The sequence below is a fragment of the Staurois parvus genome, unplaced genomic scaffold (genome assembly GCF_062004578.1).
Source record: "Staurois parvus isolate SC_StPar_1 unplaced genomic scaffold, SC_StPar_1.0 ptg000639l, whole genome shotgun sequence".
Classification (NCBI taxonomy): Eukaryota; Metazoa; Chordata; class Amphibia; order Anura; family Ranidae; genus Staurois; species Staurois parvus.
The window spans coordinates 2,088,457-2,219,267 of record NW_028318435.1 but is presented as its reverse complement, the minus strand read 5'-3'; the positions used below and the strand labels follow the sequence as shown (position 1 = coordinate 2,219,267).

Sequence of the window (130,811 nt, the reverse complement as noted above, 5' to 3'; positions counted from 1 at the left end):
TCACTGACATATACACCCCTCACTGACATGTACACCCCCCACTGGGAGTACACTGACATATACACCCCACACTGACATGTACACCCCTCACTGGGGGCACACTGATACAGTATATACACCCCTCACTGGGGGCACATAGATATATACACCCCTCGCTGGGAGCACACTGATATATACACCCCTCACTGGGGGACACGCTGATATATACACCCCTCACTGGGGGACACGCTGATATATACACCCCTCACTGATATATACACCCCTCACTGGGGGACACGCTGATATATACACCCCTCACTGGGGGACACGCTGATATATACACCCCTCACTGATATATACACCCCTCACTGGGGGACACGCTGATATATACACCCCTCACTGGGGGACACGCTGATATATACACCCCTCACTGATATATACACCCCTCACTGGGGGACACGCTGATATATACACCCCTCACTGGGGGACACGCTGATATATACACCCCTCACTGATATATACACCCCTCACTGGGGGACACGCTCATATATACACCCCTCACTGGGGGACACGCTGATATATACACCCCTCGCTGAGGGCACACTGATATATACACCCCTCACTGATATATATACCCCTCACTGGGGTACACTGATATATATACCCCTCGCTGGGGCACACTGATAAATATACCCCTCGCTGGGGCACACTGATATATACACCCCTCACTAGGGGAGCACGCTGATATATACACCCCTCACTGGGGGACACACTGATATATACACCCCTCACTGATATATACACCCCTCGCTGAGGGCACACTGATATATACATCCCTCACTGGGGGACACACTGATATATACACCCCTCGCTGAGGGCACACTGATATATACACCCCTCTCTGGGGGCACACTGATATATACACCCCTCGCTGGGGGACACACTGATATATACACCCCTCGCTGGGGGGCACAGTGATATATACACCCCTCCCTGGGGGCACACTGATATATACACCCCTCCCTGGGGGCACACTGATATATACACCCCTACCTGGGGGCACACTGATATATACACCCCTACCTGGGGGCACACTGATATATACACCCCTACCTGGGGGCCACACTGATATATATAGACCCCTACCTGGGGGCCACACTGATATATACACCCCTACCTGGGGGCCACACTGATATATACACCCCTCGCTGGGGGCACACTGATATATAGACCCCTCGCTGGGGGCCACACTGATATATACACCCCTCGCTGGGGGGCACACTGATATATACACCCCTCGCTGGGGGGCACACTGATATATACACCCCTCGCTGGGGGGCACACTGATATATACACCCCTCGCTGGGGGCCACACTGATATATACACCCCTCGCTGGGGGGCACACTGATATATACACCCCTCGCTGGGGGCACACTGATATATACACCCCTCCCTGGGGACACACTGATATATACACCCCTCGCTGGGGGCACACTGATATATACACCCCTCGCTGGGGGCACACTGATATATACACCCCTCCCTGGGGGCACACTGATTTCTACACCCCTCCCTGGGAGCACACTGATATATATACCCCTCCATGGGAGTACACTGATATACAGTGAAGGAAATAAGTATTTGATCCCCTGCTGATTATGAATGTTTGCCCACTCACAAAGAAATGATCAGTCTAAAAATTGAATGGTAGGTGTATTGTAACACTGAGAGACAGAATAGCAACAAAAAATTCTAAAGAAATGCATATCTAACAAATTATTTACTGATTTGCATGTTCATGAGGGAAATAAGAATTTCATCCCCTATCATTCAGGATTTCTGGCTACCAGGTGTCTTTCATACAGGTAACAAGCTGAGATTAGAAGCAGCCTCTTAAAGGGAGTGCTGCTAATCTCATTTTGTTACCTGTATAAAAGACACCTGTCCACAGGAGCAATCAAACAATCAGATTCCAAACCCTCCACCATGACAAATACCAAAGAGCTGTCCAAGGATGTTAGGGACAAGATTGTAGACCTACACAAGGCTGGACTGGGCTACCAAACTATTGCCAAGCAGCTTGGTGAGAAGGTGACAACAGTTGGTGCAATCATTTGCAAATGGAAGAAACACAAAACAACTGTCAGTATCCCTAGGTCTGGTGCACCATGCAAGATCTCACCTCGTGGAGTGTCAATGATCATGAGAACAGTGAGGAATCATCCCATAACTACACGTAAGGATCTTGTCAATGATCTCACAATTGGTAACACACTACGCCGACAAGGATTGAAATACTGCAGTGCCCGTGAGGTCCCTCTGCTCAAGAAAGCACATGTCCAGGCCCGTCTGAAGTATGCCACTGAACATCTGAATGATGCAGAGGAGGACTGGTTGAAAGTGTTGTGGTCAGATGAGACCAAAATCGAGCTCTTTGGCATCAACTCAACTTGCCGTGTTTGGAGGAGGAGGAATGCTGCCTATGACTCCAAGAACACCATCCCAGCTGTCAAACGTGGTGGAAACATTCTGCTTTGGGGGTGTTTTTCTGCTAAGGGGACAGGACAACTGCACTACATCAAAGGGACGATGGACGGGGCAATGTACCATCAAATCTTGGGTGAGAACCTTCTTCCCTCAGGGAATTGAAAATGGGTTGTGGATGGGTGTTCCAGCATGACAATGACCCAAAACACATGGCCAAGGCAACAAAGGCGTGGCTCAAGAAGAAACACATTAAGGTCCTGGAGTGGCCTAGCCAGTCTCCAGACCTTAATCCAATTGAGGATGCTGAAAGTTTGAGTTGCCAAACGTCAGCCACCAAACTTTAATGACTTAGAGAGGATCTGCCAAGAGGAGTGGGCCAAAATCCCTCCTGAGATGTGTGCAAACTTGGTGGCCAACTACAGGAAATGTCTGACCTCTGTGATTGACAACAAGGGATTTGCCACCAAGTACTAAGTCATGTTTTGTGAAGGGGATCAAATACTTCCATTTGAGAATGATTGCACCAACTGTTGTCACCTTCTCACCAAGCTGCTTGGTGATAGTTTGGTAGCCCAGTCCAGCCTTGTGTAGGTCTACAATCTTACAATCTTGTCCCTGACATCCTTGGACAGCTCTTTGCTCTTTCCCATGGTGGAGAGTTTGGAATCTGGTGGTTTGATTGCTCCTGTGGACAGGTGTCTTTTATACAGGTAACAAAATGAGATTAGCAGCACTCCCTTTAAGAGACTTCTTCTAATCTCAGCTTGTTACCTGTATGAAAGACACCTGGTAACCAAAAATCCTGCTGAATAATAGGGGATCAAATACTTACAGTTGTGTTCAAAATAATAGCAGTGTGTTGAAAAAAGTGAATAAAGCTGAAAATCCTTCTAATAGCTTTTATTTCCATACACACAAATGCATTGGGAACACTACACATTCTATTCCAAATCAAAACATGAAGAAAAATAGATCAAATTTGTGTTGTTCCTCTAAAAAAATTGAAGAAAAGTGAATATTAGACTGTTCAAAAAAATAGCAGTGTTTGTATTCTTCTTTACAAACTCAAACATTCACTATATAAACTGAAAAATGTTTCAAGATTTTGCTTTCCTTTGAATCACTTAATTAATATTTAGTTGTATAAGCACTGTTTCTGAGAACTGCTGTACATCTGTGTTGCATGGAGTCAACCAACTTCTGGCACCTGTGAACAGGTATTCCAGCCCAGGATGATTGGACTACATTCCACAGTTCTTCTCTATTTCTTGGTTTTACCTCAGAAATTGCATTTTTTATGTCACCCCACAAGTTTTCTATTGGATTAAGATTCGGGGATTGGGCTGGCCACTCCATAACGTCAATCTTGTTGGTCTGGAACCAAGATGTTGCACATTTACTGGTGTGTTTGGGGTCGTTGTCTTGTTGGAACACCCATTTCAAGGGCATTTCCTCTTCAGCACAAGGCAGCATGACCTCTTCAAGTATTCTGATGTATTCAAACTGATCCATGATCCCTGGTATGCGATAAATAGGCCCAACACCGTAGTATGAGAAACATCCCCATATCATGATGCTTGCGCAACCATGCTTCACTGTCTTCACAGTGTACTGTGGCTTGAATTCAGTGTTTGGGGGTCGTCTGACAAACTGTCTCCGGCCACTAGACCCAAAAAGAACAATCTTACTTTCATACGTCCACAAAATGTTGCGCCATTTCTCTTTAGGCCAGTCAATGTGCTCTTTGACAAATTGTAACCTCTTCAGCACGTCTTTTTTTCAACAGTGGGACTTTGCGGGGGCTTCTTGCAGATAGCTTGGCTTCACATAGGCGTCTTCTAATTGTAACAGTACTCACAGGTAACTTTAGACCTTCTTTGATCTTCCTGGAGCTGATTGTTGGCTGAGTCCTTGCCATTTTGGCTATTCTTCTATCCATTTGAATGGTAGTTTTTCACTTTCTTCCACATCTTTCAGGTTTTGGTTGCCATTTTAAAGCATTTGCGATCATTTTAGCTGAGCAGCCAATCATTTTCTGCACTTCTATGTTTCCCCCCTCTCCAATCAACTTTTTAATCAAGTTATGCTGTTCTTCTGAACAATGTCTGGAACGACCCATTTTCCTCAGAATTTCAGAGAGAAATGCACTGTAACCAGCTTGTACAACATTTGCTGCCTTCCTTCCTTAAATAAGGGCAATATTTGCCACCTGTTTTTCAAAGAATGAATGACGTATTTAATAGAACTCCACCCTGCTATTATTTTGAACATGCCCCTTTCAATTAGTGATTCAATTACACAGAATCAGCAGCATGCATGTCATGACTGTTGGGTCTGTTGGATTTCTATTACTCTACTACACCTGCTAGTAAATTATTTGCCATGTAGAAATATCACTTCTACCAAAAACAGGGATTGATCAGGTTAGTGATGTCTGACTGCTATTATTTTGAACACAACTGTATTTCCCTCATGAACATGCAAATCGGTGCATAATTTGTTAGACATGCATTTCTTTACAATTTTTTGTTGCTATTCTGTCTCTCAGTGTTACAATACACCTACCATTCAATTTTTAGATTGATCATTTCTTTGTGAGTGGGAATTCAAAATCAGCAGGGGATCAAATACTTATTTCCTTCACTGTATATACACCCCTCTCTGGGGGCACACTGATATATACACCTCACACTGGGGGCACACTGATATATACACCCCTCAATGGGGGCACAGAGATATATACACCCCTCACTAGGGGCACACTGATATATATACCCCTCACTGGGGGCACAGAGATATATATATTCCTCACTGGGGGCACACAGGCATATACACTCCACACTGGGGGCATAGAGATATATACATGCCTCACTGGGTACACACACATATATACACTCCTCACTGGGGACACACTGATATTATACACCTCTCACTGGGGGCACACTGATATTACAGACCTTTCACTGGGGGCACACTGATATATACACCCTTCACTGGAGGCACACTAATATATACACCGCTCACTGGGGCACTCAGATATATACACCTTTCACTTGGGGCACTGAGATATATACCCCTCTCACTGGGGGCACACTGATATATGCACTCCTCACTGGGGCACTCAGATATATACACCTCTCACTGGGGGCACACTGATATATACACCCCTCACTGGAGGCACAGAGATATATATACTCCTCACTGGGGGCATACAGACATATACACCCCACACTGGGGGCATAGAGATATATACATCCCTCACTGGGTGCACACTGATATATACACTCCTCACTGGAGGCACAGATATATATGCACTCCTCACTGGGGCACACTGATATTATACACCTCTCACTGGGGGCACACTGATATTATACACCTCTCACTGGTAGCACACTGATATATACACCCTTCACTGGAGGCACACTAATATATACACCGCTCACTGGGGCACTCAGATATATACACCTTTCACTTGGGGCACTGAGATATATACCCCTCTCACTGGGGGCACACTGATATATGCACTCCTCACTGGGGCACTCAGATATATACACCTCTCACTGGGGGCACACTGATATATACACCCCTCACTGGAGGCACAGAGATATATATACTCCTCACTGGGGGCATACAGACATATACACCCCACACTGGGGGCATAGAGATATATACATCCCTCACTGGGTGCACACTGATATATACACTCCTCACTGGAGGCACAGATATATATGCACTCCTCACTGGGGCACACTGATATTATACACCTCTCACTGGGGGCACACTGATATTATACACCTCTCACTGGTAGCACACTGATATATACACCCTTCATTGGGGGCACACAGATATAGACACTCCTCACTGGGGGCATAGAGTGATATACACCCCTCACTGTGGGCACACTGACATATACACCCATCACTGGTGGGTACAGAGATATACAGTTGCAAGAAAAAGTATCTGAACCCCCTTGGATTACATGGAGTTTTGCATGAATTGGGAATAAAATGTGCTCTGAACGTCATCTAAGTCACGACAATAGAAGAACACAGTCTGCTGAACATAATACTACACAAACATTAGATGTTGCCATGGTTTAATTGCACATAACATGTAAACATTCACAGTGCAGGGAGGAAAAAGTATGTGAACCTTTGGACTTAGTAACTGGTTGACCCTCCTTTGGCAGCAATAACCTCAACCAAACGTTTCCTGTAGTTGCAGATCAGACCTGCACAACGATCTGGAGTAATTTTGGACCACTCCTCTTCACAAAACTATTTCAGTGTAGCAATATTCTTGGGATGTCTGGTGTGAATCGCTCTCTTAAGGTCATGCCACAGCATTTCAATGGGGTTGAGGTCAGGACTCTGACTGGGCCACTCCAGAAGGCGTATTCTGTGCTGTTGCAGCCATTGTTTTGTTGAATTACTTGTATGCTTTGGGTCATTGTCCTGTTGCATCACCCATCCTCTGCGGAGCTTCAGTTGGCGGACAGATGGTCGTACGTTTTCCTGCAAAATGCCTTGATAAACTCTGGAATTCATTTTCCCATCAATGACAACAATCCGTCCAGGCCCTGAGGCAGCAAAGCAGCCCCAAACCATGATGCTCCCTCCACCATGTTTTACAGTGGGGATGAGGTTTTGATGTTGGTGTGCTGGGCCTTTTTTTCTCCACAAATAGTGTTGTGTGTTCTTCCCAAACAACTCAATCTTGGTGTCATCTGTCCACAGTATATTCTGCCAGTAGTGCTGTGGAACATCCAGGTGCTCTTTTGCAAACTTCAAACGTGCTGCAATATTCTTTTTGGACATCAATGGCTTCCTCCGTGGTGTCCTCCCATGTACTCCATTCTTGTTTAATGTTTTCCTTATTGTAGATGTGTCAACAAAAATGTTAGCATGTGCCAGAGATTTCTGTAGGTCTTTAGCTGACATTCTGGGACTCTTCTTTACCTCATGCAGCATTCTGCGCTGTGCTCTTGCAGTCATTTTTACAGGACGACCACGCCTAGGGAGAGTAGCAACAGTGCTAAACTTTCTCCATTTGTAGACAGTCTGTCTTACCGTGGACTCATGAACATCAAGGCTTTTGGAGATACCTTTGTCACCCTTTCCAGCTTCATGCAAGTCAACAATTCTTGATCGTAGGTCTTCTGAGAGCTCTTTTCTGCGAGGCATGGTTCACATCAGACAGTGCTTCTTGAAACCAGTAAACCCAAAACAGGTGTGTGTTTTTTAAGGGCAGGACAGCTGTCAGCAACACATCCAATATCATCACACTGATTGGAGTCAAGGTTGGCTCACTCCTGGTTCCAATTAGCTCTGGGAGAAGTCATTAAGCTAGGGCCTCACATACTTTTTCCTCCCTGCACTGTGAATGTTTACATGTTATGTGCAATTAAACCATGGCAACATCTAATGTTTGTGTAGTATTATGTTCAGCAGACTGTGTTCTTCTATTGTTGTGACTTAGATGACGTTCAGAGCACATTTTATGCCCAATTCATGCAAAACTCCACGTAATCCCAAGGGGTTCACATACTTTTTCTTGCAACTGTATACACCCCTCACTGGGGGGGCACTGATATATACACCCCACACTGGGGGCATAAATATATATACACCCCTCACTGGGGGGGGGGCACTGATATATGCACCCCACACTGGGGGCATAGAGATATATATACACCCCTCACTGGAGGGGCACTGATATATGCACCCCACACTGGGGGCATAGAGATATATACACCCCTCACTGGGAGCACTCTGATATATACACCCCTCACTGGGGGGCACAGAGGTATACATAAACCTCAATGGGAGCACAGTGATATGTACACCCCTCACTGGGGGCACACAGATATATATACTCACTGGGAGCTCACTGATATATACACCTAACACTGGGGGGCACACAGATATATACACCTCACACTGGGGGACACACAGATAGGTACACCTCACACTGGGGGGGCACACAGATATATACACCTCACACTGTGGCAGGGGAAAACACAGATATATACACCTCACACTGGGGGGGGGCAAACAGATATATACACCTCACACTGGGGGGGGGGGGCAAACAGATATATACACCTCACACTGGGGGGCACACAGATATATACACCTCACACTGGGGGGGCACACAGATATATACACCCCTCACTGGGGGGCACACTGATATATACACCCCTCACTGGGGGCACACTGATATATACACCCCTCACTGGGGGCACAGAGGTATCCAATTTTGTGCAAAGCCTTAGGTGTGAAAAAGTGCTGTGAATAAGGAATGCTTTCAGAAATAGAAGTGTTAATAGTTTATTTTTATCAGTTAACCAGTTGCAGACTTTGGACATGTTAGACACCCCCCCAAAAAAACATCATTGTACACAGGGCATGTGTAACATCTCCAGTCCTTATATCCTGCTGCCAGGTCCTCCCCTGTCACAGTACTGGCAATTCAGTTCTGATTAATGAAAGCTGCTTTGCTGAGTTCATAGAAAGTTGTGATAGCTGGAGCTGTAAAACTAAAGCAGTCTGGCAATGTTTATCAACCACATTGCTCAAAAGAAACAATGTTTCATTTTGTATCTGTTCATTCATCTACAGATCAACGGGATGAACTTTGATCTCAGATGAAGTCTACTATAGCAACCTGACAAGTAAAAAAAAAAGTTTTTTTGTTTTGTTTTTTTATAATTAAATGTTCCTCTGCTTAACCCCTCATTAACCCTTAGTTTATGCTAATCAGTTCCAATTAACTTCTTATTCTTCTTCTCCACTCAATTAATATTTTCCTGCTGACTTATGTTAGTTTCTATTTTATTAACTAATAATATTTAAAACCTTTTTGTTTTTGTTTGTTTTGTTCATTAATATTTTTACCCTTTTGACATATATTTACAAATTTCACATTTAAAAAGGCGCAGCATTGAAAAAACCCACTTTATTTAATGTGTGAATAACTTTGCAATGCTTTGTACCAGAATCATAATTTTAGTGCCATTTCAAACAGAACACATTACAGAATAAAGTATGCACTCTTTATGTAAAGTAACACTATTTATTTTTAAACTAACACTTCTCAAAAAAAGAAAAAGCACATTTTGTTATGTTTAATTGTTTAAGGATTGCGCAAAAAAAAATCATTGTTGCAAAACAATATTCACGAAAGGAAAGCCTTGTTTGTCTTTAAAAAAACAATATATTTATTATATTTTCATCTTAAGTAATTAAAAAGTTATTTCTGAATAAACAGGGCCATAGCAGAAATGTAAAAATTGTTCTGGTCCATAGAGGGTGAACACGTGTGAAAGGCGCAGTGATTAAGAAAATGAACAGAAGAGAAATACACATTAAGTCAATATTTGGTGTGACCACCCTTTTCTTTCAACACAGCATACATTTTTCTAGGTACATTTGCATATAGTTTTTGAAGGAACTGCAGGTAGGTTGTTCAAAACATCTTGGAGAACTAACCACAGATCTTCTGTGGATGTAGGCTGCCTAAAACCCTTCTGTCTCTTCATGCAATCCCATAGAGACTGGATGTTGAGATCAGAGCTCTGTGGGGCCAAACCTTCACTTTTTTGTTCTTCACTACACTGATGGTAGTTCTTTAATTACATTGGCTGTATGTTTGGGGTTGTTGTCATTGTCCACCCATTACTCTCCTTAGCATTTTTGTTCCTATAAAAAAATAAAATTTAGTCATTGAAAGGGCTATGTTGCAGAAATTCCAATAGATTTGTACTCGCTGAGTAAATTATTATTATTTAAATTTTTTTGCAGCTTTGGGGCTGGTAACAGAATCACCAGCTTCAGTAGTCCCTCATTTGATCCAATGCAGATGCATAGAACCTTAGCCCACCAATGATTTTTAGCTGCTTAGAAAAGTATTGTCATCTATAGCAGCAACTCTGTAGCTAGTTACATTCACCAGAGAAATTAGACAGAGAGATTTGCAGCTGCTACACATCTCTGTTACAAAGTTGCTAGAGAGACTTTGTCCTCAGGGCTTATCACACGTGCGTCAATTTTCTGTGTTGAGTAAGCATTTAAACAGTGTTTTTAATGCCTCACAACTGCCCTTCAATGCCTGTCATGCATATTAGAGTGGACACCACACAGTGCAGTACACACAGATACAGAGGATTTACCCCCCTTCCTGACCAGGCCATTTTTTGTGATACGGCGCTGTGTTACTTTAACTGACAATTGCGTGGGCATGCAATGCTGCACCCGAATGAAATGTATGTCCTTTTTTTCCCCACAAATAGAGCTTTCTTTGGTGGTATTTGATCACTTCTGCGGTTTTTATATTTAAAAAAAAACCTAATATTTTTTACTTTTTGCTAGAAAACACACACACACACATATATTCTTCAGAAATTTAGGCCAAAATGTATTCTGCTGCATGTCTAAAAATGGCGGTATATATACTGGAATTTTTATTTTAATTTTTTTTTACTAGTAATGGCAGCGATCAGTGACTTATTGCGGGACTCCGGCAGGCATTCTGACACTGGGTGGGAACTGACTATTTGCCACTGACATCCCCAGTGACACTAATACAGTGGTCAGTGCTAATAAAAAGCACTGACACTGTACTAATAAAACTGGGCAGGAAAGGGTTAACATCTGAGGCAATCAAAGGGTTAACAGTGTGCTGTGTTGTGTTTTCCATGGTGTGCTGTGTGTGTTTTACTATGTAAACATGCTGCTTTGTATTGCTCTGCTGTGCAGAGCAATACAAAGCAGTATGTTCGTGCTGACAGGGGAGAAATCTGTGTTGTTTACAATGCCCAGGAGCCAATAGCGGCGAGGGTAGGGAGTGCGCATGCCCCCTACTCGGAAATGCAAATCACATATATATACACGTGATTTTGTACATCCCTGCCACCCTGTAGCAGTACTTCTGCTATAGGGTGGTTGGGAAACGGTTAAGCAGCTTTCAGGAGGCATCACCACTTATCAGCCGCTTCCATTCATTTCAATGGTAGTGCATTGTAACTGCACCTTAACTGTCTATAGCATTTAAGTGTTAATGAAGCATTTATAAAGTGCTAGCTGGGTGCAGGGGGGAGAGGCAGTATTCCAGAATGCATAGGAAAATAAAAGAGAACTTGGACAGAGTAGCTCCAGTCATTTCTTGGGTGTACACAGCAGACTTGTGGGAACACAATTTGCTTCTGTGTACAGCAGGGGTGTCCAAACTTTTTTCAAAGAGGGCCAGATTGGATGAAGTGAACATGGTGGAGGGCCGAACATTTTTCCGAACATTCTTTGAACCATTACAATTAAATGCAAATAAATTATTTTATGCCAAGTTAATTGCAAACGACATACTTTTCATTTCATAACATTAAGATCAACTGACAGCTGAGTTTTCACAATGTATTGAAAATAAATTTAAAAAAAACTTACCTGCACTAATGTGAAGGGTGAAACTGAGATCTGGACGGCAGCAAATCGGTTAGATCAGGTACAAAGGCAGTGGTTTTGATGTGCAAAATGTCACGCAGATGAGAGTCACTTAGTCTTGTCCTCACACGGTTCTTGTTAAAGTTCACAGCAGAGAATGTCTTCTCACACAAATATGTTGAGCCAAACAAGCTCAGCATTTTCTTAGCCAATGTCCGAATCTCTTGAAACCTGCCCTTATCCAGTTGGCGGTAAAAGTTCACAAGAGAGAGCTGTTGGTGATGACTGCGTAACTCGCTGTCACAATGCAGCTCAATGAGCTCAAGCTGCAGCTGATCTGGAGCATCATTGGGGTCAACAGAGAATGGAGAGGAGAAAAGGCTGATCTCATTTTCAATAGCTGCAAAATCTTGAAAGCGCTGTTTAAACTCTTCAGCCAGAGATGCGATGTCTGCTGCATACCTGCTCATTTGCGCACTGATATTGTCCTGTGAAAAACTGTTCATTACTTTCTGCAATGCTGAAAAATGTATGGTATTGGGCTGTGTTTGTGACAAATGCCTTTGGAAAAGTTGCAGCTTTGTTTCAAAGGCCTTGAGGTGTGAATAAAGCTGGTTTACCACTGCATCTTTTCCCTGAAGACTCGTGTTTAGTACATTCAGATGCTTTGTCATGTCCACTAAAAACCCCAAATCAGCCAGCCAAATAGGATCAGATAGTTCTCGCATCGGTTGCCCCTTTTTTTCCAGGAATTCTTTGATTTCCTTTCTGAGAGAGTAAAAACGCTGCAGCGCAGACCCTCGACTGAGCCATCTTACATCGTTGTGATATAAAACATCTTCATATTCAGCCTGGATGTCCAGTAGAAACTGTTTAAACTGGCGGTGGCACAGAGCTTTAGCGCGAATAAAATTAATAGTCTTTACAACCGGTTTCATAACATGATCATATTTGAGATATTTAGCACAGAGAACTTGCTGATGAATGATACAATGGAGTTTAATAGCTTCGCCTCCTTCTTCAATCACCTTGTTACAGATTAGGGTTGATAATCCACTTCGTTCACCAACCATAGCAGGTGCCCCATCAGTAATAACCCCAGTAACTTTGTTCCAGGGCAGTTTCATGTCATCTATTGCGGAACTAACAGCAACAAATAAATCTTTTCCTCTTGTTTGATCCGTAAGGCTTTGGAGGTCAAGTAGCTCTTCAGTCACATTTATTTCATCGTCCACCCCTCTCAAAAAAATCAGCAACTGAGCTGTGTCAGATAGGTCTGTGCTTTCATCACAGGCTATTGAAAAGAAGTCAAAAACCTGTCCTTTGGACATCAACTGTCTCTTAATATCTGATGAAATATCTTCAATTCTCCGTGCTACAGTGTTACGAGCCAGGCAAATGTTGGCAAACTCTTGCTTCTTCTCGGGACAGATATTCTCAACCATTTTCATAATGCACTCTTTAATAAATTCACCCTCAACAAAAGACTTGCAATTTTTAGCAATTAATGTTGCCACCTCATAGCTTGCCTTTGTGGCATTTTCATTTGACTCACGGGCTCTTGTGAAAAATCGCTGTTGTGACATTAAAACCTCTTCAAGTTGCTTCAACTTTTTACTGCGGTCTCGCCCTGTTAGTTTGTCGTATGTGCTATGTCTCGTCTGGTAGTGTCTCTTGACATTAAATTCTTTATAAACGGCCACAGTCTCTTGACATATCAGACAAACACAGTGATTCCGTATTCAGTGAAAAAAAAATGCACGATATGTTTTCCCCTGCTGCCCAGGCCCCCCTGTGTTCCCCCAACCCCACAGTACTGTCTTTTCTCCTCTCCTTCCTACCAGCATCTGCAGGCACACAATAGGATCCTTCAGGAAGGAGAGTGGGAAAGGGTTTGGTAAATAAGTCACATTTACCAGCCCCTTTCTCTCCTGAATGAACACAATGAGTGATCGGTACCGATCATTTACGGTGCTTATTCATAACTTAAGCATTGTAAATGTTTCTATTTTCGGAAGGTTAGGTTGGCTGTATGGGGAGCTATGGTTTCTAACAGCAGCCCTGGTAACAGTGGTAGTAGTAATTTCTTTAGATCCCCAAAGCATTGTCCCTTTAAGTAGGTCAGGTGGACAAAGCTCTTTGGAACACCAGCCAGTGTTCCCTTTGCTAGCCTTGCAGCTGACTTCCTAGCAACAGAGGGGGTTAAACAGCACAAAATCACTAAGATCCTTTAGGGGTGTCTGTACTCACAAGGCCCAAGAGCAGCTCATTGCCTCTCTCTATTATATCAGACAAGATCTTAAGTAGACAGCCCCTCAGCATAACACAATCTGGGTCTCAGCATTCAGGCCCTCACCTGCAGTAGATGCCTGGGAGGGTAACATGCCCTCTCCCAGGCTGGAAAAATCCTGGACAGGAAAAGACCCAGAGCCCAGTGTGCTCTCTGAATATATACAGTTACCCAGCATGCCATCAGAGCCAGTCTCTCTGGGATAGGCTGGGGATGCATCAATATTCATGCTACCATTTGCATAGCTCCACACCTATGATCTAGAAATTTCCCAAGTTTTCTAGATGCAGAGGGATCTATCAGCCTGGCAGCAGTAGATCACACTAAACAGACCTAACTAGCAGAACAAGGCATCACTGATGCAGTGTGCCATATATGCTTTTATTCAATAACAAATTACAATCACACTGACTACAGTGTGATAACTAAATTTACCTATCAAAATTATTATTTATTTATTTCAGGTACTTATATAGCGCTGTCAATTTACGCAGCGCTTTACATATATATATTGAACATTCACATCAGGCCCTAACCCTCATGGGGTGTACAATCTAAGGTCCCTAACTTACATACACATATTAGGGCCAATGTAGACAGGATCCAATTAACCTACCAGCATGTCTTTGGCGTGTGGAAGGAAACTGGAGTACCCGGAAGAAACCCACGCAGGCACAGGGAGAACATGCAAACTCCATGCAGGAGGCGCCATGGTTGGGAATCGAACCAACAACCCATTTACTGCAAGGCAGACGTGCTAACCACTAAGCCACTGTGCCGCCCAGAAAAAAAAATCCAAATTAAAGCTAACTATCTAACCCTAGCACCTACCTAGGACAGTGCTACACTTCAAAAAACACATCATAAATGCTATAGGTGCGTTAATGAGCATTGCTTCATTCTTCATATTCAACACACATGCTCCATTGATCTCCTACTCCTCTGTCTGCCTTAGCAGCCTTCAAGAAGTCCAGCTTTCCTATCACGTTAAAGGGTCCTAACGTCTAACCTATTTTTACCTTAATGCATTCTTTGCACTAGGTTAAAAAACTCTCCACTACCTGTCCTGCTCACATCTGTCAATAAACACCTACATGGCTCCATGTCACCACTCCAGCACTCTATCTGGCTCCAGCACCGCTCCTTTCACTTTCACAGTAGATACATGTGGGCAGCGGTGCCACAGGCTTCTGCTGCTATCAATCACACATCTGTGAGGAAGGAGCAGGGCTTTGGCTTACTGACACTATTAAATGAAAAATTTAAAGTATAGTCATCCAAACTTTATGTTTGTTTTCTCTTCATCATCATCATGCGAGACAACTAACCACAACGCAGTTACTGACACACCATATGTTGTATGTTTTAATACCAGTATGCCATGATTATCTCACAGTATTTTTATCCTTTTATTACCTTGCTTTTTTCAATAAAAAATATCTGAAATGCAATAGTTTAAAGCGTCACCAATTAAAATATATTAGGTACCATAGTCTGTTGCCATTTCACAGGCAATTTTGAGTCTTTACTTGTTTGATATCCATTCACTCAATGCAAAATCAACTTTTAGATTTTACAAAAAAATTGGATAATATGTTGTGTTTGTTTGCATTTTAGTGTATACTTTCCTGAAGATTTGCAGTTGATAAACAAATGTCACGACATATAAAAACATAGCCTATATTGTCTGCTGTCAGCTGATATCTGCCTTAAGGCCTTCTGGCATATGTTAATGTACGCCTGCTAGATGGCCCCGGTGTTGCCAAATCAAAATCTAATTGCTTAAAGCAACATTTTTTATTGCCATTTACTATTAGCTACGGGAGCCAGCACTGTTGATTCTGAAGGACTGAAGGCACATTTTTTTGACCCTGGCATTACATGATGGCTATCATGGCTGAAATATGATTGGATAAAATCTGTAACATAAAACATACACTACTGGAAGCAGTGCAACCAAGAGAAAAGCTATAAAATGGAGAATAGACTATTAGTAATAATTTAATACACATTCATGGGAAAAATATAGTCAATGATTCTGATAGTATATGGAGTGTTTGGGCCAGCAGAGAATCCTTGCCGGCCATGACAGCCCACAACTGCTGTAAATGATGAGGCCTAAAACTGCTGAAAGCTGCTATGCCAGTCAATGTTTTTATACGTCTGTGCATCCAGGCACTTCTAGCACACAGCACAGCCAAATCTCAAACCACCACTGCAGCAGCTTGGTCAAGAACATTGGATCAAATCAGAACATAGCTTGTTGATACCTTTTGGGATAATCAAGTGGCTGATCATCCCTTTCCCCTTTAGTCAGAATGTTCACTGTGTGCATGCAACAGAGTCTGATTAGCTCCTAAGTATGGCTCACTCTCAGTCTACTTCAGATCCTGACACTTCCTTTGTCTTATGCTTTATTATGCTCGTAAGACAGTTGTACTTAATTGGATCCATTCTGAGCCACTACATATTGGGTTATAAAAGAAGGTTATTAATCACACCTTATCTTTGTATAAATTAATGTATGAAGCTAGAGGATGTCCTAAAAAGTTTTATAAACTCTGGGGAACTTGGCTTGATACCCAGGACACCAGTGACTCTTTATTATCTCTGAAATTTTACCCCATATAAGGAATTGTTTTGTTATGTTATTGGCCTAATGTTTATCCATATTGCAGCACTGGGACATTTATATTTCTTTCTTGAATGTCACCTTGACCAATGACCTGCTTCTCTTCTCAAGTATAGGTGAATTAACCTTTTTCTGTTAGTTTACTATATTGGGGTAAATACCGAGTTTTTTCCATTTTTTTCCTGTATCTACCTTTTTTTCTTTATTGTGCAGGGTGTGTCTGCCAATTGGTTGGTTCTGAGTTGTATAAAACCATGAGTAAATGGCTCCTTATGTTTCTATTCTTGTACTTAGTGTGCATCAGATACTAATGTCATGATTGTAACACTTATAATGGTGTATGTGACTCTATATTGCATTTGTACTGTTGGAGATGTATTCATCTTATGATGGTATCCCTGCTATATATGTACACTGACTGCTTAATTATTGCCATGTATACCTGATGTGCCTTTTACCTCAAGATTACAAGATACACCAAGATTAAAAATAAAATGCATGTAGCATGAAACACATCAACAACACGAGATGTTGCACTACCCAAATTGCACTGAAAATCATATCATGCTGCAGCTGCACTAGTTTGAACCTAGCCTACAACTATATTTAAACTACATTTTTTAATACACAATTTTGTATTTGCTCTGGAGTTGAATTGTAATACATTTCATATCTAACAAGCAAAAACTACTTATATAACAAAAACAGATGTGCAAAATATTTAGGAATAATGAGAAATCTTCTGCACTGTTACTGCACTCAGCAGAGATCTTGCAAGGAGTTTGTCCTTCTGCTTCCCTTACTCTGCCCCAGTTTAAAGTCTGCTGAGAAGCCTCAAGACGCAATTTACTTGTGCACAGGAAGACCACTACATACTCTTTCCTGTGCTGCATGGGTGGTGGCTTTCCTTTTTATCTGGTTCATGACCTTGAATCAGTAATTCATTATTAGTGTCAGAGGTGCTGCTACAGCACACTATCACTCCAAACACCGACTTCAGTAAACTAGCTATAACAGAACATTCTGGGAGTTGCAGTGCCATGGAAGAAATGCAAACATTTTGGAACACTCATTCTGTATGATGGTATGAGAGTGCAATATAGGCAAAAACTATTGATCAAATTTAAGCTGAACTCCAGCTAAAAATGATTGTAGCGCCTTCCTAGTCAGGTAATAAGATAAGTAAATTTAGTTGGCCCATTGTAGTCAATGGGGTTAATCTATTCTGTCAGGCAAATTTAGTTTTGTTCACTGTACCCAGTGAGGCTGGAATTCTATTTGGGGTTACAGCTAATTGTTAGCATAGGTACATTTAGTTTTAGCCCACTGTAACCAGTGGAGCTGGGTTGGATTATTTTGGTCTGGTCTCTGTCCCAGAGATTATGTCCCCATGATTGTTTGCTTCTCCCTGTTCACCCGGGGGAGCTCTGGGTAATAGAGGCAGGAGCATATCAATCAGGTGCTTAATATTTATGTAGCCCCAGCCAGTTTCGGGGAGGTCTGATCCAGAGGATTTTAAGAGAATGCATAAATAACCTGGAGCTGAGAGCAGTCTTTTTTTTCATCCAGTAGGGGAAATCAATGCCTAAGGGGCTCCTTTGCTTCTCTTGGGCACCTTGCCATTTGCTTTTCGAGTGGAGGACCCAGCTGAGAGGCTGGAAGGCCTGAAGTCACTGTTTGCTGCTGACAGGTGACAGAGAGCTGTCATCTGAGAATCTTGTCTGGTACCAGTTGGAGAAGCTGCCTGCAGGATACTGGTAGGAGGCCACCATTTATCCAGAGGCACTCTGTGAGTACAGGCGAGGAGAGATTCTAGAGCAAGGGTGTCAAACTCAATTTCATCATGGTTGCCTTCAAATGGCTGGTTGTATCAGTAAGACTAAATGTCCAGAGCACCCAACCCCCCCCCCACATCAGATGTCAAAAGGCCACCCAACATCAGAAGTCAAGATTCCCCCAACTTGCCTTACATCACAGTGCACCCTCCTTACCTTGTACTGGTGCCGGGAAGAAGCTGGGTGCGGAACATGGAAGCAGAACATGCACGGTCTGGAGGAAGACCAGAGGAAGGATGAAGTCAGCTACCGGAGTCTGCTGAATGCTGAGACTAGGGGAGGCAGAGACGTTGTGGTGCTGTGGATGCACAGAGAGAGGCGGAGTTCTGTCCTCCTCTCTGCTGCCGACTGCTGAGATGGGAGGCAGAGACTTGGAGGGTGCTGCAGCTGAAGGAGAGGTGTGAGGGCCACGTGAAATGGACTGGTGGGCCAGATTCAGTCTGCGGGCCTTGTGTTTGACACGTTTCCTAAAGACCACCGCTACCACTGCGCTTATGTGCTAGGAAGTCAACCACGTTCTTTGATAAGAAGTTTTGTTCTGAAGAGCATAGCTTAGCATGGACTGTTCACTGAGGGGGGCTCAGCCTGCTCAATACTGTTTTGCAGAACTTGTCCTTTCTGTCCTACACAAGGACAGTGTTCAGAGTTACAAGAATTCCGAGTTTTAAGAGGCAAGTTTCAGTGATCTCAAAGTTTGTTATAGCAAGTAATTGGAGTATCCTATCTTAGATGCTGTGGGGTATCTACTGGGAAAAGGATTCTGGGCATATTATAAGTGGATCCTACGAGGGTAGTGCTACACTATTTTTTGACATCTGCACTCTAAAACTAAATCCACACTAATATAGTGTGTCCTGTGTGTCTAAGTTGCAGCATTATGTGCAACTCATACTTTTACTCACTCCAGTACAGTGCAGTCAGCACCAAACGTCTGGCAGTGAGAGTTAAAATTTCAGCTGGGGTATTCAGATTCTAGTGGGTCACTCACACTCCAGCATCTCCATTTAGTAAACATCTTACATTCTTTCCAGTGAATGCACCCCAATCTGTGATTGGAGGAGGGGAGACTGTGATGATCATCCACCCATCCTTCAATCCAGAGGGCTTTGCATTCATTGAAAAGAATGTTAGACATTTAATGAATAGAAGAGCTGGAGGGTGAGCAACTCACTCTGTTCTGGAACTTTTGGCACTTTTTTTCTCAGAGATTGCCCTACTTAACATGGAACATGATTTGGCATTGCTGGAAGATTAGTCAAAAAAGTGGAAATTGCAGTTCAATGTTTTTAAATGTAAAATAATACATCTAGGAAGAAGAATCCCTTGACAGAGTACAACATTGGGGGTACATTGTTGCCCAGCACTACATAGGAAAAGGATTTGGGGGTACTTATTGCAGATGATTGCAAAATGAGCAAACAGTGTGGCCGGGCAGTGAGGAAAGCAAATAGAATTATAGGATGTATCACTAGAGGTGTCACCAGCAGGAGGAAAGAGGTCCTGATTCCCCTATATCGATCTTTAGACCTCATTTAGAATACTGTGTCCAGTTCTGGAGACCTCACAAAAAATATTGATAAGATAGGACGAGTACAGAGACGGGTAACAAAAATGGCGAAAGGTCTGAGGGATAAAACATATCAAGAGTGACTTCAGGAACTTAACATGCACAGTGTGGAGGAAAGAAGGGAAAGAGGCATGATTGAAACCTTTAAATACATCATGGGGGTGAACAAGGTTCAAGAGGGCAGCATTTTCAACACAAAATCAAAATCAAGAACAAGGGGACAAGACCTTAAAGTAACTGAAAGAAAGTTCAAAACTACACCCTGTTCCAAATTATTATGCAAATTCTATTTAAGTGTCACAAAGATTAAATATTTTGTTTTTCAGTTTAACTCATGGATGGCATTGTGTGTCAGGGCTCTTTTGATCACTGAAAACAATCTCGGACACCTGCGATAATTAGATTGGCCGGTGAGCCCAATTTAAAGAAAAACTACTAGAGGGTGTTCCACATTATTAAGCAGAGCACCATTTTCAAGCAATATGGGGAAGAAAAAGGATCTCTCTGCTGCCGAAAAGAGTGAAATATTTCAGTGCCTTGGATGAGGTATGAAAACATTAGATATTTCACGAAAACGTAAGCATGATCATCGCACTATTAAGAGATTTGTGGCTGATTCAGAGCACAGACGGGTTTGTGCAGATAAAGGCACATTGAGGAAGATTTCTGCCAGATCCATGCATCGGATCAAGAGAGCAGCTGCAAAAATACCATTACATAGCAGCAAACAGATATTTGAAGCTGCTGGTTCCTCCGGAGTCCCACGGACATCAAGGTGTAGAGTCCCCCAGAGTCTTACAACTGTGCATAAACCTTCTATTCAACCACTACTAACCAATGCTCACAAGCAGGAACGTCTGCATTGGGCAGAAAAATACATGAAGACTAATTTTCAAACAGTCCTGTTCACTGATGAGTGCCGTGCAACCCTGGATGGTCCAGATGGATGGAGTAGTAGATGGTTGGTGGACGGCCATCCTGTTCCAACAAGGCTGCAACGTCAGCAAGGCAGTGGTGGAGTCATGTTTTGGGCCGGAATCAAGGGAACAGAGCTGGTCGGCCCCTTTAGGGTCCCCGAAGGTGTAAAGATGACCTCTGCAAAGTATGTGGAGTTTATGACTGACCACTTTCTTCCCTGGTACAGAAGGAAGAACTAAGCTTTCCGTAATAAAATCATCTTCATGCATGACAATGCACCATCTCATGCTGAAAGAATACCTCTACATCAATGGCTGCTATGGGGATAAAAGGAGAGAAAATCATGGTGTGGCCTCCATCCTCCCCTGACCTCAGTCCTATTGAGAACCTTTGGAGTATCCTCAAGCAAAAGATCTATGAGGGTGGGAGGCAGTTTACATCCAAACAGCAGCTCTGGGAGGCTATTCTGACATCTTGCAAACAAATTCAAGCAGAAACTGTCCAAAAACTCACAAGTTCAATGGATGCAAGTCTTGTGAAGCTGCTATCAAATAAGAGGTCCTATGTTAAAATGTAACGTGACCTGTTAAAATGTTTAAAAAATTAAAATGTTGTTAAAAGTTTGATTGAAATAGCTTTTGATTTCAGTAAATATGCTGCAAACACAACAAATGTCAATTTTCAGTTCTTTACAACCTATAAAGTGTTTTGAAACTTACTGTGCGTAATAATTTGGAACAGTGCATTGTAAGTGTTTTATGTTTAAAATAAATACAGTTATCATTAGGAGGCTTGTTCAATAAAATGTGAATTGTACTCTTAATAGTTGATAACATGAGAATTATGCTGACTGTTATTTACATCAATTATTTAGGTACATGAGAAAAATATCATTTGCATAATAATTTACAACAGGTGTAATCTCATAAAGTACTATTTTACTGAAAGAGTAGTTGATGCTTGAAATAAACTTCCAGCAGAGGTAGTGAGTCAGTCATAAATAAATAGCTTCAAACACTCTTGGGACAAGCATAGATCTATACTCAGACAAAAAAGTAAAAAAAAGTAGCAAAAACCCCCAAAAAAACCCAAACCACCCCCCCAAAAACAAATCAAAATACAAAAAAACAAGGCAGACACGATGGACCACTCGGCCTTTCTGCCATCACTTTTCACTTTCTCTATGTTTAACCACTTCCTGCCCAGCAAATAGGAAAATGACGTCCGGGCAGGACTCTCGTCAATCCGGGTGGTGCCTTGCGTGTGCCTGCAGGGCTGCGCTGTGGCGAGATCTGTTACCGGCTGTGTACCTCGGACACAAGATCTGTGTACCGTCCCGTTGCCGGTACCATGTGACCTGCTGTGACTAATCACAGCAGGTCACATGACAGTTGTAAACAATGGATGGCTTCCTTTCATGCCATCCATTATATATAATTTTTTCACTAGCAGTGATTGGTCACAGTGATCACATGCACAGACTGGGCCAATCACAGCCTATCTGTGTCATGTGATTAGCCGTGGCCAATCACAGCTAATCACAACAAAAAACCCTGAATTAATCGATTTTATTCAGGTAAATGCTTTGAAGAAATTCTTTGATGTATGCAATCATACTGTGTAAAAAAAAAACTGATCACTTCCTCAAAGTAGTACAATGTTACTATGGTACTTTGGTACTACTTTGGTCATAGTGTAATATGAAAAGAAAATTGTAAAAAAAGAGAAACAAATGCAATAAAAAAAATAATAATAATAAAATAAAAAGAAAAGTGAAAATAATTATACATTTTTTATTTGTTGTACTGTCACTAGTCAGTGTCCCTGATCACCACCACACCAGTTATATGATGATGCTGTACTGCACTGGTGACAGTATGTAAAAAAAAAAATTTGTGAAAATTACAACTTCAAAAAACTTGCGATGCCTCTAATGAAATATGTCGGACTGTCTACTTTGCAAAAAAGGGTCATTTGAGGGGTATCTGTACTGTACTGTTCTGACATTTCTGGGCCTCAACAGATTAGATTAGCTGTCAGTATTTCAGGATTGATCAACTTTAAGATATATCCCATGGTTTGTGAACTCTATAACTCTCCTACAGATGAAATAACAAACACTGATTTGGGTTATTTTCACCAAAGAAATGCAGCAGAATACATCTTGGCCTAAACTTATGAAGAACAATTATTTATTTGCAAATTTCTATAACAGAAACAAAAACACTTTTTTTCAAAATTGTTGGTCTTTTTTTGTTAATTTAGCAAAAAATAAAAATCCCAGTGGTGATTAAATACCACCAAAAGAAAGCTCTAGTTGTGTGAACAAAATGATAAAAATTTATTTTGGGTATAGTGTTGCATGACCGCACAATTGTCATTCAAAATGTGAAAGTGCTGAAACCTGAAAATTGGCCTGAGCAGGAAGGGGGTAAAAGTGCAAGGTATTGAAATGGTTAACATTCTCCTACATTTTGTGTATTAATACTGCTTGGGGGCACATCCTGAAAATTGGGATTTTGGTGCAAATAAAAATATATCATGGATAGTACTCAGGTGTTCTTGTTACAAGTGTACTAATATGGCTGCAATCACCTCCAGCTGGAACTAGAACCCTCAGCACTGGACGCTGAGTGCTGACTGCACTGTACAGGGGTGGGTAAAAGTAAGAGTTGTACTTAACACTGTAGCCTAAGCATGAGGCACACTTCAATGGTGTGGATCTATTTTTTCAATGCACATGTCAAAAATAGTTTCTGGTTGGAGTTTAGCTTTAAAGGGAAAAAGATCTATAGATATGGTTGCAGAAATCTTCCAGGTGACTGTAATGTTTCTTTTGTTCAAGTACACAAAAACTTGGATAATGTTTCTCTTCTAGGAAAAAATGTTCACGATGCTCTCATAATGATCTGAAAACCTGCGCCATCTACAACCACCTGGAGATAATTTAATGTACTACAGTTTCTGCTTTTTTTCCTGCTACCCACAATACCAGACTTAAAGTATATGTTACCCTAAACATTTTCCTGTTTATGTGTGTGTTCACATATGTGTATTTTATAAATCATAGTCTCTATCATTTTCATGTACTTATTTCATCTGAAGTACCTGGTTGATCCTGCCACTTCCTTTTTTCCATGCTCAAAGCTGACCACACAAAGCACAAGGAGCTGATCTGTGTTTGCATGGTCAGTTTGCATCCTATGTCTAACTATTCAGAGGCACAGGACACTGTGCAGACACACAGCATGCCATTATTGGATAGTTTGTTCAGCCCCCATGCCCCCCAACCAATCACAGACCCTCTCTCAGTCACAGTCTGCCTCCTGAACATGCCCCCCGCTCAAGCACAGCCTGCATCTTGCTTCAGGATTTGTTAACACCAGAACACGGTGCAGGAAATCAACATTCCCTGTTCAAAACACACTGGGTGTGTGATCTGATGCTGGTGCAGGGGCGGACTGACCATTTGAAAACTCGGGCACTGCCCGAGGGCCCGGGGTCAGTAGGGGGCCCCATGAGATGCTCCTGGTACCTTTTTCATAGACTTTTTTGAGTTTGGGCAAGGATACAGGGGCCCCATGATCCCCTATTGCCCGGGGGCCCCATGAGTTGTCAGTCCGCCCCTGTGGTGGTGTCAATGTATTTCTAACAACACCCCAAATGAAGATCACAAATGCAGTGGGGTTGATTTACTGAAACTGGAGAGTGCAGAATCAGATACGGTTCTGCATAGTAACCAATCAGCTTCCAGGTTTATCTTGTCAAAGCTTAATTGAACAACTTGAAGTTAGAAGTTGATTGGTTTCTATGCACAGCTGCACCAGATTTTGCACTCTTTAGTTTTAGTAAATCAACCCCAGTGTGTTTGCTTGCACTGGATTGCATGGTGCCACAGTACCATGTGACTTAATGCAGTGAGTTTTTGATATGTAGTGCAAGCACTACTTTTTTTGTGTGATCCAGTGCGATTTCAGCCTATTCATTTTGAATGGGCTGAAAATCACACTGCACTGAGCCCACAGGAATTGAACAGGAAATCGGACCATGTTCCTGTGCAATTCAGGTGTGAACTGGCCCAGAGGTGGAAGAGGCTATACAGACACACTGGGGTTTATTTAATACAGCTGGAGAGTGCACAACCCTGTCAGGATTTTTTGCCACCTGTGTTCCATTGGGGAGATTCCCATAGCCAAAACATAATGTGAGAGGATATCCCTGGTTGTCACCAGAACAAGTGTCTCTATTGGAAGATTCCTCTTTATTACAGTTCTGGGTACAAACCAAAATATAGGATTTTCTTTCATGGGGCACAGACCGCAATAAAACCTGACAGGTATTCAAATCTATCTCCACTCTGTCCAAAACAACAACAAAAAAAGTTTTTACTTTCGTAATACTTTAGAGTAAAAGTTTTCTTGCTTAAGAATGGCCATATCCACTGCTGGCCAGTTTTTTTTTCTTAAGAAACCAATCATAGAACAAATATTTTTTTCGACTTGCCTTTGATTTTGCTAGCTGCATGCTTGTATTGGTTCATACATTCAGTAAGCTTCGAAGCAAGAAGCAGCCAGGCAATTAAAATGGTCAGAAAAAAGTCAGCATGCTACAAGGGAAATCACATAAGAAGCTCAAGCAACACTTGAACCTGACTGTCCCATTTTCTATTTGCACAGTAATTGTTTCTATATCCAATAAACTCATAATTTCTGTAAACTACTGGAGTCATACATGTCTCACTCATGGCATATTTGCATCCCCCTCTCCCCCTCCCTGTTATTTTCTGCTGTTATTTTCAGCAATAATGGCTTATTAGAAGTGAAGACTAGCATTTACATGACTAATAATTAACTATCAACTATCACAGAGTTAAAATAACTCATATAAGCTAGTGATTTGACTGAAATATGTCACCGTCACTAGTCCACATTGCACTTCAATAGAATAATATACTGTATCATGTAAATCTCACTGTAAAAGAAAATTCCATCAGGCAGCAACTGCACATTATAGCACTAAGCAAGAATATGGACTACAATAGCACATATCACCCTGGAAAAGTATAGACTCCAATAGCACATCATATCACCATGGAAACGTATAGACTACAATAGCACATATCACCCTGGAAAAGTATAGACTCCAATAGCACATCATATCACCCTGGAAAAGTATAGACTCCAATAGCACATCATATCACCATGGAAAAGTATAGACTACAATAGCACATATCACCCTGGAAAAGTATAGACTCCAATAGCACATCATATCACCCTGGAAAAGTATAGACTCCAATAGCACATCATATCACCCTGGAAAAGTATAGACTACAATAGCACATCATATCACCCTGGAAAAGTATAGACTACAATAGCACGTATCACCCTGGAAAAGTATAGACTCCAATAGCACATCATATCACCCTGGAAAAGTATAGACTCCAATAGCACATCATATCACCCTGGAAAAGTATAGACTACAATAGCACATCATATCACCCTGGAAAAGTATAGACTACAATAGCACATCATATCACCCTGGAAAAGTATAGACTCCAATAGCACATCATATCACCCTGGAAAAGTATAGACTCCAATAGCACATCATATCACCCTGGAAAAGTATAGACTACAATAGCACATCATATCACCCTGGAAAAGTATAGACTACAATAGCACATCATATCACCCTGGAAAAGTATAGACTACAAAAGCACATCATATCACCCTGGAAAAGTATAGACTACAATAGCACATCATATCACCCTGGAAAAGTATAGACTACAATAGCACATACAATAGCACATCATATCACCCTGGAAAAGTATAGACTACAATAGCACATCATATCACCCTGGAAAAGTATAGACTACAAAAGCACATCATATCACCCTGGAAAAGTATAGACTACAATAGCACATCATATCACCCTGGAAAAGTATAGACTACAATAGCACATACAATAGCACATCATATCACCCTGGAAAAGTATAGACTACAATAGCACATCATATCACCCTGGAAAAGTATAGACTACAATAGCACATCATATCACCCTGGAAAAGTATAGATTACAATCAGGGGCGGACTGACAACTCATGGGGCCCCCGGGCAATAGGGGATCATGGGGCCCCTGTGTCCTTGCCCAAACTCAAAAAAACCTATGAAAAAGTATCGGGGGCATCTCATGGGGCCCCCTACTGACCCCGGCTCTCGGGCAGTGCCCGAGTTTCCAAATGGTCAGTCCGCCCCTGATTACAATAGTACATCATATCAGCCCAAAAAGTTTAGACTACAATAACACATCATATCAGCCCAAAAAGTATAGACTAAAATAGCACGTCATATCACTCAGAAAGAGTATAAACTACAAATTATTTCACCCTGAAAAAGTATAGACTACAATAGCACATCATATCACTCAGTAAGAACATAGATTACATTAGATTCATAATAGTTACATAGTCTGGTCTATAATTGATAGGTGCTACATGCCTACATGAATCAGTTGAAATTAAAAAAACAAATTAAATGAGGATTTATAACAATTTAATAAACAAACACTCATGAAAAAAGACAAAAAGTTGTTGAGAGATAAAAGAGCTGAAGGTAAAGCCTATGAATGGGATTCGGACTTGAAAAGGCATATATATACTGTATATGTATATCAGCCTCCTACACTTTCTTCCCAGGTCTCTAGAGGTGAGAATAGATGTGACAACAAACAATTTAGGAAACATCAACATAGAGCACGGGTGTCAAACTGGCGGTCCTCCAGCTGTTGCCAAACTACAAGTACCATGAGCAGGGGTGTATTTACCACAAGGCAAACAAGGCATTTGCCTAGGGCAGCATTTCTCAGGTGGGGCAGCACTGCCCCTCGGAAGAAGGGATGGAAGAAGGGACACACGCAGCATGGGGATCTGGTGGGTTCCAAGAGAGGCTGCGGGTTTCATGATGGTGTATGCACAGCCCAACTCTTGTTTCTGGGGATGTCCGGAGCTGTTAAGGTGAGTGTCTCTCTCTCGCCATGGGGGATGGTGGCTGGTGTATGGGGGGACAGTGGTAGTGAAAGACTCTCTCGGGTGGGAGGCAGGGGTATTTTTGGTCAATGTCAGGCTCTCTCTGCGGGGGTGCCAATTTTTTTGTTGCCTAGGGCAGCACAAAACCTAAATACACCACTGACCATGAGGCATTGCAAGATTGACAGTTACAAGCATGATGGGTAGTTTCGCAACAGCTGGAGGGCCACCAGTTTGACATCTCTGACATAGAGGTTCTGGGCAGTCTTCTGAGAATGAACACAAACGATGTTTATTCGAACCCACTATGTCAAAAACTGAGCAGGTGGTGTCAGGTAACTTTGGTGGTGGTTCTACTCTTTGCTCTGCACAGAATCCTACTGCCCCCCAATATTTAGGGAGGGGCAGCAGGCACATCAGCATTGGGAGCAATAAACATACTTACACAATACGTTTTTAATTGGCAACAATCTTCTTTTTTTTACCTGGGACACAAACAGGTCAGGTCTTTCCCATGAAAAACACCAATAGCATAGATTTCTACGTATATGGCTAAATCTCCACTATCTCCCAAAGTTGATATAAAATTGTAAATCTCTCCTCATACAATTTATCATCTGATGAGAGGGAGGTTTTATCTCTAGGATTGAGTTTTATCCATCAATTATCAATATATTTGAAATCTTAAAAGATCTCCAATTATTTGCTTCTAAGTGGATGTCTTTCAATAAGCCATCTAATGAACATTTAAAATAGAAGCTGTCTATGAGTAAATGTAAAGCGTTGTATGATCTCACTCTATGAGGAGAGCAACTCCTCTGACTTGATCGATGAGATTGACTTGGAGGAGTTGCACCAGGGTCAAACAGATTCTGAAATTCAGGCCCCATGTAAATTTAAGAAAACAATCTGATGACTTTCCATCTGTATAGTCAAACCCTAGTGTTGCAGCATTCCTCAAGTGTATCACAAAAGCCATTGCAGGTATTCTTTGTTGGACTGTCCTTTCAATCTAATCTCACTTCAGCACAGTTCATCCTACAGCATAATGTGTTTTCAGTTGATGGTTTCCACTTTCTCCAGGTACAGGGTGTAGCTATGTGCCTCATGCTATGTCAATTTGTACCTAAGGGAGTGGGAATGTCAAGGTCTTCTATCTCATGAGTCTTCTATGTATTCTGATCATATTCTCAACTGGTTAGGATACATAGATGACATCTTTATTTGGGACAACCTACCTAATTTATTACACGACTGTCTTAAAACTATGACCAGGAATACATACAATCTAGCCTTCATTATATTCCATGCAGGGGTGGACTGACAACTCATGGGAATCATGTGGCCCCTGTGTCCTTACCCAAACTCAAAAAAGCCTATGAAAAAGGTACCAGGGGCATCTCATGGGGCCCCCTGCTGACCCCGGGCCCTCGGGCAGTGCCCAAGTTTCCAAATGGTCAGTCCGCCCCTGATTCCATGATTCCCACAGAATAACTTTTTTAGAAGTCGAGGTGGAAATTCTACCAAACAGAACACTATCGAGTAATCTTTACAGAAATTCCACTTAGACATACTTATCATGGAGACAGCAGATTAACTGACATCTAGACAGCTGGAATGTGGTTACTCCAAATCATGCCTACGTAAAGCATATAACAGAGCCCTAGGTAAAGCACGAACTGAATTGTTATTTGATCATCAATTTAAGGAGAATGATAAAATCCATACATCAGAATAATTACTGTCAATTTATCTGTTTGGATAGATTGCTAACTACCCACTTGGTTGCTATTACAAGCAGCAGGAGGAAAATCCTCCCACTGCCTTCCATGGCTTTAACAGGATCTCCCATCCCATTGGGAGCCCCAATCGACCAGCCAGCTCTACCGCTACCGCTGGCTGGTCGCAGAGCTGAGTAACGACTGGATCGGCTTTTTTGTCTCTGTTAAATAGTAACCCAGAAACAATGGCCTGACATCACTACTAGTTTACTCAGAAACAAATGGCATAACTTTTAAAAAACAAAAGCATTTAATCACCTCAATCTTGGTGTTATTAAATTATTTTAAGGGCAGAATAGGGATTTGTTGTCTTACTGACCCCAGATCCCTCCATGAAGAGTACCTGTCACATGCCTATTGCTGTCGCAAGAGATGTTTACATTTCTTGTGACAGCAATAAAAGTGATTTAAAAAAAAAAAAAGGTAAATGGGTGCGTTGGTCCCGTATGCATGCAAACAGCAACTGTCATGTGAGGTATCGCTGTAAACATCAGATCATGGGTAGTAATTCTAGCACCAGACCTCCTCTGTAAATCTAAAGTGGTAACCTGTAAATACGTTGTTTGTCGTCATTGCATGGGCGGCACAATTTTAAAGTGCGACATATTTAGTGTCTATATGTTCTGCATAACATCATCTTTTTATTTTACCCCAAAATAGGGTTATGTATTATGTATTGGGTTTTTTTTGCATTAAGATTCAAAAAGTGTATTTTTGCCCAAAACATTTTTTTTGAAAAACCACTGTGCAAATACCTTGTGACATAAAAAATTGCAAAACCCACCAATTTATTCTCTAGGGCAGTCTTTCTCAACCAGGGTGCCCTGAGATTTCTTCAGGGGTGCTTTGGCAAAATGTCTAAAAAATTGCCCAAAACTTGTATACAAGCCAGCGGATGGAACAAGCCTGCTTTTTAGTTACACAAAGCCACAGGTTTTCATTGTGCACCGTTACAACTTTCTAGCCGCTGGCATCCTGACAACCAGTGACATCATCAGTTGATAGGATGTCAGCTGTCTGCACAGCATCCTAGTTTGACCCTCCCATGCTCCTCTCCATCAGTCCTGGGTTCACATTAGCTGATGGAGAAAAACTGAGGGAGAAAAGAAACAATGGAATACTAGTTAGTACCAGTGTGCAAAGGTGTATTTGCTTTGGAAAAATAAATCACCTCTAACGTTGGGTGTCCTACATGTGCTGATGTTGCTGCGTTATATAAAACTAGTAGAATAGCTTTTCACATTTTAGAAAGGGGTACCCTTTTAAAATTATAGACAGTCTAGACTAGAGGCACCCTATTTTAGAATGGGGTGACTCAAGACTGTCCATAATTTTAAAGGGTGCCTTGGGACTGTCCATAGGTTTAACGGGGGCTTTGACTGAAAAAAGGTTAAGAAACACTGCTCTTGGGCCTCTGCTTTAAATATATATATATAAATAATGTTTTGGGGTTCTAAGTAATTTTCTAGAAAAAAATACTTGTAAACAAAAAAGTGCCAGTAAAGGCCTGGTCCTAAAGTGGACACCCAAGTGTAAGAGGAGGCGATTGGAATTAAATTCTGCTCCAAAAAGAAATTAGATTCATGTTTTAAGCTAATTAGTTTCACACCGTTCTTGGAGGGCTTTACATCTTGTAAACCTAAACATGATCTATAAGTAAAAGCTTTCCCCTACACGCTGCATCATGCTTCAATTATTGTTTATCTTGATTTTCTTTTTTCTTTGTTTTTTCTTCTTTAGTATCTTAGTTTTTTTTTACCATAGGGGTTGTTTTGTAGTGTTTCCCCTATGAGCGGTAATATATTTAATGGAAAGGGGTCTTATTAAAAATGGTCGTGTATGAAAAAATATGTAGTGACTTTCCATTTATATGAAGTAAATTTGCACTACGCTTAATGAAATATGTTTGTTTTTGGATAGAGTGGGGTAGAGATAGAACCACTGTCATATGCTTGCAGCTGTTATCGCTGCAATATATCAACTTCTGGATGCCTGTTTTGACCCTTTAAAGCCTGTAGCACCCCAACTGCATGCATTGCACATAGCTGCATGACAGTTGCAGCATGACCCCATTCATTTGAATACCTTTGGTATAAATTTTGTTGTGCCTCACCACAACCACGGCAGTAAGTACTAATATGACTGGGGGGGGCATGTTAACTTGTGCTTGGGAGGTCAGAGGAAGGTAAAACCGTGGCTCAATCACCTTTTTTTACAGTTCTCAGGACACCACTGTGTAAATAAATCCTCTGTGCCTGAGTCTGTTGAGAGGATTACCACTGATTTTTTGTTTCCATGACACAGCATGAGGTGGGAGAGAATCTACATAAAGCGAGGAAGGCTTGAGTTTACCTGTCTGCTTGAAGAATCATAGTGTGTGCTGTATATGTTAGTACCTGAAATTCACCATTGATTGTAGATTGTTAAAGTGATTGTAATGGATTAAGTTTTATTATTTTAAAATGACAAACATTATACTTACAAGCTCTGTGCAATGGGTTTGCACACAGCAGCCCTGATCCTCCTCTTCTGAGTTCCCCTGCAAGTGCTCCTGGCTCCTCCCCCCTGCCAGGTGACCCCATAGCAAGCCTCTTGCTATGGATGCACGTGCACGGAATCACTCCTGAGCCCTGCTCTGTGTGTCTATTGGCACACAGCATGTGGCTCAGCTCAGCTCCCTCCCCATTGGCTGTGATTGACTCCTACTGCTGCCTCTAAGCCAAGAAAGAGAGAGCGAGCTGCTTGATCAAGGTCAGTCTCAGGTAAGCATGGGGGGGGGGGGGGGCTAGGAGGTTACGAAGATTTTTTACACTAATGCACAGAATGGATTAAAGTAAAAACAAAACAAACCACTTCCTGCCTTTAGAACCACTTTAACTACACAGAAACCTGAAATTGTTGCATAATGTGTTGGGCTGCATGTCCTCTGTGTGTGCAGCTATGTGGTGCGGGAGAAATCACTCTCTTTAACCACTTCCCACCCACTTTGGCCTATTGTAATTATATGACCTGGCATGTGCTCTGTTATTCTGGTTGGACATTATATGATGTCCTCCCACTTGCGCGCCATGTGACCTGCTGTGTCGTGGCCCTGGTACCATGTGATTGCTGTGACTAATCAAAGCAATCCCATGTCAGTTGTAAACAAACAATGGCTTGTCATTCATAGCCATTGTGTACTATTGTGATCACTGTGATTGGTCGCAGTAATCACATAGTACAGAGCCAACCACAGCAGACATGTACCAAGTGATAGCTGCGCCAGTCAGAGCTATCACAATAGTACACAATGGCACAGGAATGGATGCCATTCACAGTGTAAAATTATTTCTTAGACAGCGATCATCACTGTAATAAGCAATCATTATTGATCACCTCCCTAGAGCTGTATAGTGTCAGATGGCAATGGAGAAAAGTTGCTTCTTTAAAATCGTTTTCTGCCAATAGCTTAGGATAGTAGGTTGGGCCTTTATGGCAGGTGAGAGGTATGAGGACATCATGGTACAGATGTTAGCAGAATATCAGATGCTGCTTGCTCTATGGATAGCCATTGTCCACAGCTCCACCTTTAAAGTGGTAGTAAACTCCAGATTTTTATTTTTACCTACAGGTAAGCGTATAATAAAGCTTATCTGTAGGTAAAATGAATATCTCCTAAACGTGTACCATTTAGGAGATATTCACTCCTTTTGACAGCCAGTGCATGCGCTCTGAAGAAATGGCATGCACGGGAGTGACGTCAGCGCAGCTTTACCACTCAGATGGCCGGAACTCGCAAACCCAGAGGGAAGACTGGGTGAAGATGGAAGCCTCTGCAGCGGTGACATCATTTTAAGGTAAGTCCTTCATAATGTGCTAATATGTGATGCATACTAGCACATTATGACATGACCTTGACCTTCTTAGTGCGTTTTATTAACGCTTTAAGAGAGCAATACGCTGTCATTCAGGGCTAGAAAATCTATCACTGGCACCTGTAAGCAACACAAACATACAGTCAGGTCCATAAATATTGGGACATCGACACAATTCTAACATTTTTGGCTCTATACACCACCACAATGGATTTGAAATGAAACAAACAAGATCTGCTTTAACTGCAGACTGACAGCTTTAATTTGAGGGTATTTATATCCAAATCAGGTGAACGGTGTAGGAATTACAACAGTTTGCATATGCGCCTCCCACTTGTTAAGGGACCAAAAGTAATGGGACAGAATAATAATCATAAATCAAACTTTCACTTTTTAATACTTGGTTGCAAATCATTTGCAGTCAATTACAGCCTGAAGTCTGGAACGCATAGACATCACCAGACGCTGGGTTCATCCCTGGTGATGCTCTGCCAGGCCACTACTGCAACTGTCTTCAGTTCCTGCTTGTTCTTGGGGCATTTTCCCTTCAGTTTTGTCTTCAGCAAGTGAAATGCATGCTCAATCGGATTCAGGTCAGGTGATTGACTTGGCCATTGCATAACATTCCACTTCTTTCCCTTAAAAAACTCTTTGGTTGCTTTTGCAGTATGCTTTGGGTCATTGTCCATCTGCACTGTGAAGCGAAGTCCAATGTGTTCTGAAGCATTTGGCTGAATATGAGCAGATAATATTGCCCGAAACACTTCAGAATTCATCCTGCTGCTTTTGTCAGCAGTCACATCATCAATAAATACAAGAGAACCAGTTCCATTGGCAGCCATACATGCCCACGCCATGACACTACCACCACCATGCTTCACTGATGAGGTGGTATGCTTAGGATCATGAGCAGTTCCTTTCCTTCTCCATACTCTTCTCTTCCCTTCCCTCTGGTACAAGTTGATCTTGTTCTCATCTGTCCATAGGATGTTGTTCCAGAACTGTGAAGGCTTTTTTAGATGTCGTTTGGCAAACTCTAATCTGGCCTTCCTGTTTTTGAGGCTCACCAATGGTTTACATCTTGTGGTGAACCCTCTGTATTCACTCTGGTGAAGTCTTCTCTTGATTGTTGACTTTGACACACATACACCTACCTCCTGGAGAGTGTTCTTGATCTGGCCAACTGTTGTGAAGGGTGTTTTCTTCACCAGGGAAAGAATTCTTCGGTCATCCACCGCAGTTGTTTTCCGTGGTCTTCCGGGTCTTTTGGTGTTGCTGAGCTCACCGGTGCGTTCCTTCTTTTTAAGAATGTTCTAAACAGTTGTTTTGGCCACGCCTAATGTTTTTGCTATCTCTCTGATGGGTTTGTTTTATTTTTTCAGCCGAATGATGGCTTGCTTCACTCATAGTGACAGCTCTTTGGATCTCATCTTGAGAGTTGACAGCAACAGATTCCAAATGCAAATAGCATACCCGAAATGAACTCTGGACCTTTTATCTGCTCATTGTAATTGGGATAATGAGGGAATAACACACACCTGGCCATGGAACAGCTGAGAAGCCAATTGTCCCATTACTTTTGGCCCCTTAACAAGTGGAAGGCACATATGCAAACTGTTGTAATTCCTACACCGTTCATCTGATTTGGATGTATATACCCTCAAATTAAAGCTGACAGTTTGCGGTTAAAGCACATCTTGTTCGTTTAATTTCAAATCCATTGTGGTGGTGTATAGAGCCAAAAATGTTAGAATTGTGTCGATGTCCCAATATTTATGGACCTGACTGTAGATGCATAGATAGGAATCCTGCTTCACTTCCCTTAACCTCCCTGGCGGTATTCCCGAGTGTAGCTCGGGGTAAAGTTTCAGCACCACAAGTGGTAACCCCGAGCTACACTCGGGAATACCCTGCAGCGCTGCTCCAGGATCTCTTCTTCACTTACCTTGTCCTTCGCTCCCACGATGTCCCTCCTGCAGTGTCCCAGGCAATGTCCTCCAGCCGATGCCGGCATCCGTCTTCTGGGTTCCGTTCCCTGCAACGTCAGGACGTACAGGGACAACAGTAATTTGTCCCCGTAAATTTAAAAATGTGAAAAAGTGACATTCACTAAATACACTAAAATCACATAGTAAAACATTACTGTTTCAAAGCATTCCACATACATTTTGTCCCGAGTGCTTTATCCTGTGCCCTGCCTGCATTTATACTGTTCTTTCTGCCTGGAAACTGAGAAACGTCCATGGCGTCCAAAAAGCGTCCCTTTAGGTCAAAAGTGGTTTAGACCAGCTAGAGAACAGTGATAGTAAATCAGAACCACTTGCAGCATTGAGTGATAATGATTCGCGGGGAAATTCGTCATCAGACACTGAAAATGATTTTGCAACTTTGCTCAGTGATGTGTGAACTTGGCGCTATATTTCAAATTTCAGTGTTTTTGGTTTGATTACATTATTGAATTAAATTTATTATTATATTATTATTTTTTATGATTATTTATTAAATTATAATTTATGATTTCGTGTTTCAAATTTTATCATACCCGGGATGTTTACTAGACTCTTGTTCGGACAGATTTCAGTGAGTTATTCCTAAAAATTACAGGCCTACAATAAAAAAAATACATATTTCCATGCAATAAAATGTACCGCTTTGAGCACAGAAATACTGTCATAATCATACCGCTAGGGAGGCTACATAGAAATTGTGCTGGTTTACTTGAATTACCATGGTCCTGGGCGGACCTGCACACAAAAATCATGGGATTCACCTTGAACTTACGATAGCAGAAAACCTGACCCACATTCCTACTAAGGACTAAAGTAAAACGTTCTGTGTATTATGAAAAGAAATGTGATTTTTTTTTTCTACACTATAAATTAATAGCAAAAATAATAATAGAACCTCGCATATTCAGATATTTGAGCATTTAATCAAGTTTATAAAATTACTACACCCTGGTGGAAATAAGAAAAGGCGTTTTCTTGGTAATAAAGCAGGCTATGATAGAGAAGGATGATGTTTCTGCAATGACAGTACCTTCACGGTTTCATTGTGACAGTTTAGCGCCATCTCCTGGCTTTTTTTTAATTTGCAAGTAAGGTAAAAGTAAATTGCAAATTTAAAAAATGCTGTAGGAGAAAAATTGTAACTACCATTGTTAGCCTCCTGAAAATGCTAATAACCATGCTGTTATGCTAACCCACTAGTTTTAAACTGAACCTGTACCTTTCTGCTAGTGGTCAAAGTATCAGGTGCCCTTTACTGTAGGGACATAAACTTTAAGTATAGCTCCTTGTCCACCGTGACTTTAAGCTGATCTAAATAAACTATTCCCCTTACTAACAGGTGTGCTTGCTGTCAGTGCTGTATAAACTGTATGTAGCAGCTTATTCTTGTGCAAAGCCAAGCAAGGGTATTCCTTGGCTACTATCACATCCATGGCTGAGGGGAAGCCTTCCTTTGAAATTGCATGTCAGGTTTCTAGCATCTGGTGAGTGACTTTGAGTGGAGAAGGCATCTGTACTGGAGGAGGGGGTCTTTACTGTGGGGTAGGCTGGGGGTCTGTAATGAGGGGATGGTCTGTATTAAGAAGGGACAGGGATGTTGGTCTGTACTGGAGGGGTTTGTACTGAAAAAGGGGCTGGGAGGGAGGTACTGTACTGGATCAGTATGTAATGAGTGGATGGGCAAAATTGGGGGTCTGTACTAAGAAGGTGTTGGGAAGGGGGTCTGTACTGAGGGGGTGGGCTAAAAGGAAGGTCTATACTTGGGGGTTTTAGGGATGTGGGGGGAAATCTGTACAAGGTTGGGAATCGGGGCTGTTGTGGAACACAGTATCTGTAATGTGGGGAATATAGGCAATTTTACTTTATCTATTTTATTTTGAATAGGAGGGTCATTTTTAGTTCTACACTGTACACTTACCTGTGTGTTATGGATTCTTGGACCCTTCACTCTCTTCTGCATATTTGAGGGGCCCTGGCCAGTCCCCTAGCATGAGACTGTGCATGGTGACCAGTGTAACCCTCAAATATGACAGAGCCTGGGGAGCAAGAGGAGTCGGGTGGAATATGGATTGAGAGAAAGCTGGAGTGTAGAGTCTGGGGAAGGGCCCCAGGGAGGGGAGCCTACCTAAAAGAATGTATACAGCTTGCGAGCTGCTCAGTGAAAAAACAAATTCAAATGTGACATGTACCTGTGGGCCACTGAAATACAATAGTGAAAAAACTTGAAATAAACTTGGCAAACTCCCCATGTCAGCAGCTATGGTAAAGCACATGTACACTGCAGCGCATCAGCATGAAAGCAGCCTTTTAGGGTGTTCAGGACTGTAAGGGTGTGTTTACATTTGCAGTTTGGGGGGTGGTAAAACCCCATAGTTGAAATGTGTTTTTACCACTACCCAGGGGCGGACTGACCATTTAGAAACTCGGGCACTGCCCGAGGGCCCGAGGTCTGTAGGGGGCCCCAAGAGATGCCCCTGGTACCTTTTTCATAGGCTTTTTTGAGTTTGGGCAAGGACACAGGGGCCCCATGATCCCCTATTGCCCGGGGGCCCCATGAGTTGTCAGTCCGCCCCTCCCACTACTCCAACCACTTGTGTAGAGTCAGAGTCAAAGGCAACTCAATCCCATGCTCCAGGGGGCCGGTGCCTTCCTGTCACATTCTGTTTTACACTTGGACAGGAGTGGCAGTATATACAGGAACCAATCCTCTCCATTTTCCCCTTGCAACCACTATAGGCTGGCTTCTCTTCCTCCCACAGGCATTAAGCAGCTGCAGGAGGAAAATGTTAAATGTTAAAGATATATCCCCTAGCATAGCTTCAAACACTTGAAAATAATTAAGAATGACACCTCAAAGGGCTTGACAAAAAAAATTAGGAGTGCAAAGCATGCTGTCAAGAGGGCCTGTAGGTACACTGAAGAGAAATAGAGAAGGAATAAAAAAAATCCCATCAATGGTGTCAGTGAAAATAAAATAAATTCCATCACTGTGTTAGTGGGATAAATAAGTCCCATCATTGGTGTCAATGAGATTAAAATAAGTCCCATTATTGGTGTCAGTGGTATTAAAATAAATGTGATCATTGTCAGTGGGATAAAGTACACTTCATGATTGATGTCAGTGGCAAAATATAAAAAAAAAACTTTACTAGTGTCAGTTGAAACAAAATGAATCCCGTCATTGGTGTCAGTGGGATAAGTCCCATTGTTGTGTCAATGGGAATAAAATAAGTCAAATCATTGATACATTGAACACTGGTGTCAATTAGAACAAAATAAGTCCCATCACTGGTGTCAGTGAGAATAAAATAAGTCCCATCATTGGTGTGAATGAGAATAAAATAATTTCCATCATTGGTGTCAGTGGTATTAAAATAAATTCAATCATTTATGTCAGTGGGATAAAGTACCCCTCACTAGAATCAGCTGAAATAAAATGAATCCCATCATTGGTGTCAGTGGGATAAGTCCCATTGTTGTATTAGTGGGAATAAAAGAAGTCCCATCGTTGGCAAGAGAGCGGAGGGGGGAACAAGAGTGGAAAGGGATAAACAAAGGTGGGAGAGAACTGAGAGATGGGGGGTCACCCACAAGAAGACAAGCTATGACTGGGAGCAGGAATGTAAAGATGAGCACACATGACCACACATAACCTCTGATGCCATGACTTCTGGAGTGGGAACCGCTGATCCAACTGGCCAAAGTCAAAAACACAGTGCGCTAGACACAGATGCATTCTTTTGCTGGTGTCAGGCCCGCCTCCCACTGCATGATATACTGTAGGGGCAGTGGTGGGCAACGGGGGCCCCTGGCCCTTCTGCTGTGCTAGCTTTATAATCCAATGTTTTAAACATAAATCACCAGAGCCAAAATTCATACAAATTAATACTAAATATACAAATAAATGCTGCTGCTCATCATTGCAAACCCACACTAAAAAAATAAATAAAAAACATTAAAACAGCACATGTAGCCTATCAGATATAGAGGGGAGGATCCTGCATTCAGCATATATACGGCGCTTGACTGGAATGGTGTTGTCTGTGATAACGCTCTGGCGGAGGGGTGAAACGCGTTGACGCATTTCCGGCTCTGCTGCCATACGTAATATGTCAGTTCCGGTGAGTGGAACGTTCCCGGGGGCCATCTTGTGTATGGGAGATTCTCTGTGCTGTCATCTGTTGCTGACCGTGGGATCTCAGGAAATTTCCCTGGTGATGTGGCTTTTAGGATTCATTTAAATGCAATAAAATGCTAATTTTGATCATTAAGAATGTGAGTGGCTTGGTACTTGAAAATTGAATATAACCAAGTGATGCAGTTTTACGCTATATATATGTTTTTTTCCCTACATTATTCTGAGCTTTTTCTTGGAGAGTGGTGTCTGGTGATCCTGGAGGTTGGAGGCTAGCTATATTCTGGTTTGGAATATCTGGAGGCACACTGACTGGGTCTAGGATCCCCAAAAATCCCTAAAAGGCGTTTTTTCACCAATATTTGGTGAGTGCGGTATAATTTTCTGAGCACTATTTTTGGTGGAAGCACGATTTATTTCTTTGGGAAGAGGACTTTCAAGAATATTTATATTTTTTTTTATTTAGATTTTTTTTATATAATAATGTTTTCACCAATTTGGAGTGGGACTTATAATTTGATATATATATATATATATACTTTTTTTGCAGTGGTATTTATTTTAAATTCTTTTTGTGCTGTTTTAATGTTTTATAATTATAATCCAATGTGACAGTTAGGGAAGAGGGGTGTTTCCAGGGTGACTCACAGCACATTATTAGCTGTGGAAAGAAATGGAGCAGCTGCAGTAGCACACCTCTGTGCTTGAACACAGGTATAGGCTGCACTGCGATTGTGGTGTTTGAAAACCCAGGCAGATTTCCAATGGATGGGGTGCTTATCCAGTTCAGCTCTTTGAACATACTAAGTACATCCAAAGAGTGAACCGAGAATCACAAGTTGATGGCTGCAGTAGCTGACTCCTAGCTGGTTTTGCTGACTCCTAGCTTGAAAGTAAATGTGATCCAGTGGCTGTCACCATATCTGTAGCCCATTGCTCACCTTCTCCCCCATCCATGCCTTGATCTCCCCTGTAGTGAACTAAAACGGAAGCAACAATAATTTAGTCATTTCAGGTTTCAGATCCTCCATTTCTTGGCCGGTAAAGCCAGGCGAACATCTAGTCCAGCAGATCTCTGCTGGTCTATATGCTGTGAAAGGCAGGGATGACATTGGGTTTTATTAAACCCCTATTGTCTCCAAAAAGAGTACCTATAACCTGTCCAAAGCTATCACATGGGGGGGGGGGGGTAATCCCCTGTGATAGCAATAAAGTAACAATAAATACATGATAAAAGTTTAAAAAACAATAAACCTATAATAAATGTATTAAAAACAGTTTGCTGTAACCCCTGTTGCTACCCCACACACACACGCAAAAGCAGCGCAGGGTGAGCATGTGTTTGTAAAACTGCAATCACACCACACATGTGACATATCACCGTGAATATCAGTGTATGAGGAATAAATCTAGCATAAGAGCTCCTTGTGAACTCTAAACTGATGAGCTACAGTTGCAAGAAAAAGTATGTGAACCCCTTGGGATTACGTGGAGTTTTGCATGAATTGGGCATAAAATGTGCTCTGAACGTCATCTAAGTCACAACAATAGAAGAACACAGTCTGCTGAACATAATACTACACAAACATTAGATGTTGCCATGGTTTAATTGCACATAACATGTAAACATTCACAGTGCAGGGAGGAAAAAGTACGTGAGGCCCTAGCTTAATGACTTCTCCCAGAGCTAATTGGAGCCAGGAGTGAGCCAACCTTGACTCGAATCAGTGTGATGATATTGGATGTGTTGCTGACAGCTGTCCTGCCCTTAAAAAACACACACCTGTTTTGGGTTTACTGGTTTCAAGAAGCACTGTCTGATGTGAACCATGCCTCGCAGAATAGAGCTCTCAGAAGACCTACGATCAAGAATTGTTGACTTGCATGAAGCTGGAAAGGGTTACAAAAGTATCTCCAAAAGCCTTGATGTTCATGTGTCCATGGTAAGACAGACTGTCTACAAATGGAGAAAGTTTAGCACTGTTGCTACTCTCCCTAGGCGTGGTCGTCCTGTAAAAATGACTGCAAGAGCACAGTGCAGAATGCTGCATGAGGTAAAGAAGAATCCCAGAGTGTCAGCTAAAGACCTACAGAAATCTCTGGCACATGCTAACATTTTTGTTGACACATCTACAATAAGGAAAACATTAAACAAGAATGGAGTACATGGGAGGACACCACTGAGGAAGCCATTGCTGTCCAAAAAGAATATTGCAGCACGTTTGAAGTTTGCAAAAGAGCACCTGGATGTTCCACAGCACTACTGGCAAAATATACTGTGGACAGATGAAACCAAGATTGAGTTGTTTGGGAAAAACACACAACACTATGTGTGGAGAAAAAAAGGCACAGAACACCAACATCAAAACCTCATCCCCACTGTAAAACATGGCGGAGGGAGCATCATGGTTTGGGGCTGCTTTGCTGCCTCAGGGCCTGGACGGATTGTTGTCATTGATGGGAAAATGAATTCCAGAGTTTATCAAGACATTTTGCAGGAAAACGTACGACCATCTCTCCGCCAACTGAAGCTCCGCAGAGGATGGGTGATGCAACAGGACAATGACCCAAAGCATACAAGTAATTCAACAAAACAATGGCTGCAACAGCACAGAATACGCCTTCTGGAGTGGCCCAGTCAGAGTCCTGACCTCAACCCGATTGAAATGCTGTGGCATGACCTTAAGAGAGCGATTCACACCAGACATCCCAAGAATATTGCTACACTGAAACAGTTTTGTGAAGAGGAGTGGTCCAAAATTACTCCAGATCGTTGTGCAGGTCTGATCTGCAACTACAGGAAACGTTTGGTTGAGGTTATTGCTGCCAAAGGAGGGTCAACCAGTTATTAAGTCCAAAGGTTCACATACTTTTTCCTCCCTGCACTGTGAATGTTTACATGTTATGTGCAATTAAACCATGGCAACATCTAATGTTTGTGTAGTATTATGTTCAGCAGACTGTGTTCTTCTATTGTTGTGACTTAGATGATGTTCACAGCACATTTTATGCCCAATTCATGCAAAACTCCACGTAATCCCAAGGGGTTCACATACTTTTTCTTGCAACTGTATAAAGGCTTTTAAAGCATCACCTATGGAGATTTTGGGGTACGGAAGTTTTATGTGATATTAACAGGCGATATCAACTGTGCGATAACAGTTTTAAGACTTGACATGTTTGGTATCTAAATACTCAATGCAACTTCATCTTTTAAATTTTACCAAAAAATAGGTTTTACATTGTGTGTTTGCATTAAAATTAATTTTATTATATGTTTTCTTGAAAATTTGCAATTGATAAACAGTTACGCAAATATCAGGTGACATAAGAAATTGCAACTATCACTGTCATCTTATTATTCTACAGGGCCTCTAATTTCAGAGAATATATTGAGGGTTTAAAAAATTTGGTGGCCAAAAATTAAGATTTTTACATGTGTGCAAAAAAAAATGCTCTAATGGCGTACTAGTGAAAGGAATTTTGAAGGGGCATTAGCACACCCAAGCAGCTCCCCCCTGGTGCCACCACTGAATAGAATGAAAGTGTGGGACATCACCATACCCAGAGTTCATTGATCACTTCCCCCAGCCCTGAAAATGAAGGTCTACAACTCTGTATAGACCTGCAGCTGTAAGAATAGTCTGCAGGAGCCTTAACATTGCACCCACCATCCACTGATCGTGGTTGCAATGCTTTTCATGCTTACATGCAAAAATAAATAACGGCACTTTTTTGTTTTTAAATATGTGTAGGTGTGTTTGTTAATTGTTTGATAAAGGTAGAATTATCATTTAAACCGTTGGTGTAAGTAGGCTCATAAAGTTATGAACAAATAGTTTGTGTTGCAGGTAGAACAATATTCTCTTAAAGTTACCCTCCTAAAATGACTTAAATGCTCCCAGCACAGAGAGTGAGCTGTCAAAGACAGCTCTCAATCCCCACCTACGATCGGGACTGACCAGGGGCGGACTGACAACTCATGGGGCCCCCGGGCAATAGGGGATCATGGGGCCCCTGTGTCCTTGCCCAAACTCAAAAAAGCCTATGAAAAAGGTACCAGGGGCATCTCCTGGGGCCCCCTACTGACCCCGGGCCCTCGGGCAGTGCCCGAGTTTCCAAATGGTCAGTCCGCCCCTGGGACTGACTCATGATCATGAGACCACTGTGACAGCCAATAACTGTGGTCACATGATTGTCAATCCTCTCTACTCTCTGGGTGTTCAGAACCTTTTAAAGGAATGCTGGGACAGGCAGGAGAGGGTTAAGACGTCCCCTAGACCTAATTGAGCAATTAACCCTTGCAGTGTGCATCCAGTTCCACTACAAGTGATCATTTTCAAGTTTCCTGGAGATGGGCTTTAGACTGCACTGCAATATATGGCACATCTAAAAACCTGATACATATCTCCCAACTTTAGAACCTGATACCTATAAAATATGCTTTAACTGCTGTGCAAATGAGTCACATAGACATGTATAACCCTCAGCACAATCAGTGAAAAAGAACAAAACAAAACAAAAAAAGACACAGCTCAAAAAAGCTGGGACAGAGCAACAAAAAGCTGACAAAGTAAGTGGTACTACCAAGGATGAGCTGGAAGGACAGTTTGTCACTAATTAGATAAATTGCCATCAGTTCATTAATTGGGTATAAAAACAGCATCTTAGAGAGTCATAGTATTTCAGAAGTAAAGATAAACAGAGGTTCACCAATCTTTGAAAGCTGCATCTAAAGAGAATCTATGGTGCATTGCCAAGAGAAAGATGAGAGATATGAGACCGAACAATGCAGAAGAGCTGAAGGCCGCTATTGAAGCATCCTGGTTTTCCATAACACCTCAGCAGTGCCACAGGCTGATAGCTTCCATGCCATGCCGCATTGAGGCAGTAATTGCTGCAAAAGGGGCCCAAACCAAGTACTGAGTACATATGCATGCTTATACTTTTCAGAGGTCCGATATTATTCTGTGTACAATCCTTGTTTTATTGATTGCATGTAATATTCTAATTTTCTGAGATTGTGGATTTGGGGTTTTCATGAGCTGTAAGCCATAATCATCACAATTATGACAAATCACGGCTTGAACTATCTTGCTTTGCATGTAATGAGTCTATCTCATATATTAGTTTCACCTTTTAAGTTGCATTACTGAAATAAATGAACTTTTGCACGATATTCAAATTTTTTGAGTTTCACCTGTATATAAGAAAACAAAAAAATTTATATATATATATATATATATATATATATACTGTATATATATATATATATATATACTGAATGTTGAAATTCATTTTTTATATATTACAAAATATATGAAAAATATTTTTAAAAATATATTTTTTTAAATATATTCTTCAGATTTTTTTTAACTTATAAAAAAGTCATTTTAACATATATTTTTACATATATTTGTAAATGCATTACAAAAATGTAGATTACATGTATTTTTAAAGACATACAGTATATTTGAAAATTTATTTTTAAAAATATTTTTCATATATTTTGTAAGAAAAATGGATTTCAACATACAGTGTATATATAATTTATATATATTTTTTTTACTTGAAATATATTTTGAAATATATTGAATATGGCCAAAACTGTAGTACTTCAAATATATGTCAATATATTTGGGAAGAATATTTTTAAAATATATTTAAAATATATTTGTTCTCCATGTGGGCATGACCATGCATTAAAGTGCATTGGCGCCAGCCGGGCTATTTAAGCTGCACTAGTCCCTTATGTCAGTGTCGTTTGGCCTATTACATTTCTTGCAGGCCAGGTCGGAGAACAGGAGATAAGGGACCCCCTCTGTCCCCCTCTGCCCCCAGAGGACTGAACCAGGTCCCTGCCTCCCCACCTTGGAGGGGAAAAAACGCAGACCGCACCCGGTTTTCCCTCCCCCCCCATCTCCCAGATACAGCGTAGGCCCCCTGGCCGCCATGGAAGGGCTTCCAACTCGTGTCTCCCCATCAGAGGAAACACAATAACTGAGGTCCTAATAGAGAGGCCGCATGTTAAACTTGGTGGAGGTGTTGTTTCCTCAAGTGGGGAAGAGCCGAAGTCTCTCAGGGGTGCTTTCCTGAAAGATGGGGGGAAAAAAATAATAAATGCAGATTTTTTTTTACCTGCAAAAAAAATCTGCAATTATTATTATTTTTTTTTTTTAAAGGTGAACATAGCCTTTAAACCTCCTCTTATAACCTTGTGTGTGTGAGACTTACCCAAAGAATTTGGATGTCCGTCTTTGTGCATCTCACAATGAGAATATCTGATGTATGATTTTCTGTTTTTTTTTTTTTTTTTACATGCTAGTCGAAAATGAAGAGATTACAAAAGTTATGAAAATTTTCCTGACAGAATACAACTTCAGAAGTGATGTATTGTATTGTAATGTATTCTTTCGTTTCTGAACATGTGTCTTGGTCACCCAATTTTTTTATGGACAGATACTGTACTGATTAAATGAAAATCATTCATTCTCGCATTGTACGAGAAAAATTTTCATGTTTGTCCCTTCGCCTAATTTCGCATGAACTGTCGTAATAGCCTCTCAAAAAGCTGTGTACTAATGAATAGATTATCAGATGATCCGGAATTTTTTGGCCACTTTTTTGTACTAGGCATGTCTGCGTGTTCTTCATTGTAACTGTAGGTCAATAAACAGATGTCTGATAGTGTATGTTGAATAATGTATGTTTCTTAGTATGTTATGAATGTAGGACTTATGGGTTACAGTAGAATGGCTAAATTCAGGAGGTAAAAGTTGGGGAAATTAAGTTTAGCGGGTTTGAGGAAATTTAGTTTAGCATAAAGTTCAGGTAACTAAGGTTTGAAGCAGAACTCAACTCAAAAAATGGAGCTTGTTCCTTTCAAACCCTCTCTACATCTGCATTCATATATATGTAGCTCCACCCCTGAAGGAGTCGCTTGGTAATTTGGGTTTTCTGTTCTGTGCCTTGACTCCAAGAACAACCTTGGCCACTTGGACACACCTGGTTGACTAAAAATCACTACAAGTGGGGAAAATAATTATTTGATCCCCTGCAGATTTTGTACGTTTGCCCACTTACATAGAAATGAAGGGTCTATCATTTTTATCATAGGTGTATTTTAAATGATAGAGATAGAATATCAACCAAAAATTCAGAAAAAAACACAAGATACAAATGTTATAAATTGAGTTGAAGTTCAGTGAGTAAAATAAGTACTTGATCCCCTACCAACCAACAATAATTCTAGCTCCCACAGATTGGCTATGTGCTCATGTGGTACACAGATTAGTCCTTTTGTTTTAAGAAGGTGCTCCTAACGGCAACTCGTTATGTGTATAAAAGACACTTGGCTACAGAATATCTTTCATGGGCACCACCATGGGCAAGACCAAAGAGCTGTCAAAGAGCATCAGGGAGAAGACTGTAAACTTGCACAAGGCTGGTATGGGCTACAAGACCATCAGCAAGAAGCTTGGTGAGAAGTAGACAACTGTTGGAGTGATTATTCGCAAATGGAAGAAATACAAAATAACCATGAATTGCCTTCAGTCTGGAGCTTCATGCAAGATTTTGCCTCATGTGGTAAGGATGATAATGAGAAAAGTGAGGGATCAGCCCAGAAGTACATGGGAGGAGCTTGTGAATGATCTTAAGGCAGTTGGGACCACAGTCACCAAACAAACCATTGGTAACACAGAACACTACCATGTATTGAAATCCTGCAGCGCCCACAAGGTCCCCTTTCTCAAGAATGCACACCTGAAGTTTGCCAATGAACATCGAAATGATTCAGAGAAGGATTGTGAGGAAGAGCTGTGGTCAGATGAGACCAAAATTGAACTCTTTGTCATTAACTCGACTTGCCCTGTTTGGAGCAAGTAAAATGCCGACTATGACTCTAAGAACATCATCCCTACAGTCAAGCATGGAGATGGAAACATTATGCTTTGGGGCTGTTTCTTTGTTAAAGGTACAGGCTGACTTTGCCACATTGAGGGGCCAATGAACAGGGCCAAGTATTGTAAAATCTTGGATAAGAACCTTCTTCCCTCAGCCAGAACACTGAAGATGGGTCGTGGATGGATCTTCCAGCATGACAATGACCCCAAACATACCGCCAAGGCAACAAAAGAGTGACCGTCCTGACAGCCCTATACCAGAAATACTACTACTGGGTGGCAAGGGTGCACAAAATCATCTATATATACGTGATTCGCGCTCCCATGGTTTTCACACCCCTCCCAGATAGTGTCAGATTGCCCGTCAGTACACCAGTAATCACATTTAACCCCTTGATTGCCAGCTCCATTGCTAGTAGAGTGTCTGAACGGATCAATATCTTTGATCAGATCAGCACTATACAAGCGTTCACATTAGTATAGTGTCCCCAAAAATGCAGCGTTAGCGGGATCAGCCCGGCACCTGCCAGCACCTGCGTTTAGCCCCTACGCTTACCCCTTTTCCCCCAGCAAGTGCAGTGTCAGTAGGTCACTGTCACTTGATACATTGCACACAAAAGCGCAGTGTTGGCAGAATCGGGCCTGATCTCTCTTAGTACTTGCCGGTAAATTTTGATGACTCTCATATGCAGCAGAGTGCCAGTACTAGTGCCACGCTACCTTTTGGTGAACTGGTGAGCATCAGCGGCCTAGTACCTCTTGGTCTTTCACATACCAGCACTGCAGTATCACTTGGTGACGTTGTGAGTTCCGTAAGTGCAGTACAAGCTAGTGCAGTGGCGAGCACAAGTATTGTCCCGCAACCACCAAGAATTCGCACACAGGCCCGTAGAGCTCCTAGTATCCTTCCGGATGTGCTTGCAAATCCCGATTGGTAGCCCACAAATTTTGCAGCACCCGTACTTCCCCCATTCACTGCCCAACCTGGAATTCAGGCGGAAACAGCAAATTTGACTACTCCCCTTGATTTTTTTGGAGCTGTTTTTCACTGAAGATCTGTATGCATTGATTGTGGATCAAAGCAATTTATATGCACAACAATTTTTCGCCACCAACCCAAATTCAAACCTTGCCAGACCATTCACATGGAAACCCATTACGGTTTCTAAATTTTAAATTTTTTGGGGGGCCTAACCCTCAACATGGGCATTACTAAAAAAAATGAATTGCAGTTATGTTGGTCCACAGACCCGATTCATCATATGCCGTGTTCTCTGCTGCCACGGCCAGGCATAGATATGAGAGTATAATGTGTTTTATGCATTTCAACGACAATACACTCTGTCGTCCTCGAGGTGACCCTGAATTTGACCAGCTCCACAAAATTCAGTCCCTCGTAAATCACCTTAACCAAAAATTTGCAGATGTCTATACTCCTCAGCAAAACATCTGCATTGATGAGTCCCTCATTCATTTTTCTGGCCGCCTTGCATTCAAACAATTTCTCCCCTGCAAGCGTGCAAGATATGGGGTCAAGATGTATAAGACCTGTGAGAGGGAAACAGGCTATACTTAAAAGTTTCAGATTTACGAGGGAAAAGATAGTCACGTGGAGCCCTCTGGATGCCCCGACTACATGGGGAGCAATAGCAAGATAGTTTGGGACTTGGTGTCATCCCTTTTCCATATGGGGTACCACTTATACGTGGACAATTTTTATTCAAGTGTGTCACTATTTAGACATTTGTACAATCTTGGAACTGGCGTATGTGGCACCGTGCGACCTAATATGTGCCCACCATTAGAAGTGGGTGGATGCAGGGCGGTATATTCTAATGGTGGGCATACCACACACTTTTTCTGGCAGAGATTTCTTCTCTTTTTTTCATTCAGCCCACAGGCTGCATACGAAAAAAAAGAACATAGCATATATACCCAACAAGGATCAGCAATGTACTGGTACATCACTGGACTTTGAATGGTTACCTACAGCTGCAGGCATCATCCAGGTATCGTCTTTTTCAGCCGGCGATCGGCTTTCATGTAAAAGCAATCCTAGTGGCTAATTAGCTGCAGGATTGCTTTCACAAGCATCTGGAGACGATGACCCCTCCTCTGCTGCCTTCCACGGCCTTCTCGGGCAGTCCCGTGGCATCGGGGGAACCTGAAAATGCAGCCGGTGTTTCTGCCAGCTGACCATAGAGCTGATTGGAGACCGGAATGATGCCGGTATGTAAACGGCGGCTGCGCCATGCATGTGAGGTATTGCCGCGAATGTCAGATCAAGGGCAGTAATTCTAACACTAGAACTCCTCTGTAAATCTAAAATGGTAGTTTGTAAAGGCTTTTGTAAAGACCTATGGATATCAAAAACGTATGCAGTTTGTCGCCATTGCACGGGGCATGCGCAGTTTTAAAGCATGTCATGTATCTATTTACTCGGCATACCATCATCTTTTATATTTTACCAAATAATTGGCCAATATATTGTGTTTTTGTGCATTAAAAGTAAAAAAGTGTATTTTTTTAAAATTGCATTTGAAAAATCGCTGCGCAAGTAAAAAATTGCTGCACCCACCATTATATTCACTAGGTTGTTTGCTTTGAAAAAATATATAATGTTTGGGGGTTTCAATTAATTTCCTAGCAAAAAATAGATTTTTTTCATGTGAACAAAAAGTCCTCCCAATGACCCCTTTTTGTAAAGTAGACACCCCAAGGAATTTGATAAGAAGCATGGTGAGTATGTTGCAGATCTCGTTTGTTGCCACATGTTTTTGGAAATTGAAGAAAAAAAACAAAAACATATTTATTCTTTTCTTTTTTTTATATTTCAAAACCTTGTGAGAAAAAATGAGATCTGCAAAATACTCACCATGCCTCTTTTTAAATTCCTTGGGGTGTCTACTTTACAAAAAGGGGTCATTTGGGGGGGTGGGGGGTGGGTTGGTGTTATGCTGGCATTTCAGGGCCTCCGAAATTGTGATAGGTAGAGAGGAAGTGAAATCAGGAAGTTATGCACCTTCAAGCTTTCAAAGTGGTCATTAGATTTCAAGCTCCTGTATGTGGCTAGGCTCCCACAAAAGTAGAAGTAGCAGAATGTGTTTGGGGTGTAATTCCACATATACCCATGGCTTGTGTGAAAAATATATAATTTAAATGACAACTTTGTGTAAAAAAAAAAATGTTTTTGTCATTTTCCAAAAACTTGTGGAAAAAAAATAAATCTTCCATGGACTCAATATGCCTCTCAGCAGATAGCTTATGGTGTCTACTTTCTAAAAAGGGGTCATTTGGGGGTGTTTGTACTATCCTGGTATTTTAGCACCTCAAAAAATGTGATGGGCGGTCAGAAAGTAAAAGCTGTGTAAATTCCATTATCTATACCATAGTTTGTAGACGCTATAACTTTCATACAAAGCAATCAATGTACACTTATTGGGATTTTTTTTAAACATGTAGCAGAATACATTTCGGCCTAAATTTATGATGAAATTTTAGTTTTTTTGGATATTTTTTATGACAGAAAAAATTTTTCTTTGTTTATAGCACCAAAAATAAAAAGCGAACAGGTGATCAAATACCACCAAAAGAAAGCTCTATTTGTGTGAAAAAAAGAACATAAATTTCATTTATGTACTTTATTTCATGACCACGCAATTGTCAGTTAAACTAGTGCAGTGCTGTATAGCAAAATAGTTTGTAGACGCTATAATGTTCACACAAAGCAATCAATATACACTTATTGGGATTTTTTTTACCAAAAACATGTAGCAGAATACATTTTGGCCTAAATTTATAACTAACTTTGAGTTTACTATATATATTTTATAGCCGAAAGTAAAAAATATAATTTTTCTTCACAATTTCCAGTCTTTTTTTGTTTATAGCGTGAAATATATAAACCGCACAGGTGATCAAATACCACAGAAAGAAAGCTCTATTTGTGTGAAAAAAAAGGACATAAATTTTGTTTGGGTGCAGCATTGCATGACCGCGCAATAATCAGTCGAATTAGTGCAGCGCCGAGTAGCAAAAAGAGGAAAAAACTAGAAGCAGTATTATATGTGTCTAAAAATCCAACACTTGGTCATTAAGGGGGGTAAAGCCTCTGGAGAGCAAGTGGTTAATCCTCATTTTTTTTCCTTGGCGTTTGTAATTTTAATCATTTTTTTCCTTGGCATTTGTAATTTTTAATCATTTGTTTCCTTGGCGTTTGTAATTTTTAATCATTTTTTTCCTTGGCGTTTGTAATTTTTAATCGTCATTTTTTTCATCTTAATTTGTTAAACATAATTTTCCAGGTTCCTAATAAAACAGTTCAAAATGTAGTGCTTTACGCATATATGTAGTGTATGAAATCAGTAATGTTTCCATTATTTCTGTATAATTACTATGATGCCATTTTACAGCTGCACATACATCAGTAAATGAAGAGTTAAACATGAGCCACTACTTCTTGCAACATAGTATCGAGCACTGCAGGAAAGAAAAACATATTTTGTGTAACAACAACATCATGACCATGTACAGTATGTGTGTAAAAATATACTGACACCTAATGAGAGTGTTGAGCATTGCAGCCAATCATTCAATCATCCCAATATGCAGTGTGGTACGTCCCCGCAGAGTCACAGCTGGCACCCACAGTAAACATGGCGAGGCTGGGAACCCAAACCCTGGTGAATTGAGGACAGCACTGGATCATTAAACAGGTATCTGTCAATGCAAAGTCCGCAGCTACAGTATATGTAGCTGATGACTTTTATTTTTAACTGAAGTACCTCTTTAACAAACATCTCCGACAATTCAGCGTATTTCCAGGAGACATCTTTATGGCTACACCACTGGAGACACTAAATAAAGAGATTCCTTCCTCTAGCGCCTTCCCTTGTCCTATGACTCTCTGGGAAGAACTCGGTTTAGCCTATCAGAGTACTCTGTACATACTTAGTTGGGCGGAGCAAACTGAGAGCGGCTCAGCTATTGGCTTGCCTTACTGAAGTAACGTAGTGCGTGAGTATAGTGTGCTGCCGGGGTCTCTGCCAGCGGTGTGTCGTTTCCGGTGCACGCTAGATGTGACATTACTAGTACATAGGGCCCTCAGGTATGTCATGACTGTTTCTCGGGATCTGCCGTACGCGTCTGATTAGCTGCTACTAACGCCTAGTAGAGTATGTCATGTTACTGCCATGCTCCGTCATGGACCCCTTCCTCGTACTGACAGGCCTCCATTACCAGGGACACTCCCAGGCTTTGCACCTCTGTCCTTCTTCATTTCTATTCCTAATCTCCAGTATGCAAAATGCAGCTTGTTATCCCTTTATTTGTCTGTGATTTCAGCTCTGGGCAACAAATGCTCTGTGTGTATTTTATTCAGAGATTCATTCTTAGTTATTTTGTGTCTCCCTGGGTCATTTTAAGGCAGTATTGTGCACTCTGTGCTAAAGCTTGCTACCCCTGTTACAATTGCTTTTTGATTGACTAACAGCTATATATATGGCCAGGGCCCCATCTGACTGGCTGAAGATGGCCAGGGCCCCATCTGACTGGCTGAAGATGGCCAGGGCCCCATCTGACTGGCTGAAGATGGCCAGGGCCCCATCTGACTGGCTGAAGATGGCCAGGGCCCCATCTGACTGGCTGAAGTTGGCCAAGGCCCCATCTGACTGGCTGAAGATGGCCAGGGCCCCATCTGACTGGCTGAAGATGGCCAGGGCCCCATCTGACTGGCTGAAGATGGCCAGGGCCCCATCTGACTGGCTGAAGATGGCCAGGGCCCCATCTGACTGGCTGAAGATGGCCAGGGCCCCATCTGACTGGCTGACCTATGCTAGAGATGTGGAACCCACAGAGGCACGCTTCTACACATCTTCTGGGAATGCCCTATCATATCTTTTAGGCAGCAAATCTTCCACTTTAAAGCAATTTTTTATTAAATTAGGTTTACAAACATATCATACCTGCTCTGTGCTAGGGTTTTGCACATAGCAGCTTGATCCTCCTCTTTTAGGGTCCCCCACGGACACTCCTGGCTCTTTATCCCTTCTGATTGTCCCCTTAGCAAGCCACTTGCTATGGGGGCACTCATGCGGGCCTGGTGCTACCCCCCCTGCTCTCTGCTCATTGTAATTGGCAGCAGTGGCCAATGGCTCTCACTGCTCCCTCTCTTTCCAGTGAGGAGAGAGAGTTGCTTCTTTTATGCACATCGCTAGATCAAGATTGGGCTCAAGTAAGTTTAATAAGGGGGGGGGGTGCTGGGGATTATCTTAAATCAGAGAATGCATGAAGGTACAAGAACCGTCTGCCTTTACAATCACTTTAATCCAAAAATTCACAGTCTTCTCCCTTTTCTACAATCCACCTGCTGTTTTATTAAACCTGACACCTCTGTCCAGAAAATCACTATCATAAATCTCTCATAAACATTTACTAAATGTTGCTAGAGTTAGTGTCCCTAATGTGGAAACAGCAGTCCCCACCTCTTCTAGCACAGCAGTTTGTCAGGGGAATGATATACAAAGCATGGAGCAACTTACCTCTGCTTTACTGGATTAAACTGAGGTGGTTCTACTGGGACCTATTTTGATCCTTTGATCAGTACCTCCAGTACACATAAGTTCATATCCACATTTGTTCATTTTGCATAGCGAGTGTCCCAGCCTCCCCCTCTCTGGCCCTTTTCCACCCCTCTTGTGGGGGTTTATTCTCCTGGTGGGGGATTCTCCCCTCCCACTCCCCCCCCCCCCCCCTTCCAACCCCCTCTTCCAGCCCTCTCTTCTTTCCCTCCTAAGATGGCTCCTCATCCTCTCCTACTCTCCTAATTTATATATTGAAAAAATTGGTGTGCGCCGACATAGTATGTGTGACTGACGGAACATCCATTCCCAGTGATATTGACTTAACTTAGAGTGCAAGTTGAACTTTGAGTTTTTGCTAATGTGCAATGGTGTATATCACTGCTGATTCCTGAATACAAAATATAATTTTTGAGAGATGTTAAATTGATAACTTATAAATTTAGTTTTCTATGGTGATTATGCAGTATTACCTATGGTAACTTGTCGAACCATAATTGTGTATGTTACTACTAATCCTGCGAGGTGATGTATCTTGTCAAACTGTTTATTCAGGATGTAAACCATTTAATTAAAAAAAAAAAAATGTGAGCAGGCAGGCTCTTCATTGAGTAACATGACAAGCAATGTCTCTTTTGCAGCAAGATAAACGTACCTGCCTGCTCACAGGTTTCTGTAGTAGGTACATGGAGCTGTGCTTACGCAGCTCAGTTTACATACCAGCACAGTGTCTTTATGCCAGGATGACTACACTCAAGATGGCCACAGACTGTCGTTAGGAAAAAGCTGTGTAGAAGATGCTGGTGAGGGATTTCAGAGTTCAGCTTTAAAGTGGATCTAGAGGTAGAAGGTTTTATTGCATTTTATGCATTAGGGTAAAAAAAAATCCTTCTGTTTGCAACTGGTGGTGAACTGTGTTCTGATCTATTTTATCAAAATGTTTAATGCCTAAACAGGAAATTATACCTTTTTTTTTTTTTTAATAAACTTTTTTTGATAAGATGGTGGGTAATAAAATCAAAGCAGGCTATTTTCTTTTGACAGGTAGTGCTTTCAAAATGCCGAAAAAGAAGACAGGTGCCCGTAAGAAGGCAGAGAGTCGTAAAGAAAGGGAAAAACAGCTGAAAGCTGCTCGAGGCACTGTAGACCTTGCCAAGCACCCTAGTAATGCTTCTATGGTAAGTATATGTGTTTATATGATTTTATCATTAAAATAAAGAATGCATCAGTAACTTATACAATTATTTTGTATTCTGATCAGTCACGTAAAGTTATCTTGTCATGACGCATCACCAAAAATCCTAATCCACCACTGTCACTTCCAAGGCACCATCTGGTTCTTGTAATTTTACTGCCACTCCCCTACCCCTCAGCTCGTCATCGCTGTGTGAAAATCCCTGTAAGGGGGAAGCAAATGAAATGTCGCCTGCCTTTTCTTGATGCAGTGGTTGGGGCCTGTGTTACCATGTGACCAATCAACATGCCCCAGTAGTGTTGCATTGAAGAGTGCCATATTATTATTATTATTATACAGGACTTATATAGCACCGACAGTTTGCTCAGCGCATTACATTATGGAGGGAGACAGTACAGTAACAATACAGTTCAATGCAAGAGGGATTAGAGGGCCCTGCTCCTTGGAGCTTACAGTCTAGGAGGGAGGAGATAGTGGTACAAGAGGTAATTAGCTGTGGGGGATGGAGTGGTAGGAAGAGTATAGGATTCCAGTATTAGCGAGGGTCGGTGTAGACTTCCCTGAAGAGATGGGTTTTCAGAGTGCGCCTAAAAGTGAGCAGAGTAGGCAATAGCATGATAGATTTGGGGTAGGGAGTTCCAGAAGATGGGTGAAGCCCTTGAGAAATCCTGGAGATGGGCATGGGAGGAGGAGACAAGGGAGCTAGAGAGTAGGAGGTCTTGCGAGGAGTGGAGAGTACGGTTTGGGTGGTTTTTAGAGACAAGGTTGGTGATGTAATCAGGGGCAGTGTTATGAATGGCTTTGTATGTCAGTTTTTAGTGTTTTGAATTTTATCCGTTGGGCAATTGGGAGCCAGTGGAGGGATTGGCAGAGAGGGGTAGCAGATACAGAACAGTTAGTAAGATGAATGAGTCTGGCAGCAGCATTCATGATGGACTGAAGCCGGGATAGCCTGCGATGAGGTAGGCCAGTGAGGAGGGAGTTATAGTAGTCAAGGCGTGATATAATAAGGGAGTGAATGAGTTGCTTAGTGGTTTCCGAGGTTAGGAACGGTCGTATCTTGGAGCTGTTGCGGAGGTGACGTCTACATGAGTTTGTCAGTGATTGGACCTGGGGCTGAAAGGACAGATTGGAGTCTAGGATTACACCTAGTACCCTGGCATGAGGGGTGGGACTGATGATAGTGTTGTTGATCTTGATGGAGAAGTCGGGGGGGGGGGGAGCACGGGCTGGGGGGAATACTAGAAGCTCCGTTTTGGAAAGGTTGAGTTTGAGGAAGTGGAGTGACATCCAGTCTGATATGTCACTTATACTGTGCAATTCTTAACAATACTAGGTGTTGTTGACAATGTCCAGTGATTTTGAGGGAATGATATCAGAGATATGAGGAAAGGAAGTTAGGCTAGGCATTGTAGAGTGCCCAAAATGGGAGGAAGGGGGTGGGAGCGTTTAGTAGCTATGCTACAAACTATTTGTTATGCCAAGTAACGCTACTCAATGCAATTTCAGTTAAGACTGCAACAGTGTATGTAAAGAGAAGAGGGGTCCAATTGTAGCTCTATCAGTTACTCAAGTGAGAGAAGTTAAGAATTCAGGGCCTCTGCATGGATACTGCCCAGCATGTCATAACTGTTAGTGGTGGAACATGTAAAGATATACCATGGCTTCCACAGATTTCCAGTCATCCTAACCCCTTCCCACCTGAAATATGAGAAGCACAAAGTCCCTCAGCAAGGATAATAATAAATGTTCTTCCCTTTTGAGAACTGCTTTGTGCAGCTGCTTAAGCCAGCCATAGATGGATAGAAATTCAGCTGGTTCAGCAGGAAGAAGACCAATTTTCATTTACCTTTGGGCAGGCTGTCTGTGTTGAAGTCGATCTATTGATCAGTGTTGATGGGAAAATCAAATAATTTTTCTTTCCTTCAACCTGAAGTTGAAGGAGAGAAAATTATATAATGTATGGCTAGCCTTACTTTCAAAATCCTAGCTGTCACCAACAGCCAGGGTCCCTACTGACGTGTTGTTCCCAATCATGTGACCGCTATGTCAGCTATAGTTATCACATGCAGGCTAGAGGTTTTGTTAACAGAAATGTAAGCCTTCAGAATAATACTGACTATTGTATGGCAGCAGTAGTTTAACTGTCAGATGCAGGGGCACTATTTAAAAATAATAAAAACAAGTGTGGAGTTTTATTTTTATTTTTTATAATTAAAAAGTGTAGCAAATAAAAGCTTTCTTACATTTAGACATATAAACTAGACACAGAGTTACTGCTAAGTTAAGCGACACATGTTGATGCAGCTAAATTTAGGCTGGGCAGCTAGGCATCAAAGCCTTCTGGTAACAAAAAAGTTACAGTTTTCACCAAATAAATTAACTGGGTGGATTGTTATCTTTGCTTTGAGACACTTCTTCTTTAAAGGGTTACTGAACTGTAGGTGACGGGCCCCCAAAGAACTTCCTGGGCAAAACATTAAATAAATATTCATACATATCCTACACCAGCCTGAATTGGTTTTCCTTGTTGTGGTCTGCTTGCTTCTGGGCGGCAATTACAACCTTTGGAAGTGTGGTATCCTGCCTGCTACTGTGCATGCACAAGGACATTATTGTAGAAATGAAATGCTTGTCTGTTTGAAGAACTTTGCAGAATAAGAGTGTACTGTTTATTTTTATGACTACATTGGTGCATATGCTCACAGGGTTCCACTCCAGCAGAGGGTGTAAGAGATACAGAGGTGGGTAGACTGCAGAAGCTGGTGAAGTGTGTTTGATTTCTGCCAAAAAGTGCTTTATTTTATTACCTCCTCCATGGATACCCCATAGAATCGCAAACATAACCGCACCGGAATCCAGTGGTATTTAATAAAATAAAATAACCTTGACTACTGGAACTCCCTCCTCACTGGCCTACCCTTACCCAAGCTGTCCCCCTTTAGTCTATTATGAATGCTGAGCAGTCACCTTACTAACCCCTTCGTTACTGCCGCTTCCCCTACCCCATCTTATAAAATTCAAAATACTAACCACTACGTACAAGGCCATCCACAGCATCGCCCCCAAGCTACATCACCAACATCATCTGCGGTTATCACCGAAACTGTCCTCTCCACTCTTCACAAGACCTCCTACTCTCTAGCTTCCTTGTTACCTCCTCACATGCTCGCCTCCAGGACTTCTCCAGAGCCTTTCCCATCCCCTGGAACTCCCTGCCCCAATAGGTTCGGTCAGCTCCTATCCAGCCTACCCCACCTCCACCTCCACCTAAGAACTGTACTTGAGTCACCTCCATCAGATCATCCCCTGCAGCTTTTATCTTTTTATACCACTGCCTGCTCCCTTTTAAATTGTAAGTTCCATGAGCAGGGCCTGTATAATAATAATTTTTTATTGATTTTTTTTTTATGTACAAAATGCTACAAAAATTGGTACCATAAAGTGTATGCAAAAAACCATTAAAAGTGACTTCAGGACTTGTGCCTTTCAGCCCTGGGGTTTGGATCCTGGCAAGGATGCTATTTGGATGGAGTGGAGATTGTGTGGGTTTCCTCAGGATACTCTGGTTTTCACCCACACTCTAGACATGCTGGCAGATTTTGGCCCTAGTATGTGCATATATGTGCTGTATATCTGTGAGATGGGGGCCGTAGTTTGTAAGTACAAAAAATGGTCACTGTCCCAGTCTATAACTTGCCTTCACAGCAAGGAGCACATGGAGGGGTGACACATGTTAAACAACACAAAAGAAAAATTCCCAGCTCACCTTGCAAACAAACCAAATTAACCTAACAGTATGTGTTAAAAACAGGGGTCTAGTTAGCACACATTTGCAAATGCATGCGTACACTGCAGAGCCTTGTCACGACACCCCAATATTCTGTAGTTCCTAATTCTACAAATTTTATGACCCTCATAGTAAAGGCACATGTATTTAATGGATAGACCAATAGCAGACCTTAGTTTGTAATCTCCTTTAGGACAGGAACTGATATGTACAGCCCTGGCCAAAAGTTTTGTGAATGACATAGATATTAATTTACCTGCAAGGAGACACGTGCAGTCATCATTGCTTTGCAAGGGATTCGCATGCAAGGATATTGCTGTTACTAAAGCAAAACCATAAATTCGTCCTGCGCTGCCAATGCTTACAACAGAACCGGGTGGCTGATAACACCTGCCTATAATACCAATAGTGTGAGAAAAGTGGATGGGAAAAATTATACTGTGCTACCCAATCAAACAGACCACTAAGTAATGATGAATCAAAGTAAAATAGGTGCAAATGAAATATATAAAAGCACAAAAAAACTTGTGATAAAATGAGTGAGCAAGAAAATTAACGAATGAAGTGAACATAGGATGATAAATCACATGAAAAATGATTGTGATCCAAAATGTTTATCATATATATATATATATTTTTTTGGATGGATCACTAAAAACACCCAGTGTGAACAGAATGACAGTAATGATACGTGAACAATAATGAGTAAATGGGTGCCATAAAGATCATAAATACATGAAGAATATATGAGTAAATGTGAAAAATGCCATAATAAAGTGCACCATTCCAATGACTCTGTGTATCTTCAAAAGAAGCTGTGGAACATCCAGTGACCACAAAAAACACAGCAACACCTCCACCAGCTAGTGTGTGCTCTCGCCTCCAGGTTGCAACCCGCAAGGGGTCATAAGGCTAAAAATACATTCATCCGATGATACCCCTTCGGTAATGATCAGGGCAATCCTCTATAGTGGCGATGGTAGACACTCATCAACATACCAGCAGTAAAACTCAGAAGTCCCCACATGGATATGGACAAAACTCTCTCCTCTCCAACAGCCAAACACATGGAAATGAAATAAAAAAACTCTCCTAGTGTAGTAAGTAAACCGTTTATTGAATAAAAACATAGCAGAGTGACTACTCGCATAGGGAAACTGGTCCACAGACCCATATAGGCATGGAAAACTGCAATTGCAGCGAGGTGTACAGCACTAAGGTGTACAAAGATGGTGGCTGACATCCGTACCAGAAATAGCGTCACCACATCTGACAAAAAATATGTAAAAGCACTGAAGCAGCAGACTTTGCAAAAATTAATATTTTGTGTCATTCTCAACTTTTGGCAGGGTCTTTACAGTGTGTATAGCTCTGTAAATTTGGGGTGCCATATAAATGTCTGTAATACTTAAAGGTAAATGTCTGGAGAAAGCGATTTGAGTTCTGTTTTAGTCACCATAATTCAGTATCCCTTTGTCATAAATGAATCTTGCCAACTATAGGGGCCTTTTTTTATTCATGACTGTTTTTAGCTGAGGGTACTTCAGTGAGCATCTGTAGTGCTCTGGTTTTGTTCAGCCTGCTGTCTGAGCTCAAATATAATAACTGTTGCTTTAAGGGCTCGATCACACCGAGGTGCAGAGATGTCGTTTTTTTTTTTTGTACACTTTCTGAAAGGGCACAACAAAATCAGTTGTTTTCTATGAGCCCTGTTCTCACCACAACACTAGTATCACATGCAGATTTTTTTCTGTGCAGGAATCTGCAACGTGTATAAAACTCATTGAAGTGCGCGTGAAAACTGATGTCTCTGCAAGTGTAATCTGCGTGTCGGTTTTTCTGCATATATTGTGTGAATGAGGCCTAAAAAATTACTAATGTGTGAAAGAAAATTTGGAAGGCTTTAACCACTTCCTGTCCAGCCCATGTATATAAACGGCCGGACGGTGGCAGTGCAGGGGCGGATGGTCGTTTATAAACGGCCTCCCCGCCCCCTGCTTGTTCGCGCACCCTGGAAGCGTGCAGCGATGCAATCCGGTGCCCATTGTGTCCTCTGGACACAGTGAAACACCGATCGTCCTACGGGACCTCTGTGCGAGGTCCTGATCATGTGATCACTGATTGGCCAATCAATGATCACATGCAGAGTAGTAAGCAAGATGTCACTTCTGACATCATTGCTTACTACGTGTGAAATCTGTGAATGATCACAGAGGTCACATAGTACAAGGCTATTCACAACAGCCTTGTACCATGTGACAAGCTGTGACCAATCACAGCTCACACAGTAGTTCTCAATGGCTACAAGAATGCAGCCAGAGAGGAGAAATGATTGCTTTTAGGGCTCGTTCACACTTGGCTGTTTTACCAACGCATGTCAAATGCCCCTATAGCGTTGGTCCGGCGTTTGCGGAGCGTTTTTTAACGCTCGGTAAATGCTCTGCAAATGCCGCATGCGCGGTTTAGCGGCGGTTGCTAGGCATTTGCCGAGCGTTAATAACGCCCCACAAACGCCTATAATGCAGTTTGAGTGGTGTTACCGCTCCGCAACCGCACCGCAAACGCCGGACGGGTGTTTGCGGAGCGGCAGCATAGATGAGAATAGGAGGCTTCAACGCCTCCTGACTCGACCAGAGGCGTCCGTTTTGCCGCGACGCAAACGCTCCCATTAGAACAGCACCATGTGCTGTAATGTGCAGAATTGGCAGAGGCATTTGGGAAGTGGTAAAAACGCTTCCCAAACGCCTCTCTGCCGCCTGCACAAAACGCTAGTGTGAACGTAGCCTTACAGCCTGAGCCCATACAGGGATGTCCATCACAGAATCATGCTAATTTTTAATGCAGTTCTGTCTGAGGGCCAGAAGATTATGGTATCCAATATTGCATTTTAGCCTTGTCACTTGCGCACAGATGAAATATTTAAAATCTTTGCAATTTTTTTTTTTGAGGAATGTTATTCTGAAATTGTTGGACTATTTTGAGACATAGTAATTTTTTTTTTTTCCACATCTTGGTGAACTTTTACCTATATTCTGAAACACGCTGACTCTGTAGGATGCTCTTTTTATACCCAATCATGTTACTGACCTGTTGCTACTTAACCTAATTTAGTTGCAAATTGTTCCTCCAGCTCTTCCTTGTTAGTACCACTTAAGATAGCCATACATTATAACATTTTCTGATTCAATTTCCTTTAGATTTACCTTCAGTTTTGTAGTGCAAGGGCCTGCCTGATTGCTACAAATTAAGTGTTTGGGTTTGACCTCATATTATGTGGTAAATCTAAAGGAAAATTGTAAAAGAAAATTTTATAATCAGGGGTGTGGAAATTTTTGAAAAAACTACTTGTCCAGGGACTAAATCGGTGCCCCAATCTACTTGTCCCTCATGACAATCTACTTGTCCTGAGTTAAAAAAAATTTTTTTTAACCAAAACAGTATTTAAATCTGAGGTGCTGTTAGTAATGTCTGGGGCTTTTAATAACAAAAGGGGCTTTATGGCGACTTAAACGTTTAATATTTTTAACATTGTACTGTATATCTCCTCCTCCCCTCCCTGCTTGTCTCCAGCACCGCACCTGAGGACTAGCAGATAGGGGGGAGACCTTACAGTGTAATGAGCACCGATTGGCTGCTCGTCAGGGAAGGGGAGTGTCCGGCTTATCCTTTTATCCCTTTCGCTGCCAGAGCTGTTGTTGCGATTTTTGCACACGTTTAAAAAATAATTTAAGGCCTGAAGACTACACAAAACTCCAAAACATATATTTTCTGAAAGCAGACACCCTAGAGAATAAAATAGCAGTAGTTCCAATTTTTTATGTCACGTGATATCACAGAGATGTAAGAAACACAAAATTTCAGTAAACAATACACTTAAATTAATTTTACGGCACAAAAAGCAAGGAATTATCCATTTGTTTTTTTTTTGTAAAATATAAAAGATGAGGTTGCATCGAGTAAATATCCAACATGTCAAATCTTAAATTTGTGTTCACTTGTGAAATGGCAACAAACTTTAGTACCCTGTATTTTTTTTTTTTATAGTTTATGCTTTGAAAGCCCCTTAGAAGTCATCAGTTTAGCGTTATGGAGGAGATCTGGTGCTAGAATTATTGCTCTCATTCTGGCGTGCGTGGCGATATGTAACATGTACCACAATTGACGTTTTCATTTGTAGGCACCCCAGTGCGTTCTTTTACATTTGTACGTGTGTATATGTGGGGGGGGGGGGCCCTTGAACAATTTGGGTGGGTTATATGTTTGGGTGTAACTTTCATTTTTTTTTTTAAATTTAAAAACAAAAAATGTTTTTACTTTTTTTTTTTTTTTTTTTAAATCACACGGGACAAACCGTCCCCTATGTCAGGGGTGGGCAACTGTGGCCCTCCAGCTGTTGTAGAGCTACAAGTCTCATAAGGCATTCCAAAACTGACAGTTACAAGCATGACTCCCAAAGGCAGAGGCATGATGGGATTTGTAGTTCACCAACAGCTGGAGGGCCACAGTTGCCCACCCCTGCCCTATGTGATGATTTTTGGTGACAGGTTCTCTTTTTGGAGACATCCAGGGTCTAAAAGACCTGCCGCCCTATAGACAATATACTGCTACAGAGCAGCATGGATGCTCAAAATCACTTATGTATACGAGATTTTGCAGTTTTGGGTAGGGGGCGCACGTGAGCCCTACCCACGCTGCTATTCGCATCCTCGGCTGTCGATCACCGGGTCCCGGCCGGTGAGTACACGCTAGCACCGGTGATCACGGAGCATTACCGATGGAGGGAGAGAACTGTAAACAATACAGTTCTCTCCCCTGTCAGCTCCTGCACACTGCTTTGCATGGCTCTGCATAGTAGAGCCATGCAAAGCAGTGTGCTTACAGTTGAAAGCACTAACACTTTCACACTGTAAAACAGCACATCGTTATCCCTTCGATCTCCCCACATGTTAACCCCTTCCTGCCCAGTGCCATTATTTTTTATTAGCACTGATCACTGTATTGGTGTCACTGGGGATGTTAGTGACACCTAGTCAGTTCCCCACAGTGTCAGAATGCCTGCTGCAGTCCCGCTATAAGTCGCTGATCACCACCATTACTAATAAAAATTAAAAAAAAAAAAATAATCCCACCAAATATACACTGCCATTTGTAAACGCTATAACTTTCACGTAAACCTATTAATTTGCACGTATTGGGATTTTTTTTCAGCAAAGACATGTAGCAGAATACATTTTGGCCTAAATTTATGAGGAAATTTTAATTTTTTTTTTTACTGGACATGTTTAATAGCAAAAAGTAAAAAATATTGTTTTTTTTCTCAAACTTGTTGATCATTTTTTTGTTTTTTTTGTTATAGCACACAAAATAAAATAAAACATGCACAGGTGATCAAATACCACTAAAAGAAAAGCTCTATTCATGGGAAAATAAGGACGTAAATTTCATTTGGGTGCAGCGTTGCATGACTGCGCAATTGTCAGTTAAACTAACGCACTGCCGTAACGCACAAAATGGCCTGGTCAGGAAGGGGGTTAAATCCTCTGGAGGGAAAGTAGTTAAAAAAAATATATTGGTAAACATTTGATATGTTTTCTGTTTTTGTGTAGGTTTTAGCCAGCATCCCAACTTTTTTGGAATTGGTATGGTATATTTACAAATAATCCTCTATTAAATACCATGAGACAGGGATTGTTCCCTAATTTCCTACAATGTGGGACAATGCCCCTGTGACAGCGTGTATTGGTTCTTCTCCTGTGCAGTAACCGTCACTTTTAAATTTTGCTCAGCAACATCATTCACTCGCAGAGACCTGTGAATAAACAAACTACAAGTCCTGCCTGCCACAGAATGACTTGTAATTCTCAAATTAACACAAATGCTGTAATTGCCACACGCAGTCCATTGACACTTCTCCAGCTCTTCAACAGAAAGCCTGTACCTTTGGTCAGGTCAAAGTGAGAGTAATAATTCTAAGCCATTATTCAATGTTAACCTTTGGCCTACCTATAAACACTTTTAAAGTGTTGTCAATGGACAATTGAACAATGAACTACATTTCTGTTTTAACAAGTGGGGCAATGTTAAATAATGACATGTTTAGAAGTTGGATAATACATTGTGTTTGTGTGTTCTAAAATAACTTTAATCCGGTGGTGGTATTTTTTTTTTTTTTTTTTTCTTAACCACTTCAAGTCCAGACGCTTTTTCCCCCTTCCTGTCCAGGCCAATTTTCAGCTTTCACTGCTATCACACTTTGACAATTGCGCGGTCATGCGACACTGTACCCATATGAATTTTTTTAGCATTTTTTTGTGACAGATAAAACTTTATTTTGGTGGTGTTTATTCACCACTGGGGTTTTTATTTTTTTTTGCTATGTAAATGAAAAAGTCCAAAAATTTTGAACAGTGTTTTTCTTATAAACTTTTGCAAATAAATAATATTTCATCATAAATCGCGACCAAAATTTATTTTATCTTTTTAGTAAAAAAAATAAAATAACGCAAATTATATTTATTTATAACCAAAAATTATATTTATAATTCTTAAGCATTTTTTTTTTACATTTTTATTTTTTAATATTTTTTTTACATACTGTCACCCTAGCAGTACAGTGTCACCATGGTGACACTGTACTACTTGTGGGGGGTGATAAAGATTTTTTTTTTTACACTGATTGTATTTACATCCTTTATTGAGAACTACTGTGTGAGCTGTGATTGGTCACAGCTTGTCACATGGTACAAGGCTGTTGTGAATAGCCTTGTACTATGTGACCTCTGTGATCATTCACAGATTTCACATGTAGTAAGCAATGATGTCAGAAGTGACATCTTGCTTACTACTCTGCATGCGATCACTGATTGGCCAATCAGTGATCACAAGATCGGGACCCCGCAGAGAGGTCCCATACGACGATCGGTGTTCCACTGTGTCCCAGGGAGCGCGCACAAGCAAGGGGCGGGGAGGCTGTTTATAAACGGCCACCCTCCCCTGCACTGCCACCATCCGGCCGTTTATATACAATGGCCGGACGGGAGGTGGCTAAAGTAATGGTTTAATAAACATGGGTGCTCATATCATGTGATACAAAAAGATTGCAACTACCACCATTTTATTCTCCAGGGTCTCTGCTTTTCAAAAAATATATAATGTTTGAGTTTTTAACTAATCTTCAGGCCAATGTTGCATTTCTGAAGGACAGGGTGAAAGTGATTCCGTGTCCAAGTACAGTTGTGTTCAAAATAATAGCAGTGTGTTGAAAAAAGTGAGTAAAGCTCAAAATTCTTCTAATAGCTTTTATTTCCATACACACAAATGCATTGGGAACACTACACATTCTATTCCAAATCAAAACATGAAGAAAAATATATCAAATTTGTGTTGTTCCTCCAAAAAAATTGAAGAAAAGTGAATATTAGACTGTTCAAAAAAAATAGCAGTGTTTGTATTCTTCTTTACAAACTCAAACATTCACTATAGAAACTGAAAAATGTTTGAAGATTTTGCTTTCCTTTGAATCACTTAATGAATATTTAGTTGTATAAGCACTGTTTCTGAGAACTGCTGTACATCTGTGTTGCATGGAGTCAACCAACTTCTGACACCTGAGAACAGGTATTCCAGCCCAGGATGATTGGACTACATTCCACAGTTCTTCTCTATTTCTTGGTTTTGCCTCAGAAACTGCATTTTTGATGTCACCCCACAAGTTTTCTATTGGATTAAGATCCGGGGATTGGGCTGGCCACTCCATAACGTCAATCTTGTTGGTCTGGAACCAAGATGTTACAAGTTTACTGGTGTGTTTGGGGTCGTTGTCTTGTTGAAACACCCATTTCAAGGGCATTTCCTCTTCAGCATAAAGAAGAATACAAACACTGCTATTTTTTTTGAACAGTCTAATATTCACTTTTCTTTAGTTTTTTTGGAGGAACAACACAAATTTGATATATTTTTCTTCATGTTTTGATTTGGAATAGAATGTGTAGTGTTCCCAATGCATTTGTGTGTATGGAAATAAAAGCTATTAGAAGGATTTTGAGCTTTATTCACTTTTCTCAACACACTGCTATTATTTTGAACACAACTGTATGTCTCCTGATCTGAACCCAATCGAACACCTTTGAGGAGTTCTGAAGAGACCAGTTGAGCATCCCTCTCCATCCAGTATCCAGGCTCTAAAAGAGATCGTTCTTGAATAATAGAAAAAGATAAATTAGATATTGCAATATGTTGCCAACTTGTGCATTCCATGCCTAGAAGACTAGGGGCTGTCCTTACAAATTATGGAGGCATACAAAATACTAGATGTAGTAGGTTTTTTTTGTGGGGTGTATTCATTTTTGCATCAATTAATTTCAGTATAACTGAAGATTTTGTAATCTAAGTTATATTATTAACCTTACTTTCATGTAATGAGCTAAACAAATTTTCTATAAAACTCAGTTTTGTTAAAATTTTGGAAATAGTTCTCGTGTTAAATGAGATTGATTAAAATCTTATATGATGGGGGTGAGTGTGTCCCCCAGGGCTGTCTTGCTGAGCAGGCTTGAAACTCAGGGCTGGCTCCGTAACTCGCACTGGGAGCCGCCAGACTGCTCAATAGTTGAGTAAAGTGAAAGCAAAGCAGGAGGGAGTGCGTGCTGTGCTCTCTGCCTCCCCCTAGAGTGCAGTACCCGGCTCTGTGAGTAAAGGTAACGAAGTACTGCAACTTTGTGTGTGTGTGTGTGTGTGTGTGTGTGTAAACATACATGTATAGGTGGTTTGGTCAGGTTAAGGATGATGTTATTATGGGTGGTAGAGGATGGGGCATTTGAGGTACTGCTGGGTTGGATAGAAGGTAGGATATGCTTGGTAGATTTGTGGTTTGACGAGTGACAGATTATGGGGGGTTATGGACATTTTGACAACAGCAGCATTGTCCATTTTGGGGGGGGGGTGGAGTGTTAAATGTACTAGCAGGTTTGGATACACAAGTTGACGCTGAACTCCAGCTTGCACTTTATACGTGGTTACAGCAACAGTTGTCTTCCTTTTGGGATAAAGGTTTTGTATAAACAACTGATCATTGTAAGCACCCCTGCCATTGTTGAATGGCTTGTTTCATCCCTGTAACTGATACATCTGTAAAAGAGCTTGTTTTGAAAAACAAGAGACTTACTGGCCAAATCACCAGATGAAAATAGAAGAAAGAGCTTAAAAATAAAACTGATGCAGCCATCACATCTAAGAATTGGTAAGCTGCAATATAATCAGTTTGCTTTTTGGGTCACCCTGACTCTGTCAGTTTTAGAATACTGGTTGGTGGTTGTAAACCTCAGACATGAAATATGAACAAAGCATTTCCATCTATAGTGTGTACTTGTCTCAATCCAGAGCACTAAGTTTAATTTCTGTCTGCTGACCCATTCCTCTGCTATCTGCATGAGTCACTTCTGACAAGTTTTCTTGACACCAAGTGAAAAATGGTGACGGGAAGGACCTCCAGCTGATTGACATCCTCAGCTCTGTTCCTGTGAGCTGTGTGAAGGGGTTGTGTTCCTCCCTTCTGATTCGCTCTCAGGACTCTCTTCACTGAACTCTGCAGTGTGATTTCCACTCCCCACCCCCTGTTTTCTAACAGCTCAGAAAAGCTTTTTAAGTTCTGGAGTTTGAAAGGATATACGGCAGAGAAGACAAATAGGTACAACTTATGTAGGAGGATTTGTTTTAATCTCTCTGTATCCCTGAGGCCAGTCACTTCATTGGGTATATGTGAAGATTTACAGCAACTTAAAGGGCCTGTGTTTGACATGCTTTTGTTCACTTCCAGTGGGTCTTACTTTCCCATGCAGTCTGTAGGAATGCAAAACCTTCTTGAAAGGTCAGGAGATCAAATGCAGGTTAGGTCAAGTGCACCGGTCATTGAATACTAATTGAGCATCCTAAGCTGATGTAACATTGCCCAATTTTATTTAAAAGAAAATTTCCTTATAACTGGTTTCCCCCACAGAGGTATTCACCATCAATACAAACAAAAATATTCAGCCTCCTGGCTCTCTTTAGCAACACCGCTGCTTGGGCTTCATACCTCGGTCCTGTTGACCATCCATGTGCAACACATTTCACCTGGGTTAGCGCCCTCTCCCAGCATTCCTGCTTCTCCAGCCCACAAGCTTGGGCTCTGTTTGCTCTGACTATACTGTGCCACCATACACACTTGTGGCTGCTCCCTTGCACCCACATGGACTCCTCGGGAGGGTGGAGCCCAGAACCCTGGCCCTGACTCTAGAAGAGAGCCACGCACACCTGACCAATCAGTCTTCTGGCCATTCCCAAAACCTGGTCCCTGGATTGGAGATTTCATCTCTCCCAAATCACTTTGAAATCTCCAGGCTCCAGGTCCCAAAATGGACTTTACAAACAAATGAGAAAGTGAAAAGTCGCTTTCATCTGCATCAAACGAGTACCCTGGAGCCCCTCAACCTGCCTTGTGGAGAATCCCAGGTGAAATATCCTTTTTATATCGTGACAGATCGCCACACTGTCTAGAGATATATATATATATATATATCACAGTATATTATATTTATTGTTGATCATGGGCCTTTTTGTATTGTAAATTTCAGTTCCAGACATTCGCACAGTTAATGCTTAGACACTTGTAGAAATTGTAGGATCTTGCATGATTCTTCTCCCAACCCCCACCTTCTTATTGGCGTATCAGTTATGGGAAGCTTAACTGGAGATTCATAGTGTACGGAAAACAATGGGCAGTCTTCAACATTATGAATGGGGTGGGCAATCTTCATCATTATTAGAAAGTGTCAGGCCTTTGCCTATGGTAACGATTTGGCATTCGAGTGAAGCAAAAGAGGTAGCTTTTTGTTTTCTTAAAGCTGACTTCCAAGTAAAATGTATTTTTATCTCTACAATTGTATTGATTACCTGTAATCTGTAATGAAGTCCTACATCATGCAAACAGCTGGATCCTGTAGAAATCTTTATTGAAAAGATGCTCTGTCTTCTACCTGTGGGCATGCTCCTGGGCTGGGCTGTGTGCATCTGTAGACACACACAGCATGGCTCGGCCCTGCCCCCCACCCCTTCCTCACAGGATTTGATTGACAGAAGAGGGAGCCCATGGCTCCTGCTGCTGCCTCTGTGTCCTGGGAGGAGAGAACACAGAGCAGAGCTACTGCAGACAAGCACAGCACTGGATAGAGATAGGGCTCGGGTAAGTGTATAGAGAGGTGAGCGGACATTACAACTATTAAGACAAATTTTACCATAATGAAGAGAAGGCATGAAAGCAAAAAATGTCTTGTCTTTATAACCACTTTATGGACCTGTTTTTACACTGCACCTAAGGCACATCTTGCTATAGCCCATGCAAAAGAGCTTAAATATGCAGAGCTACACAGAGAAGTTCCCTGCCTTGGAAAACGCATACATAAAATGCATGAAAATAATTTGCTATTCACACGCTTGAAATGTGTAGTAAAACCGTGGCACTTTATAGAGTAGAATTACAAACATGCCTCAAAAATGTGGCTTGCCTTAAACTGAACTCAGGATGTCAGTGGTTTGCTATGGCTGACTCCTACATTGTGCTACCATTAGGCTCCCATAAAACAAAACAAAGCACTTGATAACAAAGAAAAAAATGCAGCGGTGGCATTTAGAAAAATAATAACAGTGGTCCATGGAGAAAGAACAAGTTATGTTTTCTAGACAGGGTGGATCGATCCAAGTTACAGACGCTTTTTTTTTTTTTTTTTTTTCTTTAAGAAGCATCCATAATATATAATTGATGCTTTGCAGTCGTCATACCTATTGCTCCCCTGACTGCTGTAATGTGTCATGGGTCCTTTGGGTACTTGTTATATGCAGGTGTAAAAAAAATATAACTCTGTGTGACTAGGAATAATTTACAAAGAGCTGCTCCACATTTACATTTCCTTCTACTGACAGGGGCATAGACTTGCCTGGTAAGCGTATATGTTAGAGTACGGTAATCGTCACCACGGGAGCCATTATTTTTCTGGAACATAAAGTGCAGCTTAAGTAAACACTGTTGGGAAATTGTCATGTAAATACTTGTTTGTGTTCTGATCTACTTCTCTCTTTATTTTTATAGGAATGTGACAAATGCCAAAGGTAGGTTGTGTGCTTTTATTATCCTTTTCTTTCCCGTTGCTGTTTTCCTAACAGCTTGTCGATGATATGTTAAAGCTGGGTTATGTTTGTTTTTTCTTTATGTGTCCAATGAAGACGGCAGAAGAACCGGGCTTTCTGCTATTTCTGCAGTTCTGTACAGAAACTGCCCATGTGTGCCCACTGTGGTAAGTGCTACATCAACATTCTACTGCTTGGTGCTAAGAAAATGACTATTAAAATAACTTGAAGAGTAATATTTGTCATTTATAAAAATATCTGCAGTCTGCTCATTCATTTCTTTTATAGCGTGAAAGGGTTGGAACCCCGTCTGTTTTTTCTTTGATTGTGGTCTGTGCAAGTCTGGGAGATTCATATTCTTTATCCTAGTGACCTCTTTCACTTGGACAGGCAGTGGTGGGAAAAACAAAATTGTGAGCTCTCACCACATCATAAAGTAATGGGAAATCTTCCAATAGACACACCTTTTTTTATGGTGATAACGGGAAAGATTTCCTAAATCTTCTGGTTGCGTCTCAAAAACAGGAAAGCTCCTCAATGGAGCACAGTAAAAATGAAATCTGAGGGATCTGCACCATTCCCTGCTTTGGTTAGAGATACAACCTAATGACTAACAGTGAATACAGCTAGGAGTAGGTACTGCCTTTACTGAAAGCTTATTAGAAGCTGCATGCACTGAAGAATGTGCCTTCAGTGAACCCAGTTCTTCCAATCTATGCAAAGGTTTGTATCACTGTTGTCTCACCATGCTTTGAAACTATATTGTACTTGAGGAAGTACCCCTCCTACACACTTATGATTTAAATGTGAACTATATTCATGCATTTGCATTTTAGTACAGTGCATCAAAAGAAATACTACTTTCTTCAGCTCATTCATGAAAACGTACAGTACCTTTATGGGATGGATTGGCAATGTGTAAAACGCACTGCTTAAAAATGCAGAGGTGTGAGTGTAGCCTTAAAGTACCACTTCACCTTTAGTGAAGTTTCCGTTTTAATAATAATAATAATAATAATAATAATAATAATAATAATTGTCTCCACTTCACTGAGTGCAGCCCATTTGGGATAATACATGCCTTTTGACCAAGCAATATTTTCACTGACAAGGTCCGGGCAGGCTCTTCTTTATACTGTGCATATGAACAGCCCCATTTACCTCTATAGGTAATGTGTTCTGTCTGCCTCCAGCAATCCCATGAAGTACAGCTTTCCCACAGGAATGAATGAGGCTGTGGTGTGCATGTGCAGTATAAAGAGAAGCCTGCCAGGACCTTGTAAGCAAAATCTTTGCTGGATCTAGGAATAAGGTAAGTATTATACCAGGTGGGCTGGGCTCAGGGAGTTGGGTGGGTTTATTAACAGACAACTGCACTGAAAGTAATGGGGCAAAGCTGTCTGTGTTCAATTGGAAGATATTTTCCTACACTATCTGTATTGGAGTTCAACAGGGAATTTCCGTAAAGAATTCCAGGAAATTAATTTTTTCCCCATGCAGTGGGGCTGTGCTCGCATTGCATAGGTTAACTGCTCATTTTTGTCTAGGGGTGAGTTGAGCGTAGATATATTTACCTATTCGTCGATCCTCCGAGCACAAGACTGGTCAATGCCATTCCTGCAACCAGCATTCCACCAACTCCCCCCCCCATATGGTCTCGTGCGGTGGCCTGTTCCTGGTGTCATGACAGCCAGCGACTGGCTCTGTCTGTAAGTGAGGTCGGCAGGAACAATCCTCCACTGGATGAGGGGGAGCGCTGTTTTTCAGAGGATTGAAGGATCGGGTGAGTATAGCCTTTCTGTGCGCCCCTGGACAAAATAAGCAGTTAACCCATGTAGTGTGGGCTCAGCCCCACTGCATGGGGGAAAAAAAAATCCTGGTTTTCTGCTTTAAAAAAAAAAAAAGAAAAAAGGAAAGCCTTTAACAGTTGTCAGCTGAACAAGTGTCTCCTTTAGAATATTTCCCCTCTTTTACCCAACATACCCAACATTTTGGGTATTCAGACGCACAGCCTGGCTCAGCCCCATCCCCTGCTCTCTGCTCACTGATTTTGACTGACACCAGCAGGAGCCAATGGCTTTCGCTGCTCTCAGCCAAGCCTTTGGGAGTCGGGAGAGATGCTGCTGCAGATGTTCACAGCGCTGGACTGAGATCAGGTTCAGGTGAGTATTTAGGAGGGCTGCGGGGGGATCTGCTCTTAAAAGGTGTTTTCCCTTAATGCAGACAACCACTTTTAGTACATTTAAGTGGGTGAATAAGGATCAAGGTGGTATTATCAATATAAACAAAAAACAAGAACACATGACCTGAAAACTAGCAGTGGAAATGCTCTAAAGTAAGCTTACAAAGTATTCTTTTACTGAAAGCATAGTTGATGCTTAGAAGACTTCCAGCTGAGGTAGTGAGCCTTTCAACAGTAAGTGAATCATGCGTGGGACAAACGTAGATCTGTATATTCCGACAAAAAGATTAACAAAATCAAGGGGAAGACTTCATGGACCACTTGCTCTTTTTCTGCCATCACTTTCTATGTTTCTATGTGAACAAATCCATTTTCAGTATATCGGTGTATCTGATGTTCTGCCTCAAATTTGATTATTTTGCATCCTTTAGAAAATCCAAAATTAATTTTGGGTTGGCAGCTTTGGTAACAAAAAGTTATTTTGTTCATCTCCTACAGGAAAGACCAAATGCATGATGAAATCCTCAGACTGTGTAATTAAACATCCTGGTGTTTATAGCACTGGTATGGCTATGGTGGTAAGTATCTGTACTCACAAAATAAAATGCCTGTTATTAATTATATACATTTATTACAATTACTGCATATGCCTCAGGTTCTGGTTGTGCAGGTTTTAAAGTGTATTTAGTGTATTTCCACTTTTGCAGCCAAATTGTGGTAACACCTCTTTTGTGTATCACATTTGTTACATGTTTTTATCTGCATAGTATATACGGAAAAAAATGGGGGGAGTTGACAACGTCAGAAAAAAAGGGGATCCCCCAAAAGTGTTTGGGCAGCTATAGAGATGCCAGGATCACTAAGCTGATTGCTGGCTGTAAAACTCATACTCAAGCTTATGGCTACAGCAGCTTGTTTTAACCCCTTAATACCTGGATACTTAACCCTTTCCTTATAAAAGGTATGCTTATAAGAGAAAGAGACATTAGAGGTCTGTTTTAGATACCTAATGTCTCTCCAAGCCCCCCCCCCCCCCCCACACGTCACGGCACCCCAATATTCTGTAACGCATACTGTTAGGTTAATTCGGTCTGTTTACAAGCGGGCTGGCAAGTTAAGCTGGAAACTTTTCTCTTTTGTATATAAAAATGTACCTGTGCAACTACAAGGCTCCATGTACATTGAAACATTTCTCTGCTAAACGTGGCAAAAACGTTTACTCACGTTTTAGTGTTTGTACGTTTATTCATTTCACTGGCCAGAGTACTTGCCATTGACATGAATAAATGCCCAAGCGCTAAACATGGTTTTTTAACTTTTTTGGCCACAACATTCCTTTCCTAAACGCGATTCTTCTGCGTTCAGGAGAGGGACGTTTAACTGGCCCTAAACGCTGCTGCTGTTAAACTCTGATATGTCTTTCTGCATGGACACATGGGCTTTTATTGAGCTGAGTTCAGGGGCGTTGGCAAAAAAACACCAAAAGCTTTTGAACTTGAGCAGCAGTGTGCATGAGGCCAAAAAATTAAGTTGTAAAAAAATTTAAAATAAAAAACCTAGTAAGAGTAGATTTAGATGTGTCTAAATCTTCCTTGCCTTTGAAGCCGATCCACATTCAGGTCGTGCTCCATTGGCTACTGACAGGTGGTGAGGAAGCTATGCGACGTCTCCTCCCAGCCTGCTGTAATTCCATTGCTTATTACAGCTTTAGGGGAGGGGCGTTTGGCAGGCAATAATAATGCAGCTCAACTGTGCATTTTTGCTGCCCCCCCCACTGCAAGTCTAAACAAGGCCTAAGGCCTTGTTCACACGGGGCATACTACAGTGAGGCCATGCTTATCTGCACAGGGATGCACAGGTATTCCGTGCATCCCCATACAGTCCCATTTATGTCATTTGTGACACAGCGGCTGCACAGGAATGCACAGGTGTTCGTGCATTCCTGTGCAGGCATTCCCATCCATATCAATTGGGATGCAGTGTCTGCATTGACACAGCCACTGCTCCCAACTTGACATCCATGTGGGTTTATGTCCCTAACTCAGTGTCCGCATTTGGGGCCATGCACCTACACCCGCATGGATGTCAGATCTGTCCTTGCAGCTGCTGTGTCCCAGTTGACATGAATTGAACTGCCTGCACAGGGATGCACAGAACACCTGTGCATCCCCATGCAGATAAACACAGCCCTTCATGGGCGCACGCTTTACCACACCCCATTGAACCGAGGACTTAGTAGGAGTTTAGCAGGAATTTTGTCAGTTATGTCTGTGGTTTTGTGTGCAAGTAAGGATTTTAGTGTGTTCTGTTTTTTTTTATTATTAAACATTTGCACAACTACTGTGGTACCTAAATAAATAAATTTTTTATTTTACTGGTCATGTGCATTCAGAAAATATATGGTTTAGGAAGTCTTCTATAAACTCTGAAAGCTGTGAGTGAAAAATGAAAACCTCCAGATTTTTAGAGAAATGTGCTTATTTTCAGTTTTGCATATGTTCCTTTTTTCACCATTTTGCAAAAAGGCGCAATTTAAAATTTACAAATATTTGGTATTAACTCAATACAGGTTAAGCTTTTATATTTAGTAGGAATTTTGTAAAATGTTTGTGTTTATATCTGCCAATAATGATTTTAGTGTATTTTAATGATTTAATAAATATTTGCACAAATATCATGTGGCCCTAGCAATTAGTAGCATCTTCTTTTTATTCTACTGGTCATGTGCATTCAGAAAATATTTAGTTTGGGGGTCTTTTACAAACTATGGAAGCTATAAGTGAAAAATGAAACCCTCCAGATTTCTAGAGAAATTTGGATAGTTACAGTTTTGCGTACATTTGATTTTCCCCATTTTACAAAAAGGCGCAATATAAATGTAAAAATATTTGGTGTGTATTAACTCAGTACAGGTTAAACTTTTATATTTAGTAGGCATTTAGCAGACATTTTGTAAAATTTGCTGTTTTTATCTGCTAATAATAATTTTATTTATTTTTTTTAGTGAAAATATTGTTTTGATAAACATTTGTGCAAATATCATGTGTCCATAAAAATCAGAAACACGTTTTTTTTTTTATTCTACTGGTCATGTGCTTTCAGAAAATATATGGTTTAGGAAGTCTTCTATAAACTCTGAAAGCTGTGAGTGAAAAATGAAAACCTCCAGATTGTTAGAGAAATGTGCTTATTTTCAGTTTTGCATATGTTCCTTTTTTCACCATTTTGCAAAAAGGCGCAATTTAAAATTTACAAATATTTGTTATTAACTCAATACAGGTTAAGCTTCTATATTTAGTAGGAATTTTGTAAAATGTTTGTTTTTGTATCTGCCAATAATGATTTTAGTGTATTTTAATGATTTGATAAACATTTGCAGAAATATCATGTGGCCCTAGCAATCAGTAGCATCTTCTTTTTATTCTGCTGGTCATGTGCTTTCAGAAAATATATGGTTTGGGGGGGTCTTTTACAAACTGTGAAAGCTGTAAGGGAAAAATAAAAAGGCAATGGAAAACTTGCAAAGATGGTCTGGCTACCTGGGTTTAAAAGTGGAAGGCAGGACCTGGCAGCGAAAGGGTTAAAGGCCAAGTTTACCTTTTCATGCAGAATTTATCTTTTCATAATAAATAGAATCTTTTTGTGATCATTTCTTGCCGTGCAATCCCAATGTTCTTATCTCTCCCTTACCTCGTCCACAAAGAATCTGAAATTTCATGTTTCTGTCTGTTTTAAACCATTCTTTCAGCTTGTTTCACTTCCTGTAGGTCAGCTCCAATTATCAGTTTTTGCTCCACAGAAAAGGGTATGATAGGGCGTGTATTACCATTCTAGACCGCACCTCCCTCATTACTATGCCACCACCTCTGGTGACCATACACATTACAATCTGATTATACAATCTCCTTTAGATCTCCCATCAGATATGTTGTGCAAAAGCCTACATGATTTGATACAAATTGAATGGATTGTTCAGGTGAGTCCTCCTTTTCCATAGTTCTGGTAAATCTAGAGGAAATTGTATAATCAGATTGCATAGTGTATGGCCATCATTATAGAAGGGAGTGGATGGAGACAGTCAGCTGTCAGGCACTGTTCACCTCTTCACTTAGCGCGCTTTTTTTTTTTCCCCCAAGGGGGATGTTTTGGAGCATTTCCGTTCATCATGCTTACGGCAGCCCATTCACTTGAATGTGCTGCCCTATGCGAAAGTCGCCCCAAAGAAGCTTCATGCCCATGCTGTTTGGTGCGTTTACAGCATGTTCCTGAAACACACAGCAAAGCATGTATTTTCTGTGCGGTTTGCCATGTGTTTGGAAATGCACAGATGGTGAATGGAGCCTTGTTGTTGTGTAAACATACCAATTGCACTTTCAGGCCCCATTTACACCTAGTGTAGTCTGAGCGCATGTTTTTTTGGATCATTTTCCTCATGACATGAATGGGCAGCCTGTTGATTTCATTGGGCTATGTGACATGTGGCAAAGTAGCTCATGGGACATTTTTGCATGGTGCGAGTTGCGCTTTTTTTTTTTATTTTTATTTATTATGCTTTTTGGTGCATTTGTTACCTGTTTTTTTCATGTGGCTAAATGTGTGTTTGCTTCTTTGTTTGGGGGGCTGTTAACAATGAACGGCACTGAGAGCACAATTAACCACTTTCCCTCTGGAAGAGTTACCCCCCTTCCTGCCCAGTCCATTTTTTGCGATACAGCGCTGCGTTACTTTAACTGCCAATTGTGCAGTCATGCAACACTGTATATATATTACATTTCTGTCCTTTTTTCCCACAAATAGTGCTTTCTTTCGGTGGTATTTGATCACCTGTTTTTTTGTTTATAGAAAAAAAGTGAAAATTATGAAAAAAAATTATTTTTGACTTTTTGCTATAAAACGTATCAAATAAAACATTTTTAAATCAAATTTCTTCATAAATTTAGGCCAAAATGTATTCTGCTACATGTCTTTGCTTAAAAAAATCCAAATATGTGTAAATTAATTGGTTTACGTGAACGTTATAGCATCTGCAATTCAATGTATTTGTTCTTCCACAGTACACAGAACATGGAAATGCAATTATTTTAGTAAATATAAACTGCTAAATACCTTTTCTCATCAGCAGTTAGAGCAATCTTATGACATCTATCAGTGTTCAGCAGAGCACTGGTTAAACCTTGTAGGAGGAGTTTTTTTTTTTTTTTTCTGATCTAGGAGGATGCAAAACCCCTGACCTCTGCCTGGACAGTGCTGATTGGCTCTGTGCTGATCACATGCACTCTCCAAGGAAAAAAACATACTCTCTAGCAATACACACCAAACTAAGCATGTGCAGAGTGTCTCCACACGATATATCTTATCAGGAGATAAGAGGGGGGCACTGGAAGAAGGGAAGGATTAGAGAAGTCAGGATCAAACAGCCTTTTTATACAGTGCAGAGGATTAACCCCTTAGGTTCCACAGTGAGTATAACAAGCATGCTTTACTGCATATACAGACTGATTTTACTGTTGTGGGTTTAGTAACACTTTAATGGTATATTGGTACATAGGGATGCAGCTGGAAATTGGAAAAAAACTTAGCTTTTAAACTTGGCCTTTTAAAATAATGCAGACCATTGCATTCCTAACAGTTACAAAATGATTATCCATTAGTGCATCGCTATTACATAATAAGAAATTAAAAATCTAGCGGGTCTGTTCGGTTCACTACCTTTTAAAAAAAACTACCAAATTTATTTAAGTATATTTTATATGGTAATAGAACATGCATGGTGCAAGTAGGGATGTGGTTGTAGCTCCCCACCCAGGGTTTTTTGGGTTTTTTTTAATATAAAAGGACCTAAGAGGAGTTAGAATAAAAAGAGACCAAAAAGGAAAAAAAAATTACTACCAGTGCATCCACGAGTTTGTAAAAAAAAGAAGTCTGATATCTTGCAGACAACATAAAGTGGGGTTAACTGGAGCCATGTTGTTTGCAAATGAGCTGTCTCTTTAGCGAGGCTGTAAGTTCCTCCATATGCTTTATATCATTTACTGTTCTGATCCAATGTCACACAGTGGGAGGGGAAAGGGGATTTGCAATGTGCTAGATGCATTTAAGAGATGTCTCACAAAAGAATAGTGATATTTACATTTGGAAAGAAAGCTAAGGTTTAGTAAACAGGCTGCTAGGTCATGAACAAAGGAAAGGTCTGTGAGATCCTTAATCCAAGCACATACATCCTGCCAGTAAGGTTGAATTTGAGGGCAAGGCCAAAAAATGTGATAAATCGTTCCCTTGTCGGACATTTTTATTTTAACAGGAAGGGAAACGTTTTTCAAAATTGTTGTCTTCCTTGCCTTACAATAAAGTTATACCTTGCCATACCGTAAAAACAAAACAAAAACACGGTGGTACAAAAAAACCACCAAAAGAAAACCTTATCTGTCTTAAAAACAAAAAAAAAAGAAATAAAAAGGAAATCTGCAGTGAACTGACCCGGAAGTGGGTACCTGTCAAAACTAGCTACCCGCTCCCCCCCAAATGTGGCAGTGGAGGGGGGGAGGCAGACAAGTGGAACATCCCCTTTTGGGTGGAGTTCTGCTTTAAAAATGCTACTACTACAGAAAAATTCATACTGATTTGTTAGATATCCAGAGTGTTCATAACTTTTCCTCAAGGAGCCTTTGTTTCTTGTCTTGGACTATATAATAATTAGCTTTTTATCTTGTGGAGATCTGAGAGTAGGAGTGGTTGATTGGCTTAATAAAAAACAGTGGGAGTGCTGACACCACTCAGTCCAAAAAAAAAAAAGCTGTGTGTTGTCAGACCACAATGGGGTTTAAGAGCCAAGTGTATTTCTGGCAGATCAAAAGGTATTTTTCTATGCCTAAAAGGACTTTAGAAGGATTACACACAGATGAAATGTACTGCATATGATTTTTTGGACTTGAAATGTTTTACTTTTGCCGAATGCTTTGTACACTTGGAAGTAGTCATTTTTGTGCTAACTCTAGGTGACCACAAGATGGTGCAATAAGTACAATTACTTTTATTTAGGTAATATATGTACACTGCTGAATGTGAACAGCTTTTATATGGAATACCTATCCTATGTCAACTTTTCACTCTTTACACGTTGAACCCAAAAGATATTTAAAATGCTGTGTTTTAGGCATACATCCTTGTCAATGCAAATCCATAAACATTCCCAAGTATTTTTTTTCTTTTTAAATGGTCACTGTGACCTCATGAAGCAGAGTATTTTCTAATGTACATTTTAGGATACTGAGGTTCAGTGACCAGAAATGTCTTGCTAATGCTTAAAGCTCCACCCAAAATGGGAAGTTCCGCTTTAAGGACTGCTCCCCCGCTCCCCATTAAGGATTGGCACCTTTGGGGGTGGGGGGGAGCGGGTACCCGAATTTGACAGGTAACCGCTCCCACTTCCGGTCCGATCGCCTAGTCGATTGGAAGCAGAAGATGTCCTTCCCTCCCTGTAGTCTTTTGGGACACGTGACAGGTGCCAGAAGACTACAGGACCATTCATGAAGCGCAGCTCTACTCGCACATGCGCAGTGGGTACCCAGCAGTGAAGCCGCAGGCTATCATAACCGGTTACCACACTGAAGATGCCAGCCTCCCGGAATACAGGACAGCCGGTGAAACGGGCTGCGGGGGACACACCACAGGACTGAGGGACAGGTAAGTGGCTGTTTTTTAAAAGTCAGCAGCTACACTTTTTGTAGCTGCTGACTTTTATTTTTTGACAGAGTGAGTAGAACTCCACTTTTAAAGAAATTATTTACAGGAAAAGATTTGTATTTTTTTAATACCCCACCCTGTACAGTGTCTGTGGTTTCTATATTGTCTTGGTGATAGAAAGCTTTGATCAGGAAGCCAGTATGATATTCGTGTATGCCAAGTGTCAAATGCATTATTCCGTTTTAGGTGAACTTGTGATATGAATGTTCATTACAAGGACATTTGTATGTTGACTTATTTGGGGGATACAACCTGTCTGCTGTGTGTCTGAGTTTCATGCTGCTACTTGTCATGTGAATGCCATTTCTTAATAAATTCTTTGGCTTTTTCATTTATTTCTTTAGTGGCTTGATTCCAGATCATTGTGTTCATTATTTCTCTGCCCTCAGCAGTACTCCTAGGCCTATTTCCAATGGGTACTGGCAGGTGACAATACCAGGTGATTGAGCTGTTTATAACTTGCCTCACCTGCCTGTCATCACCAGTCAGTGGTCCCTGCACAGCTCCACACACATTGCTTTGCAGGGCACCAGAAAAATAAGGCATGTAGTGTGACACTGCCTGTCACCACACCCCATGGAAGTTATTGGTGCTGCTTCACAACCACTCCTCATTCATTGTAAAATGCCTGTTTAAACAGGCATGTGGGGCAGCATATCCTCTCCCGATCACCTGCTAACTGTGGGCCAGTCGCTGTTGACAACATAAGTCAGCAGCTAGGGCCATGTGAAAAGCATCCTTAGAGGCATGTTGCACAGACATATGACAAGTGGGTGCAATTATGCCCTGTTGCATTGCGAAATGTTTTAGACCTATCTGCAGTGGCTTTTGGGAAACTGATCAAATGCAAATTTAAAGGAGTACCATGGCCTCTCATGTAAACAGAATATGTGCTACAATGCTACATACGAATCTGCATCAAATTTTCTTTTCCTCCCTCTGCAAAGTCCCACAAATAACCCATTGAACCTGCTAGGAGCAGTCCTCTTTTACACACACTGTAAAATCATCTTTTTTTTTTTTTTTTTCTTCAGGTGATGGCAGCCATGGCATAGCTTTTGAACATGCGTCCATAACCATCCCCACTCAATGGGACCTCAGTTTTTTCCAAGTGTCCTTAGGACACCTTGTATTCAAAACAATCATAGTAAATACTATGGGGTAAATTTACTAAAACTGGTGCACTCAGAATCTGCTGAAGCTGTGCATGGTATCCAAACAGCTTCTAACTCCAGCTTGTTCAATTAAGCTTTGACAATAAAACCTGGAAGTTGATTGGTTTCTATGCAGAGCTGCCCCAAATTTTGCACCATGCAGTTTAGTAAATTACCACTTATATATCAAAAGTGCTTCATGTGTTTCTCCAAAAGCCAAAAAGTAATGTAAGAATTGGAGTAACAAGATAGATATATAAAAAGCATTTATTTGGCTGATGACCCAAAGTAACTGCCTTCATGCACTTACCTGAGCCCCATCTTGATCCAGCGATGTGCACGAGAGCAGTGGCTCTCCAGGGACTCTTCCTCTTCATTGGCGTAGACAGCACCAGAAGCTCTTGATACTTTCAATCACAGCCAGTGAGCCAATTAGAGAGCGGGGGGGCAGCGCCAAGCCATACTAGTGTGTGAATGGACACACAGAGCAGTGGCTCCAGAGCCCCCATAGCAAGCTGCCTGCTCTGGGGGCACTTGGCAGGCTGGAGGGGCCAGGAGTGCCTGCGGGGGACCCAAGAAGAGGAGGATCGGGCTGATCTGTGCAAAACCAGAGCAGGTAAGTATAACCTGTATATTGTGTTTCTTTAAAAAAAAAAAAAAATCAGCCTTTAGTATTACTTTTAAATCCAGCAGCTTAATAAAACCAATTAAAACACAAAACAAAAAAGATTTCAGTAGGTCATGTAACCGAAAATCAACAAAATGCAAAAACCACCTACTAGGATGGTATGCTTGGATCCCAAGTAGGAAATGCATCCAGATAGAATTGTACTATTCAGGGGATCGCCACAGAAAAAACAACTCTACTCAAGATGGAATATATGATTCAAGCAAACTAATATTGGGCATGTAAATTCCAACTGCTAGGCTAGACAAAAGAAATGCCTCATTGGTAATAATGATGGTATCCATATTCACTTTATGAAAAAAACTATTTACTATTACAAAAAAACACCTAAGGTGCACACATAGCATATCAAAAAAGACAAATTAAATCCGAGTCATAAAGTAAGTATTTGGACACCTAAGATGCAGGATAAGGCAAAAACGTCCTTGAAGGTATATGCAGTAAAGTGTGAAGGCAGTACCTGAACAGTATAAGCAGAACGACACTATTCCATATATGTCTCAGATAATAGTTACAGGGTGAATGTCTTCCTGAGGCAGCAAAATCTCCCGAAATAAGGCCACATACATGAATAAATCCTAGAAGAGATGTAGTTAAGTTGAAGTTATTGAACAAGAAAAATACAAGCCAAATATCACTTGACTGAAATCCCCATATATGCAAAAAAGGGGTTATTGATGAAACCCATCGATATGCAATACAAGTGTAAATGAGCTGCCATATCTTTTTTTTTTCATGTCACAATGGACAGTAATTACTCTCCATTGTCTGGATGTGGTCAGAGCTAAGGGACACCTGCTTCTAAATCCGCTATTGCTGGATAGATAAGACCACTAATTGTAAGAGCTGACACTCTAAAGGATAAGGTACCTCCAGCACCTTTTTCGTGCATCCTCCACAAGATTGGCGGGGCTTTTTTGGACATTTTGACATCTAGTATCTGTTGCTCAGCATTTGTAAGGCTGCCACCTGGTCTTCCATTAATACCAGGCCTCTGTGGATGCAGCCTTCAATCGCAAGTTTTTTTTTTCCAGCTGCACTCTGAGTTTGGGTTCTTGACCCCCCTTTTTTTTTTTTTTTTTTTTTTTTTTTTTGAGCCAGTTGGTAGAATTCTGTTTGCCTTGTTGTTGCCCACCCCTCTGAATTTTATTGCTTGGGGACATCGGAGTCTGAGTATCTAGCCTGTGGCCTGTACTGTATGATTATGATAAAGGGAGTTTTGACTTACCTGTAAATATCTTATCTTGGAGTACAGTACAGGACACAGGCACTCCTGTCTGTTGCCGTGTTACTCTGCATTCCTTACTAAGAAAAAAAAACCAATGTAGCAGGAATCCTAATGCCCTAGAATCAAAGACAAAAAATAAGGAAAAGATGGCTTAGACTGTCAGCAGTAAAGACATCCGTTTTCCTAGACATTGGCCAAAAAAAAAATAGAGGCATGTCAGGATTAGGATAGTTTATCCTGTGTTGGCCTACAAGTTTTTTTATATTTGTTTCTTTTTTTTTTGCTTGCCAGTGTCCAGTCCTCCTGTAGAAATCAGTATAAGCTGACTTTCTGTGTCCCTCAATGGGTGTAACGAAAGGATGATTTTTTTGTTGGGGTTTTTTTGTTTTTCGTTATGAGGCTTATGTATCACACAGTAACTGGGTTTGGTACTTATTTAGACTGTCGTCATAAAGGAGTTGTTAGCTGTACTGTAAGGACTTGCTCACGTTAGCTAAATCAAAGTTTCAGGGATAATATTAGCAGTTCACTGATTAAATGTACTTGTTGCCTGTGGTTGCAATGTGCAAGGTATTCGCATACTTCCAATCTAGCCTTTCTCATGTTTCTCTCTCTCTTTTTTCCAGGGTGCAATCTGTGATTTTTGTGAGGCCTGGGTGTGTCACGGCAGGAAGTGTTTAAGTGTCCATGCATGCAGCTGTCCTCTCACCTCTGCTGAATGTATCGAATGTGAAAGATCAGTCTGGGACCATGGTGCGTTACTACATTAAGACAATCATTGAATTATAGGGAAATAAATGTTTACTGTCACTGTTTAGCATTTGAGAGTCAAATAGTATATCTGAATAGTTATGTGGTATTTGGACGCTAATGTACAACATGAATAATTTATAATATGCTTATAGACAGGAGAGTTGCTTGCCTTGCATCTCTAAGTGTAAGCCGAATACAGTACATGGTTGTGGAAGCCTCAATCCCTCTATCCTTTTTTTACTTGGCATCCACACTGGATGTTTATTAGTAATAATATATTTAGCAGGCTATATATGGGTTGAAGTATATGTAAAGCCAAAACAATGTTGGGGTTATTTATTTATTTTTTGGATAGAGTAGTTGATGGTTGGTTAAGACCCCTACCAGTTCTACTAGGGAAGTAAGTCTGCTTGATAATAGACACATTTCTATGTAGTTCAACCAATGGAAATAATAAATAAATAGAAAGTGTTTTATGTACAGAACCCGGTTACCACAATTGTTCCAGAGAGTGTTTATGTACAGAACCCTGTAACCACAATTGATCCAGAGGAAGGCAGAGAAAACCCCATAAAGCATGGTCCAATTTGCTGCAGTTGAGGAAAGTTTATTTTTACTGATCCCCCAAGGCAATCAGATATTGATTGGAGCAACAGTATCTGGTGTTATTACCTGTACATGTTCAAGAAGCTTCAGTTGTTTTTCTTACTGCTGATGCAGCCATATTTATATATGGGAGCCTTCTGTAGCTTCCTGAGGCACCATAGCCAACTCTGTGCATGCATGAGCGTGTGCGGTACTCTGTAAATTGTCTTGCAGCCTCCTGGGTCAAGTGATGTGTCAAAGGAGGGGAGAGAAAGCGGTGTCATCCTCGTTAAGGATTGTGGAAGTGGGAGCAAGTACCTATTAAAAAACAAAAAACAAATTATACTCTCTCCACCTCTCCCCCCTCTGGAAAAACCTGTAACTCAGTTACAGGCTGGGGTGATGGAGTGACCCAGTAGTAATTTACTTTTTGAATGAAGTTTTCTCTTTAATGTCCATTTATATTCTGTGCATTCAAGAATGCATTCAGCTTTTTTTAAAAGTATAAACTGAGCTGGACAGAACTAATTACTGCGGAAGTCTCTTCCACATTTTCACAGCTCTTAATGTGAAGAAGCCTTTCCATATGTTGAGGTTAAACTTCTTATTTTCATACGGTACAGGATACCGGCTGGATTTTCATAGACCCTTGGTTATAGGTTTGTACCTTCAGGTCATCGGACCCTGGCAAAGCTTTTGAGCACATTCCCCCTGGGTGTCCTGCTATCCCCCAACTTCTTTCCATGAGTCCTCAGTTTTTTCCTACTGTCCTAAGGTTTTGGACTGCTTTACCTTACTGAGAAACCACCTTTAACTTAACTAGTTTATTTTACTTCAGATTCTTTGATCAGGTCTTTACAACTGTCTTCTAATACAACAATAGAATCCGTGCATCCTGGACAGTGCAACTACAGTAATATCTTTGGCAGGACCTCGGCACTTTGTACAGCATCACAGGGTGCTATACAGGTCCCTGGCCATGGTGCATCTCTATGGAATCCAGACTCTGAATATCCCTTCTGGGGTATGCCTACCTTCACAGGAGAAGCCTGGATCCTATTTAGGGATCAATGACATGGACAGGTAAGAAAGGAACACCCTGCTTTTCTGACCAACAACACATATGGGACATAATCTCTACATTACTTTCTTCACACTATTCTGTGTATCCTGAATAGTTTGCATTTTATATTTTAAAACTATCAGGAATCCAGGAATGTGTTTTGAAACTTATTTAATGTCATATTTTTTAAAACTTAATGCTAAAATTCAACCGCTCATTGCCTAGTCTTGGTTGATGACCAAGTGTTGCATTACACCACAGGTTGCACACTTTAGCGCTGCTTTTGACTAGAGCCCTTTGTACGGTACTCAGACACTTCTTCCTGCCCTTTTGCAATGAGGACTTTGCTACAGGACAGTCACCACCTGGGCTATGTTCTCATTCTCAGACATGCGTGCCCAATTTCTGCACTTTACTTTGTGAGTACCCTACAGGGTAATATCCTGACCAATAGCAGTGGTGCAAGCAAACGGCTGCAAAACTCTGCCAAAAATTAGCTCTTCTGAAGGACTGGACCCTATTTTAACACTGGTCTCTTCACCCAATTCTAGCTCTGTCTCAGGCACACAACATGTGGCTTACATGATAAAGGCAGCTTTTTAAAAAAACAAAAAAACAAACAAACTTGGTTGATCCTTCCGTTCAGTGGTGATCCCTTTTTTGCCTGTGTCCCTGCTGCAGCCTGGGATCATATGGATTGCAAGTTGCCAAATCTTGCTCTGGTTTCAGTTCCCATTCAGGCCTTTCATTTCTTCATTTTTCCCATCTCGGCAGCCCACGTAACCATAGTGTCATAAATGTGGGCGTGAACAGTGTTTATCGACAAAGTCCCACCCTCCTTCTCTACGTTGAGATGTAGCTATTCAGTATTCGGCAGGATATAATATACACATGCTGTCAAATAAGGAGTACTATGATGCTTTAAAACCCTTCATATCTATTCGTTATTTAATTTGACTTTCTATTCCGAACAAAAACTTTTTTTTTTTTTTCACACAATGTGACCAGCGCAGCACCAATCAGGGCTGTGCAGTTTCTCTAATGGATCTTTCCCTGCGGATGGGAAAAAAATCAGGGAAAGACCACGTGACCATTGGACAGTGTGGCCGAAGGGTACTTGGAGATGGTGCCATGATGTATAAACATATTTGGAATGATTACTAGGAATTCACATTGGTCTGTTTAGTATCGCTTTAAAGTGAATAACTTTGATTTTGTATAAAATTTACTATATGTACCATTTACTGTATGTATTTATACATTTTTACATGGATATCCCCCTTATCCACCTTCTCAAGAGAGAATAAATTCAGTTCAGCCAATCTTTCCTCATAGCTGAGCTCTTTCAAGCCTGTTTTAAAATTAGTTCCCTTCTCTGCACTTTCTCAGTTCTCCAGTATCCTGTTTGTGAACCGGTGCCCAAAATGAAACTGCATATTCTGATGATATCCTGCCAATACTTTGTACAGAGGCAAAATGATGTTTCTTGTATTAGCAGGTATAGACTCCCATAGAAATAACTTATTGTTCTTGCTTTGGAAACACTAGCTTGGCATTGCATGCTATTAGATTTATTCCCTACCAGAACACCCAGAATGCATAACTATTTATTTGTGAATAGTTGTATGACATTTTTGCTTTATTTTGACCATATAGGCATTTAAAGCAGATGTTTAGTTATTTCCTTCCATTAGATTCACTCCACAGCTGTCTACACTTAAAACTCTAACAGCAACTTTGTGTTGTGTAAACAAGTCACTTAATGTTTTCCAGTTTCCATGTAAATGGATAAATACGGACAAGTAGAGCCAAGAGCATATTTTTGGTACCTTTTGTGAAAAAGAACCACCTACAATTTTCTCTGAAATAACTTAAAACCATGAAAATCTGTAGCTTCTATGAATGATGAATCTGGCAGGAAAGGGCAGATATTGTCAGGCACTCGCGATGAGAGCTCCTGACAGCCCTTATGCTGGCAAAGGTAGGGTAGGACGGTGGAAGATTTAAACTGAAACAAGATGAGTCGGTACTAGTGACAGATCACACTAGCTGTTATGTTCCTTATGCTACATAGTTAGTCTGGATGAAAAAAAAACACAATCCCATCTAGTTCGACCATTAAAAGGGGAAAAAAAAAGTATACATTCCTATACCTGCAGTTGTTCCAGAGGAAGGCAAAAAAAACAATAAAGCATGATCCACTTTGCTCCAGCAGGGAAAAAAATTCCTTCCTGATCCCCCAAGAGGCAATTGGATATTCCCTGGATCAAGTTTACCTGTGACTATTAGTATCCAGTTAGATTGTGTATATTTAGGAAATAATCCAGGCCTTTTTTAAAACAATCTGCTGAGCTTGCCAGAACCAGCTCTTGAGGGAGTCTATTCCCCATCTTCACAGCTCTTACTGTGAAGAAGCCTTTTATATTCCATATTTGCAGATTAAATCTCTTTTCCTCCAGCTGTAGAGAGTGCCCCCTTGTCCTCTGTGATGACCTTAAAGTGAATAAATCTTCCACACTATAAGGACTCTCTTGCCTCCCTCTCGTTCTTTTTCGGTGAAGGCACCGAAACACCTGGTCAGGTTCTCAGGATCCTTCAGTCCACGATCCACTACCACATCCATTGGTGCTCAACCTGTGGCCCTCCAGCTTTTGTGGAACTCCAAATCCCATGAGGCATTCCAAGGCTGACAGTTACAAACTTGATTCCCAAAGACTGAGGCATGATGGAACTTGTAGTTGCACAACAGCTGGAGGGCCATAGGTTGAGCACCCAGGCCAGACCCTATACTAGAGAGAGAGGAAATCTCTCTTCTGGTGCCCTGGATAACAATAGAAACTTAGTAAGGGTTCTAATAATTCCATACCTATACAAAATTAAGGCCCCTTTCACACAGGCAGAATGATCAGGTCCGCCTGTCAGTTTTTTTTTTAGGCAGATCTAATCAGACCCTCCATTCTCCTCTATGGAGCAGCGAGTGTAAATGAACATGTCAGTTTATACCTACCTGCATCCAATCCAATCTGATCCACTAACAGATGGAGGGAGATCCTTTTCTTTCTAGTGCAGTGGTCTCCAAGCTGTGGCCAGATGCGGCCCTTTTCTTGCCCTTATCTGGCCCTTGGGGCGCCATTTCATCCACTGGCTCCAACATCAAGGCATTATTCCTCCCACTGATACCAATAATGGGACACTATTCATCGTGCTGATACCAATGATGGGGCACTATTTCTCCTGCTGATTCCAATGATGGGGCACTATTTCTCCCTGCTGATTCCAATGATGGGGCACTATTTTTCCCGCTGATACTAATGATGGGCCACTATTTCTCCCGCTGATACCAATGATGGGGCACTATTTCTCCTGCTGATACCAATGATGGGGCACTATTTCTCCCGCTGATACTAATGATGGGGCACTATTTCTTCCACTGATACCAATGATGGGGCACTATTCCTCCCGCTGACACCACCGATGGGGAACTATTCCTTTCATAATACCAAAGATGAGGCATTTGCTTCTCCCACTAGCCACAGACCGGCCATTGTTATATTATTATTATACAGTATTTATATAGTGCCAAAAGTTTTTTTCAGCGCTGTACATTATAGTGGGGGGACAGTACATGAGACAATACAGTAACAGAACAATACACGAGGGGTTCGAGGGCCCTGCTCTTTCGAGCTTACAATCTAGGAGGGAGGGGATAGTGGTACAGGAGGAAGTGGCTGTGGGGGATGGAGTGGTAGGAGGAGTGGAGGAGATCAGCTGTTAGGTGAGGGTGGGGTAGGCTTCTCTGAAGAGATGGATTTTTAGGGTGCGCCTAAAGGTGAGAACGGTAGGTGACAGTCTGGATTGGGGAAGTGAGTTCCAGAGGATGGGGAAAGTCCTGGAGAAGTCCTGCAGTTGGGCGTAGGCATTATAATGTCAGAAGGACAGTAAACCAGCCCTTTGTTTAGTAAGTCTGGAGACTCCTGGTCTAGTGGATTGGATGGAAGTCGGATGTAAACGGACAGGCAGTTCGTTTACATCCAAACACGCATAGAGGAGAGTGACTGTGTCGACTCTGCCTACTCAGTGGGGATCAGCAGACCCCCCGCTGAGCAATCTGACGCCTTTCAGAGTCTTCCCTGTGTGGAAGGGGCCTAAAAAGCAAGTTTTGGCTGCACTTATGTTAAACCAGGCTAAGCTTGCTTCTCCCCTACATCTCATTATGACTGATGACAGAATCTAGGGATGGGCAGTTCATATGTGCAAGTCCTGGATCCAAAGATAGGAGTCAGCAATCCTTTCAGGGCCTTGTTCAAACCACACAGAATGGCATGCCATTTGTTAGGTTTTACCTGCATTTCAGAAGAAAATTACTCATGGTCCCTGCAGAAACTGCCACATGATGTGAATTGTGGGAACAGGAAAAGGTCTATGGATATTCTAAACCTTTTCATGGTCTGATTTTCCCTAAATGGAGAACAATATATTTGGGGAAAAAGGCTGATCAGAATCTACAGTACCAATAAACATAGCAGCTGACTTTCAGTGCAAGATTCAGCTAATACACACATGTACTAAGGGTAGTGCGCTCAGAATCTGGTGCAGTTGTGCTCAATAGCCAATCTGCTTTTAACTTCAGTTTGTTTAGTTAAGCTTTGGCAATAAAACCTGGAAGCTGATTGGTTTCTATGCAGTGCTGCACCAGATTTTGCACTCTTCAGATTTAGTAAATAACCCCAATGGTCTGTGTTTCCCAATGTTAGTTGAAAGGTGGTTTTATACAAGGCTGACTTTTATGACTAGTCTTTTTTTTCCCTCTGAATCCCTGGTGCTACCAGTTTTGCTACGATTTGTTAAAGGTTTTCAATTGTCCTTTGAGGAAGTGAAGGAGTTAAGAGCATGTAAAGAAGTGTAAGCAATCCAAACCTCCACTGATTCTTTTTGCTGGTTTTTAGCTTGAACCTGGTGAGGTAAAATGTTATAAATTGCTTGCTAATTATATAGTTCAGGTGGAAAAGAACAAACACTATAGATGTCTTCCAGTGCCGATGTTTTCTTTAACAGTGAATGATTGTTTTGTGAATTGTCTTGTTCTTCAGGTGCTAGTCAGCTTTTCTTTTTTTTTTTTTTTTAACCGTTCTGATCAAAATGTTCCAGCAGGACAGCAAAAAAGCAATTATACAGAGAAGAACTGAAGTATTTTACCGGCTCTCTATGAAGTTTCTAGAGAGAATTGGTTGTTTTCTTTATACAGTTTGCCGTTTTAGTTTTCACCTGTGGTTATAATTTTGAAGCAGAGTTACTATCAAACGATTAATGGCTGATAATATCGAAATTAAAAAGTCAGTCTTTTCTGCAATATGTGAAGATCAGCATTTTCTGTAGTTACCATGCCTTCAATCAGTGCTATAGGAAACATTACATGCTGGGCATCTATTCTGATTTTAGCCATAAAAGGAACATAGCACACGCAGCAATAAACAGCCTTTTTTTTTTTTTTTTTTTTTAAATGGTAAATTTTTTCATCCATGTTTGCATCTCAGTGCTGCTGACCTCCTCCGGCCCTTTTCAGCCACTTCCTGTCTACATGCACACCCTCAAGTGTCAGTTTTACATAATTTCTGTGGACCGACTTGTGATATTGACAACATTGGACCATGCCTGCACAAGGTATGTCAGTATGGCCTCTAGTAGTCTCCAGCAGGGGCGCATGTGACAGGGTGACAATGCAACTTCACAATTGAGAAGGAGTTGTCGCCCCACAGCAGAAGTGTCTCTGCGCAAGGACCATCATAACTGGATCACCAGGTTTTTGTTTAACTACTTCCCGTCCGGCCCACGTATATAAACGGCTGGACGGAAGCAGTTCAAGGGTGGGTGGCCGTTTATAAAAGGCCTCCCTGCTTGTGCACGCTCCCTGGCAGCACGCAGCACCGTGATCCGGTGCCCGCTGTGTCCTCCGGATACAGTGGAACACCGATCGTCATGCGGGACCTCTGTGTGAGGTCCCGATCATGTGATCACTGATTGGCCAATCAGTGATCACATGAAGAGTAGTAAGCAAGATGTCACTTCTGACATCATTGCTTACTGCGTGTTTAATTTGTGAATGATCACAGAGGTCACATGGTACAAGACTATTCACAACAGCCTTGTACCATGTGACAAGTTGTGACCAATCACAGCTCTCACAGTATTTCTCAATGGCTGCAGGAATGCAGCCAGAGAGAAATGATTGTTTTTACAGCCTTTATGGGTGTAAAAGCAATCAGTGTAAAAAAAAAAAAAAAAAATCTTCATCACCCCCCACAAGTAGTACAGTGTCACCATGGACAGTATGTATAAACATAAATAATATAAAAAAATAAAATAAAAATGTAAAAAAAAAGTTTAAAAAGTATAATTTTCGGTTATAAACTAATTTGGGTAATTAAATTTTTTTACTAAAAAGATAAAGGAATACATTTTGTCCAAGATTTATGATGAAATATTATTTATTTGCAAAATTTTATAAGAAAAACACTTTTTTTCAAAATTTTTGGACTTTTTCATTTACATAGCAAAAAAAATAAAAATCCCAGTGGTGAATAAATACCACCAAAATAAAGCTTTATCTGTCTAAAAAAAAAATGCTAAAAAATCCATATGGGTACAGTGTTGCATGACCGCGCAATTGTCATTCAAAGTGTGATAGCACTGAAAGCTGAAAATTGGGCTGGACAGGAAGGGGGTGAAAGTGTCCGCACTTGAAGTGGTTAAGGGCTGGTACTCACAGTGCTGTAAGTCATTCTAGTTGCACTCCAGGGAAAAACACAAATCCTCCCTTGCATTGGGGCTGCTCTCACACTGCAAGAGTTAGATGCTTATTTATGTCTAGGATGCTATCTCCATAATATTTAGCATCTCATCCTTGCTGACTGAAAGCTGGGGTAAGTCAAAATACGGCAGTATCAAAAACGCATTTAAAAAATCAGTCAAGTCAATGATAATCACACTGAATATCCAATCAAATTGCAGTTGCACTAGTGTGAAACTAGCCTTTAAAATTAAAAAATAATTTTATATGATTTCTGGTATAAACATCTATTTTTTTTTTTTTTCAACAGTGCTGGCCAGTTGCCAAGAAATCTAGACTGGCAGCAAAAGGAATGGTCACGTGCTGTGGTCTTACCTGTTTTCTTCCCTAAACCACCCTGCCCTTAAGTAATCGAATGGCTTTAAGAGTTCAGGCATAAACCTGCATTGATTGATTTCAAATATGCTTCAGCTTTGTAATGGTAAATGTTTGGCACGTTTGCTTTTTTTATAATAATCTTCTGCTTTACAGGTGGCAGGATATTCAGCTGCTCTTTCTGTTACAACTTCCTATGTGAAGATGACCAGTTTGAACACCAGGCAAGCTGCCAAGTCTTGGAGGCAGAAACTTTTAAATGTAAGTAATTATTGGGAAATAGGTTAAAACCCAATTGTAGTTTTATGAAAAAAATATGCAAATCAAATTAGAGTAAAAACTGATAATTCGTCAGTGTATTCACTTTGTAAAAGTGGAAAACCCAGTCACTCCTGTGTTTGGGGATGGACTCAATGTCATTAAGACCACATATGGAAATACTTGGGATATGCGCACATTGCTGCCCTTAAGAACCGGGGGAGTCCAAAGTACTGAACAGAGAAAAACAAACAGAGGGCGCATCGGCCTAGTGCATTACCTAACAGTGTTTAATAAATGCAAATAATAAGTATTATACTCATAAATGAAAGGCACATCATAAAGAAACAGCTCTGTCCAATTCACACTGCGTTTTTTATTTGTAGTGAGAACTCTGGACATCCAAAAGACTGACGCGTTTCGAGGACTAGCCTCTTCCTCAGAGCCAAAAAAAAATTTTTTTTGGCTATGAGGAAGAGGCTAGTCCTTGAAATGCGTCAGGTTTGGATGTCCAGAGTTCTCACTACAAATAAAAAACGCAGTGTGAATTGGACAGAGCTGTTTCTTTATGATGTGCCTTTCATTTATTGATCATTTGTCAGCATAATACCTATTATTTACATTCATTAAACATTTTCAAGGTAATGCACTAGGCCGGTGCGCCCTCTGTTTGTTTTTCTCTATTCACTTTGTAACCCTGCCCCATCTGAAACCTCCTCTGCTCTGCTGTGTGCGGCAGAGAGAGGCTGCTGTGCTTTGTGTAAATGCAGTAGTTGCACACCTCCTGCCCTGTCAACTACAACTATATAATCGGCAAAGCTCACAGTCAATTCTGTTTGCAGTGTTGTAGGTCTGAATTAGTAAGTCTCATTTACATTTGCTATTGGGGGGGGAAAAAAATTTAGCTTGGGCTGAGATTTTGCCAACCCCATAAATGCTTCCCCTTAAGTTTCAAAGACAGTGGACAGTTGATGCGTTGCACCGTGGCACAACAGAGATTATTCCCCCGTGGTGCTTGTCCCCCCATATCCCTATTCAATTCACCTGACTAAGTCTGCCCCACTCTCTCTGAAGAGAGATCCCCTGTAGAGTGCTCTTCAGAGGGCACCACAAATGTAGATGAGCCCTAAGGGGTGTGTCGAACCACTACTCTTACACAGAACTCTACAGTCTCTCTGGAGCATACTGCAGAGCAATTGTCATTTTCTGTTGGGGCTGGGATATATATACTTTTTGGAACCACCCTGAGTTGATTGGCATCATTTTTTCAATCTACAATTGGGTTTGATCAGTAGATTTTACTACGAAAACCTTTTCTGGAACTGTGATTCACTACTCCTTTTTATATTTACGTACATCACCTGTGAATGTATTTTGAAATAAGCGGTGGAGCGCCTGTGTTGTTTTAAGGCCTGGTTCACACCAATGCATTTTTTTTTTATTGCTTTTTGTAGAAACACACTACAGTCCATTTAACATGGTTTCCTATGGGACATGTTAACATCCATGTGTTTTTCAGCCACTGCATTTTTGGAAAGGATCAGGGACTTTTTCAAATGCAAAAAGCTGAAACGCATGTAGTATGTTTTTGCCACTTTTTGCAATTTTTTTGTGCTGGCTAGCAACAAAAACATTTCCCCTGTTAACACAAAAAAAAAAAGAACAAAACACGGCAAAGGCCCGCGTGTAGAAACGCAAAGCGAAATCCAAAAAGCATTGCAAAAATGGATCAAAAAGCAAACTGCATTGGTGTTAACCAGGCCTTAAAGTGGGAATACACGATTCGAAAATCGACTGATCGGTCATCCGACGACCGAGAGGCGTTCGTTCTTTGGTCGAAATCGTGGCCCACATTAACCAATCTGAAAAAATCGTTCTTTGTGCGATACGTAGTGTTGACGCTTACAAGTGGAAGTGATGCAGTGTGCGTGTGACCTTGTAGCCACACCCTTTCTGCCAGAACGAGCGATATACACAACAATTAACAGCAATGAGTATAATATAGTTTATTACATTACCTCTATACCTAAATAGTGATACATAAAATATAATATGCAGAATTCTGGTCTCATTATCTCATTAGGCCAATCTACTTTTAACATTTGGATTTTTCGTTCGTGTTTACGAAGATTCCTTGGACATAAACATCCGGGTCATCTTCTGTTTCCGCTCATACGTGTTAGCGCTTGATAGATTTTTTTTTTTCGTACGACCGTCATACCACCGCATAGAAATTTGGTCGTTCGTATGTGAAACGACAAACTTTTTCACTGTTGTTCAACCGGATTTTTTCGTTCACAATATCGTTATTGGTTAAAACATCCTGCTTATCAACGAAGAGAAAATCGTTCGATCAGTGGTTCTGCTAAATTTTTCAGACGATTTTCTTATTGTATGTACGGGGTATTAGTCTTCGATTCTGATATCGCCCTTCTTTTTTAATAGGTGCCTCCTGCAATCGCTTAGGTCAACATTCATGCCTGCGCTGCAAGGTAATTATGATTTAATATTGACCAAAATGATTATAGGCTGACAGTAGGTACATCTTCAGGTCCTTTCACTTTATTTTGACAGGCATGTTTCTGCGACGATCATGCTCGAAGTAAAGTTTTTAAGACTGAGAAAGGCAAGGAGCCCCCCTGCCCAAAGTGTGGCCATGAAACGCAGCAAACAAAGAATCTCAGCATGTCTAGTAAGTGCTTTTCTCTTTTTTTGCTTTGTACTCCACCTAGCTTGATCAGAAGAACATTTGTTTCGGTCTCTAAAATGCTTTAAAAGTACAGTGAATTGTCTTTGTGAGGAAAGAACATAACCATTTATTACATACTTCACTTAGTGGACTGTCTTTCAGTTTTGATAAGCCTTTTAAAAGTAGTATATTTTATGAAGCATGCAGTAAAAGCCATTATAATTCATGGAGTTTGAGCTTGAAATTAACAAATGTATAACTAGGTAGGGTGTAGGATGTACAGTAGTAATCCTGTTTATTTCATGGAGTTTTCATTGAAAGTAAGCAGATGTATAGTTATGCCAAGAGCAGCAGTCGCAGTACTAAGCCTGTATATTTTTATTGAGCTTGCTCTGGAAGTTAATGGATGTATAGTTCATAGAGTTTGCTTCAGATATATGCAGATGTGTAGGTGGTGGAGGGCCGGAAGTACAGTAGTAAGATTGTATAGTTCATAATGCTTGAAGTGAAAATTAGCAGATGTATAGATAGGTGGCAGTCAGGAAGCACAGTAGTAAGTCTGTATAATTCATTGAGAAGTTATCCATTTGTAGGTAGGCGAGGGCAGAAGGTACAATAGAAAGCCTCTATATTTAATGGAGTTTGCCCATGGAAAACAGTGGTGGTATAGTCAGACTGGGGGCACAGAGTGCACTTCTAAGCCATTCTCTTTTTTTTTCATTTGTAGCACGAACACTCAAGTTTGGCAGGCAGAGTGGAGCAGATGAGGATGAAGATGGAGCTTCTGGTTATGACAATTATTGGAAGAATCTGGCATCTGGTGCCACCAATACATACGATGATGATGATGATGAAGAGGAGGAGGAAGAGGAGGAGGAGGATGATGAAGATGTGGGTGATGAGGAAGGAGAAAAGGACTCTGATACAGAGGCCACGGATCCATTTAGCCACTTGCATTTAGGAAGGACATATGCCAGTGGCTATGCCCACTATGAAGAGTCTCAAGACTGAGTTATCTAAATATTGTGCACTATATTGATAATGTGGTAACTTTACTGCTTTTTAAGTTACCTTTGAATGAAGCAACAGTGCCTCGTGTATGAATAAAGTAGGTCCAAACCCTAATGGACATTTAATTTAGTCTTATAAAGCACTGTGTGCTATGGATTATTTTTAATACAATATTGCTTTCACCTTTTTTTTTCTGCACCTTGGTGCAATTGGTCACTTTCTGTCTATGAGCACTCGCTGCATCGTTGGCTGCATATCAATGCTCTGGACTGGCTTGGACCATGGGCCATGCCTGCATAGTGTGTTAACATTGTAATCTCCAGAGGCACATATAAGGGGGGGTCAGTCGTCACCCCATAACATTAGGAAGTTTATTTAATAAATCTGGAGTGTGCAAAATCTGGTGCAGCTCTGCATAGAAACCAATCATCCTTCAGGTTTTATTGTCAAAGCTTAACTGAACAAGCTAAAGTTAGAAGCGGATTGGTTTTATATGCACAGTTGCACCAGATTTGCACTCTCCTGTTTTTTAGTAAATCACCCCCTAAATGTCTGAACAAGGATGTTGGTGGCAGGATCACCAGTTGTTACATTTATGTAAAGCTTCAAATTAAGAAAAAAAAATGGAAAGAACTTTTGGAATTGTACTATCATATCAAAACGTATGAGATTTTAGCAATTGGTTTTGGATCTGCTTTATTATACATTAGCCAGAAATATAATTACTCTTTTTACTAGGATCATAGTGTAAAATTATTAAAGTGGGTTCAACGCTAGATTAAATGGTAAGATATTTCATATATAGCAATTCTTATCCCTTCATATGTGAAGTGGCGTACTAATTTGTTGTCATGTGTAAAAGAACAATTTTCCTTACACTACAACAGGGGAAATCGGTCCAAATCTGGACATATTAAAATCCAACTGGAATTAAAATGTGTGTTTTTTGTTTTAGGTACAGCATGGGTTTTTATTACCATTTGTGTCCCTGTTGGGAAGAGTTCCCCTAGTTTCCGATTAATGATGCAAGTGGGGTTACAGGCAGACAATTTAAGATTTCTCCTACTCTATTCAAACTTAAAAAAAATAAGGCTGGAGTTGGCAGATGTTTAAATAGTATCCCTTCAGGAAACATTCACAGTCTTAACCAAAGTCCTTGATTAACTGAATCCGAAAGGGTCGAAAATCAAACCGGGTGTTAGGTGTAGTTGTATAATGACTGTATTTGCTTTTGTAAGATGTAATTGTATGACTGCATCCTTTGTTCTCTAGGTACTCCAATTCAGCTTGCTGAACATTGCTCACATTTTAAGACTTCTTTTTCTTGGACTCCTGCTGAAGAGGAAGGTGTCCTCCTTGAGCAGTGTTGGGCCACCTATTACATTTTGATGACCAGCATCCTCTTAGATCAACAAATTATTTTATTTTTTTCATAGTTATTCTTATTATTTGTTATTATTATTTTTATTACTATTATAAAAGAAGGAACAAAGCTACAAGTGCAGTACTCAAGCAGATACAAAGTGTATTTCATTGTTCTAAACAAAGGGGTGTTTAACAATCCTTCAGCCTTTAGTGTTGCCAGACTGTGGCCAATTGAAGTAGAAAATGCCACAGTGGCAGTGGAACTAAACAATCCCTGTGGCTTGGTAATGAGTGGGAGTAAAAATGCCTCAGTGGGAGAACTGGTGCCCCATTGTTGTCAGTGGGGGGGAATACTGCTCTTTTGTTAGTTTTGGTAGGAAGAATAGTATCCCATTGTTGGAGTGCCTCCATAATTGGTGTCAGTGGGAGGAATATTGTATCATTGTTTTTCTGTCAGAGGGTAGAAATGTGGCCTATCGTTGGTGTTGGGGGAGGAATAGTGGCCTATTGGTGTCGGAGGAATAGCGCCCCAAGAGTCAGTTAAAGGCAAGCAAAAATCAGCTTTTGGGGATCACTGTTATGTACTGATGAAAGATAAGACAATATTTGGAAAGTATAACTCCTTATACTTCTTAAAAAGGCACCATGATTATTAGCTTCATTTGTGCCTGCAATTGTGACAAAAAAAAAAAGAGAGTTTAAAGTGGTTGTAAACCCTTACATATACCAGGTGAAGTGATTTTCCTCAGGTGATACACAGGGTTGAAACAAATCCTCCTACAAGTTGTGCCTGTTTATCTGAAGCCTTCTTTTCTCTACATTCGTTCAAAGTGCTGAATTTGTAAAGCTTTCTAAGAGTTCAGAAAAAAGGGCATAGAGCTGAAGTTACACTCTGCAGAGCTCACAGGAACAGAGCTGAAGCTAGCAATCTGCTGAATGTCCCTCCCCGTCTCCATTTTTCCTCTTGGTGTCAGGAAAACTTGTCAGAAGTGATTCGTGCTGATAGCAGAGGAACGCTGCAGTAGACAGAAATGACAGTGCACTTAGTTAAGACAGGTACACACTATAGAGGGATATGCTTTGTTCATATTTCATGTCTGAGGTTTACAACTACTTTTAGGCCCCTTTCACATAGGGGTTACATTTTTTTCATCCGTTCAGTAATGTTTTTTCCAAGAAAAAATGGATCGGTTCATCAGTTTACGTCCTTTTTTTCATCCGTTTTCTGTCTGTTTACATCTATTTTCATCTTTTTCGTCCGTTTACATTAGTTTTTGTCCATTTACATCTGTGTTTCATCTGTTTTTGTCCCTGTACTTCAGTTTTTCATTCGTTCCGTTTTTTTAATGACGGAAGACTGATTTCAGGGTGTTGTTAACTTAACATACACACCTGCAGTGGTTCGCATGAACAGGGTGCGATTCTGATGCGGTTCAGGATTCGCACAGAAAATACTGCGAATACCGCACAGCATCAGTGTGAACCCAGGCTAAGGCCCTGTTCACATTTGGGCAATTTCCAAATAGTGGCAAAACGTGCAATGCTTGTACTATTTTTGCCGTGATTGTCATGCGACAAAATGCATGAGAATTGTGGTAAAACACGTGTTTAAAATCACACACTCGGGGCCAAAATTTGAGATTCCACTTGGCCACAAATGTACATAAAGCAACCTTTTCAAGTGAAGAATTGCCAAAAACAAAGTGCAAGCGAGAACGTGAGTTCCTGCTAGGGGCAGTGTAAACACGGCCTTATAGCTGCTGGCAGATCATCCTCAAAGTTCACAACAGAAGCACTAAAGTCATAGTTGCATAGTAGATTAGGTTGCAAAACGACACAGGCCCATCAAGTTAAGACTTACTAAAGGTAAATAGGCTGAATCGACTAAGAATATCATACCCATTGAGGGAGGTTTCTGGAAGTTTTTTTGAAATTGTCTGCACTTCCAGCTGACACCACTGCCTGGAGAAATGATTTCCACAGTTATGTTACTCTATCTGTAAATAACCCCTTGCACAATTTCAAATTTAAGCAGCTCAGCTATTTGGACAGGAGCCCCAGCCATATTGGAGGCTTCAAAATGTTGGGCGGAAGGTGACCACTATTTGATCTACCCTGCTTGCAATAAAACCGGAAGCAACATTTAATTCATCAGTTTGGTTTCAGAGCCATCATTCACTGGTGGATACGGCCAGGGAAGCGCGTAACTGTGCAAAGATCTGCTTGGTTAGATGTTTTGGAGGACAAGGGAGACATTCGGGCCTATTAGACCCCCAGTGTCTCCATAAAGAATACCTGTCTGGTGCTATCATATGGGGGTTTATTAAACCCCTTTTTGTAGCAATAAAGGTAAGTTTAAAGTAAATAAAGTTTAAAAAATTATAGTATTTATTGAAAACCAAAATAAATGTTAGACATAACTCCCATTGCCCTGCACACACCCAAGGTGTACACGTGTATGTAAATCGTGATCACACCACACGTGATCTATCACTACGACCGTCAAATTGGGAACAATAATTCTAGCACTAGAGCTCACGGTTAACTCTAAGCTGATAAGTAGTAAAGGCTTTTAAAGCATAACCTCTAGAGATTTTTATATTTTATCAAAAAATTGGGTAATATGTTGTGTGCACGAAAATTCATTACATTATATTTTTTTTCTTAAAATATACGTTTGACAAACCGTTTTACAAATATCATGCAACTTAACAAATTGCAACTTCTATCTTTTTATTCTACAATGCCTCTATCTTCAGAAAATAAATAATGTTCTGGGGGTTTTAACCACAAGCCTACATGACACTTATACCCCCTTCCTGCCCAGGCCAATTTCCAGCTTTCAGCGCTGTCGCACTTTGACAATTGCGCGGTCATGCAACACTGTACCCATATGAAATTTTTATCATTCTTTTGTGACAGAGCTTTATTTTGGTGGTATTTAATCAATTCTGGGTTTTTTTTTCTTAAACAAACCAAAAACCACTGAAAATTTTGAAAAAAACATTTTTTTCTTAGTTTTTGTTATAAAATTTTGTAAATAAGTGATTTTCTCCTTCACTGATGTGCGCTGATCAAGCTGCACTGATGGACACTGATAGGTGGCACTGATGGGCATTGATGAGGAGGCACTGGTAGGTGGCACTGATGGGCATTGACAGACATCACTGATGGGCACTGAAAGGCAGCACTGATATATGGCACTGTTAGGCGGCACTGACTGGCACTGATGGGTGACACTGAAAGACAGCTCATTTGGGCACTGATATGTGGCATTGATGTGCACTGGTAGGCACTGATGAGCACTGGCATGTGGCACTGATGGACACTGACAGGTGGCACTGCTGGGGCTACACAGATCATCAGTGCCCTGATGATCAGTGTAGATGTCCCCTCCGTGGAATGCCAATTACCGGCTCTCTTCTCCTCACGAGCTGTCAGCATGACAGCTCGTGGGGAGAGAAATGCCGATAACCGGCATTTCCCTGTTTACATGTGATCAGCTGTGATTGGACACAGCTGATCACATGACCGAGCCGACATCTTCGGCTCTTTCCATGGATCGGTGATCTGCTGTGTCCGAGGGACACAGCACACCGCCGATCGCCGTGCTGCGCACTCCCTGAGCCGCGCATGCGTGGTGAGAATGGGAGGACATCATATGACGTCCTTCCAGAACGAGAGAACCACTTTGCACCCGTCATTGGACTATATGGTGGGCGGGAGGTGGTTAAAGTCTTACTAAGCCCAGGACCCTGCATTCACTATATCTGGTCTCCCACAGTACACAGAACATGGAAATGCAATTATTTTTGTAAATATAAACTGCTAAATACCTTTTTCCCACCAGCAGTTAGAGCAGTCTTGTGACTTCTGTTAGTGTGCAGCCAAGCATATGTTAAAACTTGGAGGAGGAGTTTTCACTTTGCTCTAGGAGGATGCAGGACCCCTGACCTCTGTCTGGACAGTGCTGATTGGCCCTGTGCTAATCACATGCACTCTCCCAAGAAAAAAAAAAAAGCTTAGCAATACACACCAAACTAAGTATGTGCAGTGTGACTCCACACGATATGTCTTATCAGGAGATAAGAGGGGGACACTGGAAGGGGAGGATCAGAGAAGTCAGGATAAAACAGCCTTTTTACCCAGTGCAGAGGATTAACCCCTTAGGTTCCACAGTGAGTATAACAAACATGCTTTACTGCATATACGGACTGATTTTACTGCTGTGGGTTTAGTAACACTTTATAAGTATTTTTTGGCCAAAAATGCAAAACAAAATATGTTCTAGAGCAGAAGTGTTTAAACCTCTTTTTCTTCAGTTTCACATTTTGGCCATGTGACCTTGTCAAGAACCTTAAATTAAACCAAATTACCATCCCTATAGTCCCTGTTCATTAGTCACCTCTTAGATATCTCTTCTCCAAGGTGAATAAGTGCAATTTACGTATTTGTTTCTTGTAATTTTAGGTCCTCCAGCTCACTTGATAATTTAGATGCCGTTTGCTGGACTCTTGTTCTAGATGTAGGACACCCTCCTTTTAGCCAAAGGACACTGTTCCAGGAAGGCTCACTCTGCTAAACCCCCACACACACCTTTCAACAAGTGTCAGCCAACTCACAGACCACACTTAGGGAACAAAAGCAGATCCAGATGGCTGCACTCCAAAACTATCCACTTTATTACATAAAAGACCAAAATACAGGCTAGTTCAGACAGTGGGGGGCGATGATGGTTGATTCGTCTTGTGCTACTAATGCTCATGCATAACCATAACCTGATTATGAGCAAGCACTAGTAGCATGAAATATGTCAACCATCTCCCCCGCTGTGTCTGTACTAGCCTGTTTTTTCGTCTTTTATGTAATAAAGTGGATTGTTTTAGAGTGGAGCCATCCGGATCTTCTGTCTTCCCTAAGGACATCCACCTTATTTATTGGTGGCCAAAACTCTACTGTGTATTGAAGATGAGGCCGAACCAGTGTTTTATAAAGAGAAAAAAAGTATTGATTTATGCCTTGAATAAAATAACCTTTTATATATTCTGCTTGCTTTGTTCGCTTGAGCTTGACATTGTATGATATTGTGAAGTCTGTGGTCTATTAGGCCCCAAATACTTTTCCATCACAGATTTCCCCAGTGTATCACCTTCTAATGAGAATTTTGAATATTACATTTTACCAAAATGCATAATAAATGTTTTATTATTAATCCTCATTTGCTATGTAGCCTCCCATCCCCTTATTTTATCAAGGTCCTTCTGTAGTGTTGCTGTATGCTGCACTATCCTTGCAGAATTTGGTGTTGTCTGCAAATACTGAGACTCCTGATTACAAACTGGGACACCATTCACCACCCTAGGCCACTTAGGCTGGCCATGCTATACAATTTTCTGTCCAATTTCTGCCCAATGTTTTTTAGTTTTATCTTCAGCTGTGTAGTACAAGGGCCTGCCTTATTGGATATAATTGAAAGTGTTGTTTAGGTTTGACCTCATATTATATGGTTTTTGGTAAATCTAAAGCAGTTTTCTAAAGAAAATGTATGGCCAGCCTTAGCGTTACTGAACACTACTCTTTACCCATTCCTGAAGCCAACTTTCTATCCATAAATGTAGAATTGCCTTCATATCTATCGACCTTAGTTTGTAAAAAAAACATTTTTGAAGCACAGTGTTGAAAGGTTATGCAAGATCAGGATAAATTTTATCTGCTGTCATAACTCTGTCCAAGCTGCTCCTCACACAATTCCTTGTCCTTTTATTTTGTTCTCTCCATAACCCCACTTATCTTGCTTCCCTTTCCATGACCATCTGCTCTGTGTTTACATTGGAGATTATAAGGCTGGAAGGCTACCGAGTCACTTCTTGGATGAGGAATAGGGCAAGATGAGCTACATAAAGTATGACGTGCTTCTGCTAAAAAATTGTTTCAAGATGCTACAGCGGTCAATGAAGATTTGTCTTGTAGCTCTTTTACAGCTTGTAAGGAATATTTTGCCAGCTAGCCTTCATGTAGATAAGTGTTGAGTGGCCATATCTTGCCTATGTTTGGCAACCTTTACTCTTGTTAATAACTTTGGACAGACATGCCTGAAATAGAATACTTACCTTTCCCACTGCCTGTACTAACCGAACCCTGCTCTGTTCACAAACAAAATCCTCCTGAAGTCTACAGGGGAGAAATTTGGGAAGAACCACTGAGCACTGCAGTGGTCACAGGAGACTACCACTCCTAGAGGTCTGTTTTCCAACAAACTTTAGAGGTTTCTAATGACTGAAGAAATCTGGTGCAACAGGAAATTCAGTCTTCTTTTAGAGGCAAATCTTGCTGACGTTTTTTTTTAATGAGTTGCTTTAACTGAAAGCACCAAGAATGTTCAATAATACTATGGTGTCTAAACAGTCATGGACAAAAATATTGCCACCCCTTGCATGTCTGTCAGAAAACTGTTGCAATTACACATGTTTAGGCATTCTCAAGTTTATTTCTTTTGCTTGTATTGATATGACACAAAAAAGTGAAGACACAAAACGCCAAATCTGACACATTCCACACAAAACCCCAAAAATGGAATGGACAAAATTATTGGTACCCTCAATTTAATATTTGTTAGCATACCCCTTGGGAAAAAATAACTGAAATCAATCGCTTCCTGTATCCATCAATGAGTCTCTTACACCTGTCTGCTGGAATTTTGGACCACTCTTCTTTTGCCAGCTGCTCCAGGTCTCTCAGATTGGAAGGGTTCCTCTTCCCAACTGCTGTTTTGAGATCTTTCCACAGCTGCTCTATGGGATTGAGACCTGGACTAATTGCTGGCCAGTTCAGTACTCTCCAACGATATGTCTGAAACCATTTCTGGGTGCTTTTTGACATGTGCGTTGGGTCATTGTCCTGCTGTTTTCAAATCTGACAGTATGGCAAGACTTCTCCCTGTACTATCTGTCAGAGGGAGGGGGGGTGGTGGGCGTGGTTGTGGCTATGAGAACATGTAACATGTTCCAAAGGTGAACTTATCCTTTAACCATTTCTCACCAGGAACAGCGTACTGAACTTGCAGTATGCAGTTGTCCTAGGGTGCGTGTTCTATTTGTCATATGATTACAATTCCCTGGGGTTACTCTAAGGAAAATAGAATGAAAGTATAATGTTAGATTGAAAACATGAGGCCAAATGTCAATGTTATTCTACAAATATCACATTATCCATTGTAGAGAAACAGAACTTTGACCTTAGAAGTTTATTGCTGCTTTTTTTTTTCTAGTTTAGAAAAGCTTGTTTGTGTGGCGTGGGATTGTTGTTTTTCCTAGCAAGTGATGTTATATAGACCACTCTGTGGAGAATTCCTTGGCTGCAGCACAAAGACTCCGTTTAAATATCTTGAGCAACTCTTGAGCAGTGATAGCAGCATATTTCATTGCAAGGAACAATGCTTCTGATTTGAAGGGTTATGACTGTATTTAGATTGGATCAATAAAGTAATGGTAATCCAGCTAATAGAATTACTTTTTTTTTTCACACTACTGGTGTCAAGTACCTTTTAACACTCTGTCACTTCTAATTTATCCTATAAATGCCTGAGAGGCTAAAGCTCATTTAAATGACACAGCAGGGATATATTAAACTAGCAGTATATGAAACAGAAGATGGAAATGTACTTCTCTGGCTGATTTATACAAAACAATACTGAACTTCCACTGTTGAAGTCTGAAAGAAATGTAAGTTTACAGGGGAATTAAAATGTCACTTTAGATGGTAGTCATTTTCCATGTAACAGTCGCTGAGTGACCTTTGTGATAAGTCAGTTTGTATCAGGCAAACCTTTATAATGTATCTGTGAAGGAGAGAGGGAGGGGGGAAAGCTGCAGGCACTGGCTGCCTTGAGGACAGCTATAGAGATCACCTGGAAAAACCTACTGTGACCAGGTACAAGGAGTGATCTAGAAGCATATGAATATTGGATCAGTCTAATGGCTATAGGCACCTTTTAGAATGCATTCACACCTGCAAAATGTGGGGGTTCCTAAAGCTTCCCCATTTGAAAGCAATGGAAGGCTACCAGTTCCTGCATCTAATCACAACCACTTGCATGTAATTGCTCATGCAGGAATTGCATGTGAGTGATCGGCGTTGCTTTCAGTGGGACTGCCTCTTACATTTAATCACAGGAACACCGGTCAGGGTTCTCCCATCTAAAGCTGGCCATAGATGGAGTGATTTTCTTTCCTGCAACCACAGGTTATTAACTTTTTTTTTTTTTTTACTTCTAAAGGATTTATTTGGCCATCTTTTGAAAAAAGCAGCTTTGAGCTTGTTCTACTTCCAGCAGCATGCTGAAGACAACTTTGTAAAAGTGATCTAGGCATCCGATCACTGTTATAAAGCCGGGTAATAAGTGGATCAAGACCCCTGATGTCTCCATAAAGAGTCAACCACAATCTATACCACTATACTGTATATGTATTTGATTTTTTTTTGAGTAGCACTCCATTATTTGTGGTTGTTTATGGCAATGTGCAGGCTTTTTTTGGTTGCTTATTCTCTAATATTTCATTTCACCAAGCACAGGGTATTCCACAAGGTTTTGTTCTTCATAAAGAATACCTGCCATTTGTCCAATGCTGTAACAAATTAAAAAAAAAAATCCTTTGAAGGTGAAGTGGTTAAAGCAATTTTGCTTAAAACCTACAATCAAATATCATGTAAATATTCAGCTCTGAATGTTTCACCTGTTTAACCCCTTGATGCCGACATCACACAAATATGCGGCCTCACGGAACTGGGCTTTTTTCCGCGTGGCCGCATATTTGCGTACCTGTCTTTGTGCTGGGAGTGCGCCACACTGCACGCTCCCAGCACAAAGATCGCGGTGTCACTGAGAGCCCTGGGTACCGTTCTAATGATCAGGAACTGGGACTCCCAATTCCGGGTCACATGATCGCTGTGATAGACTCTGATTGGCTATCACAGTGATCAGTCACTGTGCAGCCTGCCCCCTTGTTTTTTTCCTCACTCTATGAATGAAGGAGAGAGATACATTATATCTCTCTAACTCCTGGCATAGTGAGATAAAAAAAGTTTGTAAGTAAAAAAAAAAAAATAAAGAAATAATACCTACTGTAGATCAAGGTTTGATCTAGTTCAGTGCCAGGGTTATTGTTTGGATCAGGGTCCAAGGTCAAAAGGTCACGATTTAAAAGAAAAAAAAAATTGGTGTCAGTGTTGTGACGGGCACGGCGTCAGACCCCCAGCCCTTCTCACCAACTTGTGACCGAAGGATTAGCCACTGCAGGCAGATGTATGCAGAAGTTTAAAACTCACAGTAGCGCTCTTCAGAGACAGGGATTCTTAGTTTGCATTAAAGAGCTTTAGAAACAGTTCAACACTTTTCAGAAAATAGGATTTATTACTAAAAAGGTCAAAATGGTACAATAAAAAATATTTACAGAAAAAGATGTAGTCAGAATAAATAAATAAATATATATATATATATATATATATATACAGAGAGCAATAACACAGCAGAGAGATAACAGAAAGAAGTTTAGAGAGGTAGAGTACTTGCCAGAAGTCCTGGTTTAAGCAGCGTTCAAGTGTCCGAACAAAAGGGTGCCTTTTCTCCCAAAGTTGGTTCCTGATGTTACAAGGGAGAGTCTCTTCATCTTACCTCTCTCCAGGCATGACAGCTTTTTGTAGGGTCCCAGCAGGGGGTGTCTCTGAAGCCAAGGGCCAATTGCCTCATCTGGGGAGGGGAGACCCCAGCTAGGACCAAAATCCCTCACGAGTTATACCATGGTCAATAACCTTCCATAGGTACATGTAGCATCCTATCCACTGGTAGGATAATATGCAGAATGATATTCTGAATGTCCAGACATCAGATATGATATCTGCCTGTGACGGTTAAAGAGATATCGCTTTCTGCTCTCGGGTAAACGTAATCTAGAGGTGTAAGGTATCAGGTGACTTGTATTAAAATGACCTCTCTGAATATATGCTCTGTTTTATGGTATGTATTTCCTATGAGAAATTATGAAGGTGTATGAAAAAGTGGTTTCCAAATGAGATATATGTTTTACTGCTATTCCGGAATGCTTTCAAGTCCAGTGACTGGCGGGTGTATAGCTTTACGAGCAGCTCAGAGCAAGAGTGGGACAGACACCCTGGCATCAGCTAATTGGGTTTACAACCATGAAGGGTATCCAGCTGTGCCCTGTGCACTCCTGAACTCAGTACACACCAGACCACCTGCCATCCAACAAAGAGGGGAGGGGGGCTTATTTGGAGTGAGAATGACACAAGATGGAGGATCTTTAGCAAAATGGATGTTCGCGTCCATATTTGTACGTGCAATTGCTACAGGTGTCAGTGTGTTTTAGGTAAAAAGAAAAAAAAAAAAAACAACAAAAAAGACAAAAACAAAATGCGCACTATTGTTTCTGGGCTGTACTATGGGTACAAACAACAAATAACATACACATATATGGTATCGCTGTGAACATCAAGAGCTGGAGAATTTATTTTGGGTTGTTCTTTGGTGGTAGGTTATGGTAGTAACAAGAAACACACAGCTAAATAAAAAAAATTTTTTTTTTACTATTTTGGGCCAGTTTTCCTTTTGATAAAAAAAAAAAATCAGGAGATATCCATTACCATTTACCACCAAATGAAAGCCCAATTTTTCCTGAAAAAAAACAAGTTATAATCCATCTGGATGTACAGAGTAGTTGTGATGATATGTACGGTTTTACTAACAAATGTCAACGTTGCAAAATTGTGCTTAGGCATTTAGATTTGTTTTACCCTTAGGCGTAAAGGGGTTAAGCATGGTGTCAGGCAAAAATCTATTTATTTAACAAAGGGATGTATAACTTTGATTCAAGACACACATAAATACGTCCAATAATAAAAATTGCATCAAGGTTGTCTCAAAACTCAAAAGAAGTCCAGAGAAGAGCAAAGAATAAGGACTTTCATAGTTTACCCACCTGCTAACACTACAATATACTGTAGGTTTCAGAAATGCCCTTACTAGTGACAACTCTTCCGTTGACATTACTGCTATTGCTAGACCTAATCCCATGCCACATCCTTTAAATGTAGATCTGTTATTCCATAGCTGCATCAAAATAATAAAAAAGTACCTTTCACCATTGTGCAGCACTGACAGTTGGAGTTGGTTTGCCAGTAAAAAAAAAAAAAGGTACTGCAATGGCCCTTATATACAATGACATTTTTTTGGAATAACAGATACTTTAAACAATTTGTGTCAGACACATGTATAACGTGTTAATCCTATTAAAATGTGCAGTACCAGACCAAAGATTACTATGCCTAGGCACAGTACACCACCTATAGACTATTGCAAGCAGCTGATTACAAGGAGATTGGTACAATTTTTAATTAACCTCTTAAAAATGTATGTAACAGCATTTTAAACGATCTAATCTAGGTGGTAGGGTCAGACACTTTTCATTCTGTAATAAAACTGCAAACTGTATTTTATTAGGTTTCTTTCTGCACTGCATTAGGAAAAGAATACTTCTATTTGTACTGATTACTAAGGAAAACTGCAGTGTAGGGCAGTTCTAATAAATGTTCTAAATGATACTTTTATGCACTCCTCTGTGTTGATTGAGCTATGTAACACAGTATTACAGGACAGGTGCTGGGTTTTATAAAATAAACATAATTCACTGCTATTTTTGTTTTCCATTGCATCTCTGTCCATGTTCCTATAGTGCAGCAACTGGACATGCTGGGCATTACTAATACAACAGTTTACTCCAACTCTACTAGTACCTGAAGTGGTGGTGTCGGTGTAGATAGGGAATGGGGGGAGCTATGTATAGTGTAGACTTGTAGGACACTGATTCTTAGTTGGGAGACCAAATACATTTATTAAGTCAATCTGAAAATTCTCTAAAACCTTTATATGTTATCTAATGGTGTTGTTGGTTGAAGACAGGTCCAGTTGCCTAGCTATCAACATTTTTTTTCCTTCCAGAATTTCTTCTTGCACTTAAAGCTGAACTCTGGGATTAACAAAAAACCCCCAACAAAACAAAAACTGTTTTAGCGGGACCTCCACTTTGGAGAGGGTTAACTCGAGAGGTATAGAACAAGGTGTAATCCCTCGCTCCCACAGGCTTTTGGCACTCACCTCTTTGTTCTGAGTTGTGGTCCTTCACCATCTTCAGTGTACAGTGCAGGAACTCATATTCATGACTACTTGGGTTATGATGCCACTGTCAGGTGAATAAACACTGGCAAAAAAAGACAGGTGGCATAACCCTTCCAAGCTGCGCTAAGCTTCAGTTTTTTGGTTTTCTTCTTCTGGCCTATTCTGAACACACCTGCTGGAAGGGAAATGCTTCATCCAGATCAGTTTCCTATGACCCTGAGGCCAAGAGTGAGGACTGTACCTGGACCCCGTATGGAAGAGCAGGGAAGACTTGTAATGTTGCTAGTTGGCACTGGATTCTGCAGGCAGCAATCTCCATGGTATTCAGTATCTGATGTCCTTGCTGGCAGGGTGCTCTCCCCTGTGGGCATACTCACTGTGATAGGTGAAGATTGGACCTTCTGGCCCTACAGCAAAAAAATGGCAAGTGTCCTTGTGGTGGAATATGTGAAAGTTTCTCTTGTGTTCTTTGGTGCAGTTTGGGCAGTGCAGGCTGGTAACTGCAGAGCTGCCATTCAAAGGGGTCAAATCATTTGCGTTTGCACACGTGGGTGGAATTTTTCAGTACGTTTGGCATGAAAATGTGCAATCTGTGGCTCCAGCACAGACACAGCTCTGCTGCAAGTTCAGCAACAATCTGGCACAGCCTTAGCACACCTACAGCACAGTGCCAGTGCTCTGTGCTTTTCCTGCAATTTTTTTTAAGTTGGTGACAGGGTTTCTTTAACCACTTGCCTACCAGGCACTTATACCCCCTTATTTACCAGGCCAATTTTCAGCTTTCAGCGCTGCCGCACTTTGATTGACAATTGCGCGGTCATGCAACATTGTACCCATATGAAATTTTGATCATTTTTTTTCTCACAAATAGAGCTTTCTTTTGGTGGTATTTAATCGCCACTGGGCGCTTTACTTTTTGCGCTATAAATAAAAAAAGTGCAAAAAATTTGAAAAAAAAAAGTTTCTTTGTTTCTTTTATAAAATTTTTCAAACAAGTATTTTTTCTCCTTCACTGATGTGCGTTGATGAGGCAGCACTGATGGGCACTGATAGGCGGCACTGATAGGCAGCACTAAAGGGCACTGATAGGCAGTACTAATGAGGTGGCACAGATAGGCGGCACTGATAGACAGCACTAATGAGGTGTCACGGATAGGCGGCACTAATATGCAGCACTAATATGCAGCACTGATAGGCGGCACTGATAGGTGACACTGATTATGGGCACTGATAGACGGCACTGACTGGCATCACTGCTGGGCACTGACTGGCGGCACTGACTGGCACAACCCCTGGGCACTGACTGGTGGCACTGACTGGTGGCACTGACTGGCAGCACTGCTGGGCTGCACTGGTGGGTGGCACTGGTGGGCAGCACTGGTGGGTGGGCACAGGTGGGTGGCACTGGTGGGCACAGGTGGGTGGGCACAGGTGGGTGGCACTGCTGGGCACAGGTAGGTGGCACTTCTGGGCACAGGTAGGTGGCACTGCAGAGTGGCACAGGTGGGTGCACTGCTGGGCACAGGTGGGTGATCTGCTGGGCACGGGTGGGCGGAGCTAGTGGGCGCACTGCTGGGCACAGGTGGGCGGAACTTGCGGGTGGCACTGCTGGGCACCGATCATCAGGGCACTGATCATCAGTGCCCTGATGATCGGTGCCGATCCCCGCTCTGACAACTGCCGGTTCTCGGCAGTACTTTCCTCACGATCTGACAGCGTGAGGAAAGTGCAGCCGAGAACCGGCACTTGCATTTCCCTCTGATCAGCGTGTCATTGGACACCGCTGATCACGTGGTAAAAGGCCGCTGTGATTGGCCTTTTACCACATCACGTGATCAGCTGTGTCCGTAGGACACAGCGATCACGGAGATCGCCGGGTGCGCGCCCCATGGGGCGCGCAGGAGAGTGCGTTCTGGGAGGACGTCATATGACGTCCACTCAGAACTGGCCGGCCGCAGTGCAGCCGTCATTCGGCTATCTGCGGTTGGCAGCTAGTTAAAGCAAGCCATAATTGGGACTGTATTTAGAAAATGGGCTACCCTTAGCACTAGTGAGTAATAGCACCCTTGCATACATTTTGCACTCCTATCACAGCCTGTTATATGACAGAATGTGCTATTGGAGGCAGCATATTGTTTGCTTTAGCTGAGTATTATACTGGGTTAGTCACCAATGAATGCATGAAGTTTGGAGGTTAAAGTGGTTGTAAAGTTAAAAAGTATTTTACCTTAAAGCATTCCCTGCATTAAAAGAGAAGTATGGACTTATTAAAAAAATTGCTGCATCTGTCCCCTGCCCGCTCTGCATTGAGAACTGAGCAATCAAACACTGCTGCTCACTCTCCCCTGATCATTCTCCTCTCCACTCTGAGCAGAGAGCCATGATTGTCAGTCTCCGGCTCTCTGCTCTGCCCCCCAGCACTTACTGGAGCGCTGGGCTGCAGAGGGGGCGGGAGAGGCTGGCTCAGGCTCCAAGCAGATTGCCGAGAGGCAGAGCCAGGTGCTGGTCCAGGCTTCTGGGTGGATCCCAATCATATGGTTAAGATCTTTTCAGAGCCTGGACCGGCTCTGTGTTGTCAGCTGACTGTGGGGTTTAGCCTGCTGTTGGCTGAAAACAGATCACAGGAGTGGGGAACGAACTACACTCTTATGACCTTCAGAAGTATAGTTAAAATAGCTTTGGCTATACTTCTCCTTTAGGGTAACAAATACCCTACTAACTCTTCTCCCTTCACTCCCTAAACACTTACTTGACTCCTCTCTCAATCCATCGATGCGCCCATCTGCAGGGCCACTGCTCTATCTTCTTGGTCTCTCTCACTGAAAAGAGGAGAGAGTGGGGGGTGTGGCTGAGCCAAGCTGTGTGTGTCTATGGACACATAGTGCTCAGCTCAGGATCACATTTTTGGAGCAGAGGCCATAAATAATCTCAAGGTTATGGTACTGATGGAGAACTTTACACCACAGAAAGAAGGTCAGGACTTAGAATGTAGATTCATAGAAAAATTCAAAACACCAGACTGTGGTGTAACTAAGGATAGGATTGAATGTTCACTATGAATCCAATCTGACCACTTACAGCAAACCTTGTTTTTCCCTCAAGCCTTTGATCAAAGTTCAAAAGGACTCTTAAACTCGTCACCTTGTTCTCATTGAGGTAGCAAGTTTGCACAAACCTCTTATTTCCTAGGTAAATAGCCCAGAAAGACTTTTAATCTCTGACAATAATAGATATCCTAAGTATTTACAATAACCATTACTGGTCAGGTATACCAAAGAAAGTACCGTAGTTGTATTTCATTAAGGCTTGTATTTTTTTCTCTGGTATATGGACAGTTTAAAAGGACTCTCATACGAGATGAGAATTGTGGGCTTATCCCAATAACTCTTCTAAACTCTGATCTACACTCACCACTCACTTTATTACATACACCTATTCAATTGCTTGGTAACACAAAGTGCTAATCAGCCAATCACATAGCAGCAATTCAGGTATAGACAAAAGGTTATAATCACTTATTACATTTATAATCTGTATAGAACCAAGTAAATAAGTATGATAGGAAATCCGCCAAAACAAATGGTGCCCCTTTAGTGAGGAAGTCTGAATGTTTAGGTAAATGTTACTTCTTGTGTGGAATAGATAATTATTTACATCTTTCTTTGTTTTCATGTCTATCTTCCATTTCTGTCTGAAATACCTAGACTAGTATTCTTTGTTGAATGTCATTTTTTACCTTTTGTCTTTACTAATATTTTGATGAGACTGATTATGAACAGTATAATTGAAATAAAATTGTACTGAGAGTGTATGAGAAAACATCCTAACTGCTGGGTTGCGCCTATTGCAGCGGGGTGTGAGTATGAATGAAAGGGCTCTGACTGGACTCTTGGAGGCAGTGAAATAAAACGTAGGATCTGTGCCATTTTGCCTAAAGGTTTTCAGTTGACTCTCGAATGAGATTTTTGGTCAAGATGCTTCCCAATCTTTGCGATTGAAACGCACCTGTGGGCCTAAATCACATGGAATGTTCTTGTTGTGTATGAATCTGTCCTCTTTGTAATTTACTAACTGTGGATTGTAAGCGTGTATTTAGACCTGTGAACAATAGCTATATTGTAACTGCTACGAACCATATTGCAAGTAGCTGTGCGTCAATCAACTGCCTGATGCACTCCAAGCACTCATAAATTTTTGATTATCCAAATTTGCTTTAATTTTTTTAAATAATAGAAGTAATAGTGTCAGGCATGCAGGTGTGACTAGAAGTGTGTGGACTGACACAGGGAAACGCAAGCTTCAGATATGGTATAAATAAGATGCTTTATTAAAGACTAACAATACAAATGAACGCAGTGTACCAAACCCCAAGCTAACACAAATACATACAACAAACCCCAAGCTAACACAAATACATACAACAAGGTGAAACAAACCCAAACCTAAACTGATAGATACCCAGGTACATACACATGTAGAGCACAACGCAGTTAGGCAGGCCGGGTCGATAACTATCGAGCAGGTAGGTACAGGAGGAGCAGGCAGAGAGAATGGTCAGGGTCACAAGCCAGGGATCAAAACAGGAGAAGCCAGCAGAGGTCAGGATCAGGCAGGGTCAGCAACAAGTCAGGCAGAAACAGGAACAGGAATGCAGGTTACAAGATACAGGGGCCCATGGAAAAACACACACCAAGGCACAGACTGCAGGTCTGGCCATCCCTTAAATACACCTGCAATCAGCCCCAGGTGATGGCTAATTGCTGAAGTGAACCTCTGGTTGTTGAGAACACCCGCTGGCCAGCCCTGGTACTGCAGCACACAAGGCAGGTGAGTCCCACCACTATTGGCAAGTCCATTCCTGACAAATAGTTCTACTCTAAGCAATCTTTTAGAATACTTCAGAAAGGTCCACGTGGGGATTGAACTATCAAGTTCGGGTAATCCCCAGGCTGGTTGAAGGACTATATTCAGAACAGGGAAAAATTAAAAGTTTGTTCTGAAAAGTAGTGAAAAGCAGCAACGGTGACAGGGGCGGTACCTGTCAACCCAATCATTGGCCAGAGATTAGCTACCTCTGGGGGCAACCGCTGAAGGTTGGGAAATTATTCCAGGGTCCGGTATCCGTAAGGATGGGTAACAGTATCAACTCAAGGAGGGCGTCTAAGTGTGGCAAACCCTGCCAAGTGACCCCAAGGGAAGAGATGATCAGTAAATATGGACCCTGGGTGGTAGAATATATACACGATTGGGAGCGCTGGACTGGAATGAAGTTTTCTAAAAGAGGTACTTTTAAACCTAAGACTTGGGAAGACCTCTGGTATGATCATCGTAAAAAGATGACACGCCCAAATGAAAGAGATGCTTGGAGCATATGGCTGTTAGAGTCAATGAGTAGGGAGGCAGGGAATGTTTTTAATATGGAATCTAAAGAGAAATTATACCAAACAACACTTGAAAGTAGATGTATGAAGGAACAGTCACAAAAGTCTAAACCCCAGAATTGTGGCAATGATGAACAGGGGGACAATGAGCAACTGTCAGGACTGGGGCCTTATGCAGTTACCCAGTCCTTGCCAGTGGAATTCTCAAGCACTGATATGGACTGTTATCAGCAGTTAATGAAAAGGGAGAGCCACAAGGTAAGGCCAAAAGATTGTGAGGAACAGGAGCAGAACGAGGAAAACAGAGAAGTTAGTCAAGGAAAGGCCAGACTGGAGTTAGAAGAAGATACGAAATCAAAACCTAGCGGGAAAAGTTATAGTAAGCGTGCGGGAAAGATTCCACTGATCTTTGCTGCCTGTTGGATGGCTAAGGAATATGAGCATCTGAAGTTGCAAAACAAATCACTACAGGAAGCTCTTGAAGTATCCAAAAGCAACCTGAGTAGTTTAAGAATTTCTGTAACTAATTCTGATGCTAGCCACCAACAGCTAACAAGAGATAACAAAAGATTACAGGAGGAAATGGATCAGTTAGTAGAAAGATTGAAGAATGCAGAAGGTGAATTGAATCAATTTTCTGTTGACTGCCAGAAGCAGCTCGCTCATTTTCCCATTAGAGTAGATGATAAAAAGACTGATTTAAGTATTTGTGAATTCAGTGTGAAATCATCCGCCCCTCCTGTATGTGACAACATCTGTAAATATCTGGATGGCAAGAGCGATTGTATAGATGCCCCTTCATCTTGTATGCTGCCAGAAAAAGTTGCTAATCAGGTGTCAGTCGCTGAATAGTCTCAGTGTAAAACACAGCCTTTAGTTAATAGATGCCGGACCACCTTAGAAAAGATCAAATGTTATGCATGTGGATTATTTGGCCACATTGCACGATTTTGTGGATCCTCTTATGCTGATAGGGTAGTGAAACAAAATCCATATAGGACAATGAGGCGTAATGTAGAAGTGTATTCAGAACGCTTTGGAACATGGCCGAGGTGTAATAAGTATGAATGGCCTAGATTCCAGCATATGAAGGGAGAGAATGCATCTATACAGGCTGAGAATAAGAAACTGAAAAGGGAGGAATCATTAAAGGAATCTCAAACTTCCAACATAGATTTTATGGAAGTAAAAAGAAAAAGTTCAGGTTATTGGAGAAGACATGTTGGTATTAGTGGTATCTACAGTTTGTCTTTAAGATAACAAATTGTAAGAGTGTGTTTATGGAATCTATGTTGTCTTGTCTGAAGGTAAATGGAATGTTTGTCAGATTGTCTCAGTTCCTGACAGCCCACCAACAACTGACCCCCCTCCTGTATAGCCAGGTCTGTGAGTGGAAATGACTCTTTTCATATGCAAATGTACTGAGCTGTATTCACTATGTGTTTGTTTTTTTCTAGAAGTTTTGAAGTTCTACAAGTTTTGAAGAATTTCTTTGGTGAAGTACAATATTTTGTAAATGAATGCTAACGCTAAAATGTTTGTTTTGAGCTGCTCATTTTTATTTTAACCATAGTAAACAATTTTTTGGATATTAATAGTATACCATAAACAAAATCCATGTGCTAAAAATTGGTTGACGTCAACAATTATTGTAATAGAAAAAGTGCACTCTTAAAACATCTAAGAAAATGTTTTTTCTTAATACTCACTGTAAGCTGTTTTGGTGTTGTAAAGTCCCTAACCATTAATTGTTTATTTTTTAGGTGAAAAATGTAATGTTTTATTACTAAATTTTATTGGTGTTTTACCTCACAGGTTTTGTCATTGGCTTTCAGGGCTTTCCGAACAGAAGGCGATCATCTCGTTCCAAAATTATCTTTTTCCTGTATTGTCTGTTTTCACGTGTCCTTGTTTATGAGTTTCACCCCCATTAGCTAGATGGTGCTTGTTTGAGTTTGTCAGTAAGGTTGTGTCTTGCTGTTCAGGTCTAGACCTTGCATGTGTTGTATGTTCTAATCTAATTGTCTTGTAACTATGTGATCGTTCATTAAAACTTTTGGCCCCATATTGGTGATCCTCAGTGTGCTGGTGACAATTTCCCTTGCGGATTCTGTTCGGTTCCAGCAGACGGTCGCTGCAGCACCCACTTATGCACACTGCCATTTGTAATGCAGGAACGTGTGCGTTTGGATTGTACACTTGTATGTCCGAATCTGACATGTATGGAGCTCTGTTATGAATGAATTTCTTTGCTCCACTGATTGGAGACTAGGTAAAGCCAGTTTTCAGATGGAAATCTGATTAGGACAGCGCTATAAGGCTAAAAAGTGTTACTACATCTATTGTGTTTGTGTTTTGTGAAGATATTCCTAAGGATCAGTAGGTATGATGGTATATGTAGTGCCATGGCTTTAACTTGTAAGGTTTGGCTGATCCTTGTTGTCCCACAAAACTTGTGTTGTGGACTGGTTAACCTCCTGCTGTTAATTCAGTTAGCTACACCCCCACCCCCCAGCCAGGCTCTCTCTCTCTTTTCAAGCTTGCCTAATTACCATAGGCTTGTCACCTTATTGTTCTGCAGCCTGCCTTTGTGTACCCAATTGGATTTTTAGGCCTGTTTCCTGTCCAGTGTCACCATGCACCTCTACCTGCTACTGGAAATTTCTGTTTGTTTGGTTGCAGAGACTGAACAACGTCCTGGACATCCTCAGATAATTGATACTGATGGGTGCTGGAGAAAGAAGGGTGTTATGTTATGCTTGGGGCTTTACAGGAGACAGCAATGCTGGCACAAAGAATAGCAGAGACACAGGAATATACCCCTATTACCTCAGGGAAAAGGCTTGGTCTTAAACCTGACACCCCTATACACCTACAGAAACTTCCTTTGGGATTTGGGCCGGAGTTAAAAGTTTGATTGTTAGACTTTGGGCCACAGGTTTTAGATAGCGCCAATAGTTTGCGCTGAGCGTTAATAGGATGGCTCAGCTCAAGGTGCTTATAATGTAAAGGGAGGAAGTGGTACAAAAAGTAAAACTGCGGGAGAATGGTCTGATGGAGCTGGCTGAGGTATAGTTTTTAGGTGGAGGCAGATGAGGTTCCCCTAAATAATTTACTTTTCTGGGATCACCTAGTGGTGAACAGGGTAGGAGCTGGCTGGACATACTGGGGAGGGGAGTTCCAGAGGTTCTGGAGCAGTCCTGATGATGAGCATGGGAGGAGGTAACAAGGGAGCTGGAGATCAGGATGTCTTAGGAGGAGTGGAGTGGTCAATTTAGGTGTTACCTTTGGATCAAAGTCGATTAATCCATGTAACACACACATTAGAGAGATGCTAAGGTATGCTGATGAGTTTCTTCAGGTATAGTCCTAAAGCCACAGCTTTCTTAAACATCTTACTCCACCCTCTTCACCTGATTTGCGTAACCCTGTTGCTCTTCCTGATGCAATTAATAATATGCATCACCATCAGGAGAATGAACACCAAACTTATGAGAAGGTGTACCTCAATGAGGTATCTCCTATTGAGAAACAGAGAGGTCATTAACTCAGAAACTGCTCTCTAAAGAACCTGATCCGACCCAGACAAAAAAATTTTGCACATTCAAGAGAGGACCCTAAAACAACATAAAGTTAAAGAAAAAGGAAACGCGTGATGTTCTTTGTTTGTTTTTTTTCTTTTTCCCCTTTTTATTGTTTTTTGGTTTGGTTTGTTTTAGGGAGAAGCCTCTAAATTGGAGCAATAAAATGCAGTCAGGTTTATCTAAATTCTGAAAGTTTTTTCAATCAATTTCTTTTTACTCTCCCCATTTTTGTGTACGTGACCTGCAAATATACTGTTGATTATAGTATGGCGGAGGACTTGTCTATTGTCAAGTAACTGCTGCAATTTTTTTGCAATGTTTTTTGTTTTAATGCAGTTACCAACAGGTTTCCAAGGTGACTATATATATATATATACACACACACACACAGTATATATTATTTTTTTCTTTTTCACCTTTTCTCATTTTTTATTTTTTTTGTATGAATACAGATTCATTGCTCTTTACCAACCTAAAGTGAAATATGTAAAGGAAAAGTCGTAGTTGGAGGAGCATTAAATCTGTACCCTTTTTATTTTTATATCATTATGTTTATGCTTTTATTAATCTTTCCTCTTTCTTTCTTTTTCCTTGTTTCATGTAATTTTTTTGATAAATGAGCTGTGAATTATAAGGCTGTGGCATTTGTGCCCGACCCAGCTTCAAGAGTCCGACGGGGATACACAGGTTTATAATTGCAGACATCCCTCAGTCTGTTTATAGTTTCACCCCGAGCCCTGTGAGTGGGTGGGGAGAACCCAGGAACTGAGACCTGACAATAGCATGCAGCATCGCCCATCCCCACCTTCAGGGGCCCTGGTAAATACCGGCTGTTGCTCAGACTCTGCATCCTGTGGGGATCCCACTTTACTTGCCCAAATTAAGACCCCTATGCTTAACAACCTTAAAGGCCAAACAGCTGCTTCACACTTGATTTCCCCCCAATAACATTCTCCTCTTTTTTTGTATCCATGTATGATTGTCTGGAGGCCTGCCCTACCACCACCTGACGAAACAACAACCACCACGTCATCTCTTGAGACAAGGGTGCAAAAGCTAAACCTTCCTCAACTATTTTTTACCATGTTGAATAGTGTCATTTCGCGGTCTGATCCAATCTTTGCAAACATTGCACAGTGTTCCCAGATACCAGGATCCCGCCATCGATGTTGGAGTTCCGTCCCTCCAAGGCAGAGGGCGAGGAAACATCGCAGCACAGGCATTCATGGTCCGAATGTGAGGTCTTGGAGGCACCAGGATAAGGAGTTCCTTCGTGATCAGGAAAGAAAAGGAGGCCGCAGTGGTGGTGGGGGGTTGGGCCTTCTGGGTGGTCATGGGAGGGTACAAAATCATTGAGGGAGGGCATAAGTTCTCCAATGAACTTGAGGGGGAGATGTGGTGGCTATTTTGGGTCTATAATAATTTTAATACTATTGTGAACTTCTGTTCGGGGTCCCAATTTATGTAACATATTTACAACCTGTTGTATCACCTCAACACACCTCCATGAAGGTTATTGTGACTGTGGGGGGGGGAGGATTACATTTAAAAATACTCAATGGAGTTGAGGGGGATGGAAGGCAACTGGAATGTCCTGTTTTTCTTTTAACTGAACTGACCATTGCTCTGAAGCCCACCCATTTGAGGTGTGAATTTACTTGGGTGGGTGGGTCTAGGGATGGTCTTTTGGAAAGTGTATAAAACAGCAAAAACAAAAGAGGCACTGCCCTTTTGTGCCATGTGCCTTCCAGAGCCCAGACCTCGGAACATCAGGATGGCTGTAATGTATCACCATTGCTCTGTTTTTTTCTTGTAACTATCTCTTTCTTGTAGTCTTTGTATTGGTAACAATCTGTATATGCATAGTAATATTACTACCTTTTAAGTTATACCGGCTACATTATATTTTGTTGTAATTGATTAACAGCCAACTTCTTTTTCTGTGTAAATAAATTAGATCTTTATTTTTGCTATCAGTTTTGCTACAGTTGTTATCCTTTGATATTATTAGCCACATGATGATTGGCTAAATTCAGGTATAGACAAAAGGTTATAATCACTTATTACATTTATAATCTGTATAGAACCAAGTAAATAAGTATGGTAGGAAAACCGCCAAAACAGCCATTAGATACCACCGAATATGTTCTGACGCAAGAAACAGAGATAAACATCTTGGGACACTAGCAGACTCCTTCCATAAGAAAGGTTACAAGGACAAAACTATCAACACCAGCATAAACACAGCCTTGAGAAAATCTACTTCAGTACAAAGAGAAAAAAAACAAGCAACCGTGTACCTCTAATAACCACATACAACCCAGCACTAGAAGGAATAAGAAAAATAATCAAAGATTTACAACCCATCATAACAGAGGATGGAACTCTGAAATAAATATTCCAGCAACCCCAAATACTGGCTTTCAGACAACCCCCAACCTCAGAAATAAACTAGTCAGTAGGAAACTTCCTTCTGATCAAGATGTCACAAATAATGGAAGCAAACCCTGCAATAAAAAATGCTGCAAACTGTGCAACCAAATCAATCCATCAAAAAGTGTCAGACACTCAAAAGGGATCTTCAATATCTATCAAACAGCTGCACCTCCAGTAATGTTGTGTACCTTATCCAGTGCAGAAAATGTAGCAAAGGATCTTACATTGGCGAAACAGGACAGAAGTTGCAAACAAGGATGAATTTGCACAGACATGCCATCAAGGAACATAAAGAAGATGACCTCTGCACACCTGTGGGACACCATTTTGCACAACCAGGCCACAATATGGAAGATCTGAATGTTTTAGTTCTTAAAGGAAATTTCAAATCCATTCAGGAAAGAAAAACTTTTGAAATAAGAATGATAATTCTATTTGACACAAGAGATAACAGCCTTAAGTTGGACATGGGATTTCTCACTTGTTATCCAGCAGTTTTATGACCCCCTCTGTGAGTGTTGTCCCCCCAGTCTTTGCTTTTGCTGTGTATTATCTCTAGTCTAATCTTAGTCTTTTAACCATTGCTGTGTACATCTGTTTGTGTGTGTTTCTTTCTATTTTTGTTTTTTTGTTTTTTTCCTCCCCCTTTCAACATCTCTCCTAACATTCTGCTAAAACTTTTTAGTAGTACTGCCTGGACCTTGAAGAAGGGGACATACCCCGAAAGCTTGTCCTCAAAATTGTATGTCAGTGCAAATAAAAAAAGTATCATGTCAGTACTCAGTTGTTTCTGTCGCAAGTGCACTAATACGGCTACAATCACCTCAAGCAGTATGTATATTTTGAAACAGACGATGCTTGTATATGCTCAAAAAATAAGTGTGTAGATTGTTAGGTTTTAAAGGTTTATTCTTTCTTAATATTAGGACACCCCACCTGTGCCATTTTTGTTTTTTTTTCTGTGTCTGTATGAGCCTGGAGTTAGTGGCAGCAATGTTTCATTATGGCATTTTATCTTTGAAATAAAATGATCCTAAAATAGAACACCACTGAGAACAGTAGACACCCTGGAATATAGAATAAGGTCTATAATGTATTACTGCGAGTGGTCAGGTCCTCAAGCCCCTGTATAAAGCATGATTTTCAGTTCCATTAGCATCTATACAGATCTATACAGGTTACTAATTATTATATTGTAGCTGTGCCTCTAGACTTCATTTTGCATATAGCGGAGAGCTGTCAGTATTTTATTAAAGTTATGTCTGCATGACCTTCAATCAACAGCTGAGGTGGGTGACAGGCAGGATGATACAGATCCTTGTAGTTACCCGAGCTCATGCTGAGCCCTAGCTATGTGTGGTTTGGCTGCAACTTCTCTTTTCTGGACATAACAAAAACATGATAATAGTGCTACTAGCCATGTATCTTGGTTCCAGAGAGGTGCTGGAATCACAGATGCTCTGCTGGTACTGGTAGAAAGAGGATCCGCGCAACCATAGTTGCTCTTTGGATTCTTGTATTTATTGAAAAGGCACAGTGAAAAAGTTGCAAATACAGAAAAGTTGATGTGTTTCAGCCTATATGGCTTTAGTCATAACTGCCCTTTTCTGGAAATGAGGGCAACCTGTGAGTGTTCCTCATGTTTTGCTGCATGTGTCTTATTGGGTAGATGTCAGGAGTGTGTAACGCTCCTGTTCCATGACAGCTGCTGGTCTCATTCCAGTATCCTAATTTTGTCTGAGCTGCACTCTCCTCTCTGTCCACCTGCATGATGATTGATGTAGGCAGCCTCTGGGAGGAGACCAAACCTGCTTTATGTCAAACAATCCTGCAGTCTCACACTTGTGATTGTGTTTGTAACACGTGCTTCAAGTTTCCTGGTTCTCTGCCTTGTTCCCTGCTAGCCTGTTTGGATTCCCTTGTTGATGACTTTGGATTGAATTTTGACTGCGTTCAGAGCTATGCCTGCCTTTTGACCATGGATTGACTCTGATTACTCTTTGTACTTGCTCTGAGCCTGGATGGTCACTGGACCACTCTGTCTGCCAACTGCAAGTACCTGTTCACTGTGCTCAGTTCAAGTACCCGTTCACTGTACTCAGTTCAAGTACCCGTTCACTGTGCTCAGTTCAAGTACCCGTTCACTGTGCTCAGTTCAAGTACCCGTTCACTGTGCTCAGTTCAAGTACCCGTTCACTGTGCTCAGTTCAAGTACCCGTTCACTGTGCTCAGTTCAAGTACCCGTTCACTGTGCTCAGTTCAAGTACCCGTTCACTGTGTTCAGTTCAAGTACCCGTTCACTGTGTTCAGTTCAAGTACCCGTTCACTGTGCTCAGTTCAAGTACCTGTTCACTGTATTCAGTTTTTGTCTGCCCCGGCATGGTAGCCAGGCACTATAGACCTTGGGGCAACTGTGTACCAGTAGGCCTTCTTGCTATATGGGAAAGGGAGCTGCTATAGGTGAAGAACACAGCAGCCAGCTATAGTGCCTGACCACCTATGCTAGGGGTAGTTAGGATAGATTTCTCCTCACTTTCTGTCTGAGTGAAACAACTGAAAATGATAGTTGTTATCCTCCTATAAAGTTGTCTCATTAGAATATTCTCCAGAATCCTTTTCCAGCAACTGTATTAGCCAAACTCATGAACACAGGCCAACATTATCTCTGTGTTGCCCTGCTTAGAAACATAACATGAAATAAAGATTCTAGCCTTTGAACAATAACATTTAAAAAACAGAAAATTGTTGTTTGCTGCCTATTGCTGGCATTTTTACAGTATAAAATCTTTAGTAGAATAGGAGCTTCTCTAGCTGTGGTATTCGGTAATTACATGGGCCTTCATGCAAGTTCCACTCTCCATTTACGAACATCAATTCAACCCCCACTGTTGTTTCAAAAAGTGTTTACACTTGTATTTCATTCTGTTGAAACAATTTAACCCATTTTAATTATGTCTTGAAGTGCTCCCTCTCTTTTTCATTCCTCCTTAGGATGAATTTTCCCCAGCAAGGAGCAGGCACCCAGCTGTTAAATGAAAGTCTCAGCTGCTTCTGAAATAAAGTTATATTCTGCAAATTCCCTTTAGAATAAGGCCATCTGTTATTAAGAGACAAATGGAAATGAAGCTTTGTACACCAGGTGCACCAGGCACCTGCTGGATATAAAATGAGCATAATTTATACTGCCGGGTTACATCTTAAGGGAGCAACTGCACAGTTTTTAGAAGTCAAACATACAGCCATCTGCAAACAGATTCTGCTGATGAGAGTACAGGTTGGTGGTGATGATTGCTGGGTGAATGTCTCAAACATCTGTCGTAGAGTTTATTTTGTTGGGGTGCCTTGGTCCATGCAGAGCTAATTCCGACTTTGAGGATTAATGACATTTATATTTATTCAGCCTTTTTAAAGCCTTGTGAGGCCTACCATCAACATTTGAAACTAAGTGTGGCGAATATAGTAAACATAAGAGCCTCCTCCTGATATCTTGACTGATAATATGCTCAAATCACAAAGTCGTGCAGAGTGATGTATTTATCTTTAGTTTGTCTGCGGAACCTGCCATATCCTTTAACATTTTATGCAACATATGTAGAATTCTTACTTGCACTGGATTTTTTTTTCTTATGTTTAGATATTTTCTGGGGAATTCAAAGAAACATTAACAGGATTTTTCTGGTGGTAATTTCCCTGTAAAACTACCTGCACCTTTTTCAGGCAGTTTTGTTAACAGTACAGACAGGTGTGACAATGTCAGGTTGTTCTTACTGTGGAAACGTGTAAGAACTTGTTGATTTGAACAGATTCTTAAAGAATTACTGTCAGTTTGCAAATTTGCAATTGGTGGTAATTAATCTCTCCACGACCGCCTGCCCAGAATGTTCTGCGGACAGGTGGATGTTGTAGGCAAAGTGACGTATGGGTACATTGCTGCCTACTTCTAGGTTTCAAATACACATGCACTCCCCCCTCCGCCGGAAATAACTTTGATTGTACACAGCAGGATTTGTGGCCGGGACCTGCTGATCGACTGTGTACAATCACAGCCCAGATCTCTGTGTTGGTAAACAACACAACGCTGTGTACAGAGGGAGCAATCTGTAAGTTTGTCATCCCTGCAAAGAATTGTTTAGTAAAAGTAGCAAACTTTACACACATTACACATAGCACACTTTACTCCTTGATGTTAACCACTTCCCAGCCAGTGTCATTCGTACAGTGAGTGTATAGTATTATCACTGACCACTGTATTAATGCCACTGGTGATGTCAGTGGCAGTTAGTCACTGTCAGTTAGTGTCAGGTTGCTCACCACACTTCTGCAGTCCCATTATAAGTAATCAGCTCTTCTTTGCCTTTGGTTGACAACACATGGCAGTGGGCAGATTCCATAGCTAGAGTTTATGTCAATCAAGCGAGATTAGCAAGATGGACCCAATGGGCAGTTTGTCTCTCAGTTCCCCATTAGGCTCTGCCACCCCACTACAAAACTCCTCAGCCATGCACCTGGCTGCGTGCAGGGTACAGTGGATGGGGAGGGAGTGCACTGAGGAAGGAGTGTCCAGTATTATTATTATTATACAGTATTTATATAGCACCAAAAGGTTTGCTCAGCGCTGTACATTATAGTGGGGGACAGAACATGAGACAATACAGTAAAAAAACAATACACGAGGGGTTCGAAGGCCCTGCTCTTTCGAGCTTACAATCTAGGAGAGTATTGTGTCGGCTTCTGACAGTTTCATGTACCTGTTTCTGACAGTAGAATGTTCTACTGCTCTTTACACCTCTCCACTTAATACCCAGTGTTCCACCTCTGTGTGAATATCGTGCTCACCTCAGGGTTTGGACCCATATACTGTATGTGTATATATATATATAGATATATACATACACACACTGTATATACACTGTATTGCCAAAAATATTGGGACGCCTGCCTTTTAAACGCATATGAACGCTAATGGTTTCTCAGTCTTAGTCCATAGGGTTCAATATTGAATTGGTCCACCCTTTGCAGCTATAACAACTTCCACTCTTCTTGGAAGGCTGTACAAAAGGTTTAGGAGTGTGTCTATGGGATGTTTGACCATTCTTTCAGAAGCACATTTGTGAGGTCAGGCACTGATGTCAGACGAGAAGGCTTGGCTCGCAGTCTCCACTTTAATTCATCCCAAAGACCTTCTATCGGGTTGAGGTCAGGACTCTGTGCAGGCCAGTCAAGTTCCTCCACCCCAAATTTGCTCATCCATGTCTTTATGGACCTTGCTTTGTGCACTGGTGCACAGTCATGTTGGAATAGGAAGGAGCCATCCCCAAACTGTTCTCACAACGCTGAGAGCATGAAATTGTCCAAAATGTCTTGGTATGCTGATGCCTTAAGAGTTCCCTTCACTGGAACTAAGAGGCCAAACCAAACCCCTGAAAAACAACCCCACACCATAATCCCCCCTCTAGAGTCCAGTGGTGGCGTGCTTTACACTACTGCATCCGACACTTTGCATTGCATTTGGTGATGTAAGGCTTGGATGCAGCTGCTCAGCCATGGAAACCCATTCATGAAGCTCTCTACGCACTGTTGTGCTAATTTAAAGGCCACACGAAGTTTGGAGGTCTTTAGCTACTGACTCTGCAGACAGTTGGTGACTTCTGCGCATTGTGTGCTTCAGCATGCACTGACCCCGCTCTGTCATTTTACGTGGCCTACATTTCGTGAGTGAGCTGCTGTTGTTCCCAGTTGCTTCCACTTTGTTATAATACCACTAACAGTTGACCGTGAAATATTTAGTATTAAGGAAATTTTTCAGATGGACTTATTGCACAGGTAACAACCTATCACGGTACCATGCTTGAATTCACTGAGCTCCTGAGAGCGACCCATTCTTTCACAAATGTTTGTAGAAGCAGTCTGCCTGCCTAGGTGCTTGATTTTATACACCTGTGGCCATGGAAGGGTTTGGAGGGGTGTCCCAATACATTTGGCAATAGAGTGTATGTCTCATAAGCTGTCTCCTCTGTCAAGGGTAACTGGTGGATCTGGTGGATGAACTATTTGTCACGCAGTCATATCCGCCTACGCTACTTCCAGTCCATGGAATGTACATAAGAAGATGACAGGAAGTTAAGCCCTCAGTGGCCATCTTCTAAGTAAGCATTTTAACTGCTTCCCGTCCTGCCTATAGGCAAATGAGTGTGAGCAGTACAGTTCTGGATGGACGTCATATTGCATTCTTTCAGTCATACGCCTTGTGCTCACCCTAAGGGCCATGATGCAGTGCAATCTGTCACCCACTGACAGATGATTGCTTAAAACAATGATCATTACTGTTATAAGTAAACACTGGTAAAAAAAATGTTGATCACTTCCCCAGACTAGTACAGTATCACTATGGTAATACAGTACTGCTCTGTTCACAGTTTGAAAAAAATTGAAAAAAAAAAAAAAAAAAATTGTTACAAATTTGTTTGTTTTTTTACATACTATCACCAGTCAATGTCCCTGATCACAGCTACACCAGTCATATGATGTTCAATAAGTTTTTTTAATTTCTTAATTTTTCAGAAAATTGTGACAAATAATTACAACTTCAAAAAACTCGCTATGTCTCTTACTAAAAACATCAGGACTGATGAATTTTTAAATATACTGTATGTACCATAGTTTGTGGACTTTCCTACAGACTAAACAATATACACTGATTTGGGAGTTTTTTTACCAAAGAAATGTCGCAGAATATATTTTGGCCTAAATGTATGAAGAAAGATTATTTATTTGTACAATTTTATAACAGAAATTAAGACAAATGTGTTTTTTTTAACATTGGTATTTTTTGTTTATATACCAAAAAAATTAAAAACCCTGTGGTGATTAAACCACTTGCTTACTGAGCACTTTAACCCCCTGCCTGCCCAGGCCAATTTTCTGTTTTCAATGCTGTTGCACTGTGAATGACAATTGCATGGTCATGCAACACTGTAGTCATATGAAATTTTTATCTTTTTTTTCCCACACAAACAGAGCTTTCTTTTGGTGGTATTTAATCACCACTGGGTGTTTTATTTTTTACTAAACTAATTAAAAAAGAAAGAAAATTTTGAAAAAAAAAGAAGTTTTTCTTTGTTTCTATTATAACATTTTGCAAACAGGTAATTTTTCTCCTTCACTGATGTGTGTTGATGAGGCTACAGTGATAGGCACTGACAGGCAGCACTGATGGACACTGATAGGCAGCCCCGATTATGCGGCACTGGTGGGCATTGCTGAGGAGGCACTGATGAGGCTGCACTGATACATGGCACTGATGCATACTGATAGGTGGTAATGATGGGCACTGATAGGCAGCACTGATGGGCACTGATAGGCGGCACTGGCTAGGACCTCTGACTGGTGGCACTGATAGTCAGCACTGATAGGTGGCACTGATGGGCACAGCTAGGCAGCATTGATGGGCACAGATAGGCAGCACTAATGGGCACAGATTGGCAGCACTGTTGGGCAATGATAGGCATTTTTGGGGCTGCACTGATAATCAGTGCCCTGATTATCAGTGTAGATGTCTCCTTTCACAGTTGCCTGTTATTGGCAGTACTGCCGACAACTTGCAAGTGTATTTACATGGTGATCAGCTGTGATTGGACACAGCTGATCAAATGGTAAAAGGCCACTGTGATTGGCCTTTTACCGTGTCATGTGATCAGCTGTGTCCAAAGGAATTGGTTAAATACCACTAAAGGAAAGCTCTATTTGTCTCAAAATAATGATACAAATTTCATT

At 41.2% G+C, this 130,811-nt stretch overlaps 1 protein-coding gene and 1 long non-coding RNA gene across 4 annotated transcripts; one reads left to right on the top strand and one right to left on the bottom strand.

The window, feature by feature from the left end:
* Positions 1-9,659: 9,659 nt before the first annotated feature.
* Positions 9,660-52,731, bottom strand: LOC149449041 (uncharacterized). 2 transcript variants are annotated; one of them, XR_016315463.1, is made up of 2 exons: positions 52,632-52,731; positions 9,660-10,167 (listed from the first exon to the last, which is right to left on the bottom strand). It is a non-coding gene; the product is annotated as an uncharacterized LOC149449041 (long non-coding RNA). The 2 variants fall into 2 exon arrangements; XR_016315462.1 differs by lacking the exon at positions 52,632-52,731 and adding an exon at positions 52,404-52,574.
* On the top strand, positions 52,437-99,021 carry NOAZFP (nucleolar atypical zinc finger). Of its 2 annotated transcripts, none has more exons than XM_089693879.1 (10): positions 52,437-52,562; positions 55,470-55,603; positions 71,532-71,551; positions 71,666-71,736; positions 74,250-74,329; positions 85,191-85,317; positions 94,284-94,388; positions 96,831-96,877; positions 96,960-97,077; positions 97,802-99,021. In XM_089693879.1, exons 2-10 carry the CDS (start codon positions 55,484-55,486, stop codon positions 98,083-98,085), a joined length of 972 nt encoding a protein of 323 aa, XP_089550005.1. In that variant the 5' UTR covers positions 52,437-52,562; positions 55,470-55,483; the 3' UTR covers positions 98,086-99,021. The 2 variants fall into 2 exon arrangements, with proteins under 2 accessions (XP_089550005.1, XP_089550004.1); XM_089693878.1 differs by lacking the exon at positions 52,437-52,562 and adding an exon at positions 52,825-52,954.
* Positions 99,022-130,811: the final 31,790 nt, after the last annotated feature.

Bases quoted from the DNA above. Each gene is read 5' to 3' on its own strand.
- NOAZFP (XM_089693879.1), top strand. From the start codon at position 55,484: ATGCCGAAAAAGAAGACAGGTGCCCGTAAGAAGGCAGAGAGTCGTAAA. The intron at 74,330-85,190 runs GTAAGTATCTGT...TCTTTTTTCCAG, and splicing joins GCACTGGTATGGCTATGGTG to GGTGCAATCTGTGATTTTTG. The intron at 96,878-96,959 runs GTAATTATGATT...TTATTTTGACAG, and splicing joins ATTCATGCCTGCGCTGCAAG to GCATGTTTCTGCGACGATCA.